The 143,778-nt window shown below is 50.7% G+C and overlaps 6 protein-coding genes across 12 annotated transcripts in view; 3 read left to right on the plus strand and 3 right to left on the minus strand.

The window, feature by feature from the left end:
- PHETA2 (PH domain containing endocytic trafficking adaptor 2) overlaps window positions 1-18,810 on the plus strand; it is a 19,584-nt gene extending 774 nt beyond the window's left edge. For 2 of the 4 annotated variants that reach the window (XM_075573902.1, XM_075573904.1), the window contains exon 2: window positions 15,425-18,810. In XM_075573902.1, coding sequence (XP_075430017.1) covers window positions 15,442-16,197 — 756 coding nt within the window. In that variant the 5' untranslated portion in view covers window positions 15,425-15,441 and the 3' untranslated portion in view covers window positions 16,198-18,810. Of the gene's footprint in view, window positions 1-8,074; window positions 8,205-8,311; window positions 8,429-15,424 lie in introns of those variants that run through there. The other 2 variants (XM_075573901.1, XM_075573905.1) reach the window with 2 other exon arrangements.
- Window positions 18,811-32,608: 13,798 nt separating this feature from the next.
- On the plus strand, window positions 32,609-42,208 carry LOC142467923 (CCAAT/enhancer-binding protein gamma-like). Of its 2 annotated transcripts, none has more exons than XM_075573907.1 (2): window positions 32,609-32,943; window positions 37,486-42,208. In XM_075573907.1, the coding sequence occupies exon 2, from the start codon at window positions 37,566-37,568 to the stop codon at window positions 37,980-37,982; it is 417 nt and encodes a 138-aa protein (XP_075430022.1). In that variant the 5' UTR covers window positions 32,609-32,943; window positions 37,486-37,565; the 3' UTR covers window positions 37,983-42,208. The 2 variants fall into 2 exon arrangements, with proteins under 2 accessions (XP_075430022.1, XP_075430021.1); XM_075573906.1 differs by having other exon boundaries at window positions 32,609-32,840.
- Window positions 42,209-53,101: 10,893 nt separating this feature from the next.
- Window positions 53,102-66,342, plus strand: SMDT1 (single-pass membrane protein with aspartate rich tail 1). The gene is made up of 3 exons (XM_075573908.1): window positions 53,102-53,300; window positions 62,871-63,011; window positions 66,067-66,342. The coding sequence occupies exons 1-2, from the start codon at window positions 53,139-53,141 to the stop codon at window positions 63,006-63,008; spliced, it is 300 nt and encodes a 99-aa protein (XP_075430023.1). The 5' UTR covers window positions 53,102-53,138; the 3' UTR covers window positions 63,009-63,011; window positions 66,067-66,342.
- A 2,035-nt stretch (window positions 66,343-68,377) lies between these two features.
- Window positions 68,378-72,161, minus strand: NDUFA6 (NADH:ubiquinone oxidoreductase subunit A6). 2 transcript variants are annotated; one of them, XM_075573909.1, is made up of 3 exons: window positions 71,867-72,161; window positions 71,025-71,140; window positions 68,378-68,555 (listed from the first exon to the last, which is right to left on the minus strand). In XM_075573909.1, exons 1-3 carry the CDS (start codon window positions 72,144-72,146, stop codon window positions 68,424-68,426), a joined length of 528 nt encoding a protein of 175 aa, XP_075430024.1. In that variant the 5' UTR covers window positions 72,147-72,161; the 3' UTR covers window positions 68,378-68,423. The 2 variants fall into 2 exon arrangements, with proteins under 2 accessions (XP_075430024.1, XP_075430025.1); XM_075573910.1 differs by having other exon boundaries at window positions 71,934-72,124.
- Window positions 72,162-78,766: 6,605 nt separating this feature from the next.
- MCM5 (minichromosome maintenance complex component 5) lies at window positions 78,767-98,253 on the minus strand. The gene is made up of 15 exons (XM_075573911.1): window positions 97,975-98,253; window positions 95,140-95,266; window positions 94,090-94,218; window positions 92,744-92,916; window positions 92,476-92,631; window positions 91,366-91,532; window positions 90,755-90,926; window positions 89,521-89,632; window positions 87,627-87,770; window positions 86,735-86,977; window positions 84,896-85,008; window positions 82,880-83,008; window positions 80,840-80,982; window positions 80,621-80,748; window positions 78,767-80,245 (listed from the first exon to the last, which is right to left on the minus strand). Exons 1-15 carry the CDS (start codon window positions 98,142-98,144, stop codon window positions 80,144-80,146), a joined length of 2,208 nt encoding a protein of 735 aa, XP_075430026.1. The 5' UTR covers window positions 98,145-98,253; the 3' UTR covers window positions 78,767-80,143.
- Window positions 98,254-128,851: 30,598 nt separating this feature from the next.
- On the minus strand, window positions 128,852-138,895 carry HMOX1 (heme oxygenase 1). 2 transcript variants are annotated; one of them, XM_075573913.1, is made up of 7 exons: window positions 138,686-138,801; window positions 138,489-138,601; window positions 138,229-138,370; window positions 136,616-136,736; window positions 135,626-136,117; window positions 135,068-135,170; window positions 128,852-132,000 (listed from the first exon to the last, which is right to left on the minus strand). In XM_075573913.1, the coding sequence occupies exons 3-7, from the start codon at window positions 138,258-138,260 to the stop codon at window positions 131,870-131,872; spliced, it is 879 nt and encodes a 292-aa protein (XP_075430028.1). In that variant the 5' UTR covers window positions 138,261-138,370; window positions 138,489-138,601; window positions 138,686-138,801; the 3' UTR covers window positions 128,852-131,869. The 2 variants fall into 2 exon arrangements, with proteins under 2 accessions (XP_075430028.1, XP_075430027.1); XM_075573912.1 differs by having other exon boundaries at window positions 138,229-138,895.
- Between the last annotated feature and the right edge of the window lie 4,883 nt (window positions 138,896-143,778).

Consider the following 143,778-nt stretch of genomic DNA (forward strand, 5'->3'; position numbering starts at 1 on the left):
CGGGTAATGGCTTCACAGTTACCTCCTGTATGTTTCAAACCTATCAGCTGAAAGGGTTAATGGTGGTTGATAGTGCTGGGTTAGGATGTTGCTCAATGACTGGCAGTGCATACAGTATGTGTTCCGTTAAGTGCATCCATAGCGGTGCGCGTAGCGTGGAATTACTGCAGCAGGAGCTCCGTGGGCTGTGTACCCAATCTAGCGTCAACTCCCACCCACCCGGGCCATGCTGTTGACGTCTATAGGGTAACGTGTGATGCTGGGGCTATTGCAGGGTGCAATGTATCTGAAGTGCGTGATCCTATGGAAGTATGTGGGGTAACTGGTGTGTGCAGGGCAGCGGACAGATTTCTCCGAAGCCCAGGATTGAGGGGGGGGGGGGGGGGTTGCGGACCCTCCGGTTGTTGGGAGGTCAGGGCCCTCAAATTGCTGGGCGGTGGGGGGGGGGGGAAGGGTTAGGGATCCTCAAATTTTTGAGTGGTGGGGAAGGGTTGACCCTCAGGTTGTTGATCATGAGGGGTGGGGGGTTCAAGGCCCCTCAAGTTGTTGAGCAGGGATGGGGGGGGGGGGGATTCAGGGACCGTCAAGTTGTTAGCGGTTTGTTTAAACTCTAGCATCCGAGGTGTCCTGGTAACATTTAGATTGCACTGGGCTCTAGGGAGAGCGCCATTTTAACCTCCCGCACACTTAATACACTTACATCTTCCGGACGGAGTATTAGATTTTTTTTTTTTTTTTAAAGTTAAAACTCGTTGAAAATGGGCAAATCGAGATTAAACAAGAGGCAAAACAATGGCGACAGCAAGCACCCCGGCTTTAAAATCTATGGAGCAACGAATGTATATAATAGGGGGATACTATCAAAGTTTGGGGCAACTGGTATGAGGAAGTGATGCTATTGAAGTTTATAGAGGCAAATAATTTGTATAAGAAGGTAACTAACTTTAAAGCTCAAGCAGTGAAAACGTTTGAATCTCCGTGTTCAGCCTTCTCGTGATGCTTAGAATGTTATTTATATAGGGCGTGGCCTACCACGTTACCATGGCGACACGCCATCGGAGACAAGGTAAGTGTAAGGAATCCACACCTCAGTTTACTGCTTACCTTGCCTCACAGACCTGTGCAGTCCTGGAACACTCCGCTGGTATCTACTGCAGCTGTGCAAGCTATCACTGCAACCTAGCCTTGTACTCACTCATTGGAGCAGTGCCTTCACACCCTCCTCCGGGGATTGGCCCGCTGGCCTTAAAGTACTGCATCCCCACAATCCTCCTCTGCCGAGCATAGTCCTTCCTGGATGTCACCGAGTGTTCTGCCACAAGCCCCTGGCTCGTTACTACTCTGTTTTGTCCTAGTTCCTGTCTCCTGTGCTGAAGCGGAGTACTCTCCTTGTTGACTTCAGCTCCTTGTTTCCTGAGACCGGCTGCTAGTGTCACGCAACGGTCTGTTCCTGTCTCCTGTGCTGAAGCGGAGGTTTCCCCAGTGTTGTCTTCAGCTCCTTGGTTCCTGGGGCCTGCTGCTCATTCTCTATTGCAGAGGCCGTGTCCTGGTTCCTGCGCTGAAGCGGAGGATTCTCCAGCCCGCTCAGGACTCTTGTGCTGAAGCACTGATCTACCACTGCTGCCAGGCGGTGTGCCCACTCCGGTCTACCTATCACTTCCTGAGACCAGTACCATGGGCCATGGTCGCCGCACGCGCGGAGTCCACTTCCACGCTCCTAAGCTGAAGCAGGAACTCCTGACTACCTGTTGCCGAATTCCTGCTTGAACAACGTTTACCCTGATGTCTCCAGTCCTGACCATGGCTTGTCCACTTACGATGCTGCCTTCTCCAGTCCCGACCCTGCTACGTACGACTACGAACTGCGCAATCCGGATCAGCCTGCGCGGTCTAAGGTCGGTGCTTTCACAACCCCACCTCAGCCACGCGGTCCGACCCACGTTTGTGGCGAGCACAACCGTGACAGTAAGAGAATTTGCAGAGGCTTCGCGCGTTCCCTCTGCATTTAATTGAAATGCTTTGGGGAAGAGTGCGGGGCCTCTGTAAGCGCTGTGCCCCCCCCCCCTGAAAATCTTACGCCCCCCCCTGGGGGGCACACACCCCTGTTCTATATAGATATGTGAACTTGGAGAAGTATGTCATATATTCTTATCCCATACAGGCTTTTTCATGTGTGTGGGGGGGGGGTTTCGGTGATTATTTTTTCATAAAATCAGTGTTTTTTTATTTTTTTTGCGTTTTCTACCACTCCTCTTAGAATTCGGAAATTACGAAGAGTCATGTGATTTTGCCTACACCACCAGCGGGTCTAAATGTATTCAGAATTGCACGTTGATATTATAAAGAACATTTACGAGAATGCCACAACAAACATTAGATTACATGAAAATACAACCAAGATAAAGGTCAGCAATAGAGTGCTAGAGGGAGACATCATGTCACCAGGATCAGCAAGGGAGTACGAGAGGGAGACACTGTGTCCCCAGGATCAGCAAAGGAGTACGAGAGGGAGACACTGTGTCCCCAGGATCAGCAAGGGAGTACGACAGGGAGACACTGTGTCCCCAGGATCAGCAAGGGAGTAAGAGAGGGAGACACTGGTGACACAGTATCAGCAAGGGAGTACGAGAGGGAGACACTGGTGACACAGTATCAGCAAGGGAGTACGAGAGGGAGACACTGGTGACACAGGATCAGCAAGGGAGTACGAGAGGGAGACACTGTGTCCCCAAGATCAGCAAGGGAGTACGAGAGGGAGACACTGTGTCCCCAGGATCAGCAAGGGAGTACGAGAGGGAGACACTTTGTCACCAGGATCAGCAAGGGAGTACGAGAGGGAGACATCATGTCACCAGGATCAGCAAGGGAGTACGACAGGGAGACACTGTGTCCCCAGGATCAGCAAGGGAGTACGAGAGGGAGACACTGTGTCAACAGGATCAACAAGGGAGTAAGAGAGGGAGACACTATGTCACCAGGATCAGCAAGGGAGTACGAGAGGGAGACACTGTGTCACCAGGATCAGCAAGGGAGTACGAGAGGGAGACACTGGTGACACAGTATCAGCAAGGGAGTACGAGAGGGAGACACTGTGTCACCAGGATCAGCAAGGGAGTACGAGAGGGAGACACTGGTGACACAGGATCAGCAAGGGAGTACAAGAGGGAGACACTATGTCACCAGGATCAGCAAGGGAGTACGAGAGGGAGACACAGTGTCACCAGGATCAGCAAGGGAGTACGAGAGGGAGACACTATGTCACCAGGATCAGCAAGGGAGTACGAGAGGGAGACACTATGTCACCAGGATCAGCAAGGGAGTACGAGAGGGAGACACTATGTCACCAGGATCAGCAAGGGATTACGAGAGGGAGACACTATGTCACCAGGATCAGCAAGGGAGTACGAGAGGGAGACACCATGTCACCAGGATCAGCAAGGGAGTACGAGAGGGAGACACTATGTCACCAGGATCAGCAAGGGAGTACGAGAGGGAGACACTATGTCACCAGGATCAGCAAGGGAGTACGAGAGGGAGACACTATGTCACCAGGATCAGCAAGGGAGTATGAGAGGGAGACACTATGTCACCAGGATCAGCAAGGGAGTACGAGAGGGAGACACTATGTCACCAGGATCAGCAAGGGAGTACGAGAGGGAGACTCTATGTCACCAGGATCAGCAAGGGAGTGCGACATGGAGACACAGTGTCACCAGGATCAGCAAGGGAGTGCGACATGGAGACACAGTGTCACCAGGATCAGCAAGGGAGTGTGCGACAGGAAGACAGTGTCACCAGGATCAGCAAGGGAGCACGAGAGGGAGACACTGTGTCACCAGGATCAGCAATGGAGTGTGACATGGAGACACAGTGTCACCAGGATCAGCAATGGAGTGCGACAGGGAGACACCGTGTCACCAGGATCAGCGAGGGAGTGTGACAGGGAGGCACCGTGTCACAAGGATCAGCGAGGGAGTGTGACATGGAGACACCGTGTCACCAGGATCAGCAAGGGAGGGCGGCAGGGAGACACCGTGTCACCAGGATCAGCAAGGGAGTGTGACAGGGAGGTACCGTGTCACCAGGATCAGCAAGGGAGTGTGACAGGGAGACACAGTGTCACCAGGATCAGCAAGGGAGTGTGACAGGGAGGCACCGTATCACCAGGATCAGCAAGAGAGTGTGACAGGGAGACACCGTGTCACCAGGATCAGCAAGGGAGTGTGACAGAGAGGCACCGTGTCACCAGGATCAGCAAGAGAGTGTGACAGGGAGGCACCGTGTCACCAGGATCAGCAAGGTAGTGTGACAGGGAGGCACCGTGTCACCAGGATCAGCAAGGTAGTGTGACAGGGAGGCACCGTGTCACCAGGATCAGCAAGTGAGTGTGACAGGGAGGCACCGTGTCACCAGGATCAGCAAGGGAGTGTGACAGGGAGGCACCGTGTCACCAGGATCAGCAAGGGAGTGTGACAGGGAGGCACCGTGTCACCAGGATCAGCAAGGGAGTGTGACAGGGAGGCACCGTGTCACCAGGATCAGCAAGGGAGTGTGACAGGGAGGCACCGTGTCACCAGGATCAGCGAGGGAGTGTGACAGGGAGACACCGTGTCACCAGGATCAGCGAGGGAGTGTGACAGGGAGGCACCGTGTCACCAGGATCAGCGAGGGAGTGCGGCAGGGAGACACCGTGTCACCAGGATCAGTAAGGGAGTGCGGCAGGGAGACACCGTGTCACCAGGATCAGCAAGGGAGTGCGACAGGGAGGCACCGTGTCACCAGGATCAGCAAGGGAGTGTGACAGGGAGGCACCGTGTCACCAGGATCAGCAAGGGAGTGTGACAGGGAGACACCGTGTCACCAGGATCAGCAAGGGAGTGTGACAGAGAGGCACCGTGTCACCAGGATCAGCAAGGGAGTGTGACAGGGAGGCACCGTGTCACCAGGATCAGCAAGGGAGTGTGACAGGGAGGCACCGTGTCACCAGGATCAGCGAGGGAGTGTGACAGGGAGGCACCGTGTCACCAGGATCAGCGAGGGAGTGTGACAGGGAGACACCGTGTCACCAGGATCAGCGAGGGAGTGTGACAGGGAGACACCGTGTCACCAGGATCAGCGAGGGAGTGTGACAGGGAGGCACCGTGTCACCAGGATCAGCGAGGGAGTGCGGCAGGGAGACACCGTGTCACCAGGATCAGTAAGGGAGTGCGACAGGGAGGCACCGTGTCACCAGGATCAGCAAGGGAGTGTGACAGGGAGGCACCGTGTCACCAGGATCAGCAAGGGAGTGTGACAGGGAGACACCGTGTCACCAGGATCAGCAAGGGAGTGTGACAGGGAGGCACCGTGTCACCAGGATCAGCAAGGGAGTGTGACAGGGAGACACCGTGTCACCAGGATCAGTGAGGGAGTGCAACAGGGAGGCATCGTGTCACCAGGATCAGCGAGGGAGTGTGACAGGGAGGCACCGTGTCACAAGGATCAGCAAGGGAGTGTGACAGGGAGGCCAATAAACAGAAAGGCGACCGGACATCGCAAGGCCAGAAAGCTCATTTGACGAGAACAGTTGCCACGCTATGGGCATTTAAATCACAGGCCAGGACATCACTGTTGTCGTTCTTTAATACATTTAGCAAATATTATAGATTGGACATTCAAGCCTCAGCTGAGGCGAGCTTTGGTCGGGCGATTCTTCGATCTGTTCTATATAAATACATTTGTTGAAGCAGATCCGGTGTATGGTCCGTTCCATCCATATGTTAGTGACTGGGTATGTCCCTATGGTGCTCACTGCCATGGGGAACCGGAGAAGAGAACGTGTGTTGTTGGCTTAATTATATTTTCCTGGAACGCATCTGTGGCAGTGGGCACATATTTGCCCTCACTGCAGTATGTTCTAATGATGTCCCCGTTGTGTTTTCCAGCTATGGGAGAGACCCGGGAATTCCCGCAGGTAGTGGGAGGGGTCTTTTATGCCACCACTTGTAGAATAATGGGTTCCCGCTGACCATACATTCCTGCTGGACCTAAAGAGGGGGTTCTCTGCCTGAGGGTTGCAAGGCTGTGGAAAGTGAAACTCTTTGTGGTCTGGAGGCTTTTGGGACAAAGGTTGCTGTGGACGATAAAATTACAGACACAACCACAGCACTCACATTGTACTACAGACAGTAATGAAAGTGGGATAGTACTAATAGGTCTGGAGAACCACTACTTTCTCATTTATAATTCCAGAGTAACGCTACTGGAGGGGTGGTTCTCAGAAGCGGGAGGGGTGGTTCTCAGAAGCGGGAGGGTGGCAACAGCCGGTTTAATGTGCAGGTGGGTGGGGGGAGCGACAGGCCATATTGTTCTGGTGTAGTCTTTCTGTGCAGGGATTGAACTCGGCGGAGGAACGTGCTGGGATGGGACAGCCCCCTGCACCCCCAGGCCCGACACACTGCTCCCCCCCTCCCCAGGTCCGGCACACTGCTCCCCCCCCCCCCCAGGCCCGGCACACTGCTCACCACCCCATGGCCCGGCATGCTGCTCACCCCTAGGCCCGGCACGCTGCTCACCCCCAGGCCTGGCTCACTGCTCCCCCCAGGCCCAGCACACTGCTCCCCCCCCAGGCCCGGCACACTGCTCCCCCCCCAGGCCCGGCACACTGCTTCTTCCTCCCCAGGCCCGGCACACTGCTTCTTCCCCCCCAGGCCCGGCACGCTGCTCACCCCCACCAGGCCCGGCACACTGCTCCCCCCAGCACACTGCTCACCTCTAGGCCCAGCACACTGCTCGACCCCCCCCCCCCCCAAGCACGGCACACTGCTATCCCCCCCCCCCCCCCGCCCCCGCACACTGCTCCCAGCCCTTTCCCCCGTCTGCGGTCCTCACCACTATTTTGGTCACTGACAAACGTATGGTTCCACTTTCTATTTAAAGAAAAATGGGTTTATTTTAGGAAGCCTTTCTCCCGTTCTGCTTTCTAAGAATTGATATTGTATGGTCAGAATAGCTATTTTAATCACTGTAACATGCATTGAAAAAACACCGTGCCACTATTTTTTTTTTCACTTCGACCACTGCACATAGAATAAATAACGTTTAAAACAGTGGTTACTAAAACTTCATGTTGAACATAATTTCCTTGACATTTGGCTGGGGGGTTAATGACACCAATAGGAAGCCACAACCGATGGTCCGCCATTTGGCAGCCATTTTGTTTCCCCTGAGGGAGATTTAAACCCGGTAAGTATCTCGGGAACCAGGGGAATCCCCGGAGCTGAAAATAGTGGTGTTTGTCTCTGAGAAGCCTCCAGTAGGATAAGAGAACGTGCTCCTCTAACAGGACAGTCACACACGTGCTCCTCTAACAGGACAGTCACACGTCTCTGTGTGCCAAGAAAATGAGCAAACAAAGGATCCGATCTAATCTATCAACATTAATTACTGGCAAACAGGCTTCTCACCCTCCAGCATTTACCATGGAAATAATACGTCAGTCCGCCCCACTTAAACACACACCTGTCCTGTTGTACACTTGCGTCCTTGGTATTGAAAATCTGGGCGGGATAGGTGCGCGTTAACCTTTTGAGTAACACCCGATGTACCCTGTACATCCAGGGGACAGCGTGGTCAATATCAGTCCACAAGAACTACCCACAGGTCAGGTTTTCAGGAAATCCCTGCTTCAGCACAGGATGTTTAATTAGTGGCTCAGTCTCTGATTGCACCACCTGTGCTGAAGCAGGTATATCCTGAACACCTGACCGGTTAGTAGCTCTTGAGGAGTGGAGTTGGCCACCCCTGGTCTAGGGGCTTTACGATGTACGAGGACATATTAAAAAAGGCTTGTTTCCTTGGGGGGGGGAGGGGGGGGAGACTGGGGAGGGGGGGAGACTGGGTTGGAGGGGAAGACTGGGGAGGGGGGGAGGGGAAGACTGGGGAGGGGGGGGGGAGACTGGGGTGGAGGGGAGGGGGGGATCCCATTCACCGCTCCAATGGAGCACTCTCCACTCCCGTTCACGTCCCGGGGCGAACCGTCCCCCTCGACCTCACGATCGGCACAACACGTCATCATGAGTGTCGCCAACGGGGCCCTCGAAGGGTTAAAGTATCTGTTGCCTCCCGTTACCATAATATTGCCATGACTGCGCGCGACCTTGATCACGTGCTGGAGGACAGAATTGCTTCCAGCTGTGGCGTCCGTACACATCTGGTGGCAGGAAGTAAGCGCTTTCATCTGTTTCTCCGTATAGAGCCCGGGTTGTACTTTGTGTATTTACATTGATTGTATTTGGGGGGTGGGGGGGGGGGGGTTACACAGCGTGCTGGTGATGAGGGTGCAGAGTGCACTTATTGGAAAGTAAAGCGGACGACCCTTTTTATAACATATCTCCCGTTACGGTCCGTATTGATCTCGTTGGCGGCCTTTCCCACTCCTGCTGATTCGGTGAGTCGCACTCCTTTTCAGAGACTTGGGGGCAATCCGAGCGATTTTCCTTTGGCGACTTGTTTTTAACATAGGTTTGAAGCCGGGTGTCTCCGCAGCTTAACCCCGATTCCTTTCGGCTCCGGGGACCCCCTGATTCCAGAGATACCGGAGTAGGGGGTGCTGGTCTCCGCTCTGCTAGCAGGGTTCGGGTAATGGCGGCGTTTCACAGCTCTGCGACACGATAGGAAGCCGTGATGTCATCCGGTGCAGCTTTCTATTGGCCCGCGTGATGCGGGAGCTTTAAACTTTGCAGAGATACCGGTACCAGCTTAGGAGGTCAGTATCTCGGGAAGCAGGGGGTCCCCCAAGCTGAAATTAATGGGGGGCAGCTCCAGAGACCCCGTACTTCAATAAAAACGGCTTGAACTGCTCCTTTTAACGGAGTCTCGGGGTGAAAAACACTAACTTTTCGCTTCAAAAACATTTTACCTCCCATTTCTTACAGGGTGGGAACGTGAGCCCCCGGAGCTTGAAACATGCTATGTCCAGCTCTGGGAACTCCTTGGTTACAGAGATTACTTACTGGTGAAGGTACTAGCGTCCAATCCCCTCCAGGGGAGACAAAATGGCAGCTTAAATCACTTGTGTCACGTGGGCCAATAGGATGCTGCATTACGCTGGGGATTTCGATACTAGCAAGAAACGCCAGTACCTTTCCCAGTAAGTATGTTGGGGAGGGTAGGGGTTCCCCGGAGCTGAAAATAGCACTGCTCAGCTTTGGGGATCCCCTGCTTCCCAACCTGTAAAAACTAAGTAGGGCTAGGTAAGGGTGTCCCGCTGCAGACCAAGCAATATCCTACATGTGTTTTATTTTTTAAATAAATCAGTTCTGTACTATGAGAAAATACTTGTAGCATTTAAAAAAAAAAAAAAAACTCTGAATTACATTTTTATTGTATTATAATGTAACAAGCCTTTTTTGTTTCTATAGCAACCATTTCCCAAGTCATATCCCCTTCCTCCTCTGAAACAGGCACTGGCACACCCCTTTTCCCTGCCCTCTCTCTAGCAGTGCATCAATTGTATATAGTGACTGCCTGGTCACCTGATCTTCCCCACAGAACCATCTTTGGTCCACTTTTTACTGACAGCCATTTAGTAAACCCCCAAGCTGAATATTCGCCGATCGGTAACTTAGCTAATTACTTATCATCGCGTGGATTGTATTGATGCATATATTAAAGGTGGGGAAATAATTTTAAAAAAAAGTCGTCTTGGGCTGCTGCTTTAAGGCGCCATTTTTTTGGTCCCCCATTGTCACGGTAGACCAGGTCTTTTAACACATTTTATATTTAAGGGATCAGTCAATAGGCAAAACAAGGCAGTGAAATAAAAGGAGGTTTATTTGGATAAGACTTCAGAAACACACAATACAAAGAATATACACACTTCCTGGGGTCTGGGGATTGAGAAAAAGACTTTTCTAGTTGCAGGACGACTGCTTCAGCAAAAGGCATTGACTTGTTCACTCCACATCACTGGAATAAGCCTGGAACAGGTAACCTTGCTCCTCAGAACCAGTCCTCCGCTTTGGCTAGGAGACCCTGGCACCTCAATGCTCCTGGGAAACCCTTCCGGCGCTTCACTGGACAAGTCCCAGGATTACCTACAAGTCTGAAAAGACTGAGAGAGCCTGAGACCCAACGAGCTCTGAGTGCGGTAGCCCCCTTTATAGACTACCGGGTCCTATGTTTTAACATTGAGTGTGAGAACCTCTCCCACCAGCCAATCAGAGCAGGGCTCATCTGGCTGATGACAGGGAAAGGGGTGGGCCAACCCATATCTTACTCATGTCAATCTGCGGGGGAGGCTCCACAGAGTCTGAGAGAATCAAAATTACTTTTGGGCCTGTTCCTCTGCCCCTCCTTGCTACCAAATGGCCCGACACCTCTGACATCCTGGGTCTCCTTTGAGCCCAGATGTCTATGCAGACATCCTGGCTCCTATGCAAATGCTGGCTGCATGGATTTCTATACCTACAGTATAACACCCTATAAACCATACTTTTAATAAATTATAAACCTTGGAGAACCATACCAGGTCCTGGGGTACCCCTAAACCAGGGACCCCTTTTCTAAGGATATTAAACATTTCATTTGGCTGTTTCCTTCCTGGGCTTGGCTGAAGCAGGGCACCTTGCTGGCGAGTTGCGGTTACGTTTTTAAGGGGAGATATTGCCGGGGCAATGTGCCTACATGTATCCTAAAATCATGCCTGATTGTCGGATACATTTATCGGGGGACCAGTAACTCTGTTCCCCGACCTGGGATGCACATTCTGACACCACGTTCTCCGCAAAAAAACCCTTAAAACTCAGGCACCAGAAATCCCTGCTCGATTTTATGCACGGAAAGGGAAAACCACAAAAAAATCACAACCCTACTTGGCATTCTTATCCCACAACCCTGCAGGGGGCCGTACATGGGAACATGGTTACAGAAAATACATGGTTTTATCTTACTGGACACAAGAGCTAACCCTCTTGGCCCATTACCCACAGTCTCTAGAGGCAACCGGCCGGGCTTCACCTTTATTAATGAAGACCCGCTACCTCCGACCGTCACAACCATATCTCACCGATTTGGTGTCCTAGAAAGTTAACCTCTACATTGGCACCAGATGGGTATGGTATATATTGCAGAATAAAGCCTGGTGCGCACTTGGTTTCTGACCAGACTTACACAGTTGCAGGTGTTGAAGAATGAATAATTCCCCCCTCGGCTGGGGGTAAACGGACCATTTCTGGAACCTGGCATTGAAACGCAGTGAGGTTGTCTGGTATTTCGGAGGGAAAGGGGAAGGATGTGGTTTGCGCACGGACCCAGGATATAAAGAAACGTCTTATGTTGATAAGACTCGTTAAGTAATACAGTTGTCATATGTTTATACTCTTTGAAAATTGTCATCTCCCTTTCATTGGCGTAATCCATTGTTGGGCAACAGGGGCCCTTGGGGATTTCACCTTAGAAAACCGCTGTCTCCAGTGCAGAGGGAGCGGAGATGTTGCTGGCGTGGATCGGAGCTTCTCCCTTCTCTCGCAACTGCTTAATGATGCTGCACTGACATACAGTACTGCCCGCTCCTGCGCTGATACATACAGTACTACCCGCTCCTGCGCTGATACATACAGTACTACCCGCTCCTGCGCTGATACATACAGTACTGCCCGCTCCTGCGCTGATACATACAGTACTGCCCGCTCCTGCGCTGATACATACAGTACTACCCGCTCCTGCGCTGATACATACAGTACTACCCGCTCCTGCGCTGATACATACAGTACTGCCCGCTCCTGCGCTGATACATACAGTACTGCCCGCTCCTGCGCTGATACATACAGTACTACCCGCTCCTGCGCTGATACTTACAGTACTGCCCGCTCCTGCGCTGATACATACAGTACTGCCCGCTCCTGCGCTGATACATACAGTACTGCCCGCTCCTGCGCTGATACATACAGTACTGCCCGCTCCTGCGCTGATACTTACAGTACTGCCCGCTCCTGCGCTGATACTTACAGTACTGCCCGCTCCTGCGCTGATACTTACAGTACTGCCCGCTCCTGCGCTGATACATACAGTACTGCCCGCTCCTGCGCTGATACATACAGTACTGCCCGCTCCTGCGCTGATACATACAGTACTGCCCGCTCCTGCGCTGATACATACAGTACTGCCCGCTCCTGCGCTGATACATACAGTACTGCCCGCTCCTGCGCTGATACATACAGTACTGCCCGCTCCTGCGCTGATACATACAGTACTGCCCGCTCCTGTGCTGATACATACAGTACTGCCCGCTCCTGTGCTGATACATACAGTACTGCCCGCTCCTGCGCTGATACATACAGTACTGCCCGCTCCTGCGCTGATACTTACAGTACTGCCCGCTCCTGCGCTGATACATACAGTACTGCCCGCTCCTGCGCTGATACATACAGTACTGCCCGCTCCTGCGCTGATACATACAGTACTGCCCGCTCCTGCGCTGATACATACAGTACTGCCCGCTCCTGCGCTGATACAGTACTGGTCGCTCCTGCGCTGATACATACAGTACTGCTTGCTCCTGCGCTGATACATACAGTACTGCCCGCTCCTGCGCTGATACTTACAGTACTGCCCGCTCCTGCGCTGATACTTACAGTACTGCCCGCTCCTGCGCTGATACATACAGTACTGCCCGCTCCTGCGCTGATACATACAGTACTGCCCGCTCCTGCGCTGATACATACAGTACTGCCCGCTCCTGCGCTGATACTTACAGTACTGCCCGCTCCTGCGCTGATACATACAGTACTGCCCGCTCCTGCGCTGATACATACAGTACTGCCCGCTCCTGCGCTGATACATACAGTACTGCCCGCTCCTGCGCTGATACTTACAGTACTGCCCGCTCCTGCGCTGATACATACAGTACTGCCCGCTCCTGCGCTGATACTTACAGTACTGCCCGCTCCTGCGCTGATACTTACAGTACTGCCCGCTCCTGCACTGATACATACAGTACTGCCCGCTCCTGCACTGATACATACAGTACTGCCCGCTCCTGCGCTGATACAGTACTGCTCGCTCCTGCGCTGATACATACAGTACTGCCCGCTCCTGCACTGATACATACAGTACTGCCCGCTCCTGCGCTGATACAGTACTGCTCGCTCCTGCGCTGATACATACAGTACTGCTCGCTCCTGCGCTGATACATACAGTACTGCCCGCTCCTGCGCTGATACTTACAGTACTGCCCGCTCCTGCGCTGATACATACAGTACTGCCCGCTCCTGCGCTGATACTTACAGTACTGCCCGCTCCTGCGCTGATACATACAGTACTGCCCGCTCCTGCACTGATACATACAGTACTGCCCGCTCCTGCGCTGATACAGTACTGCTCGCTCCTGCGCTGATACATACAGTACTGCTTGCTCCTGCGCTGATACATACAGTACTGCCCGCTCCTGCGCTGATACTTACAGTACTGCCCGCTCCTGCGCTGATACTTACAGTACTGCCCGCTCCTGCGCTGATACATACAGTACTGCCCGCTCCTGCGCTGATACATACAGTACTGCCCGCTCCTGCGCTGATACTTACAGTACTGCCCGCTCCTGCGCTGATACATACAGTACTGCCCGCTCCTGCGCTGATACATACAGTACTGCCCGCTCCTGCGCTGATACATACAGTACTGCCCGCTCCTGCGCTGATACTTACAGTACTGCCCGCTCCTGCGCTGATACATACAGTACTGCCCGCTCCTGCGCTGATACTTACAGTACTGCCCGCTCCTGCGCTGATACATACAGTACTGCCCGCTCCTGCACTGATACATACAGTACTGCCCGCTCCTGCACTGATACATACAGTACTGGCCGCTCCTGCGCTGATACAGTACTGCTCGCTCCTGCGCTGATACATACAGTACTGCTCGCTCCTGCGCTGATACATACAGTACTGCCCGCTCCTGCGCTGATACTTACAGTACTGCCCGCTCCTGCGCTGATACATACAGTACTGCCCGCTCCTGCGCTGATACATACAGTACTGCCCGCTCCTGCGCTGATACATACAGTACTGCCCGCTCCTGCGCTGATACATACAGTACTGCCCGCTCCTGCGCTGATACATACAGTACTGCCCACTCCTGCGCTGATACATACAGTACTGCCCGCTCCTGCGCTGATACATACAGTACTGCCCGCTCCTGCGCTGATACATACAGTACTGCCCGCTCCTGCGCTGATACTTACAGTACTGCCCGCTCCTGCACTGATACATACAGTACTGCCCGCTCCTGCACTGATACATACAGTACTGCCCGCTCCTGCACTGATACATACAGTACTGGCCGCTCCTGCGCTGATACAGTACTGCTCGCTCCTGCGCTGATACATACAGTACTGCTCGCTCCTGCGCTGATACATACAGTACTGCCCGCTCCTGCGCTGATACATACAGTACTGCCCGCTCCTGCGCTGATACATACAGTACTGCCCGCTCCTGCGCTGATACATACAGTACTGCCCGCTCCTGCGCTGATACATACAGTACTGCCCGCTCCTGCGCTGATACATACAGTACTGCCCGCTCCTGCGCTGATACATACAGTACTGCCCGCTCCTGCGCTGATACATACAGTACTGCCCGCTCCTGCGCTGATACATACAGTACTGCCCGCTCCTGCGCTGATACATACAGTACTGCCCGCTCCTGCGCTGATACATACAGTACTGCCCGCTCCTGCGCTGATACATACAGTACTGCCCGCTCCTGCGCTGATACATACAGTACTGCCCGCTCCTGCGCTGATACATACAGTACTGCCCGCTCCTGCGCTGATACATACAGTACTGCCCGCTCCTGCGCTGATACATACAGTACTGCCCGCTCCTGCGCTGATACATACAGTACTGCCCGCTCCTGCGCTGATACATACAGTACTGCCTGCTCCTGTGCTGATACATACAGTACTGCCCGCTCCTGCGCTGATACATACAGTACTGCCCGCTCCTGCGCTGATACTTACAGTACTGCCCGCTCCTGCGCTGATACATACAGTACTGCCCGCTCCTGCGCTGATACTTACAGTACTGCCTGCTCCTGTGCTGATACATACAGTACTGCCCACTCCTGCGCTGATACATACAGTACTGCCCGCTCCTGCGCTGATACATACAGTACTGCCCGCTCCTGCGCTGATACTTACAGTACTGCCCGCTCCTGCGCTGATACTTACAGTACTGCTCGCTCCTCTCCTGCGCTGATAAATACATGATAAATACATGTATGAATAATTAGTTCTAAAATGTGGTAAAAAGACCGTTGCCAACATTTTTAACAGGGTTAGAATTTCTTGGCCAGGTTCAGTGCTACTGCCTTATTTTTGATTAAAGTCACCGCACCCACTGGTAATGCCCATTTCCTCATCAGTCTATTGCTGTTCACTCTGCCTGTAGGTGCCGCCCGCCAAGCCATGAGCATGAAGCTGAACGAGAGGAGCATGGCGCATTATGCTACCTGTGACTCCCCTGCCGACCGTACTGGGTACCTCTACAAGAAGGGAGAGCGGCACACGGCCTATCAGAAGCGATGGTTCATCTTGAAGGGCAACCTCCTCTTTTATTTCGAGGAGCGGGAGAGCAAGGAGCCCATGGGTGTGGTGGTCCTGGAAGGCTGCACCGTTGAGCTGTGCCAGTCCAATGAGGAGTATGCCTTTGCCGTCAGGTTTGATAAGGCAGGCTCCCGGCCTTACATCCTGGCAGCCGAGAGCCAGGAGGAGATGGAGTGCTGGGTGAAGGCCCTGTCCAGGGCTAGTTTTGAGTACATGAGGCTGGTGGTGAGGGAGCTGGAGAGGCAGCTGGAGCTGATGCAGAAGAGCGTCAACCGCAAGCGGAACAGTCGGCACACTGTTAAATCCCACACTGTTGGCCGAGTGAAGTGGGAAGATGCCAGGGCCGCAGACTTCTGCAATGGTTTCCGCCACCCGGAAGACTCAAACATAGAGACGGAGGGCAGGAGAGGTAGCTGTCCCATGCCACCACCTTTGCCCCCGCGCAGACGGGGTGTGCGATGGGATGATGCGGTTCTCCCAGCCCCTTCCGTTACGACTTTAGAAAGCCCGGTGTGCCCGGGCACCGTCTGCTTCTCCAAATTGCACGAGTGGTACGGGAAAGAAATTGAGGATCTTCAGAAAGAGTGGCAGGAAGAACGCAGGCGCCAGAATGACTGAGCCAAATGACAAACAACGGCGCTGTATTGTAACAGGAAGGAGAGCTGCATTCCTGTCACTTCCTGTGGCCTACAAAATGGCTGCCACGGTTAACCAACTACAGGCAGACACACACAGGGTACATCTCCATTGCATTTACAGACTGAAGATACTTGGGGTCATGGTTACTAAGAAGTGCTAAGCCGGAAGGCCCCTTACGTCCCAATGAAATGAACAGAGCCTTACAGCTAAGTAAATGTTGGATATTTACAGCACCCCGCAGGTTATCACACTGCGATCCCGCATTAACTGCCCGTCAAGCTAACGGCGGGATGCAGTGGGATGATCCTCATCGGAGCTTGGTGAAACCCAGCGTTAACGTTATTGACCTATAGCAAATTTCATTATAAAATGAAATTCACATGCTGCAGTCAGAAGCGTTACTGAGTAATGGCCAGCAATGCTACGGGTTTATCTACTCGGAGAGAGATGCTATGATTGTGATCTGCCACCTTAAATGAACAATGTCACCCCCATCCCCCTCCCCCATCTCATTGTTTAATTATTTTTTGCCCCCAAACCTTTTTTTTTTTTTTTACTGCATTGGTAATGGAGGGATCCCCAAGAACTGAAATAATTAGCAGTGAAGTTAGCGGGTTTAAATCTCCCTCCAGGGGAAACAAAATGGCTGTCAAATCTCGAGGTGCTTCCTTTTGGAAGGCCATTTAAAATCACATTTTGCAAACTAGAAAGTGATGACGGTAACTTCACCGGGAAGTATCTCCAGGAACTGGGTGGTCCACGAAGTTGAAAATAATAATCGGTTGACTCCCTGGTTCCCTTAGTCAAAAAGGGGGGGGGGGGGTCAGTGAGGTGGGACTTCTGCTGCAACCCTATTCAAACTCTATAACACAAACCGCTGGTGTAAGGAAGTGACGCAATCATTGGAAATGCTGTTGGCTCTACCCACAAGTGCGATGACGCGATTCGCATCCCCCAACCTTGGACGCAATTCGCGTCATCTCACTGCCCAGTCTGACTTTTCAAAATCCAGGTATACATAAAGGTCAAATCTCCTACCTCCTAAAAAGCAGAAGAACTGTTCTCAATGCCCCTGCTAATGCTGAACACAAGCGCCGGCATATGAAATGAAGTTACAGACACAGATTTGTCCACGTGCTCCATAGAGCATCGAAATGCGACTTATAACCGTGAAGAACAGACACCGCAGAGGACTTCATCAGTTTCACTTTTATTCACGTATGATCAGCGTTTTGGGCCCCGCACAGGCCTTCATCCAGACAAGGGGCGCTCAACTCCAGCCCCCAAAGGCCACGTTTTAAGGATATCTCTGCTTCAGCAATGGTGGCTCAATCAAAAGGACGCCACTGATTGAGCCACCTGTTCAGGGATATCCTGAAAACCTGACATGTTGGTGGCTCTTGAGGATTGAAGTTGAGCCCCCCTGGTCGTGATCAGTGTCCAAATACAGGACAGTCCAGTTCAATACTGGACACCTGGCAACCCTAATCATGGCGGAGGGCGAAACGTGGATATTACATTAGTAAAAAATGTCACTGGGTTCTGTCTTCTGGAGCATCGGGCCTTCCGGGGTATGAAATGAGAGCGTGAGACTTTGGACGGTATGGATCCTTTCTATATTTAAACGTTTTGTGAGCTTTGGGTGGCGGGTTAGAGAGCAGTTTGAGAAGGAATCAAGACAAAATATGATATTTTCTTACCTTGTTGAATGAAATGTGATGTACAAATACAGGTCCCCTCATGTTTGTTGAAAGGGCCGTCCCTCCTAGGACCAAAAGGAACGAATAGCAGCGGCGTGTTTAATAGGGTAAATACAGGTGACCAACACGAAGAATACAAAACAGACCAAGTATTTAAAACAATATTTAAAACTAACTAGTATGGAGAATTTTTACCAACTTTACCTTGTCGGACCCAGCTGGTGGTACTTTGATTAAAATAATTATGCTGCCGTCATCATCCAAAGAGATAAAGGGAGGTAACAACGAACACCAGATTAGAGTTACACAAACCCACAAAAAACACAAACGTCTGCATTTTTCCGTAGGAAGCAGATAAGTTGGGTTTTTTTTTTGTTGATTGCCTCTTGCCAAGGGAGACAATTCAGTTTAAAAAGCCCCTTTTTGGCCTGCTAGATGGAATTGTCCTTTTTACCTGCCCGATGGAATTGTCCTTTTTACCTGCCCAATAAGAATCGGTATTAACCATGTGGCTGACCACAGGCGGGTGGGAAATCCAGTTGAGTTTGCTGGGTTATTGAACACGTGACTAGTTTATGGAGATGTCACAAGTGTTTTAAATAGTGTCATTAAGTATGTTGAATTCCCTACAATGAATTCACCATGAAGGTAACCTGTATATCTCGTGTCATCACTTCAGAATATTTTTATTTTATTCTTTTCAAGGTATGTTTACATGTATAATAGCTGCATGGATACCATATTGGTTGCTTTGAATTCTGGGATAGCCCCACGAGGGCGTTCTACTGCTGCGGGTACGGCAGTCGCATGGCATGCTGGGAAGCGTCTCAGAATAAGAATAGGGAAAATGAGCTGTAATTAATGTAGATGGTAATAATAAATAAAAAAATAATAGTTATAGTAATGCATGTATTATTTTTATTTATACGTAATATGCAGGGCTACACAGAACAGACATTAAAGCAGCAATCCATGCAGTCAGCTTGTGTATAATAATAATAAATATATATATATGCATATACACATATATGCGCATACCGCGGTTTAAGGACACTCACTTTACGAACACTCGCGAGTAAGGACATATTTTCAATAGCCCCGTACCCGTGTCCGTACGCTCGCTTCGCAAGTACGGACAATTCTGCCCTACAGACCGCCGCAGTAGTGACGCGCTGATTCCCCTCGCCCAATAGGCAAACAGCAGCTTGCGCATGCACCTGTCAGCACGTCCTGAACAGCAACACCGGCTCCCTACCGCTACCCAAGTGAAAAAAGGTAGCGCTTCACTTTTGAAGTAAATTTTCGCTTTACATACATGCTCTGGGCCCATTGCTTACGTTTATGCGGGTGTGTGTGTATATATATTATATTATATATACATACGCCAACTTTGTAATCTCCTCCCCCACGGAAGCGCGCCATCATCCCATCACCACAACGATGCAATTCGCATCATCTCACCCCGGGAGCCATTCGCACCATTCCTCGCACCATTTCTTCTGGCTACACAGCACGATGACACGGTTTGGGCAATCGTGCCCCAGGAGGACAGTGATGCGCGTAGGATGCAGGACTGGTTAGAGCAGAGTAGTGACGCGCGTAGGATGCAGGACTGGTTAGAGCGGAGTAGTGACGCGCACGTAGGATGCAGGAACGGTTAGAGCGGAGTAGTGACGCGCGTAGGATGCAGGACCGGTTAGAGCGGAGTAGTGACGCGCACGTAGGATGCAGGACCGGTTAGAGCGGAGTAGTGACGCGCGTAGGATGCAGGACCGGTTAGAGTGGAGTAGTGACGCGCGTAGGATGCAGGACCGGTTAGAGCGGAGTAGTGACGCGCGTAGGATGCAGGACCGGTTAGAGCGGAGTAGTGACGCGTGTAGGATGCAAGACCGGTTAGAGCGGAGTAGTGACGCGTGCGTAGGATGCAGGACCGGTTAGAGCGGAGTAGTGACGCGTGCGTAGGATGCAGGACCGGTTAGAGCGGAGTAGTGACGCGTGCGTAGGATGCAGGACCGGTTAGAGCGGAGTAGTGACGCGTGCGTAGGATGCAGGACCGGTTAGAGCGGAGTAGTGACGCGTGCGTAGGATGCAGGACCGGTTAGAGCGGAGTAGTGACGCGCGTAGGATGCAGGACCGGTTAGGGCGGAGTAGTGACGCGGTTAGAGCGGAGTAGTGACGCGGTTAGAGCGGTGTAGTGACGCGGTTAGAGCGGAGTAGTGACGCGGTTAGAGCGGAGTAGTGACGTGGTTAGAGCGGAGTAGTGACGCGGTTAGAGCGGAGTAGTGACGCGCGTAGGATGCAGGACCGGTTAGAGCGGAGTAGTGACGCGCGTAGGATGCAGGACCGGTTAGAGCGGAGTAGTGACGCGCGTAGGATGCAGGACCGGTTAGAGCGGAGTAGTGACACGTGTAGGATGCAGGACCGGTTAGAGCGGAGTAGTGACACGTGTAGGATGCAGGACCGGTTAGAGCGGAGTAGTGACGCGCGTAGGATGCAGGACCGGTTACAGCGGAGTAGTGACGCGCGTAGGATGCAGGACCGGTTAGAGCGGAGTAGTGACGCGTGTAGGATGCAGGACCGGTTAGAGCGGAGTAGTGACGCGCGTAGGATGCAGGACCGGTTAGAGCGGAGTAGTGACACGTGTAGGATGCAGGACCGGTTAGAGCGGAGTAGTGACACGTGTAGGATGCAGGACCGGTTAGAGCGGAGTAGTGACGCGCGTAGGATGCAGGACCGGTTAGAGCGGAGTAGTGACGCGCGTAGGATGCAGGACCGGTTAGAGCGGAGTAGTGACGCGCGTAGGATGCAGGACCGGTTAGAGCGGAGTAGTGACGCGCGTAGGATGCAGGACCGGTTAGAGCGGAGTAGTGACGCGCGTAGGATGCAGGACCGGTTAGAGCGGAGTAGTGACGCGCGTAGGATGCAGGACCGGTTAGAGCGGAGTAGTGACGCGCGTAGGATGCAGGACCGGTTAGAGCGGAGTAGTGACGCGCGTAGGATGCAGGACGGGTTAGAGCGGAGTAGTGACACGCGTAGGATGCAGGACCGGTTAGAGCGGAGTAGTGACGCGCGTAGGATGCAGGACCGGTTAGAGCGGAGTAGTGACGCGCGTAGGATGCAGGACCGGTTAGAGCGGAGTAGTGACGCGCGTAGGATGCAGGACCGGTTAGAGCGGAGCAGTGACGCGCGTAGGATGTAGGACCGGTTAGAGCGGAGCAGTGACGCGCGTAGGATGCAGGACCGGTTAGAGCGGAGTAGTGACGCGCGTAGGATGTAGGACCGGTTAGAGCGGAGTAGTGACGCGCGTAGGATGCAGGACCGGTTAGAGCGGAGTAGTGACGCGCGTAGGATGCAGGACCGGTTAGAGCGGAGTAGTGACGCGCGTATGATGCAGGACGGGTTAGAGCGGAGTAGTGACGCGCGTAGGATGCAGGACGGGTTAGAGCGGAGTAGTGACGCGCGTAGGATGCAGGACCGGTTAGAGCGGAGTAGTGACGCGCGTAGGATGCAGGACCGGTTAGAGCGGAGTAGTGACGCGCGTAGGATGCAGGACCGGTTAGAGCGGAGTAGTGACGCGCGTAGAATGCAGTACCGGTTAGAGCGGAGTAGTGACGCGCGTAGGATGCAGGACCGGTTAGAGCGGAGTAGTGACGCGCGTAGAATGCAGTACCGGTTAGAGCGGAGTAGTGACGTGGTTAGAGCGGAGTAGTGACGTGCGTAGAATGCAGTACCGGTTAGAGCGGAGTAGTGACGCGCGTAGGATGCAGGACCGGTTAGAGCGGAGTAGTGACGCGCGTAGAATGCAGTACCGGTTAGAGCGGAGTAGTGACGTGGTTAGAGCGGAGTAGTGACGTGCGTAGAATGCAGTACCGGTTAGAGCGGAGTAGTGACGTGGTTAGAGCGGAGTAGTGACGTGCGTAGGATGCAGGACCGGTTAGAGCGGAGTAGTGACGCGTGCGTAGGATGCAGGACCGGTTAGAGCGGAGTAATGACGCGCGTAGGATGCAGGACCGGTTAGAGCGGAGTAGTGACGCGCGTAGGATGCAGGACCGGTTAGAGCGGAGTAGTGACGCGCGTAGGATGCAGGACCGGTTAGAGCGGAGTAGTGACGCGCGTAGGATGCAGGACCGGTTAGAGCGGAGTAGTGACGCGCGTAGGATGCAGGACCAGTTAGAGCGGAGTAGTGACACGTGTAGGATGCAGGACCGGTTAGAGCGGAGTAGTGACGCGTGTAGGATGCAGGACCGGTTAGAGCGGAGTAGTGACGCGCGTAGGATGCAGCACCGGTTACAGCGAAGTAGTGACGCGCGTAGGATGCAGGACCGGTTAGAGCGGAGTAGTGACGCGTGTAGGATGCAGGACCGGTTAGAGCGGAGTAGTGACGCGCGTAGGATGCAGGACCGGTTAGAGCGGAGTAGTGACACGTGTAGGATGCAGGACCGGTTAGAGCGGAGTAGTGACACGTGTAGGATGCAGGACCGGTTAGAGCGGAGTAGTGACGCGCGTAGGATGCAGGACCGGTTAGAGCGGAGTAGTGACGCGCGTAGGATGCAGGACCGGTTAGAGCGGAGTAGTGACGCGCGTAGGATGCAGGACCGGTTAGAGCGGAGTAGTGACGCGCGTAGGATGCAGGACCGGTTAGAGCGGAGTAGTGACGCGCGTAGGATGCAGGACCGGTTAGAGCGGAGTAGTGACGCGCGTAGGATGCAGGACGGGTTAGAGCGGAGTAGTGACGCGCGTAGGATGCAGGACCGGTTAGAGCGGAGTAGTGACGCGCGTAGGATGCAGGACCGGTTAGAGCGGAGTAGTGACGCGCGTAGGATGCAGGACCGGTTAGAGCGGAGTAGTGACGCGCGTAGGATGCAGGACCGGTTAGAGCGGAGTAGTGACGCGCGTAGGATGTAGGACCGGTTAGAGCGGAGCAGTGACGCGCGTAGGATGCAGGACCGGTTAGAGCGGAGTAGTGACGCGCGTAGGATGTAGGACCGGTTAGAGCGGAGTAGTGACGCGCGTAGGATGCAGGACCGGTTAGAGCGGAGTAGTGACACGCGTAGGATGCAGGACCGGTTAGAGCGGAGTAGTGACGCGCGTAGGATGCAGGACGGGTTAGAGCGGAGTAGTGACGCGCGTAGGATGCAGGACGGGTTAGAGCGGAGTAGTGACGCGCGTAGGATGCAGGACCGGTTAGAGCGGAGTAGTGACGCGCGTAGGATGCAGGACCGGTTAGAGCGGAGTAGTGACGCGCGTAGGATGTAGGACCGGTTAGAGCGGAGCAGTGACGCGCGTAGGATGCAGGACCGGTTAGAGCGGAGTAGTGACGCGCGTAGGATGCAGGACCGGTTAGAGCGGAGTAGTGACGCGCGTAGGATGCAGGACCGGTTAGAGCGGAGTAGTGACGCGTGCGTAGGAAGCAGGACCGGTTAGAGCGGAGTAGTGACGCGTGTAGGATGCAGGACCGGTTAGAGCGGAGTAGTGACGCGTGTAGGATGCAGGACCGGTTAGAGCGGAGTAGTGACGCGCGTAGGATGCAGGACCGGTTAGAGCGGAGTAGTGACGCGTGCGTAGGATGCAGGACCGGTTAGAACGAAGTAGTGACGCGCGTAGGATGCAGGACGGGTTAGAGCGGAGTAGTGACGCGCGTAGGATGCAGGACCGGTTAGAGCGGAGTAGTGACGCGCGTAGGATGCAGGACGGGTTAGAGCGGAGTAGTGACGCGCGTAGGATGCAGGACCGGTTAGAGCGGAGTAGTGACGCGCGTAGGATGCAGGACCGGTTAGAGCGGAGTAGTGACGCGTGCGTAGGATGCAGGACCGGTTAGAGCGGAGTAGTGACGCGTGCGTAGGATGCAGGACCGGTTAGAGCGGAGTAGTGACGCGCGTAGGATGCAGGACGGGTTAGAGCGGAGTAGTGACGCGCGTAGGATGCAGGACGGGTTAGAGCGGAGTAGTGACGCGCGTAGGATGCAGGACGGGTTAGAGCGGAGTAGTGACGCGCGTAGGATGCAGGACCGGTTAGAGCGGAGTAGTGACGCGCGTAGGATGCAGGACCGGTTAGAGCGGAGTAGTGACGCGCGTAGGATGCAGGACCGGTTAGAGCGGAGTAGTGACGCGCGTAGGATGTAGGATCGGTTAGAGCGGAGTAGTGACGCGCGTAGGATGCAGGACCGGTTAGAGCGGAGTAGTGACGCGTGCGTAGGATGCAGGACCGGTTAGAGCGGAGTAGTGACGCGCGTAGGATGCAGGACCGGTTAGAGCGGAGTAGTGACGCGCGTAGGATGCAGGACCGGTTAGAGCGGAGTAGTGACGCGCGTAGGATGCAGGACCGGTTAGAGCGGAGTAGTGACGCGTGCGTAGGATGCAGGACCGGTTAGAGCGGAGTAGTGACGCGCGTAGGATGCAGGACCGGTTAGAGCGGAGTAGTGACGCGCGTAGGATGCAGGACGGGTTAGAGCGGAGTAGTGACGCGCGTAGGATGCAGGACGGGTTAGAGCGGAGTAGTGACGCGCGTAGGATGCAGGACCGGTTAGAGCGGAGTAGTGACGCGCGTAGGATGCAGGACCGGTTAGAGCGGAGTAGTGACGCGTGCGTAGGATGCAGGACCGGTTAGAGCGGAGTAGTGACGCGCGTAGGATGCAGGACCGGTTAGAGCGGAGTAGTGACGCGCGTAGCATGCAGGACCGGTTAGAGCGGAGTAGTGACGCGCGTAGGATGCAGGACCGGTTAGAGCGGAGTAGTGACGCGCGTAGGATGCAGGACCGGTTAGAGCGGAGTAGTGACGCGCGTAGGATGCAGGACCGGTTAGAGCGGAGTAGTGACGCGCGTAGGATGCAGGACCGGTTAGAGCGGAGTAGTGACACGTGTAGGATGCAGGACGGGTTAGAGCGGAGTAGTGACGCGCGTAGGATGCAGGACCGGTTAGAGCGGAGTAGTGACGCGCGTAGGATGCAGGACCGGTTAGAGCGGAGTAGTGACGCCCGTAGGATGCAGGACGGGTTAGAGCGGAGTAGTGACGCGCGTAGGATGCAGGACGGGTTAGAGCGGAGTAGTGACGCGTGTAGGATGCAGGACCGGTTAGAGCGGAGTAGTGACGCGCGTAGGATGCAGGACCGGTTAGAGCGGAGTAGTGACGCGCGTAGGATGCAGGACCGGTTAGAGCGGAGTAGTGAAGCGCGTAGGATGCAGGACCGGTTAGAGCGGAGTAGTGAAGCGCGTAGGATGCAGGACCGGTTAGAGCGGAGTAGTGACGCGCGTAGGATGCAGGACCGGTTAGAGCGGAGTAGTGACGCGCGTAGGATGCAGGACCGGTTAGAGCGGAGTAGTGACGCGCGTAGGATGCAGGACCGGTTAGAGCGGAGTAGTGACGCGCGTAGGATGCAGGACCGGTTAGAGCGGAGTAGTGACGCGCGTAGGATGCAGGACCGGTTAGAGCGGAGTAGTGACGCGCGTAGGATGCAGGACCGGTTAGAGCGGAGTAGTGACGCGCGTAGGATGCAGGACCGGTTAGAGCGGAGTAGTGACGCGCGTAGGATGCAGGACCGGTTAGAGCGGAGTAGTGACGCGCGTAGGATGCAGGACCGGTTAGAGCGGAGTAGTGACACGTGTAGGATGCAGGACGGGTTAGAGCGGAGTAGTGACGCGCGTAGGATGCAGGACCGGTTAGAGCGGAGTAGTGACGCGCGTAGGATGCAGGACCGGTTAGAGCGGAGTAGTGACGCGCGTAGGATGCAGGACCGGTTAGAGCGGAGTAGTGACACGTGTAGGATGCAGGACGGGTTAGAGCGGAGTAGTGACGCGCGTAGGATGCAGGACCGGTTAGAGCGGAGTAGTGACGCGCGTAGGATGCAGGACCGGTTAGAGCGGAGTAGTGACGCGCGTAGGATGCAGGACCGGTTAGAGCGGAGTAGTGACGCGCGTAGGATGCAGGACCGGTTAGAGCGGAGTAGTGACGCGCGTAGGATGCAGGACCGGTTAGAGCGGAGCAGTGACGCGCGTAGGATGCAGGACCGGTTAGAGCGGAGTAGTGACGCGCGTAGGATGCAGGACCGGTTAGAGCGGAGTAGTGACGCGCGTAGGATGCAGGACCGGTTAGAGCGGAGTAGTGACGCGCGTAGGATGCAGGACCGGTTAGAGCGGAGTAGTGACGCGCGTAGGATGCAGGACCGGTTAGAGCGGAGTAGTGACACGTGTAGGATGCAGGACGGGTTAGAGCGGAGTAGTGACGCGCGTAGGATGCAGGACCGGTTAGAGCGGAGTAGTGACGCGCGTAGGATGCAGGACCGGTTAGAGCGGAGTAGTGACGCGCGTAGGATGCAGGACCGGTTAGAGCGGAGTAGTGACGCGCGTAGGATGCAGGACCGGTTAGAGCGGAGTAGTGACGCGCGTAGGATGCAGGACCGGTTAGAGCGGAGTAGTGACGCGCGTAGGATGCAGGACCGGTTAGAGCGGAGTAGTGACGCGCGTAGGATGCAGGACCGGTTAGAGCGGAGTAGTGACGCGCGTAGGATGCAGGACCGGTTAGAGCGGAGTAGTGACGCGCGTAGGATGCAGGACCGGTTAGAGCGGAGTAGTGACGCGCGTAGGATGCAGGACCGGTTAGAGCGGAGTAGTGACGCGCGTAGGATGCAGGACCGGTTAGAGCGGAGTAGTGACACGTGTAGGATGCAGGACGGGTTAGAGCGGAGTAGTGACGCGCGTAGGATGCAGGACCGGTTAGAGCGGAGTAGTGACGCGCGTAGGATGCAGGACCGGTTAGAGCGGAGTAGTGACGCGCGTAGGATGCAGGACCGGTTAGAGCGGAGTAGTGACACGTGTAGGATGCAGGACGGGTTAGAGCGGAGTAGTGACGCGCGTAGGATGCAGGACCGGTTAGAGCGGAGTAGTGACGCGCGTAGGATGCAGGACCGGTTAGAGCGGAGTAGTGACGCGCGTAGGATGCAGGACCGGTTAGAGCGGAGTAGTGACGCGCGTAGGATGCAGGACCGGTTAGAGCGGAGTAGTGACGCGCGTAGGATGCAGGACCGGTTAGAGCGGAGCAGTGACGCGCGTAGGATGCAGGACCGGTTAGAGCGGAGTAGTGACGCGCGTAGGATGCAGGACCGGTTAGAGCGGAGTAGTGACGCGCGTAGGATGCAGGACCGGTTAGAGCGGAGTAGTGACGCGCGTAGGATGCAGGAATGCTTCTGCTGTTGTACAGATGGAGCTGATAAACTTAAAGCCTTTGCCCCGAGCATGTCCTGCTCTTTAAATGTTTTTTTTTAGTGGTAAAAGCCACGACTTTCCCCACCTCTGGCTTCTGAGGTCAGCATGGGAACCTTTAGCCGGCTCTGGGGGACAGCTGCAATTTAACAACCGTTTCTTGTTTGTATGTAGGTTTTATGCAGGGGATCTCCGGTGCAGAACCACGTTGATTTCAGGTGTGGGGTCCCCCGGCATCCCGAGATCCCCCCGTACAGGGGTGCCGGCAGGAGCCCCCCGGCATCCCGAGATCCCCCCGTACAGGGGTGTCGGCAGGAGCCCCCCGGCATCCCGAGATCCCCCCGTACAGGGGTGCCGGCAGGAGCCCCCCGGCATCCCGAGATCCCCCCGTACAGGGGTGCCGGCAGGAGCCCCCCGGCATCCCGAGATCCCCCCGTACAGGGGTGCCGGCAGGAGCCCCCCGGCATCCCGAGATCCCCCCGTACAGGGGTGCCGGCAGGAGCCCCCCGGCTGGGCGATGTCCGATTTTAAAAGTCCCGCGGACCAAAAGGTAGCCGGGACCACATCGTCCCTTTGCGGCTTCCTACTGGCCCACATGACACGGGAGCTTTAAACTGCGCAGAGATACCGGCACCCACTTCAGAGGTCAGTATCTCAGGAAGCAGGGCGTCCTCGGAGCGGAAATCAACAAGTGTTCAGCTCCAGAGACACCCTGCTTCAAACCGATTTATTTATTTTTAAACATAAGGGGTCACTAGGAGTGAACCTGCTTCAGCACAGGTGGCTCAGTCATTTTGATTGAGCCACCCGTGCTGAAGCAGGGATATCCTTAAAACCCGGTTGAGACTGTGAGTCATCCATCCATCTCCTCCAATTAACACCTCTTCCCCCCCCCCCCGCCCTCCTCCCCCCCCCATGTACACAGGTGAAAAATCTGGAGCAAAAATCTTGATACATTACCGCCAAGAGACACAAGGAAAATGCCAACGTTTACAGCTATTTTGCTCCCAAATTGGCTTAGTACATAGAGCAGACCCTTTAATTTAATTGACATGGGGTGTAGCTTACTTTCTGTGGGTAGACTGGTGTTGCACACCCCTTTGGCAGAAACAGGGTTAAATAAATGTAAAAAAAGCTCGCGGCAGCGCCGCTCTGAAATAAATGTTTTTTTAAACTTTGTATCGTGTTTGTATATATTTATACCGCGCGGCGCCGTTTGTACACACGATTATATTTACGTTTATTTTGATGCATTATTTTTTTTTCGCCCAGGTGGGAATATAAATAAATTGCTTCTGTAAGAAATGTTTGGGATTTCAAATGTGTTATTTGTTTCCGGGCTAAAGTGCTACGGAGCAATGAATAGACAAGAAATAGGGGAGTGAACCCCTCGGGATACCGTGGCTACCAAAACCGTGGTGGTTCTATTTATGCAAGTCCCTGGTAGCAAGAGGTGGACATCCTTTAAATAATAAAGACAATAGGCAACCCAGATATAGCCGTACAGACTAAAGCAGGGCGGGGGGCTTTGGACCGGGGGAAATACACGCGAGCACGTCCAGGGAGATGCTCGAGAATAAGTCCCAACCGGTAACAGAAAGCCTCACCCACGCCCTGTGTCCCGGACTAAACCCAGCGGTCAGTACTCACGACTCCTTGTGTGAACTGCCAAAGTGCTGGTTGAGGGGTTTCCCAGCGGTCTGCTGTATGGTGGTGTCCTCGTGTGCTCCAGCAGGAAGTAGAAGAGATAGGTGAAAAAGCGAGTGACGCCGCGGTCACGACTCCTCTGAACAGCCAAACGCATGTAGAAAAATAAAAAACTTTATTGAACAAACAAGTGAACAACAGCCATAGTCAACCTCTGACGCGTTTCGTCCGGGTCACGGACTTTTTCAAAAAGTCCGTGACCCGGACGAAACGCGTCAGAGGTTGACTATGGCTGTTGTTCACTTGTTTGTTCAATAAAGTTTTTTATTTTTCTACATGCGTTTGGCTGTTCAGAGAAGTCGTGACCGCGGCGTCACTCGCTTTTTCACCTACGGAGCAATGAAGGCCGCCGGGCACGCTCGTTCTCATAGGAATGCAGACGTGAGTGCAGAGCCGTGGCTTGGAGTGGCATCGAACATTTGGCCATGGGCGTTTGGCCAATGAGGGACCTTCACCGCCGGCCGCTCCGCCAGTAAGGCAAGTTCATTTAAGGGGTTTTAGCGGTTAGGGTCGGGGGTTAAGGATAGGGGTTTTTAGGGTAAGGTGGTTAGTTTAAGGGATTAAGGTTTTTAGGCTAAGTGTTTAGGGTTGGGAATTAAGGGTTAGGGGTTAACGTTTTTAGGGTAGGGATTTAGGGTAATGGGTTTTACGGTAATGGTTTATTGTAAGAGGTTAAGGTTTTTAGGGTAGGGGGTAGCGTTCGTATTAGGGGATAAGATTATGGGGCTTTTTTTAGGGTAAGATTAGGTTCTTACCGTAGCGGTGAACCGGCTGGCAGCGAGATGTCCCGGCGGCGAGGTGAATGGCGGCGACTTGGTCACGGCAAAACGGCTGCAATCAAATGTCCTTCACCGGCCTTCAAAGATAGCAGTGGCACCGCGCCAGGAGTTGAGAGGTCCTGCATATAACTTATTAGTGGAAGACAAGACGAGAGAACCCAAATGTGCTCGATTGGTGCTTTACATGTTGGCCGGGAGTGTCGCACACACAATACTCCGTGTTATTTTCACTTGGGTATCAATTGGCCACTAAATCGGTGGTTGGCACTTTTGCCGATTTGGATCCATCGTAACAGACTTGGTCTTCAACATCTTCTCTTTTCTTGTATTGATTTCTACATAATGTGCTCAAAGTCCAACAGGGAAGAGAGGAACGGACGGATGTTTAAAGCCGCAGAACAGGTAGCACTGCCGGACTTTGTGTACATTTATTTTTTATTACAGGATGGAAGCAGGGGGTCTCCGGAGCTAAACTGCTTTCATTTCAGCTCCGAGGACCCCGTTTCCTGAGATACAGACCTCCCCAGGGGGCGCCGGTATCTCCTTCAATGTCCAAGACACGCGGGCCAATAGGATGCTGCAAGGGATGACGTCACGGTTTCCTACTGGCTCGCGGGACATTAAAGGCTCAATTTTGTTAGACACACAAGTTCCCTGGCTGCAGATACCGGCACCCCCTATGGAGGCAAGCATCTCTAGAAGTAAGGCATTAACATAATGCCACGTATTCTCCTGTAAAGAGCGTAGCGTTACCTAGAACGGAAGAGAGTAGCGTTACCTAGAACGGAAGAGCGCGGGGTTACCTAGAACGGAAGAGCGTTGCGTTACCTAGAACGGAATAGCGTAGCGTTACCTAGAACGGAAGAGCGTAGCGTTACCTAGAAAGGCCATTAGAGTTAATTACATGCGTTACACTAATAGCTCATATCCACAAAGGTTGCATTAAGGAGAACGCGGGGACGTAACGCTACGTTAGTTAGGTCGGACCTAAACATTACGTTCCTTTCAGACACGGAAATAGGGCTTTTGCAGGGTGAAGGTGCGAGTGACCCCGCAGTTGGGTTACTGGGTAAGATTTAGCTAGCAGCGTTATCTCCCTCTCCTTGAGTTACACACCTCTCTCGGGGTCTGGATCAGAGTAACGCGCAGGTGTACGGAAAGCAGGATTCCCGGTTGCATTTCTTGCTGTCTTTTTATTGGAGCAGGGGGTCTATGGATTTTTGGATTGAAGCAGGGGGTCTCCGGGGCTAAACCGCGTTAATTTCAACTCCAGAGAACCCCTGCTCCCCGAATTACTGACCTCCGTAGTGGGTGCGGGTATGTCAATGTTTAAACGTCACGCGGGCCAGTAGGAGGCCACAAGGGATGACACCATGGCTTCCTTTTGGACCGCAAGATGCTGGATATTTCAAGTCGTCATTATGTTAGCCACTCAGCCCCGGGGATGATACATGAAGGAGATATGGGCCCCTCCTATGCAACCGGCAATGCGGCTTTAACATCACGGTCACGGGAGACCAGAACTTATCACCGGGTTCAAGGCAGACAGGACAACGAGTCAAATACAATACACACAAAGAGCTATAGCTCACCAAAACGGGATTATGGGGGGAGCCTAGCTAGCTAGGTGCTGGGCGCCACAGGAGTAGGCTTACTCGGGGGTCCTACTACTTCCGTAGGGGTCTCAGGTCTCCCAGCCCTCGGGGATGCAACTCGCCACAGAGCACTTTCAAATCTCCGTACGCCAGCTTCAGTCTCAGTATCTCCAACAAAGCTCCACGGAGATACCAGCAATCGCAAGAGTCCCGGTGAACAAAGCAAGTCTGAATTTCCCCGCTCGGATCGGCACCGAGCCTTATTCTAGGGTTTCTCCGGCACAGCCCTAAAAGCACACCGCTTACACGCTGACACTGGGGCTCAGATCAGCGCCCCTTTACATAGTTTCCCCGTCTCCATAGGAAAGCATGGATGACGGGGTCGCGACCAATCACAGCGCGGATGCTGCGAGTTGATCAATTGCAGCGTGAGGGCTTGTCTGTGGTGGCCAATCCGGGCTGGGGGTGCGACTGTGTAGCCAGGAGGGCCCCCAGGGGCCGGCTTACAGGAGAGTGGGAATTTCAAACCAGCCAATCGGAACAGCACCTACAGGGCTCATACCCAGCAACGGTTCCCCTGGCCGGCCAGATATCTCCTGCAGAGATAGGCTCCTCAGGGTCTGGGGCAGACAAAGGCCTGAAGGCCACCCTCCCTTTGTCTCCCGCGCTGCACCTCCCCTTCTCTACTTGCGAGACTCCGGATCTCTCGGTGTGCAGGCTGGGGTAAGTGTATCACTAACCTAGCACACCAAGGGAACGTCCAATTACATTCTCACAGTTACAGCACACAGGAATACGTTGAATAAAGGTTTTCATATGTAGTGATACATGGTAACACACCGGGTTTGGGGCCAGATGAGCCACATAAGATGGATCTGCACAGGAAATCCTATAGATCCATGCAGACGGATAGGGGCAACGGCAGGGCTTAACCTTTAATATGCTAGCCCTTTTGCCCATACCGTCACTAGGGTTGCCAGGTGGCTTCTCCAAAAATACTAGACACAATGATGAAAGGTGCAATGCGCTCAAGACACACACCCCTCTCACCGCTCCATGCTGTTTCCTCCTTGCCTTGGCTCCACTTCAAGTCTCCTGACATCTCCTGATTGGCTGCATTACGCAGCAGTAGTAGTAGTACCACTAGAGGGATCCTATATATCACTGGCTGTGCCCATCAGGCAGAAGCCAATGACCTCACCCCATGACGTCGTGGCAAAACATTGCTCGGCCTCTATCTGAAAATGCAGCCAATAAAGTTGTGTGAAGGAAAAAAAAAAACTTCCGATCCCTGCTATTTATATCAGCCCGGCCGTTGATTGGCTGAGCAAGCTGTCAAATGAGGCGCTAGTTATACCACCCCCTGCGGCACGCTCATTGGCTGAGCCCGCTGTCACTCACAGGATTGCATCATGCAGCTTTTAAAGGGGCAGAGCCGAGCGATTGCGCAACCATCTTTTGTGCGGCCCCACTGATTCGCGATCACCGAGCTCCCCCTAACCCCCCCCCCAACCTGTGAGGAGGAGGGGAGAAGTCTGCCCCCCTGTGCTGGGGCAGGAGCCCCCCCAAGGGGGTAAGAAGAGGAGCAGGAGGGGAGGGAGAGTGGGATCCCTCCCCCGGGCAGCAGACCCCCCTCCCAACACACAGGTAACAAGTCCCCAGGATTAAAGCAGCTGGGCACCGGGGCAGGGATCAACTGGATCCTAAATCCGCGAGGAGATCCCATGCAGGGGTCTGGCAGATTAACTTTGTGAGTTATACCGTATCTCTGAACTCTGGGGGCCTATATAATAACCAGGTGCTGTCAGGTGACCCTACTGATGTATGTATATGGGGCAGGTGATGGGTAGTATGGACCCTATTGAAGTATATGGGGACAGGTTCTGTCAGGTGAACCTATTGAAGTATATGGGGTCAGGTGCTTGGTAAGAGTGACCCAACTGATGTATATGGGGCAGGTGATGGGTAGTATGGACCCTATTGAAGTATATGGGGACAGGTTCTGTCAGGTGAACCTATTGAAGTATATGGGGTCAGGTGCTTGGTAAGAGTGACCCAACTGATGTATATGGGGCAGGTGATGGGTAGTATGGACCCTATTGAAGTATATGGGGACAGGTGCTTGGTAAGAGTGCCCTATTGGTGTATATGGGGCAGGTGATGGGTACTATGGACTATTGGAATATATGGGGGCAGGTGCTTGGTAAGAATCCATACTGCCTCCATATCAGTTTTGTGTAATGTGTGTATTTTGATAACTTATTTTGTGTGCGTTTGTGTACTGTTTTGGGGGTTTGAATATCTCTCGTGCCCTATATATACCTATACTGTGTTTGAAGGTGTGTGCATCACCCTCTTCTGGTGTGGGCGCTTTTGATTTTACCATGATCACACTTTGTCAGTTTCCTTCTTTTCCTTGTATAGGGTTTAAAACATCGTTTCCCAAACTTCTATATGCATTGCAGGCCCCTCTGGCAGAGAAGGGGTTAACCTTATATTGCCCCCCCCCCCGATTCTGTATTTGCAAATATCTCATTTCTCCCCCCTCAATCCCCCTATTTAAAATCAGGATGCCTTTTCTGTCACTCTTGTCCCTCCTTCATATGACACATCAAACGCTCCTTCTCCTGGCTGGGGAAGATCTAAGCTTCATTCACAGGGATGGGGTGGAAATGTCCCCCGACAAGGAGACGGCTGCAAATAATATTGCTTAGCGGCCAGTGTCCATATTGAATTTTTGGTACCCTCTGCGTGTCCCCCCTCCATCCCTCCCCTGGTGTGTATCTGTCCCGGACGTGTTCTGCAGCCTTCCACGTTCGGGAAGCTTGCAGGGCCCAGCCAGGCATTGCAAATCCATTCTGGCATTGTAGGGGTGTAGGTGTCTGCATGGGGGATGATGCAATCGTTCTGCAATGTTATGATGAGGTCCTGCCTGAACAGGGAGGCCAAAGGAGGGGGTGTATTCTTATTCTCAGCATGGTGTAACACTTCCTTATCCTGCAAAGCCATCTTCCCCTGGCTAGGGAAGATTTCAGCCCTATTTGCATTGTGTAAAGACTAGTGGTTGCTAGGTGGCTTTGTCACTAGGATGGGAGCTTGTGTATATCCCCATGACAATGACACAGGACTCAAAGGAGTGTATGCCTGTTAATTCATAACCAGCGAACCAGCGAAGCAGGTGCCAAAGCCATGCTTTGTCCTGTCACCTCCCCCACCCCCTCCCCCTGTAAACTTCCCCCCACATCAAGACTCTGGGGACCTTATTCCTGTGTCTCCTATTATGTGGAAGATTTAGTGTGTGTGTGTGTGTGTGTGTGTGTGTGTGTGTGTGTGTATGTGTGTGTATATATATATATATATATATATATATATATATATATATATATATATATATATATATATATATATATATATATATATATATATATGTATATGTATATGTGTATATATATGTATATGTAGAGAGAGAGAGACCGACCGAGAGACCAAAAATTATAGCACTCTGGTTTACCATATGAGATATCAAAATACACAATTTATTAATTTAGTGTCACAGAACAAAATATAAAAGAAAGCATAGAATTTTAAAATAAGGCAGGATCCCCTGTTCGTAAACCAAAACAATTGCTCACTAGCATAGGAGTCAAGTAAGACACAATGTCTCAAAAAGAGAAATAGCAGCCCTATAGCATCTCAAGCAGAAGGGGAGATTATACTGCAGATAACTCACAGCTGCAATGTGTACATAATCACAGTAACCAGAAAACCAAGGCACCCACTACACTGTTCACGGGATACACATGATGTATAGAATAATCCCTAAAATGCTCACCACAGCTATACATCGATCTAAGCTGTGAGTGAACAGAGTGGAAGACTAGGCTCAAGCACAATCCAGAGGCTGTAAAGTATAAAGCACTCTCCTCCTGACCATGAAAAACAGTGTCAATGAATTAGCATAGAACAACAGTACAAGGTATAATTACGTGTCCCAGAGAGGGGGACAAACCAGGGGATCCTGCCTACAGCACCCACTCCTACGCGTTTCGGCCAAATGCCTTCAACTCCCAACTGGAAGGCATTTGGCCGAAACGCGTAGGAGTGGGTGCTGTAGGCAGGATCCCCTGGTTTGTCCCCCTCTCTGGGACACGTAATTATACCTTGTACTGTTGTGTGTGTGTGTGTGTGTGTGTGTGTGTGTGTGTGTATATACAGGCATACCCCGCATTAACGTACGCAATGGGACCGGAGCATGTATGTAAAGCGAAAATGTACTTAAAGTGAAGCACTACCTTTTCCCACTTAACGATGCATGTACTGTACTGCAATCGTTATATACGTGCATAACTGATGTAAATAACGCATTTGTAACAGGCTCTATAGTCTCCCTGCTTGCACACAGCTTTGGTACAGGTAGGGAGCCGGTATTGCTGTTCAGGACGTGATGACAGGTGCATGCGTGAGCTGCCGTTTGCCTATTGGGCGATATGTACTTACTCGCGAGTGTACTTAAAGTGAGTGTACTTAAAGCGGGGTATGCCTGTATATATAATTTGGTACTAGGTGGCGAGTAGATTTTTTTGTGTGGCGAGTAGATTTTTTGGTGATTTGTCGACCACTGTATATATATATATAAAGCAACTGTAAATATTCCTGTATATTCATTTGCATGTCTTAGACAGGTCTGCAACCCTGTCTTTCACCATTATCACCCAGCAAACAGCACTTCCACTGCAGCAAGGGATTCTGGGAAATGACATGCAAATGAGCACACAGTGCCACTTTTTATCTCATGCTCACATTACATGAGCAACCCTTAGTCAATGCATGCTGCTTTAAACACAGCTTTTAAACAAGGACTTGGGAGATGCAAAGTCAGTTAACCCACTCACAGACATGTTTCAACCTTGATGGGTATCATCAGTGTGAGGTTGGCTTGCTGACAATTGCTGTGTTTAAAGCAGCATGCATTGACTAAGGGTTGCTCATGTAATGTGAGCATGAGATAAAAAGTGGCACTGTGTGCTCATTTGCATGTCATTTCCCAGAATCCCTTGCTACAGTGGAAGTGCTGTTTGCTGGGTGATAATGGTGAAAGACAGGGTTGCAGACCTGTCTAAGACATGCAAATGAATATACAGGAATATTTACAGTTGCTTTATGCTTTACTGTGGAGGGTTTTAGTCACTTTTTTTACCCACCATAACCTTAATAGTCGTGTGTATATATATATATATATATATATATATCTCACGGGGTCCTTCATCGTGTATGACAGAGATGGATATATATACATACATACATACCCTGGTTTAAGGGCTCTTCACTTTAAGTACACTCGCGAGTAATGACATATTTTCAATAGCCCCATACCCCTGTGTCCGTGCACTCGCCTTGTGAGTACGGACACTTATTCTGCCCTACAGACCGCCGTACTAGTTTCGCGCTGATTCCCCTCGCCCAATAGGCAAACGGCAACTCGCGCATGCGCCTGTCAGCATGTCCTGGGCAGCAATACCGGCTCCCTACCTGCACCGAAGCATCGATACGTGGGAAAAAGGTAGTGCTTCACTTTAAGTACATTTTCGCTTTACGTACATGCTCCGGTCCCATTGCGTACGTTAATGCGGGATATGCCTGTATATATTGGTGTTTGTAAGAGGGATATCTGGTGCATATGTATAAATATCAAAGAAGGAATCTATATTATCCAAAATACAGAAACCTTCCTCGGGCCACGTTGGTTTCTGTATTTTGGATGATAGAGATTCCTTTCTTGATATTTATACTGGCAGTGCTGTGTCTGTTTCATCGGATGCTGGAGTACTAAATATATATGTATATCCAGTGGCCGACAAATCACCAAAAAATCTACTCGCCGAACAAAAAAATCTACTCGCCACCTAGTAACACACGCGTGCTGCTTGGGCCAATAGGAGCTCGCCACGATGTTAAATCCACTCGCCCGGGGCGTGCAAATGTATAGGTTTGTCGAACACTGTGTGTGTGTGTGTGTGTGTGTGTGTGTGTGTATATATATATAATTCCTGCTCATCTCCAAAGTACTAAATATAGCTATTATTAATAATGGTGATGGAGGGTGCAATAAGGGATCCACATAACTTCCTGGCTGGGGTGCAGAGCGTGATGATTTTGGGTGGGATTAGATTTTTAACCCTGTCTGCCAGAAGGGTCGGCAAAGCAGCAAAAAGCTCTGAACTGCAGATGCTCTGATTTAAGATGCTCTTCCTCCACATTGTAACATCTTCTGATGTTTGCTTTTCTCCTACAGAAGGTCTCTTGCACTTTGTCTTTAGACTATCGGCCACATCTCCATTCCGTCAACCTCGCAGTCGGAACAAGAGTGCCCAAATGAACCAATCCTCGTCCACCGGGTCAGAGGGCCTCAGCGATGCCCAGGGAAGCAGCCCGACCTCACCCCAGCTCGTACCGCTGAACCCCGGAGGAGGGGGCAAAGCCCCCCCACCCAGCAAGCACAGCAAGAAGGGGCAGCGCATGGACCGTGGCAGCGACGAGTACCGCCAACGCCGGGAGCGCAACAACATGGCAGTGAAGAAGAGCCGCTTAAAGAGCAAGCAGAAGGCGCAAGACACGCAGCAGAGGGTCAACCAGCTGAAGGAGGAGAACGAGAGACTGGAGGCCAAGATCAAGCTCCTCACCAAGGAGCTGAGCGTGTTGAAGGACCTGTTCCTAGAGCACGCACACAACCTGGCAGACAATGTGCAGCCAGAGGGCCCCCCTCCCGGGCAGGAGAGCGCGGGCCACTAACCATCAAGTGGATCTTCTATGAGGAGGAGAACTCTGACTGCTTTTTGGTGGGTGGGTGGGAGGAACGTTGGAAGGTGATACCCAGATCTTTTGCCCCTTTAATCATGATCACGGAGGATGTTAAGCAGAGTTGGCAGCAAAAGCTGAGTGCGCTTACTTTTTGGGACCCGATTAATTTGTGCAGGAAGGTTTTGGTTCTTGGAGGGGTGGGGGGGGGGAGTTTATCGCATTGTTTTCTGTATGTCAGTGGTAATTCGATCACAAGCCAAAATGCACGCTCTTCATTTGACCCCCCTCCCCTTCTTAAATGCCCTAAAGATATATGTTGATAACCGGGATTGACACTGTAGTGATCCTTGCGCTACACCGGGCTCATTCACCCACGCTGCCGTCCAATCTCTGCCGCATCTGAACGTCTCAAAATAATGGAGCAGTCCCGCTATAATGCCACTATTAAAATCAGGCTACACCCCTATTAAGAAACTTAAATCCAAATGTTTTCACGTAAAGGTAATATAACCTATCAAGAGAGGTTCAATCAATGAAATGGGACTAAATATCCATTAAAATAATTAAATCCCACTAAGTGATGGGTGCCCGGGTTTCTCTCTGTGTGCCGCCATGTTCCGTGCCCTGCGTCTCTCTGCCGTCCGACGGTCACCTCCTGTAATGTCACTTATGGTTCTCGGGGACCGTTTGGTGACAGCAGGAGCTGTTTGAAAAGGTGATTTTTTTTTTTAATGTTTCTATAGCAGCGATGTGTTGGACGTATCCTCTGCTGCTAGGTCACTTGGTACCTTTGCCCTAGATGTACTAAAGGTCGGAAAAACTCAAAAACAAAAAAAATGGGATTATGAAAAAATGTATTTGAATTACTGCCATATTATCTAAGAATTATGTATTCATGTATGGGTGAAAATATTCATCATATTTGCACACGTGAAAAATGTGTTAATAACGCTACTGATGCAATTGTAGTGGCAGGGAAAGATAACCCACTTTTCTACCATACAGTTATAGGATTTCTCACAAAACCCTATGGGGGGGGTTATTATAAATACCCCTTTTGATGCCTCAGGCTACCAATGCATTGCCCAAGTGGTTAACTAGTAATGGGTTGGCCACTTTGGGTTTCTAAGGAGTTAATAGATGAATACGTTCAACGTTGGTAATCTGTATTTGGATCATGCATTCTTGGTTGACTAGTGTTATCTTGCCTATATCTGTAGTGGCCAATGTATACGGGGACCGGATCAGCCGAGCACCCGCCTGAGAAAGCCGACACCGGGGCTAGTGTCTGCCGGCAGCCTGATTACTGTCGGGCATTAGAGTTTAGTGAATAAGTAACTGGGCGGTAACTGCTCATTTGCACACAATGCGTTTAAAATACGTGGACTGCTGACGTATCGCCGCGGTAAAAAGCCCCTTATTTCTGCTTGAACGCTGGTGCACAGGTTGGTTTAAATACAATTTCCATTGAACACCGATAACACCAATTTTGTTTTCCCTCGTTTATCGACCATTAGTGAATCTAGGCCACAGCGCCTCCCCGTCCCACGGAGAGTAGAACGTTCTGTGAAAGGACATTGACATCTGACCCCCTGGAGCTTCCTGTCCCAGAAATGCCATCACCAAAGATGGCGGCCACGGGAGCGCCTGTTCTTCTTATAAATGTTCATAACTTCAATATGTTAAAAATAATAACGATAAACAATATTTTTTATATATATTATTTTTTTCAAACGAACACGACGACTTCACTTTTGGGGTGCCGCCTGATTTTAACTTTAAGTGCTCTTATGATGGCAGGAGCCATTAAGACGGGAGTGGCTAACACCAGTCCTCAAGGGCCACCAACAGGTCAGGTTTTAAGGATATCCCTGCTATCGACTGAGCCACTGATTCAGCCACCTGTGCTGAAGCAGGGATATCCTGCTCTGCCGGTTGCCATTGAGGACTGGAGTTGGCCACCTCAGCCCTAAGACACTGTGACCGGGTTTTGATGTGCTTGCCCATGACCGGAAGGGGGGCATTCTTGGCCCTTCAGGAGACGTTGACAAAAGGCGGTGCGGTGGTTGCAATCGTTAAAGTTAGCCGTGACTCCTCGCAACATGGCACCTACAATTCACGCTACAGGAAAGCAGGCTTCCGTTTGCCCGTATGAGACGACAGTCACTTTCCGTTTGCACCGTTAATTTCACCGGAGGAAAGATGCGTAAAAGTAAATAGATTTGAGAAGTTCCCGCCACTTCCTTTTTTTATTTATTTTTTCTGATCTTCGTGCTTTTGTATTTAAAGTGGGGTTTTGTTTTTTGTTTTGTTTTTTTGTGTGAAATGATTTTGTTTTTTAACCCTCCGTGCTAGACACACCGGCCGCACACTGCCCTGAATAGGGTGTCATTTGTGAAATGATCCCAGGGACGAATAAGACTTTGACGCTGTCTAATCAAAGGGAAAAGACCTTCTGTGCCTTAAATGTAATTTGCAGCGTGAAGCGGCCGCTGGGAAACCTTATGAAACAAATATTCCAAATGGTTCAGCTCAAATTGGGGTGGAATTTCCTTTTTGATAAGTTTTGTGTTCACTAAATGCTTGGAATCATTTTGAAGTACACAAATGTGTTCTCCTGGAGATCTATATATCACTGTAGAGGAGCGTGTGTGTAGACGCACTGCTCTGGTGTTTTGGCGCAGAGCTGCAGCGTATATAAAAAAGTTTCTTACATTCTGATGCAGCATTTTAGACTTGCGCCACTTCAGATATGGAGTATTTGGGGGGGAGGGGGGGGTAAATAAAAACCAAGAAGAATGGCGCAGAATGTGGTACATCTGTGAGAGACAATTGGCCGGTTGATGAGCCAGGTTCTTGCGTATGTTGCAGGGGAAAAGCCCAGCTAGGTTTCTTTCCCATACATGGGACTTTAAAGCTGCAGTTCAGTCTTTTTTTTTTATTTTTATTTTTTACATTTATTTTTTTACTTCAATAGTTTCATGTGTGCAATCTCTAATTACCTAAAGAACTGTATAGCTGCAGCTCAATTCGTTTTCCATGTATTGATAGGTCGAAATTTGGTGACATATTAAAAGCTGGCATTTGTTTATAATCTGCTTGACTGGCAGTGGAAGCTCATGAATATTCATGAGCACTCTTGCACTGACATGTGCTAGAGGGAGGGCAGGGCTGACAAAGGGGTGTGCCAGGGCTTGTGACAGGACATGAAGGGGCGGTGCCTTAGCAAATGGCTGTTAAAATAGAATACAAGAAAATTGGTCTTTCAAAGTTGTTTTTTTAAAAACAGAAAATGCTAAAAGTATTTTTTCTTACTACAGAACTGATTTATTAAAAAAAAACACACATGCAGGATATTGACTGAACTGCAGCTTTAAATGGCAACCAAATATCTGCATTTAAACTCCATGTGTGAGGCTGCAGTGCTGAACACGTGTGCGGTTAGTGAACGGATATGATCAAAGAATGAGTCACCGTAGGACGACTAGAAACTCCAAGAGGTTGAATCTCCGAAACAACGTTGTTTTTGAGTCATGTGGGGCTAATTCTGATAGGGTCTCCAAGCACCAACCCCTCCCCCGCCCAGAACCTATGAGTTTAACTCCTATAAAGTTAATATCTTGCCTCCTAAGCATGTTTTGCTCTTAAAAAAAAAAAATAATAATGTTTTTATTGTTACAAATCATGATTTTTCTCAATTTTTGTAGGGTCGGAGGGTTCCTTTTTAGACTGTTCTGGGGGATGCAACATGTTAACCTCCCGGACACTTAATAGTTAAAACATTTTATATCCTGAACAGAGCGTTGGAGTGTAACTAAAGACCACCGCTACACGCCAGCGAGGGCGCTGGCTAAATAGTTGGGCGACCATGGAATTGGTTTTGGAAGTGAATATCGTGATGTTATAGCTTGGGGGGTGGGCAATGCCAATCTTCAGGAGCCACCAACTGGTCAAGCTTTAAGGATATCCCTGCTTCAGCACAGGTGGCTCACTGTGCTGAAGCAGGGATATCCTTAAAGCCTGACGTGGTGGTGGCCCCTGAAGACCGGCGTTGGTGTCCCCGGTTGTAGCCGCGTTGATGATTATAATTGGCGTCGCTTCCGAAACAAGACTTTCTTTTTTTTAGCTTTTCTATTGGAAATGTAAAGGAACGAGAATGTTCCGCTGTTCTGAGGTGTGTGTGTGACTGCTGGCAAATAAACATGTCATGGGTTCAACCGGCTTTCCGCGTGCGTTTATTTTAACGTGTGGCTTGGCGTGAGGGCGGCTACTGCACTTCCTCGGAAATGAACGCGTTGCGCTGTATGATGGGGCCGAGCATCTCGCTACACTCCCAGAGACGTCATGCAACCTCCAAGAAATGGAAAACCCTGTGAGATTTGTGGGTTTTGGACGCACAAAAAAAACTGGCAATGAGATTAGGAAAGTACTGATTCTTACCCATGTGAATCCTGATTTAAAACCAATTCAAAGTGAGCAAATCGGCGAGACTTTAATCCACAGCAAAGCAGTGCCATTTTATTTCACTACTTGTACCAAAACGTACATTTTTACGTTTTATTCACTTTATTTTTTATTAAATATGTACCATTTCTGTTTGTGTGATAATAATATTAAAGCAGCAGTTCCCTTCTGGACTGCCCCCTTTGGTTCTGTGGGTGAGAAAGCAGGGGGTCCGCAGCATTCATTTCCGTTCCGGGTATCCCCCCCGGCTGCTGCGATCCACACCGAGAAAAGTAGAGCAGGTAATTCCTAGTTTATTTAAACGGCCATTTTGTTCCCCCGGGTGGACGGTACAGGCGCTACCTTCATCTGTAAGTATCTCGCAAACTGGGGGACTTCATGGGCTGAAGATAGCGGAGACCCTGTGGGGGGGAGGAACTACTGCTTTAACCATTTTTGATTGCCCTGAGGCCCACAATAGGAGTCATGTGGCCATTTGAGGACGTGGAACAGTGATCCCCCATGGGACCGCAGGATGTGATCAAACCAGGAACACACACACACACACACACACTATAGGCATGACATAGTGACTAAGACACTGAACTCCCAGAGTGTGAAGGCACCTAAGGGGTTAGTCTACTTTTGTGATGTAGGGAATAAAACCATATCCTTGCATCTGCTTCTCTATGATAACATGGATCGCTGACCGTTGGATATGGGCTGATAATGAGATCACGGATCTAGTGGTGACGGTGCTGGGGGGTAAAAAGTACCACTACTCTTTGTTGCCACACCCAGAGTGCCCCTGCCACCAGCTCCTGCCCACAGGTAGACGCTGACTTCACCAATTGCTGTGGGGAACTGTTTAAGAAATTCCTGCAAATTCAATTCTTCTAAATCCGGCCTTTAATATTTTTCCACCAGACATAGCGAAACCTTCAAATGTTTGCAGCTGAAAATCGCCAGATTTGGCAAAGGTAAGAGGCGATTTCCCTGGTGAGCCAGGTAATAAAGACCCTTCTTCAGCCCTGGGTAACAGGCAGCAGGTTACATACGACTTGTTCAGCCTGACTAACGTGCCAGCCTAACCCTTACCTTAACCCCAGTATGCCAGCTTAACCCTTACCTTAACCCCAGTATGCCAGCCTAACCCTTACCTTAACCCCAGTATGCCAGCCTAACCCTTACCTTAACCCCAGTATGCCAGCCTAACCCTTACCTTAACCCCAGTACGCCAGCCTAACCCTTACCTTAACCCCAGTACGCCAGCCTAACCCTTACCTTAACCCCAGTACGTCAGCCTAACCCTTACCTTAACCCCAGTATGCCAGCCTAACCCTTACCTTAACCCCAGCCTAACCCTTACCTTAACCCCAGTACGCCAGCCTAACCCTTACCTTAACCCCAGTACGTCAGCCTAACCCTTACCTTAACCCCAGTATGCCAGCCTAACCCTTACCTTAACCCCAGTATGTCAGCCTAACCCTTACCCAATATGCCAGTCTAACCCTTACCTTAACCCCAATATGCCAGCCTAACCTTTTAACCCTATACCACACTAACCCCAAATATACAAAAAATAACCTTTACCCCAATATGCCACAGTAACCCTGACGTTAAAACCTTAACCCCAACTTGCCAGCACTAATAATTCCTAACAATCATGGAGAAAACCATTGCCGGGGAAATAAGGCACAGGGAGGGGGTTATAGAGTTCGCTGCTGTGGCAATGGACATTTCCTTTGGCTAATCTTGTGGGGTTTTCATTTTTGTTGATCAAGTCAAAATAGCCAAAATCTGGCTAATTGACCCAATCCCACTCATTGCTTGATCTTAGATCTCGTAGACTTCAAATGTGTATAATTCATACATTTATTTTCAATAAAATATTTTATTTGGTCTTAAAGCAGCCATCCAAACTGCCGTTTTTTTTATTTACATTTTATTTATTTTTTCCCCCTTTAATTTGTGCTTCAATACAATCCACACACTGATAAGAAATTAGCCAAGCTGCTAATCGCTCGGGCAACAGGCGCCATGCGCACGCCTACTATAATCTCCGCTTAAGCAGTCATATCAAGGGATCAATCCGATCTAGGATATGCGTGGTACTGTTCCTGCAACAAGACAGAAATATTGGCGGTCTCAATGATAACCTGTGTGAGTCTACGTAGGACTAGCATGGCAATTGTGCCCATAGGAAAGATTCAAGTGTAACGGTATTTCTCTCCCCTCCCCCCTCCCCCCCCAATCGCAGATCGGGGCCATTACTGGGTGTTTGTGGTGCATACCTGCTGGTAACAGGAGGGCCGAGTCGTCCGCGGTAACTTTGGGACTTCAGGAACAGGCTTCTGGGGTTCGTACCCCATGATACACTTAGCAGTGCAGCGCCTCCATCTGCGGTAGGCTCCAGTGATATGGAGGCGATCTCCCACGGTAGAACTGTAACTCCCCCCCCCCCCAATTAGATCACACACCAGGCAGGAGGTATATTGCAAACAGGAACAGGTTTATTACTACTCAGTGCAGTAAGGTACAGGTACTCAGCAGTCAGCTGCCGGATCACAGTCTTGTATATCAGCTCTCAGGTATCACCGGAGATAGTCCCTGGACCGTCACTACGGACCTAGGGTACCCGCAGCCGTCCTAGCTCTTCCCCACCTCCATGGCGGAGGCAGAGGTATAGTCACTCTACTCCTCCCCGGATGGAAGAGCGCATGGGAAGGCCCCAATCTCAGGCTCCCAGTCGTGACCTGCCTTCCTCATGGGGAAGGAACAACAACTAACTTAAGGGCGGTCCTGCCCTTAAGTACAGCCAGGGGGCGGGCATTCCATTGGCCCAGCCACAACAGGATATGCCATCCCCTGCCGTCACTCAAGTGCAGTACCAAAGGATGAAGGTGGAAAACCCATAATAACTACTGGCAGACCTGTGAATACCATGGTTTACTGCCAGCCCATAGGGTAGATTTAGTAACCAGGGGGTACACCGTTACACTCTCCCTCTGGTGGAAATACCAACGTCCCCGCTTGGGGTTCTAAATTTTCGGGTACCATCTTTGATGTAACCTGAACAACAAAATAACATTTCACATGATATATCACATTAATATGCATGATATACATTTTTATTGTGAAAACAGCACAGGTCATATATTCACCATACACTTATATTATGACGGTAATATACACATAGGTTACTCCAACGGGGAGAACCTTATTTTCAATAATAATCTTCAGGATCAGGCTTCCGCACTAATGCTCCTGATGCATCCGTAACTGTGACAGCGAATACCCTCTTTGGATTTCTATCGGAGATATACTCTACTCTGTCCAGGTAGGTTGACCTACCAACTTTCCAAACTTGGACAAGATAGGCTACTCTCTCATGTACATTATGGAATGTGCCGCGGTTGTGCTCTAGCACATAAGCTTTCACTGCTTCAATCAGCCATTGTTCCCGTTTAGCATCAATTTCTCGCATAATTGGCTCCGGAACATCTGGATACTCAAACCCATGCGAGCTTCTGTATTTCTGTATGACAAGTCGCTCAGCGAGGCTAGTTTTAGTAAGCCGGCGGTCTTCAGCTCTACCTGGTAGAAGCCAGTATAAAGTTTCCTGAATAGGAGACACATAATTTGCTGACATATTACCCGACGGCTGTACATGTCCCGCTATTATATCCGCTTCCATTGTCCTCATTTCCTGAGCAGCCTTGTAAGGACTATACACCCCTTTTGCCCACCAATCATGAACTATATTGTCGGTTTCTAATAAGAACCTCGTGTGGTCCATAAAGGGCATACATATCCCTGAAACCGGGAGTACCACCATGGGTGTGAACTAGCAGGCCCTGCTACAGAAACCCCTGGGTGAGAAATATCGGTGGAAGTGGTAGCAGAGTTAACAGACATTGCATACAGACTAAATCCACTATTTACACTGTAATGGTCTACAGCTTCATAAATAACATTTCATCTGGAATAACATTATCATTTGTAACAACTTTACTATCGGTCAGCATAGTATTCCCATAAGACCAGTCCTTCCAGTCCGAAGAGGGGATATGATTCCTAGAGGTCCGCAAGCTCCTCTTTCTGGAGTAATGTTCTCTTGCGGCCCGATCAGCTTCCCCAGACGGCAACCCACCCTCAGACTCCCGGACTCAAGGGGTTCCCTGAGCAGAAGATGGGCAAATGTCCCGAAGACAAGCGGTACTGGCCGAGGTCAAAAGGGCCCTTGCAAGTGTCCAAGTCCCAAACAAGTACGTCCCTGGGGCCCGACACTAACGTAATACTCAGTATTGACTGAGCAGCAATGGGCTTTGGCCTTGATAGGGAATCCGACTCATAGTCTTTGTGCGATGCCCAACCCGGGAGGAGTAGATACATCCCTGCGTCTCAGAGATGAGTTATCTTTGCAGGTCAATTTCAGGCTAGCCCTTCGTTCACTCAGAGCGAATGAACAATAAGGGAGTAACAGAAGGAACAGTAGCAGTACTCACCAGAGCGGGGATTAACGGCTTCTAATCCGCCCCAGCGGTTGCTATCTGCATGATGTCCTCTCTAGAAATTGGTACAGGATCCTGGGGTTTATCCAGATCCTTCCCTGGAAGAGCGCTGTCATCAGGTTTCTGCGTAGAGATGAGGTCTTTGTCGACATCCGCCACGTGGACATCGCCCCCGGAAGACACCTCCATCAGCACCGGAGAATCCCTGGATAGGTCTTGAGACACCTCTACGAGGGGTAGGCTAATCTGCCTCTCGGGTCACACGATTGCAGTCATCGGTACGGAACTCCGCTGCTGTGCAAAGTCTCTGGCACCACTCGCCTCATCTCCAGTCTCGGCTGGCTGAATCATCAGTGGCCGAAACACCACGAAGAGTGGTGGCTGCTGGTGCAAGAAGAAGGTAGGGACACATCCGCAGGGGAAAGGCACCGGATCATTTCTGAGTTATGAGTGGCAATCTGCAAGGCCGGTCACGGCTCCTGCGCCTCTGAGAACAATGGTGCCTCCTCACCCAGGGCAGTCCCCTTACCCAACATCTCTTGGGCTGGCACCGATTCATCGACCGTTTCAGGTTCCTCTACAGGGACCGGGTCTGGAACCGTCTCAGTGTTCTCTGTGGTCCTCTGGATACTTGAATCTCCTTGGGCCTCAGCTAGGGCGCACAGGCCACAAGCCTCCATTGTAGAGGTAGATGGTTGCTTGGTAGCAGCAGGGTCGACCACCCAAGTATTGGGGTCGGTCGCATCCTTCTCCGTGAATTCCGTAGGCCGCGGCAGTGTAGGCCTCAGGAACAGTGTTCCGCATAGGACACACTGAACTCCCCAGGCGAGTTCGCCACCTGGAAAGTCACACTTCGGACAGAGGCATCGCAGGTACCTCTTCCCTTCCACAGTTACCGACAAAACAAAGTAGGGGGAGCGAGGGATAAGTAGATGCACAGATATGACAAATACAGACAATTTTTAACAGAGTAATCCAGTAAAGGAGGTAGGTGGGACGGTGGAAAATTAAAATAGATATACTAAATGATATATGCTTACACGGCCCTGTGTAAACCTTGTCCCAAGATGGTATCTTTGTGGTGGATGATGACCCTTCCGCAGTTGGGTGCAGGAGGGGTCGTGGTGATTTACAATATAAATATGTAAATATATAAATAATCACACGGCCCAGTGTGAGTAAAGTCGCAGGGCAGTTGTCTTTATGGCATACACCTAGGTTCCCCGTCAGAGATATTCCCAGCGGTGTTGTGTGCGTTACTGCTGGCGGGCAGGGGGTTCAATGCAGGTCTCAATTACAGTTCCCCCGTTCTGGGCTTCTTCCCCTCCCCGTTACAGAGAGGGGAAGAAGCCCAGAACGGGGGAACTGTAATTGAGACCTGCATTGAACCCCCTGCCCGCCAGCAGTAACGCACACAACACCCCTGGGAATATCTCTGACGGGGAACCTAGGTGTATGCCATAAAGACAACTGCCCTGCGACTTTACTCACACTGGGCCGTGTGAGTATTTATATTTTTACATATTTATATTGTAAATCACCACGACCCCTCCTGCACCCAACTGCGGAAGGGTCACCATCCACCACAAAGATACCATCTTGGGACAAGGTTTACACAGGGCCGTGTAAGCATATATCATTTAGTATATCTATTTTAATTTTCCACCGTCCCACCTACCTCCTTTACTGGATTACTCTGTTAAAAATTGTCTGTATTTGTCATATCTGTGCATCTACTTATCCCTCGCTCCCCCTACTTTGTTTTGTCTATACGTTTCCATAAGGGCTTTGGATCATCCCTTTATTAGGGGTAGAAGCAGAAGGGATCGCAAGAACGACTCCGCATCATTAGCAAATAACCACAATAATTGGTTTCAACGCTCTTCTGAAATTCTGTCACTTAAGGTAAGCGCCTGGTTCTTCCATAATATCTTCCACAGTTACCACCAGGAGTCCTCCCGGCAGACGATAGTGGAAGAATTCCATATTGCTGGACATATTCAGTGCTCGCTGAATACAAGGGCACAGGAGTAAAGGGTAGCTCGATCCTTTCACTCGCCAGGCTCCGAAGAACTGAGGGTGCGGTCCGCTGCATCCGGTACCTCCCTTATTCTCCAAAGTCTTTAGGCATTGGCTGTCGGACTGTCCCCTCCCTCTGGTGGAGATTAGAAGAGGGACATTCAGCAGCATTGACTGGGCGTGACTCTGGCTATAGGCTGAGCCAGTCACATCGCTTGGGTGGGGTTCTTGCTTTCGCGCCAAACCCTTGCAGAACTTTGCAGCAATGTGTACGGTCCTTTTGCAAACAGCACGTGCGCTCTCCCGCTTTAGCGGGGACGCCATTTTGGATTAGGTGACTCACGTGGCGGATTCCCGGGCACGGGAACCTCCATTTTGTGCACCATTTCTTCACAGATCATGCAGTGACTGCGATTTCGACAGGAATCCGTTCTTCGTGGATCCTCAGAGCACATAGATTAGCAGTCTACTGATAGTAGGTTGTACCCCAGGCTAGCAAAGCTCCATCTCAATATGCTGTACACGATATTAGTCCATTACAAGCACTCTGTGGTTCTTTAGTCTGGCTACTAGCTAGTAGTACTCTGGGTCCTTCCCTGTTAGTACTCTTACGCCGCCCTGATGGCTGCCGACTTCACGGACCCTCTTCAGGGTGACTTAGAACAGCAATAGCCATTGTCTCCAGATCTATTCACCCGTTAGGGCCGTCTAGGTCGTGCTTTGCGAGGTTTCTGTTCCTCCTGACTGCACCTTGCTCCCTCTTTCAATTAGTACTTGCTCTGGAAGCGTATCTCATCACTTCCAGCTTTGTTTCGCTGTAAGCCTGTTCCGTTATGGTTCTCGATTTCAGCAGCGCCTCCAAATGTAACGGTGTTCCCCCCTCCCCCAATCGCAGATCGGGGCCATTACTGGGTGTTTGTGGTGCTGGTAACAGGAGGGCCGAGTCGTCCGCAGTAACTTTGGGACTTCAGGAACAGGCTTCTGGGGTCCATACCCCATGATATACTTAGCAGTGCATTGCCTCCATCTGCCGTAGGCTCCAGGGATATGGAGGCAATATCCCACAGTAGAATCGTAACTCTTCCCCCAGTTAGATCACACACCAGGCAGGAGGTATATTGCAAACAGGAACGGGTTTATTATTACTCTTAGTGCAGTAAGGGTACAGGTACTCAGCAGTCACCTGCCGGATCACAGTCTCGTTTATCAGCTCTCAGGTATGACCGGAGATTGTCCCTGGACTGTCACTACGAGCCTAGGGCAACCGCAGCCGTCCTAGCTCTTCCCCACCTCCCTAGCGATGGCAGAGGTATAGTCACTCTACTCCTCCCTGGAGGGAAGAGCGCATGGGAAGGCCCCCAATCGTGACCTGCCTTCCTCATGGGAAAGGAACAACAACTAACTTTAGGGCGGTCCTGCCCTTAAGTTCAGCCAGGGGGCGGGCATTCCATTGGCCCAGCCACAACAGGATATGCCATCCCCTGCCGTCACTCAAGTGCAGTACCAAAGGATGAAGGGGGAAAATCCATAATAATTACTGGCAGACCTGTGAATACCAGGGTTTACTGCCAGCCCATAGGGTACATTTAGTAACCAGGGGGTACCCCGTTACACCAGTATAGATAGCTGCTCACAAATACCAGTCAGTTCATATGCCTCTGCATAATATAACACAGCCACAGAAAATCCAAAGAGTAACAAGAGACCTGAACTGTAGTAGCAATGTACACATACTACATATGTAAAGACGTCTGGAGGTATATCCAGAGAAAAGTCTAGTCACCTGGTATATATTGTGTGTATGTGAATTACAACTGGAGGACGGCAAGTCATATCTTATGGGGATGAAAAGCATGTTTTATTAGATAGTTTGTACAATAAAACACTACAACATTCCCAGCTTCAGCACAGGTGGCTCAATCAGTCCCTGCTTCAGCACAGGTGGCTCAATATGATTGATCTAATTGAGCCATCTTTGCTGACGCTGGGTTATCCTGAAAACCTGACCTGTTGGTTGAGGACTGGAGTTGAACCCGTTACAAAATGACACGCATAATGACCACTGACAGACTGAGGGACGTGGTGACGGTAAGGAGGCGATAGGTTTGCCCCTCCCTTCTCTAAAGCAGGAGCCAGCCTACCTGTGTAGGTATTGTGTGTTGTCTTAATGAAACAGGTTTGTCCAGCCCCACTTAACGTCACCCTACATGGGATATATAACCCCAGGACTGCCTGAACCTGTCCCTGATAATATGGGGCCAGGTCACCCTACATGGGATATATAACCCCAGGACTGCCTGCGCCTGTCCCTCATAATATGGGGTCAGGTCACACCCTACATGGGATATATAACCCCAGGACTGCCTGCGCCTGTCCCTGATAATATGGGGTCAGGTCACACCCTACATGGGATATATAACCCCAGGACTGCCTGAACCTGTCCCTGATAATATGGGGCCAGGTCACCCTACATGGGATATATAACCCCAGCACTGCCTGCGCCTGTCCCTGATAATATGGGGTCAGGTCACCCTACATGGGATATATAACCCCAGGACTGCCTGCGCCTGTCCCTGATCATATGGGGCCAGGTCACCCTACATGGGATATATAACCCCAGCACTGCCTGCGCCTGTCCCTGATAATATGGGGTCAGGTCACCCTACATGGGATATATAACCCCAGGACTGCCTGCGCCTGTCCCTGATCATATGGGGCCAGGTCACCCTACATGGGATATATAACCCCAGCACTGCCTGCGCCTGTCCCTGATAATATGGGGCCAGGTCATTATGGGATATATAACCCCAGGACTGCCTGAGCCTGTCCCTGATAATATGGGGCCAGGTCACCCTATATGGGATATATAACCCCAGCACTGCCTGCGCCTGTCCCTGATCATATGGGGCCAGGTCACCCTACATGGGATATATAACCCCAGGACTGCCTGCGCCTGTCCCTGATAATATGGGGCCAGGTCACCCTATATGGGATATATAACCCCAGGACTGCCTGCACCTGTCCCTGATAATATGGGGTCAGGTCACCCTACATGGGATATATAACCCCAGGACTGCCTGCGCCTGTCCCTGATCATATGGGGCCAGGTCACCCTACATGGGATATATAACCCCAGGACTGCCTGCGCCTGTCCCTGATAATATGGGGCCAGGTCACCCTATATGGGATATATAACCCCAGCACTGCCTGCGCCTGTCCCTGATAATATGGGGTCAGGTCACCCTACATGGGATATATAACCCCAGGACTGCCTGAGCCTGTCCCTGATCATATGGGGCCAGGTCACCCTACATGGGATATATAACCCCAGGACTGCCTGAGCCTGTCCCTGATAATATGGGGCCAGGTCATTATGGGATATATAACCCCAGGACTGCCTGCGCCTGTCCCTGATAATATGGGGTCAGGTCACCCTACATGGGATATATAACCCCAGGGCTGCCTGAGCCTGTCCCTGATCATATGGGGCTAGGTCACCCTACATGGGATATATAACCCCAGGACTGCCTGAGCCTGTCCCTGATAATATGGGGCCAGGTCATTATGGGATATATAACCCCAGGACTGCCTGCGCCTGTCCCTGATAATATGGGGCCAGGTCATTATGGGATATATAACCCCAGGACTGCCTGAGCCTGTCCCTGATAATATGGGGCCAGGTCATTATGGGATATATAACCCCAGGACTGCCTGAGCCTGTCCCTGACCCTGATAATATGGGGCCAGGTCACCCTACATGGGATATATAACCCCAGGACTGCCTGCGCCTGTCCCTGATAATATGGGGTCAGGTCACCCTACATGGGATATATAACCCCAGGACTGCCTGAGCCCTGTCCCTGATAATATGGGGCCAGGTCATCCTATATGGGATATAACCCCAGGACTGCCTGAGCCTGTCCCTGATAATATGGGGCCAGGTCACCCTACATGGGATATACCCCAGTACGGTCTGAGCCTATCATTGTGAGAGGCGGAGCCTGCCTAAGACGGACACATCCCCAGCCCTATCACAGGAGTGCCGTTGAATTAATCATTGCCATGGAAACGCCTCGACCAATCCCCGTGCTCTCTGCTCCCCGCAGACACACACTGCCTTGTAAGGACTGACGCGTGACGTCACATCAGCCGGACTTCTTCCTCCTCCAAGATGGCGTTGAGGGCCGGTGTCTTGTCGCTTGTCGGGCTCAGAGCAGCGGCCAGGGCAAGCGGATTCCTGAGGGCATCGGGGCAACCCACGGCAGCCACCACCGTGCCCTGCAGGACACATACCGTCAGCAGCACCGGCACCATTCTCCCCAAACCGGAGAAAGTAAGTTCCGGGGTGAGGGCGGGGCTATGTCCTTCCTAACCAATCACATTCCAGAGCCCGCCCCTCTCTTTTGCCATCTGTCGATATACGTAACATCCCGCCTCCTTGGCCTCTTCGGCGACGTTGATTGGCCAGCCAGGGAGCACCTTTTTGACAGCTGACAAGCATTTGCGCCAATCGTCTTTTTGTTCACCTTGCCTAGTAAACTATAGGTGGGGACACCCTCCTGACTATCATTTACCAGAAAGGGGCGGGACTAGCTGTCCCATTTTAGGGCCAATCAGCATTAGGTACTTTGCAGGTGATGAGTATACAGTTTTTAGTGCAAATATTCCTATACTGTGATCTTTTCTATTAGATCTACTGCATTTGTAAATATCCATCCCTTTTCCACATTGCCTGGAGATGTCTGTGCGGTGCTAAATAATGCAGCCAGTGTGTGTTTGTGTGTCTGTGTCAGTGGGGATTTGCGTAATTGTTGTTCCTGAGCATTAGAGTGTAAGCTCAAGGGCAGGGCCTCCCTGTCCTGTTGCACGTATTCCCAGTGTTTGTAGTGTATTTACCTAGTAATATAATGGTATAAAGCGCCGCGTACATTGTCGGAGCTACATAAATAAAATATACATACCAGCAGTTATGTAGATTCTATAATCTCCCATATATGGAAGGCATTGTCATGCTATGCGTCACACAATCTGCCTTCCTTGTGCTACTGCTTTCATTAAGCTGAGGGAGAGCTGAGCCTGGGTGTGTCTGTATTAGGGTCAGTCCCTCCTGCCACCAAAGTGACAATGTGATCGCAACATGATCAGTGGGTGATTAACACCATTTATAAACAACTATATGCTATATACACACCTCCCTACCCGGCTTCCTAGGGAGGTTATATCGGTGTAGTGTGTATGTGTGTGTGTATATGTGTGTGTGTGTGTGTGTATATATATATATATATATATATATATATATATATATATATATATATATATATATACCCCTCCCTGCCCGGCTTCCTAGGGAGGTTACATTGGTGTATGTGTGTATGTGTGTGTGTATATATATATATATATATATATATCCATATATATCCATATATATCCATATATATATATATATCCAGTGTTCGACAAACCTATACATTTGCTCGCCCCGGGCGAGTGGATTTAACCCCCGGGCGAGTAAATATTGGCCCAAGCAGCACACATTTGGTACTAGGTGGCGAGTAGATTTTTTTGTGTGGCGAGTAGATTGTGTGTGTGTATACATGTGTGTGTGTGTGTATGTGTACGTGTGTGTATACACGTATGTGTGTGTATACACGTGTGTGTGTATACACGTGTGTGTGTGTGTATACACGTGTGTGTGTGTATACACGTGTGTGTATACACGTGTGTGTGTATACACGTGTGTGTATACACATGTGTGTGTATACATTGTGTGTATGTATATATTGTGTGTGTGTATACACATGTGTGTGTATACACGTGTATACATGTTTGTGTGTGTGTGTATACATGTTTGTGTGTATACATTGTATGTGTGTGTGTGTATAAGTGTGTGTGTGTGTGTGTGTGTGTATACATGTGTGTGTGTGTATACATGTGTATGTGTGTATACATGTGTGTGTGTGTATACATGTGTGTGTATACACATGTGTGTGTATACACATGTGTGTGTGTACACATGTGTGTGTGTGTGTACACATGTGTGTGTGTACACATGTGTGTGTGTGTACACATGTGTGTGTGTATACACGTGTGTGTGTGTGTATACATGTGTGTGTGTGTGTATACATGTGTGTGTGTGTGTATACATGTGTGTGTGTGTATACATGTGTGTGTATACATGTGTGTGTGTATACATTATGTGTATGTATACCTGTGTGTATACGTGTGTGAGTGTATACGTGTGTGTGTATGTGTACATGTGTGTGTGTGTATGTCTCCATGTGTGTGTGTGTATGTCTCCATGTGTGTGTGTGTATGTCTCCATGTGTGTGTGTACGTGTACATGTGTGTGAGTATACGTGTACATGTGTGTGTGTGTACGTGTCTACGTGTACATGTGTGTGTACGTGTACATGTGTGTGTGTGTGTGTGTGTACGTGTACATGTGTGTGTGTACGTGTGTACGTGTCTACGTGTACATGTGTGTGTGTGTCTACGTGTACATGTGTGTGTGTCTACGTGTACGTGTGTGTGTGTCTACGTGCGTACGTGTGTGTGTGTGTGTGTGTACGTGTGTGTCTATGTGTGTGTGTGTCTACGTGTGTGTGTGTCTACGTGTGTGTGTTTGTGTCTACGTGTGTGTGTGTGTATACGTGTGTGTGTGTGTATACGTGTGTGTGTGTCTACGTCTGTGTGTGTGTGTGTGTGTGTGTGTGTCTACGTGTGTGTGTGTGTGTGTCTACGTGTGTGTGTGTGTGTGTGTGTGTGTGTCTGTGTCCCTGTGTGTCCTTTGGCCCGTGACTCCGCCTCAGGGAAGGGGGGGGGGGGGTGGGGGGGAGGTGGTGGGAAGGAGGGGGGTGGGGGGGGAGGGGGGTGGGGGGGAAGGGGTGGTGGGAAGGGGAGGGGGTGGGGGGGGGTGGTGGGAAGGGGGGGGAGGTGGTGGGGAGTTGGGAAGGGGGGTGGGGGAGGTGGGAAGGGGGGTGGAGGTGGTGAGGTGGTGGGAGGTTGTAAGGGGGGAGTGAAGGGAAGGTGAAGGGGGGGTGAAGGTGGGGGTGGAGGGGAGGTGAAGGGTGGGGGTGGAGGGGAGGTGAAGGGGGGGTGGAGGGGAGGTGAAGGGGGGGGTGGAGGGGGGTGGAGGGGAGGTGAAGGGGAGGTGAGGGGGGGGAGTGGAGGGGAGGTGAAGGGGGGGGTGGAGGGGAGGTGAAGGGGGGGTGGAGGGGAGGTGAAGGGGAGGTGAAGGGGGGTGGGGGGGTGAAGGGGAGGTGGGGGGTGAAGGGGAGGTGGGGGGTGAAGGGGAGGTGGGGGGGGTGAAGGGGAGGTGAAGGGGGGGTGGAGGTGAAGGGGGGGTGGAGGGGAGGTGAAGGGGGGGTGGAGGGAGGTGGAAGGGAAGGGAAGTGGAGTGAGGGGTGGGTGAGGGGAGGTGAGGTGAAGGGGGGTGAGGAGAGGTGAAGGGGGGTGAGGGGAGGTGAAGGCCGCTCCCTCACCCGTCCGGCCGCTCACTCACCCGTCCGGCAGCTCCCTCACCCGTCCGGCCGCTCCCACGTGGATCTGAGGCGGGAGGCAGCTTGTTGTGGCCGCTCTCCCGCTGTGTCCCGGGCGCTCGCTCGCTCCGCTGACTGTAGCGGCGCCGGGGGGGGGGGGGGTGGAGGGGAGGTGATTTGAAGCGGGGTGAGGGGTGGGTGAAGGCCGATCACTCACCCGTCCGGCCGCTCCCACGTGGAACTGAGGCGGGAGGCAGCTTGTTGTGGCCGCTCCCCCGCTGTGTCCCGGGCACTCGCTCCTCCGCTCACTGTAGCGGCGCCGGGGGGGGGGGGGGGGGGTTTGAAAGCGCGGGAGACACGGGGAGAGGAGGACGTGCGCGCGGGTGTGAAGGCTGATTTCGGGGAGGAAGAGGCGGAGGCGGGTATGTGAGCCCCCCCCCCCCCCCCCGGGTTATACAATGCTGCTAATGTACACCCCCCCCCCCCTACTGTGTGTGTGTGTGTGTGTGTGAGTGAGTGTGTGTGTGTGTGTGTGTGTCTGTGTGTGTGTGTGTGTGTGTGTGTGTCCCTGTGTGTGTGTTTGTGTCCCTGTGTGTGTGTTTGTGTCCCTGTGTGTGTGTTTGTGTCCCTGTGTGTCCTTTGGGCCGTCACTCCGCCTCAGGCCAATGAGAGGTGTGCGGGGGCGGGCCAAGGGACCAATGAGATTTCCCCTAGGGACACCGGACATCCAGCAGGCAGGCAGGCTGGCATGCATGCATGCAGGCAGGCATACAGTGCTTTCACTAATCTTATACTATACTAGCTGAGAGACCCGGCGTTGCCCGGGATGTAATGTTCCCGTTCCTCTCTCTCCTCCCTGCCTGCCTGCATGCCTGCCTGCCTGCCTGGATGTCCGGTGTCCCTAGGGGAAATCTCATTGGTCCCTTGGGCCGCCCCCGCACACCTCTCATTGGCCTGAGGCGGAGTGACGGCCAAAGGACACACACACAGGGACACACACACACACACACACACACACAGGGACACACACACAGGGACACACACACACAGGGACACACACTCTCCCCCGTCAGTTGGACCGCAGCTCACCTTCCACACACCCCCCCCCCCTCCTCTCCCGGTGCCCCTCCTCTCCCGGTGCCCCTCCTCTCCCGGTGCCCCTCACTCTCTCCCCCTCCCCACCTCACCCAAATCCCCACGCTCCGCAACATCCCCAGCCGCACCATCACCCTCACCGTGCGCCGCGGAGGAAGCGCGGCCCTGCTGCTCAGCAGCAAACTCCAGGCTCCTTCCCCCTCGCGGCGCGGGCCGGGCCTCCTGCTCTCCCCATCACGTGTGACGCTACCGGAGAGGGGAAGCGCGGCGCGGGACTCCCCATCACGTGCGCCGCTACCGGAGAGGGGAAGCGCGGGCCGGGCCTCCTGCTCTCCCCATCACGTGCGCCGCTACCAGAGAGGGGAAGCGCGGTGCGGGACTCCCCATCACGTGTGACGCTACCGGAGAGGGGAAGCGCGGCGCGGGACTCCCCATCACGTGCGCCGCTACCGGAGAGGGGAAGCGCGGGCCGGGCCTCCTGCTCTCCCCATCACGTGCGCCGCTACCGGAGAGGGGAAGCGCGGGCCGGGCCTCCTGCTCTCCCCATCACGTGCGCCGCTACCGGAGAGGGGAAGCGCGGGCCGGGCCTCCTGCTCTCCCCATCACGTGCGCCGCTACCGGAGAGGGGAAGCGCGGCGCGGGACTCCTGCCACTCTTGCCCCCACCCCGCCCAGCTTCCCGAACTCACCTCCTGCCCCAGCCAGATGCCACGGGGTCAAGGTAAGTCACACACCGTCTCCCACCCACGCACTGTCACCCAGTCACCCACACACCCACCCAGTCACTTTCACCCACCCAGTCACCCACCCACCCACTCAGTCACTCACTCAGTCACCCACCCACTCAGTCACCCACCCACTCAGTTACCCACCCACTCAGTCACCCACCCACTCAGTCACCCACCCACTCAGTCACCCACCCACTCAGTCACCCACCCACTCAGTCACCCACCCACTCAGTCACCCACCCACTCAGTCACCCACCCACTCAGTCACCCACCCACTCAGTCACCCACTCACTTAGTCACCCACCCACTCACTTAGTCACCCACCCACTCACTCAGTCACCCACCCACTCAGTCACCCACCCACTCACTCAGTCACCCACTCACTCACTCAGTCACCCACACACCCACCCAGTCACCCACTCAGTCACCCACCCAGTCACCCACCCACACACCCACCCAGTCACCCACCCACACACCCACCCAGTCACCCACCCAGTCACTTTCACCCAGTCACCCACTTTCACCCAGTCACCCACCCACCCACTCAGTCACCCACCCACTCAGTCACCCACCCACTCAGTCACCCACCCACTCAGTCACCCAGTCACCCATTCAGTCAGTCACCCAGTCACCCACCCATTCAGTAAGTCACCCACCCACTCAGTCACCCACCCACTCAGTCACCCAGTCACCCACCCATTCAGTCAGTCACCCAGTCACCCACCCACTCACCCACCCAGTCAGTCACCCACTCACCCACCCAGTCAGTCACCCACTCACCCACCCAGTCAGTCACCCACTCACCCACCCAGTCAGTCACCCACTCACCCACCCAGTCAGTCACTCACCCACCCAGTCAGTCACCCACTCACCCACCCAGTCAGTCACCCACTCACCCACCCAGTCAGTCACCCACTCACCCACCCAGTCACTCACCCACTCACCCACCCAGTCAGTCACCCACTCACCCACCCAGTCAGTCACTCACCCACCCAGTCAGTCAAGTGTCAGTCACCCACCCACCCAGTCACCCATTCACCCACCCAGTCAGTCTCCCACTCACCCACCCAGTCAGTCTCCCACTCACCCACCCAGTCAGTCTCCCACTCACCCACCCACCGACCCAACTCACCCACCCAACCACCGACCCAAAGTCACCCACCGACCCAAAGTCACCCACCCACCGACCCAAAGTCAAACCGACCCAAAGTCACCCACCCACCGACCCAAAGTCACATACCCACCGACCCAAAGTCACACACCCACCGACCCAAAGTCAAACCGACCCAAAGTCACCCACCCACCGACCCAAAGTCACCCACCCACCGACCCAAAGTCAAACCCACCCACCCACTCAGTCAAGTGTCACACACCCACCCAGTCACCCACACACTCAGTCAACTCAGTCACCCACCTAGCTGTCAAGGGGGGGGGGGAAGCCTAACCCTGTCGTACGCCCCCCCAAAATTACATCCCGGGCAACGCCGGGTCTCTCAGCTAGTATAGTATAAGATATATATATATATATATATATATATATATATATATATATATATATATATATATATATATATATAAAGGAAAGAAGAGGAGAGAGCGCACGCCCATAGCGTATAAAGGTATATTTAATGAAGGGGAGGGGGGAGGGAGGGGTAAAAAACGCACTTACAAGAAGTACAATAAAATCAAGCATATGTGATAATAATCACCACCATCCGGTCTAGCTGCAAGCTCTTGGGGCAGTCCCAGGCTCCGTTGGTGAAGGAGCAGCGTCTCAGCAAGTTCCAGGACTGATGTAGGTCATCCGGTCAAATTGCAGACTTTGGGGGCATTCCCAGGCTCCGTTGGCAAACGAGCAGCGTTCCAGCAGTTTCCCAGGGCTGGTGTGCTGTAAATAGTCCCAGACAAAAGTTCCGTATGGGTAGTGCCTGCAGCACTAGCGCTAGGATCAATCCGCTCCTGCGCTGAATGTAGACTTGAATGTCAGTGCGTCTGACGTCACGACGCTCCCTGACGCGTTTCGTCAGTCTCGGCTAACTTTTTCAAAGGGATCTTTGAAAAAGTTAGCCGAGACTGACGAAACGCGTCAGGGAGCGTCGTGACGTCAGACGCACTGACATTCAAGTCTACATTCAGCGCAGGAGCGGATTGATCCTAGCGCTAGTGCTGCAGGCACTACCCATACGGAACTTTTGTCTGGGACTATTTACAGCACACCAGCCCTGGGAAACTGCTGGAACGCTGCTCGTTTGCCAACGGAGCCTGGGAATGCCCCCAAAGTCTGCAATTTGACCGGATGACCTACATCAGTCCTGGAACTTGCTGAGACGCTGCTCCTTCACCAACGGAGCCTGGGACTGCCCCAAGAGCTTGCAGCTAGACCGGATGGTGGTGATTATTATCACATATGCTTGATTTTATTGTACTTCTTGTAAGTGCGTTTTTTACCCCTCCCTCCCCCCTCCCCTTCATTAAATATACCTTTATACGCTATGGGCGTGCGCTCTCTCCTCTTCTTTCCTTTTTAGATATCCTGTGGACGTGGTAGGTCCACATTGAGAGCTGCCGGAGACCCTACATACCAGTACCCACATTCACCATCGGAATTATTTGAGGACTGGTTACCCTTTCAATTGCTTTTTTCCATGTGTACATGTTGTATGTTTGCAATAGGCCTATCTTATGTTTATAGGTCTATATACCTTTATAATATTGCTTAGACTATTTAGGTAGTACATCAGGTATTTCTACATAGACATACACAGTTTAAATGTTCCTTTAAGGCGCAGCTTTCTTTTTCCTTATATATATATATATATATCCCTCCCTGCCCGGCTTCCTAGAGAGGTTACATCGGTGTGGTGTGTATATGGCGGCTCCGCATGGGTTACCCCGACTCAGTGGCAGGACTCAGGCGGCTGGGCGATGGGGTGGCACGGTTGTATAATAATGGGCACCAGGAACTTTTATAGCACAGCTGTCATTTACTCGTGTCCCCAAACACAGTGGTTCTGTCATTAGTGTCCCCTCTTAACACTCGAATGGAGGTACGTATACGTAGTTGCTGTATGTAGATGTGGGATCCGGCCCCCTTTTCACTTCGGGCGTTCATCATTAATTTGATTTCACTAGGCCCCTATGGGTATCCTGGTGGATCTTTAGTCTAGCCCTAACCTTTGGCCTGTTTGAGACTTGCCACTTCCATGCAGACTGATGAGGGATATTAGTGCTGATCTGCTGGCACCCGGGAGCCCTCTTTTCTGAGGCTCTCTGTGACACGCCGTATTCCCTTTCCTATAATATTCAGGTCTCCATGCTTCCTTTTTGTTGATCCTTACTTATAGGGTACTCTCCCTATCTTCAACATAATAAACAGGGGGGCCTAGTATGTGCTATTACTTGATAAACATTACTTATGTACTCTCCCCTAGGCTCCTCTCCTCTTGTCCTCCTGGAATCTAACCTTCTCGAACTTTCCCCTCCCCCTTTATACTCTCAGTGACATCATCATCATCCCATGATAACACAGGGTGTGGCCTGGTACACACTAACAATATTAGTAACACTTTAGAAGGGGGAGGTGATATATATCACCATTTATATGTTATTTAATATAACACCACTTATAAAAAAGCATTTATAATATACTAGCTTATATACCCGGCGTTACCCGGGATGTAAATCACTAATTGGTAGTATTACTTATAAATAGGTTAACAGTAGGTTGAGTATTTGGTGTAAAGGTTCTATAAGATTGTGAAAAATAAATATGATATAAAATGCCTGAGAGCTGGGGGTGATGGGGGTGGGGGGGGAGTCGGCGGTTGACTGTGAGGGGGGTGATGGGGGGGGAGTCGGCGGTTGACTGTGAGGGGGGTGATGGGGGGGAGCCGGCGGTTGCCTGTGAGGTGATGGGGGGGAGCCGGCGGTTGACTGTGAGCTGCGGGTGATGGGGGGGGGGGGAGCCGGCGGTTGCCTGTCAGCTGAGGGTGAATGGGGGTGGGGGAGCCGGCGGGGAGGTGAGCTGCGGGTGAGGGGGGGGGGGGGGGAGCCGGCGGGGAGGTGAGCTGCGGGTGAGGGGGGGGTGATGGGGGGGGGAGCCGACGGGGAGGTGAGCTTGCCCGTAGAAAATAGAAAGTTGTTCATTTTTACACTGGAAGCAAATGAGCAAAAATGCCACTAGTTGGGGATGGATGTGCAGAAGGCTGTTTGTGTTTATATTGATATAGTTCTTTTTTTTTTTTTTTGCTCACTACGTGGGATTGTCACTATAGTTTTCATGTCATGGACGGAAAGTGAGGGTGTTACATAGATGAGACTACGACTGTGAATATACGCCGTAAACCTGCTTCCCCGCGCTGGAGAAGGTTTTGGTCCCATTCATGTGACTGGAGCTGATCGCTTCTCCAGTACCGGGAAGCGCCTTCACAGCATATTAATTGGGGAAACCTACGTAACTGATGTGTGTCCCCCAACAAGGAACCATGTCAATCTAAATAAGAAAGCAAAGGAGGGGAGAGTTGGTACCTGCCCTGTGTGTGTTGGTTGTTGCATCCACACAATGTCCATCTTGTTTCCATTCCTGGACCTCTCCCCCCTCCAGGTGAGCTTTGGTCTGCTCCGAGTCTTCATTGTGGTCATCCCATTCCTGTACGTGGGGACGCTCATCAGCAAGAACTTCGCCACCGTGCTGGAGGAGCACGACATCTTTGTGCCCGAGGATGATGACGACGATGATTAAAAGGTAAGGCGGGGGAGACGCTGGGGGTTACCCTCTCCTGACTTCTTTCTCTTACTTTCATCCTACAACCGATTTACTCCGAGTCCTGATGTTGGCTAAGAATCTCGCTCGTACTACTCCTTGGGTCTCCGCTCCCCTTCTCCTAGATTGTCAGCTCCTCTGACCAGGGAGATCCTATTGTCTCACTTTGTCTTAACATAGAGGTACTGTTGTCATACAATGTTATTGTCCCTGACTCCTACTTTGTACTGCGCTGCGGAATAGGTTGGCGTCATCCAAATAAAAGATCATATTTTATTTATAACATGTGTTACCAGGAAGTAATACATTGAGAGTTACCTCTCGTTTTCACGCCTGTCCTGGGCACAGAGTTATGGGAATAAATAATCCAGTTATGGGAATGGATACTATCCTGTCAGAACTCCGAGATAGCATGGTTATACCCGGCTTCCCCGGGAAATACAGTAATACAGAGTTTGGATATGACATTCTATATACCTCGAGTCTGTCATTCTTGGGATTTCTACAACAGACGACAGAGGAGCCCAATGCTACATCCAACATGACAGAAATACACAGTAAAATACTTATATATTCTCTTGAAAAAGGGTAATTTAGTTTAACCCTTTGGCCAAAGCGTTGTAAGCTTGCGAGCCACGACAAGGCAGACCCTGTTCGCAAGTCCTAACACTACCAGATAAAATACTAATATACCTCTATTAGGATTAAAATTCTCATTTACCTCTATTAGGAGGGAGAAAGACCACAGTGGGTCTATATCCAGCAGAATGAAAGGACCTACTCATTTGGGAAGTGGGGAGGGGCGGGCTTAACCTGGGAAGGAGGAGCCACTAACCTCAAACAGCTGAAAATATATTAACAAAACCCCAGCAAGCTCTTTTTGGGAACCCCTGAGTCCCCACAAAATATATATGTATATAAGTGTCAAAAAGGAGGTAAATTGCGCACTCACAAACGTATCAGGAACATGAGCAGTTATGAGTAGTACTCAATTGCCAACATTAGTAGGATATCAGCAGGGTATCCGTCTTAGGGCTCCACCATGTGCTGCAGGTATCACCGATCGCGTCGCCTCTGTTTGCCGAGTACTTCCTCAGTCCAGCCGGAGCCTCGCGAGAGTTGTGACGTCAGCGGGAACTCTTAGATAGTCTCTGACTCCTCTCCGCTGGAAAGCTCTGCATCCGTTGGACCCAGTACACAATAGTGCTCAAGATGTACTCCAAGTGCCAGTACGCTTGTGTATGCGCGCATAGGAACATATAAAAAACAATTTGTGATCCGAAACACACCCTACGCGTTTCGTCCTTAAGACTTCATCAGGGCGTGTATAAAAACATGATATATACATGTGATAACCAATCACAGCTAGACATAGCTAATTGCGTGATTGACAACATAAGAGTAGTTTCAGGTATTAACTCCTTTCACTGCTGGTATTAAATAGCTAAATCAGATTGAAATAGGTAATGATACAGATATAAACAAAGTTTCGACTAAAGAGAAATAACCAATCTATACATGCACATAATGGAGTATATGTGCATATATAGTGTGTAAGATGAAATTTTGCGTATTGCAGTTCCATGTTTTTATATGTCCCCCGATGAAGTCTTAAGGACGAAACGCGTAGGGTGTGTTTCGGATCACAAATTGTTTTTTATATGTTCCTATGCGCGCATACACAAGCGTACTGGCACTTGGAGTACACCTTGAGCACTATTGTGTACTGGGTCCAACGGATGCAGAGCTTTCCAGCGGAGAGGAGTCAGAGACTATCTAAGAGCTCCCGCTGACGTCACAACTCTCGCGAGGCTCCGGCTGGACTGAGGAAGTACTCGGCACACAGAGGCGACGCGATCGGTGATACCTGCAGCACATGGTGGAGCCCTAAGACAGATACCCTGCTGATATCCTACTACTGTTGGCAATTGAGTACTACGCATAACTGCTCATGTTCCTGATACGTTTGTGAGTGCGCAATTTACCTTTACCAGTCCCATATACATTTTTCATCATATAACACTGAGTGCGCATGTTGTTATTTTTGTGTATATATGTGTATGTGTATATATATGTATGTGTATATATATATGTATGTGTATATATATATGTGTGTGTATATATATATATGTATGTGTATATATATATATGTATGTGTATATATATATATGTATGTGTATATATATATGTGTGTGTATATATATATATGTATGTGTATATATATATATGTATGTGTATAGACCGTTGACGCGGCTCCACCATAGTGCTGTTTTGTTCACAAAACTGAAAGGCGTTCCACGCACTCGCAACACATTTGTAAAAGGTTTAGCAATTCCTAAACTGCATTATAACAATAATCTCCTGTGATTAGGCGTAATGGTGCACAGTGTCACCTTTTTCTTTCTTTCGGGTGTACACTATGCTTCAAGTAAAGTGTTAAGGAAAAGTGGTTTGTTGAAAAGACTTTTCCTAGTGTAGCCTAGATCAGTTCTCAACCTTTTTTTGAGCACGGGCGCCCCTGAAGGATTTTTAAAATCTGTGGGGGGCAACTCTGCTCATCAGACTCACAATTGTTCTCGCTCACACGCACATCCCCACCACACTCATCCCCTTCTTACACACACACCACATAACACACACATTCCATATTCACTCTCATTTTGTCACAGAGCATCCTCACCATTTTACTAAATCCCTCCCTCTCACCTCACAGCGCACACATCCTTTCTCTATCACACACCCCACATGCATGGCCGGGAGGCTGCGATCTGCTTTTCCCCTCTCTCCTCTGCACCGGGCGGAGAGCAAGTACAGGCGGATAACAGCCTATCAGTCTCCAGACATTGCCGTATGCGCCAACTGGGCAGCTGGCAGTGTTCCCTCCGGGGGCCGTGGCACCTTTGGCAGAGGGTCATGGCATCCTGTTTGAGAAACACTGGCATAGATGGCTCTATCTTTGCTGCAGTACATTGAGAATGTGTATGATTGTATTCAATTAGACAGTGGCACTCAAACACCCATTTGTCTTTCTCTGCAGAGACGATTATCCGAGGCGTGAAGAGGAAGCCATATCAGATGGACGCATTTCACACAACACTCGTCCCTGTATCATAGGAAAGGAGGCTGGAGGAGAGAAACCTCTGGCCCCTCTCTCTTTTGAAGCTGTACCAATGATTTGCTGCATGTATAATTGGAAAGGACCGTGTGTTTCTTCTTCTCCCTCCCTGTGTCGGAGAGACTTATGTGGGTTCTGCTGGTGTATGAAACGTGGGATATTAGAAGATTAATGCAATTAATAAAGACATAAAATAAATTTGTAGTCTGATGTGCTCATTCTTTGTGGTAAGGACGCGCTGTGTTGTAGAGGAACAAGGCATTTCCCAACCAGACTGTGTTTTGAGGGGGTTACCAGCCAAATTGCACAGTACATTCATGTGTTTGCTGATAAACTGGTTATTGTTGACTTGTTGAGAATAACTGGGGATAATGGGTTACTGTGAAGATGCAAGCATTTGAAATCACAGACTTCCCCAAACCTCTGGAATGCCCTTCCCCTCAATATCTGACTGGCACCCTCTCTCTCCGCATTTTAAGACCCATCTTAAAACAAATCTCTAACGCAGCATATAGGTAGCTCCGCTGGCTGATACTATATCATCTCAGATGCACTTACCATAGCATTCTCGTATTGTCTGTATAAGTTCTCCCTACTTACCACTTAGATTGTAAGCTCTTACGGTTCAGGGGCTCCTTTTCCTAATGTTTTGTCTGAAGCGCTTATTCCCATTGTGTTATACTATTATGTCGCGTGTATTGTAAAGCGCAATGTACCTGGATGGTGATATATAAAGATATACATAGCAAAAATGGGAGTTTGCCAAAATTAAAGATGCAACAGCCCCGTATTTACTAAATGGTGCTATTCCATAAGGCCCATTCCAGTGAATGAGCAGGAAGTGGTCCTCTGGCGCCAGAGTAAACCAGTGACAGGTGGTGTAGCGCTTCTCAGTGCTAGTAATTGGGTTTTACTGCCTCCCTTTTGTGATGTCACTGAACAGGTCACAGCGCCTGCGACAGAACTTGCATAAATAGGGTCATCTGGGAACCCGCTATTTCAAGTCCCCGAGGAAAGAAAACCGTAACTATCAACTATACATGGGGCGCGCACTTTTTTTGCTGCGCCCCCAAGTTCATTTGACGCATGTGACGTCACATTACATGCATGACCCCCACGTTGCCATGGACGCGAGTGACGCCGGCAGAGTCGAGGTAAGTTTTTTTTTAATTTAAATGCCTCGGGGTAAGAGCCTCTGCAACCGCCCGTGCCCCCCCCCCCCCCAGAGAAATCCAGCGCCCCACACTTTGCGAACCGCTGAACTCTACAAGTAACACTTTCACGGATCAGTGTATTTAAGGGAACAAATTATATTGGAAAACACGTTTCCCGCGAGAGAGCACAACCCCTCCCCTAACCCCAACAAGAATTAGTTGGAATGGAAAACTGTTTCCGCTGTGAACAAGGACAGCGTCAGATTTAAGAGCGTTCCTCCATGTCTGAAACCCAGTTTGAAAAAGAGCAAAAACAAAATAGAAGAGTTGCAATAATTTGTGTATAGGTTGATCGCCTAGTTTTAACTTATCACAAATACCACGACCATCAGTTATAATATATCATGTGGTCCGAGGTAGAATCCCCCTAGTAAACTGAGATATACTTTTATGGGGTGGCTGTAGTGGCCAGACCCTATACATTTCACACAGAAAAAGGACCCCATAAAATGAATGCGGTTTGATCATCCTTCAGTATACTATATTTCCCTTCAATAATATTAATCCTACAGAGCCCTAGTGACATTCACTGGAATGTTAACCTGTTTGCTACCACAGGTCTGCAACACATTGCTCCACGAAGCCTTGCAGATTCTCTAGAACAAAACAGGTTCTGTTCCCGATTGTTAGGCCGACACTTTCAATTACCATGCATCTAGTTGAATTAAACTCCCCCTTTTTAATTTGCTGCAAAGCTGCCTTATTTCACCCCTGTTCAAATGAATGGGGCTGAAGCCTTCTCGGGCAAGAGGGCTTCGCGCCATATTGTATTGGTGTTACAGAATGTAGCAATTTGTCCTGTCAACGTGGTGAAAACTTAGACCAGGAGTGGCCAACTCCAGTCCTCAAGGGACACCCAACAGGTCAGGTTTTCAGGATATCCCTGCTTCAGCACAGGTGGCTCAATCAACACCGGAGCCACCTGTGCTGAAGCAGGGATATCCTGAAAACCTGGCCGTGGCCCGTGAGGACCGAGTTGGCCACCCGTGGCTCAGACACAGTAAAGAAACAGACAACCCTTGAGAAGTACAGTTTATTAGCAGCAGATAGAATGTGTTCGCACGGTTAGGGATCTTGTCCGACGTAAAACCTGGAGAGGAAATCTTTGGGACGTGGCGTCTCCGTTTCATGGAAATAGCGCATTATGTGCGTCCGCTGCTTCCACACTTTAATGGTCTCCTCCAGATCCATCTTCCCCTAGAGAAACAGGAGAGATTGTTAACTTAATCACTGGCACCGTGTCCGCCAGCCCCAGGGTGCCCCCCAGACCTCTGACACATCCCCGTGATGTGACCTCTCAAGAAGGATCACATGATGTGTGCCGGGAAGCAGAGGGGGCTCCAGTTATGTTTGAATCGGTCAGGCTGCTCCACCGTAGCAATCCGCCCCTAAAGAGCTATCCATGTGGCCATGACGTGCCTGGTACCCATAAGTCCTGGCATGCCAGAGGCCCTGATAACGTATTAGGTACATCATTAGGACACTGTAAAGGTTACGTCAACTGCTGTGCAGTAATGTGTCCGATTTCACCAGCAAGTAACAATAAGCAGCAGAGGTTGCCATTTGGACACATGACTGCAGGCTTGGGGCCTTTTAAAAGAAGTCAATAAAAACCGCTAGGAAAAACATGAAATAAGGTTGGTAACCTGCTTTAGGGCATCACATGGAACGCACTGTGAAGACCGGTCATTTTTAGGGTTCGGTGCCAGGGGAGAGCGCGGGGCATCTTTACCTGATGCAGCATCTCCATCTCAGCAATGTCACGCTGTCATGAGATGCGGATATTAGAGGCACTTACAGAGGCCCCGCGCTCTCCCCTGGCAATCAGTTTAATGGCTGTGCGGAAGGGCGTGGGACCTTGTGCGATTGCACCGGCGGCACCACCATCAAGCAAGCCCTGATTAAAGCCACCTGGATGCTAAACAGGACCCGGTTTTGATTGTTAAGATGGTAACAGAACCCATGTACATTTGCATGGATCCCTCTCCATGTTCTAAATCAGGGGTGGTCAACTCCAGTCCTCAAGGGCCACCAACAGGCCAGGTATTAGGGATATCCCTGCTTCAGCACAGGTGGCTCAGTCAGAAGACAATGGTGTCACCGATGCGAAAAAATAGCTCATGCTGAACCTTTTGTGGATAGATGCAGCTTTTCGAGATAATCAAAAAAGGGTTTGGAAAGCATTACAACCAATACTACTATAGTCTCTTGAAACACCTAATCTAAATTATATAGGCAGTGCTCTTCAGAAGATATAAATTAAACATGAGAACCAAACACCTCAGAGAAAGAGGCAAAGGAAAACTTCCAATAAGGACACTAAGGTGTATTCAAAAATATCAAACGGGCTTTAGAAAGCGAACTATGTGCTCCGTTAAAGCTTCGCAGCCTAATCTGGTACCCTAAATCCAGGCTAAAAGCATTAAACAAACCACTGTCAATGCTCAACGACACTGGCCCAAATTTCCAAAAGGTCTGGCTGCCGTGGCTGGCCCAGACAGATATCCAGGGGGTGAGCAATGCCACCGTTTGGCACTGATAGGAATACGTGAGTTCTCCTTTGATGAGATGCAATAGGTAGGGGACTGGAAAGGCAGGCCCGGTCTAGGCCTTACAAGGAAGCTGTGTGGGACCCATCAGGTTGGCAAAGGTCAAATCACAGGGGACTGCCAGGAACCAAGTTCAAAAAGAGCAGACAAGACTTAGACTCCTCTACCCCCCCCCTCCCCCATGGTGAGTTTTATGTTGTATGTCTGTAGGTCTATGTGACAGGGCATGAGCACGACAATTCATGTGATAACATGTACATATGTATGTTATGCCTTGTGGACAAAAATCAATAAATTTGAAGTTGAAAAAAAAAATATCAAACAATCCGCCTACCAGATTATACCGGTTATTTACTTACTTTTCTGGTTTTAGTAACTTCCCCCAGTGTCTCTAAAGTTGGTTAAGCCGTGTCCCAGTTAGCAACAAAAAGTGTCTCCGATAATATGCAATACTCTGTGATTTCCGAGTCTGGGTAAGAATGGTGCCACAGGGTGGCATGGACGCCAGGTCTCCATGATGTATGGGGATGTCAGTACAGAAAGCCGCAGGCCCAACGCACATTTTGCAAACTGCTTTGTCCGCTGGGGATCACAAAGTATCGTATATTATCTAAGACACTTTGTTGACAACTGGGACACGGCTTAACCAACTTTTGACTACTTGGCCATTACTATGTTTATGTAATGAGTGATACAGTAGGGTCCTGCTTCTCGGCGATCCACCAATACGGCAGTACCGAGAAGGGGGCTGCCATGTCTGCGCATGCTCAGAACGGGGGCGGCCGCGCATGCGCAGAACTGGGGACTGCAAGTCTGCCCGTGTGCAGAACGGTAGGAGACGGCAAAAATCACCGGTTCCGCTTTTTGCTTTGCGGCAGGGCCATGGAATGGAACCCGTCATATTATTGGGGCCCTACTGTATCATGTTTATATTATAGATTGTACATCAGACTGGTATTTCTACATTACTCTCACGGTTTCCTACCCGAGTACTTTATAGAACGCAATTGTGGATCCAATTTGGTTTCCTATTCGGAGTATACACTCCTAGCAAACTTACTCTCTATGCTGCATGAAGTTATGAAATTTGCTTTAAGCTAAATCATAGGATTATTACCTTGATAACAAGCATATCAATCACCCTTGGGTCGGTGATGTGAGCATTTCTCTGGAAGAGGTCCCGCACTTTGTCCCTGCCCTGCTTCACTGTGATATCCAGCTGGAACACGTGTACTAAGAAGGGACACAGGGTGAGGGCACTGGAATTAAGTAGTGTAAGGGTTTATATACAAGTGTGTGTGTATGTATGTATGTATGTATGTATGTATGTATATATATATATATATATATACACACATATAGGTAACAGAGCACTCCCTTGATAAAGGTCCTGTTTTTAGGACCGAAACGTTGGTGTTTTGTGCCTGCTTCACTAATACATTTCTTCTTGCTAACAAGTGTGCTGTCTCTTCCTTGCTGTGCCTGCTTTGGATTCCCTGGATTCTCTGGTCTGCCTGGTAAGGAGCCTTTGATTATATACACACATACATACATACATATATATATATATATATATATACATACATACATATATATATATATATATATATATATATACATACATACGTGAGGGTTTATATATAGGGGTCATTTTTTATATACAATAGTAAGGCTCTCAACACAGGCGAGTGTGTGAAATTATTATTGATCACACACACACCCGTGTATATATACACACAGAGGGGTGTGTGTGTGTGTGTGTTTGTATATATATATACATACACACAAACACACACACACCCCTCTGTGTATATATATACGGGTGTGTGATCAATAATAATTTCACACACTCACCTGTGTTGTGTGTGCGCGCGCACACACACACACACACACACACACACACACACACACACACACACACACACACACACACACACACACACACACACACACACACACACGTCACTGGGCTGGAGGTCAGGAGAAGGAGACCGCTCGCTACATGTGTGACTCCTGACTCCTTTACCAGTATTAGGCACCTCCCGGTACCAGGCCCGGTAGAGCTCCCGGGACCGTCGCTTCGCCTCCCCCAAGTCTCGGCTGAACAGAGGTCTGACTGCCCCGGCGGTGCGGGCGGCAGCTGAGGTAGCGGAGGACGCCGCCATATTGTTCCAATGACTTCCAGCGCCCCGGCACCGATGGCCAACCAGAAGCAAGCGGAGGGGCTTCCTTTACACATGACTGGCTAAGGGAAACGCCAGTCTCTCTTAGCGCCCGCCCCTTTCCGATAGGTTGTGCGAACTGATTGGAGTTTGCCGAAAGAATCTGATTGGTTAGATTTTGACAAGTGTGTTGTTATTGGTTGAAGAGTTGTGTGCGTTCCAAGCTCTGCAGGGCGCAGCACAATGATGTCATATGCTGACTGAATTTTACACGTGACCAAACTCTGCAACCATCATAATATCTGATTGCAATGTAATACATAATGTTATATTAATATTATTATTATTATTATTATTAATAATCCAATCTGCCCTCTCTGTTTTACAGCTGACTTATTGTAGTGCTAATACAAAAGACCAATATAAACTATTTTCAGGTTTTTCTTACTCTAGTTTGCAGGTCACCATGGTAACCTTTAGATCGCTGTGGGCAAAGCTCCATTTTAACCTCCCAGACACTTCTATTTCCTGAGCGGAGCGTCAGATTTCTTTTTAATAAAAACAGCTTTGGAAAAGGCACAGGATCTCTCCGAAAGTAAAACATAAATAAAAATACAATGCACAGATTGCTGCCTTGATAAATGAATGATCTTTATTAGTTTTTTTATTTTATAAGCAGCAATCTGTGTTGTACTTTCTATACCTGGTGTTATTAAAATGATATGTTGGCCCATACTCTAAAATATAATTTTATTGTCTGTTCAATTGTTATGCAATAATGTTCCAATGGAAATTTAAAAAAATCAATTAAGGACAAGCGTATAACAAACAACTCTTTAATGAAGCATTGGGTAGACATAACCAAGTCATTCCATCCATTCAGTCAAATGATAACCTATTTCAAATATAATCCACAGGTGCTAAGAAAGAAAGATAGCACTGTACTGGGGACTCTAACCCCCGGAAACTACTCCTCTCCTTGCGGCTGGGCTTCTGAAAACCATTTGGTATGTCCAAAAAGGCTGAAAACTCTCTTTAATTCCATTGTGAGAGTGTGTATATAAATCCCATTTAACAAAGATCTTTCTGCCCCTTGTTGGCTGACCAGTCAAATTTCTCTTGTGAATAGGACAAAACAGGATTGATTCAATTTGGGAAACAGAAGAGGCGCTGGATTTAATGCAATGAAGGAGTTGGGTCAAAGGCCAAGGAGGTGGCACAACGCTCCGACACTAAAGGGGTTACAAATTTGGCAAAATAGTTGTGGCCCAAATTTTGACACATTCGCCCAGCTCTAGTGTACAGAAAAGCTAGACCATTGTTGATCTCCAAACATCATTGGTGCAGCACTTTTCTCGCTCAAGTACAAAGCACTAACTGAACAAAACCGCCATTAACGGACAAGGGTCAAAATGTTTGTTAACTTGTGTACGTAACTAATTAAAGGGCCCCTCCTGGGATGAGTGATTTCAGGACAGCGACATGTGAAACAAGTTAAAGCAGGTATCTTCCCAGTCCAATTTTATATTTTACCAGGATGAGGCAGGGGATTCCCGGAGCTGACACGCATTAATTTCAGTTCCCGGTTCTAGGACACACTTAACTGTAAAAGTAGCATGTTCCAGTCCCTCCGAGAGACATAAAGGTTGTTTAAAACCTCCCCCGGTGTGCGTATAGGAAGCTGCAAGTCATCCTTTGCGTCACGGGCCATTAGCAAGCCATAGAGGATTTAAATATGCAAAAGTAGCAGCATGTCTACCGGTATCGCAGGAACAAGGGGGTCCTCAAAACTGAAATGAAGCGCTTTCGCTCTGGGAACCACCTACTCTCCAGCCTGGTATTAAAGACGAGCGGTACAGCTGCTTGAATTTAAGCTGCTTTTTAACAAAAGCTTTGTTTATAATCCTGATCTAACGTCTGCTGGCGAGTACTCAGTATTCAACTAAACAGATAAAGTGTTCTGTGTTTGCAAAGTTATTATGGGGCCATCATTAGTATCGAGCCCCTTTTGTATCTGAAGCCTTCTCTCACTCACTGCCCCACACCTCTAATGTTCTTCCTGTCAATATCCGACCAGCACCACCTGTCTCCACCTTTAGGACCTTTCAGAAAATACAGCTCTTTAATGAAGCATATAGGTAGCTCCGCTGGCTGAGTTACCTAGAACCATAGGGAGGGGGAAAGAGAGGGAAGCTCCCGCATCAACATAATGTTAAAACAGTCATCAAAATGTAAGTGATGTGAATTGTAAAATAATGATAAGGTGCAAATAGGGATAAGGATAGCAATCCTGAAACAGACAGATTCCCCAATGAATGCGCCCGTGTCACTTAGCTGTACTGTCCCTGCGGGAAAGCAATGCGATGGAGCTGTGTGGCTGCTGCTCGCAAAGCACTGTCAGAGTTGCATTCAGTCTGACTCAGCAGGCTGTCGCATAATGCGTGACGCCATGGCGCTTCCCTCTGATGCACGTTTCGCTTCGGCTTCTTCCAGAGGGGGAAGTGACACGGGTCTTCTCTCCATCTTTCTGTCCTCTTCCCATCCCTCCCCCCCCCGTGACATAGGGGTATGTTATTGAGGGATAGGGCAGGCGGGTCTATGCGAATCCTATATTGGGCAGCTACAAACCTATGGCATATCCCCGCAGGGTCAGTACAGATTGGTGTATATGGAGGGACTTGTATATTTCTCTCCCTTCCCTGTGTGTAGCTGTATATTGCTTTGAGGACCAGCTTATGCGGGGTCTCTACACAGACACCCACCTGCCACACTATGTGTTAATATCATACATCTAGCGCTGACGTGATCCACCAATCACAGCGCTTTAATCATTTGTGTTCTCAGGTGGCACCATATCTCTGACTGTCCGCCTGCGTATGTGCCCTCGTGGCCATTTACGGGGGCTGATAATTAAGCTTCCATGACTCTAACGTTGCCTTACCGATAAGGCTGTGGACAGTATTTACTACCTAACGGTTGTTGCTTGGTATTTTGGGTCACTTTACCCCTAGCCATTTTTGGCTTGCTGGATCACTGTACCCTTAGCCACTATTGGCTTGTGTGTCCTCGTTTTAGAGGCATTCATTGGCATTTACCAGTTGCACTGCACTGGTTATTCATTGCCTCTATTGGACATAAGCACATAGTGCTACTATTTAATAATACGTCTTTATTGTACTCCCCACACTCAGTCTGGTCGGAATATTTTAATGTACATCAATGAAAGTTATTTGAACCCACTAATTACGCAATACATATAGGACCCTCTTTAATAGTTCAAGATCCCTATCTCCCCCCCCCCCCTCCAAACTTGAACTATTAAAGAGGGAGACATCTGGATCCATCGTTTGAGAAGCCTGACACCTGGGTGCCATGGAAATAGATATAGTCCCCTTCCTAAAGTAATTTAATCTGATATTGCAATATGGTCCCTAACAGCTCTATCTCTCTTATCCCTCTCCTAGGAGTATTTAGAATGTTTTATCCATCATACCTGTTACTAGGTTGTATTATGTACTTGTATGTTTATATATAAGAAGTATTTCTTGATGCTTCTCACTATTTTAGAGAAATGTATACTGTATTCTATTGATTGTACCCGCTCTTGTACTATTCTCCCCCGAAGCATGTATTTTGAATGCATCTTCAGTTTTTAGAATGGATTAGTATAATGGAATTTTTTGATACCCTTTGAATAGACATCCTTTCCCATGTGGGGAGTTCCCTCTCCCTCCATTTTATTAGAATATCCTCCAATTCCATTGTGTAAAAATTGAGAGAACATTAAATGAAGTATATGTTGATTCCTCTTCTTCAGTTCCTGTATATAGCGATGTGTTCCTTTATTCATTAGTGCACAGACGCTGATAGCAGATGAGAATGTGTATACACCTTTAAATAAATCACAGATCATTAGGCAGCATGTGTTAGTATTTTATTTTTGGCTATATATACACCATGAATTAAGGCGGGCACTCCTCACTACTGACGGAGCCGATTCCTTTGGCGAAACGTGTAAAGATTGGGAGTTCGAGTACCTTGGAGCTGAGAGAAGCTGACAAAGTGCTTTGCACGAAACGCGTTGAAGGGCTGCGTCCCCCAATTTTATGCCTTGCTAAATAAAGAAAGTTTTTGCCAGACCTGCTCTCGTTTGGATGCTGTGCGCTGCACACCTACATTTCTGGACCTTACTCTATACAGCAGCACGCATTGGAAGGGAGACTCTGGAGGTGATTGAGACAGTGAGTACTCACAAGGGGCTATCCCAATGAGGTGGAGGAGGGTGTCCCAGTACAATCTACCCCAACCTTCAGGGTTTCTTTGGTGCCCCCCCATTACTATGGACTGAGTATACATATAATTAATTGATACCTTAATACCCAGTGCTCTCCCTCCCTTCAGAAACACACGCACAGCACTTTGAGCACCATTTTTCTATCCTTAGCTGAGAGAAGCCGCCTGCTGCCCAGATACTGCCAGACCTGATCCGGAGGTGCCGGTCAGACGCTACATTCACTGGGACGTGCCAGAGCTGGGGCATCTGATCGCCACACACTGAGCTGCGGTTAGACCCAGGACTAACACACGTCGGCGGGGGCAGGATGGTGAGCCAGTGCGGCAGACGATTTCTCCCATACACTATATAAGTGTGAACAGCCCATTTTAATTGTATTATTATAAGTGCACACTTTATATTTTAAGCATGAAGCATTTTTATACCAAGCTGATCTGTGCTATGGAGTTTCTCTCTCTTTATCCTGTTGAACACTGTGAACCCTGCTGAGTTCTACCACACCTGTCTTTGGAGTGATAGCCACTGACTACCTGCTACCTCATACCACACCTGTCGGGGAGAGGTGTTAATCCCCCTACACACCGCTTGATTATATCTTACGTTTTGTAAGTAGGCCTTCTAAAAGAGCCAAGACTGCGTCATCACATTTACTGAATATAAGAACCGCTACACTTAGAGTATCTCTGTGTTTTTGTTTCCCCTTTATGCGACTCCTGAATCTGAGAACCAATTTCTACATCTTGGGGACAAGTGAAGACGAATCCCACCAGAGTGTTTTGAGCAGGGGGTTCAAATTTATTACCTTCTTGTATTGCACATTTTACTTTTTTGCACTGCACTAGTTTATTTATATTCACTTATATGTATGCATAATTTTGACATACACTGATTATTAACATATAAATTGTTTACTGTTAAGTAAGAATCACTACGTTTTTTGCGCCTATTTTTTACTTTGTTACAATATCTGCCATCACAGTCTCCATGGGTAATGAACCCCACATTGTAACTGCCCTTACTGTAAAGACCCCTTTCCTTTGTTGCTGGTGACATCTCCTTTCCTCCAACCTAAAAAGGGACACCCCCAAGTCCTTTGTACTGCCCGTGGGATGTATAGTTCATTTGAAAGCTCCTTGTCCTGTCCCCGAATATATTTCCATATTGTTATCATATCCCCTTAGTCGCCTCTTTTGTAATGTAAATAAATATAATTTAGCTAGCCTCTCATAAGTTAAGATTGTCCATCCCCTTTATTAATTTGGTGGCTCTTCTCTGCACTCTCTCTAGTTCCATAATGTCTTTTCTAAGGAGTGGTGCCCAAAATTGTACTCGATATTCAAGGAGTGGTCTTACTAATGCTTAATAGGGCATAATTATGTTTATTTCCCTTCCATCCATTGCACGTTTAATGCAAGATAAGATCTTGTTTGCCTTTCCAGCTACTGCATGACTTTGGGCACTATTGCTAAGCCTGCTGTCTACAAGCACTCCTAAATCCTTCTCCAGCAAGGATTCCCCCAGTATATTTCCATTTAATTTGTAAGTCGCCTTTTTATTCTTGCATCCCAAATGCATAACCTTACATTTATCTGTATTAAACCTCATTTGCCATTTACCTGCCCACGTTTCCAGTCTCTCAAAGTCCTTCTGAAGAGAAGTTACATCCTGCTCTGATTCTATTACCTTACACAATTTAGTATCATCAGCAAAGATGGAGACTTTGCTCTTGATCCCAACCTCAAGGTCATTAATAAACAAGTTAAAAAGCAGGGGTCCCAGTACCGATCCCTGAGGTACTCCACTCACGACTTTAGCCCAACCTGAAAAAGTTCCATTTATGACAACCCTCTGTTGTCTGTCCTTTAACCAGTTTTCAATCCAGGTGCAAATGTAAATACTATACATCTCATACCGACCATGACCCCTTACAGACGCACTTACCAACAACTTCCTACTGTCTCTGTATGTTCTCGCCACGAAGACTGTAAGCTCTGCGGGGCAGGAACTCTTTCCTAATGTTACATTTTTGTCTGAAGCGCTTATTCCCATCATGTGTTATATTATAGCACGTCACGTGTATCACTGCTGTGACACGCTACGTACATGGATGGCGCTACATAAAAGATATACATACATTAGTCAAACAGATGGCGTAGCCGACATGTTTGAATTAAGTGTTCCCAGAGGAGAGAAACATTTCCCACAAGAATAAAGTAACACAAGTAATAAATCTTTCCAAGTAAGCCTCTAAACTGTTTGCTAAAAATAATTGGCCTGCCCATTGAAGACAATAATCCAAACTTAAATGTAATTAATGTTGCTTGGCAAAGCAAAAAAAAAACAATACAGCAACTATGCGTAGGCGACATTACCTTTTTACAATTAAACAGAGGGAATCCAGGAAAACATGTGAAATGTGTATTTATTTCATTGCTTTTACATATAGTACAAAAACACATATTGCACCCATGAAGAGGCGAAAAGTAATTGACAAACAGACCTATATTTGATCCCTTCGGGAAAGACGGCTGAATGGAAGGATTCTCTAAGCCAGGGGTGCGGGCGCGAACTTTTCCACCGAGCGTGCCCCCAACCCCCCGGAAAATCACTCGCCTCACGGTTTGAGCACCCCTGCTCTTAGCCAAGGACAGCCAACTCCAGTCCTCAAGGGTCACCAACACGTCCGGGTTCAGGGATATCGCTGCTTCAGTACAGGCGGCTCAGTTGTTAACTAAACCACTGGCTGCCACCAGTGCCGACGCAGGGATATCCTTAAACCCTGACCTGTTGGTGACCCTTGAGAACTGGCATTGGCCGCCCCTGCTCTAGTGAATTTGGGATCTGTAGCCATTTCTAATTGCAACACTTACATTTTCCAGAGCACTGTGGCACCCACAACACATCCTCACACCGACTAACCTTCCAAGTTCCCTTCAGAGACCCAATTAACCTTCAGAGAACCTTTATGACGCACCTAGAACATCACGGCAGAAATGATTGATTATCAGGCTAACACGCTTCAACAGATCAGTCGACCCATAGAAATGGGTGGGGCGCTTCACTTCCATTGGTGTCAGGGGGCAGTCTTGTGACCGCTGCCAAATATCGCAAATGCAGAAAGTACGGTGGCTGAAAAAGGTCATTCTTCCGTCAGTCCAAAAGAAATGGTTGTATAGTTCTCAGCGTGCATAAAAACCAAAAGCAGAAAGTTATACAGCAGGAGGCGGACAATATGTGGAGGGTCTGTGGCAGGCGTTACTTTGGGAGTTTACTCTAACTTTGTGCAATGTTCACTAATTTGATAGACCATGGGGCATCTCTTATCAGCCTCGGAGTCGTACTGATAAGTCGTTAAAATCGGATATTACAGAATTTGACCCACAACGACCCTCATTTCATGAATTCCTCAATGTAGACGCGAGTGCAGAAGCTTCATTTGCCCTATGTACTAGCAAATCATTTCCTACCAGCCGGAATCGTGCCACTACTGCACGTGCTAGTACCGCAATCTATTAATACTGCTAGTATTACCCCAGCAGCCAAGCACACAGAATCCAAACACGTTTTTCTTGAGGGTTAAAGATCCCCAAAATATACATGGACGTTGAGTATTCTTTATCTGGAAGAGTCACGAGCCATTGATTTCACCGATGCTATCCAGACTCCTTGCTAATGAGTGAGGCCTGAATTACAGTCCAGTGTTCACAGACGGAAACACTGTTACTGCTGATCTGGGAAACGGGTCACTTGGAGGAGATCAGCGCAGTAAGCCCGGCTCAGTTATTTGATGCGGTAAAGAACTTTGCGTTGCAGACGGTGCTGGACCTCGCCGCGTCTCATCATGAGGTGCAGCACTTTGTGGATCGCGTGCTCGGGGTATTTCTGCCGGGGCGGAAAACCAAAGATCAACGAGAACCAAAAACATTGCAATCCCCTTATGATCATGCTTTGGTTATTGGGACTTCACAAGCTGCGTAACCTCAATAGCCAACATCGGCAGCAGATAACGGGGTCTGCACACAAGTTCAACCTCCCCACCATCGTACAGCCGTCTTTGGTGACAACCACATGGCTGCCCTATGCCCTGGTTTCCCAGAATCCTCCAGTGCTGGAGATACTAGGTTAAGCTGACATTTGTTGCTCTTTGGTTAAAGAACCAAGCTGGAAAACGTATAGGAAGGCGACCATTGACCCACCCTGTTGGGGCCCCCCCCCCCCTCCATATGGTGCAAGATCCAGCTCTACCGTTGTCCTCACCTGTTTGAGGAAGTCCTGGATGATGCTATGCTCGGATACTTGGGAACCAATGGCGAACCTTCTCTTCATCTGCTTCTCAATGCGGGAGAGCATCTCCTGGTCCTCCTGAGTGGTGAAGCCTTCCACGCCTACGTGAAGCAGAGATAACGGAGGTGAGTATTCCTACACTCGGGTGTAGTAACGTTGCACCCAATGTCCTCCTCCCCGGTGCCTCCTTACCAGAGAGACTCCCAGACATGGCGGCGTCCAACGTGGACACCTGGAACAGTCGCAGGGCCTCCTCTACATCCGCCTCCATAGCAAAAGGCTGCAGCTTCATCTTGCTGATGGACTCGGAGATTCGGACTATGGCTTCTAACTGCCTGTGAACATCAGAACAGGCAAAGGTTACAGAGAGAAGATCTCACGGGCGAGCGCAGTTACCCAAATTCAGGGCGCGTCACCGGGACAGGCGCCCACAAACAGCAATATATAAAAGGGAATAACGCACGGCTGCTCTAAAACTTACTACTGCCTATTACTATTCAACTGCTCCTCTACAATCCAGGAGTGTCCCCCGCAAACCAGGCGACTGTTTAAGCTCGAGGTTTTAACAAAAAGGTGGTTCAGGAAATGTGGTTAAAAAGCAACAATACAGGTTGTTTTTGTTTTTAATTACAGGATTGAAGCAGGGGGTCTCCGGAGCTGGACGTGTTAATTTCAGCTCGGGGGACCCCCTGCTTCCCGAGATACTGACCTCCGTTGCGGTGCCGGTATGTATGCAGCCAGGGAACGGCGTGTCTCTAACCAAATGGCAGTTTTATGTCCCGCCGGCCCATAAGAAGTTGTGATGTCACCCGGCGCAGTTTCCTATTGGCCGGCGTGATCAGGACCATTAAATCTCCAGAGATACGGGCACCCCCTAGAGAGGTAAGCATCTCTGTAAGCAGGGGGTCCTTGGAGCTGAAATCAAGGGGGTCCAGCTCCAGAGACCCCCTGCTTCAAACTGGTGTCAAACCAACGTATAATTATGTCCTTAGTCCTAAAATCCAGTGCGCCTCTGGTTTCCACATTGGACAGTACTATAAGATGCCCTCAGATTCTCCCACAGCCACAACAAGCCAATGGCTGTGGCACGCTTAAGGGGTTATACCTGGGTGTCTGTGGCACGCTTAAGGGTGGCTGACACACACAGGCCACATACAGTATACCTGGGTGTCTGACACACACAAAAAAAAATATGAAATCTGACAACTATGTATTTGTCAACAATTTTATTGCACTTAGTATGAGACCCGGGGAAGGGGTTTGATCTCTCCCAGCTGCTTCCCCCTTATGTGATATCACTGTGTGCTGAACAGGGGTTAGCGCAGGCAGAGCCCGTCTCCTAGGGCTCGGACAGGGCAGGATATGTATATCTTTATGAAAGCCGAGTAAACACTTAATTGCCAAGCGCCTCCCCATTTAGAGGCTCAGACATGACCCCTTAAACAGGTCACTTTCACTAGTATACTGGTCTTACAAGGAATTGTTCATGTAAGGAAGGCAATTCCATTATAAAGCAGTTTTCAAAGTGTTTTCTGCAAAATAGCAGGGATTGCCTTATCCCTCCCATACACCCACCCGACCGTCATCCACCCCACTGCCTCCCCTACACCCACCCGACCGTCATCCACCCCACTGGCTCCCCTACACCCACCCAACCGTCATCCACCCCACTGGCTCCCCCTACACCCACCCGACCGTCATCCACCCCACTGCCTCCCCTACACCCACCCGGCCGTCATCCACCCCACTGCCCCTCCCCTACACCCACCCGACCGTCATCCACCCCACTGCCTCCCATACACCCACCCGACCGTCATCCACCCCACTGCCTCCCATACACCCACCCGACCGTCATCCACCCCACTGCCTCCCATACACCCACCCGACCGTCATCCACCCCACTGCCTCCCCTACACCCACCCGACCGTCATCCACCCCACTGCCTCCCCTACACCCACCTTACAGTCATCCACCCCACTGCCTCCCCTACACCCACCCCACTGCCTCCCCTACACCCACAGGACAGTCATCCACCCCACTGCCTCCCCTACACCCACCCGGCCGTCATCCACCCCACTGCCTCCCATACACCCACCCGACTGCCTCCCCTACACCCACAGGACAGTCATCCACCCCACTGCCTCCCATACACCCACCTTACAGCCATCCACCCCACTGCCTCCCCTACACCCACCTTACAGCCATCCACCCCACTGCCTCCCCTACACCCACCTGACAGTAATGGGGATGCTGGATCTCTTCTCACTGTCCCGCTCGTGCTCCCGGGCGCCGCTACGCATCAGGATGTAGCGGTTTTTCAGCTTCTCTGCTGCCTCTGCGGAGAGCCGGGGGCCGCACTTCCTGCACAGAGAGAGAGAAGCGGTGTTAAGAGCGCTCAACCCAGGAGTGGGTAGGGGTGAGGAAGTTGTATGTATTACTTCCTGTAAATAAGTGACCATGAAATTAGCATAAGCAGAAAGACCACAGGACACTTCCTGACCCTTCGTGTGCTGGCTTTGGCCCTCGGGCCGTCAGTTGTAGGGCCCTGGACTAGCTGCACAAGCTGTGTAATGCAGCAGGTAAACACTACAGCAAATCCACGGTGCCCTTCTTTGCATCTCACTACCCAGAATCCTTCACTGCCGCGTAAAAGCAGCACTTTGGTTTGGAGTAAAATATTGGTATGAGGCAGGGGGTCTCCGGAGTGGTACCGCATTCATTTCAACTCCGGGAACCCTTGCTTCCCGAGATACTTATCTCCATAGAGGGTGCCGGTAGCCACACCAGCCGAGCTGTGTGGGGCTATGATAATGGCGGTTTAAATGTCCAGCATCACGCGGGCCAATAGGAAGCCGTGACGTCATCCCTTGTAGCTTCCTATTGGCCCGCGTGACTGGGACACTTAAGCCTGCAGAGCCGCCACCGGCGCCCCCTACAGGAGGTCAGTATCTCGGGGAGCAGCGGGGTTCTTCAGCCACTGCGACATGATAAAAAGGGCGCATTAGCTAGGTTGGGCAGCATGTGAAAGACACGCAGACACTTGTGGGTGTGTTCATTCGATGCTTAGCCCAACCCGTGATAAGAGCTTTCAACATGGGCTCCGACGCACAACTCCACCAATAACTTATCGGGCACATAGATCACTTGCAGCCGAATCAATACGTTTCTACCCTATTCTTTTAAATCCCATCACAAACCACTTTCACACGACTCCGCAGGTTTCAATCGCTAGGTAGGAAGAAAATAACACATAATTGCATCTTCGATGCAAAAAGATCGCAGGAAATAGCGATTCTGTCGTCATTAAAGGAGCAAACCACCGTAGCCTTGTTCTGGATTGGAACCGGAGTGGGGGGGGGGGGAGCTGATCCCCACTATTTGCAGTTCTGGGGGGGCCAACAGTTCCCAAGATACTTACTGGTGAAGTTACTGGTTTTACTTCCTGGTTTTTTAAAGGGGATTTAAATTGCCGCCCAATAGGAAGTCACAACTTCCTATTAGTCTTGTGATTTAGAGGCCATTTTGTTTCCCCCCCCCCGAGGGAGATTTAAACCCGGTAACATCACTGGTTAAGCATCAGCTGAAAGTTGTGGCGTTTGGCTCACGGGGAACCAGGGACAGCAGTAACCGCTCCCGCCACGAGCTCGCTTACTTACGTTCGGCAGCGCTCCCGCCACGAGCTCGCTTACTTACGTTCGGCAGCGCTCCCGCCACGAGCTCGCTTACTTACGTTCGGCAGCGCTCCCGCCACGAGCTCGCTTACTTACGTTCGGCAGCGCTCCCGCCACGAGCTCGCTTACTTACGTTCGGCAGCGCTCCCGCCACGAGCTCGCTTACTTACGTTCGGCAGCGCTCCCGCCACGAGCTCGCTTACTTACGTTCGGCAGCGCTCCCGCCACGAGCTCGCTTACGTACGTTCGGCAGCGCTCCCGCCACGAGCTCGCTTACGTACGTTCGGCAGCGCTCCCGCCACGAGCTCGCTTACGTACGTTCGGCAGCGCTCCCGCCACGAGCTCGCTTACGTACGTTCGGCAGCGCTCCCGCCACGAGCTCGCTTACTTACGTTCGGCAGCGCTCCCGCCACGAGCTCGCTTACTTACGTTCGGCAGCGCTCCCGCCACAAGCTCGCTTACTTACGTTCGGCAGCGCTCCCGCCACGAGCTCGCTTACGTACGTTCGGCAGCGCTCCCGCCACGAGCTCGCTTACTTACGTTCGGCAGCGCTCCCGCCACGAGCTCGCTTACTTACGTTCGGCAGTAGGCAATGAACTTCTTCAGCGTGTTGAGCTCCACCTCTCCCTCCACGGCGTGAGTCTGCGTCCGCGCGCTCAGGTGCACGTTCATCACGTGCTTGGCCAGAATCTGCAGAGGGGAAACAGAGAGCGTTAACCCTTTCACTTCAGATCCACCAAACCCTCCGCCCACCAGGAGAATCGCATGTTGCAGCCGTATCAAGTAAAGCAGCGATAGCCGCCGTCTAAAATTACGCCCGGCAGCAAAACCAGCGCACGTTTGACGATTTAGATATGTATCTATGCATCTTTGTATCTATTTATCTATCATAACATTTGGGATGGTTTTTGCTTCTTTAAACAGAAGTAATTTTATATAGAAATATAAATTAGTTCTGCAGTATTAAATACGTTCTTTTTTTTTCTTCTTTAAAACTGCCCTTTGGTAATAAAGTATCACAAACAGATCTGTTGCAGTGTTCCAAGCAGGCAGTCTGCCTATTGCGGAGTTGAAAGCTGCAACAATGTATAACACTTCGTAAAATGTTACATTGCAGCAGCATTTCACAAACTCCTAGTCAGAAGTCGGCCATTTCGATAGCCCCACGAGCAGCATATTGGCTGATCACAGGAGATCATTTCCCCCCGTGAAAGCTACCCCACATGCTGCATATAGTAACACAAAAAACAACGGGACACAGCCGCTGGGCTGCAGATCTAAAGGCGATTGGCAAAGTAATCAGATATCAAATAAACCACAACAGAGGTTCTCTCCTCCCCATTCCCAGCAGAACACGGCGACCCGTTGGACTTGCATCGCAGTGCCCTGCTCCTCTCTGGCACAGGAAGAGTTAAGCACCCGGCAGCCAACAGGATAAACCCAAATATTTGCAGACAAGAACTTGATCGCGTGTGTATGATCGTACTCCAATAACTGCGCCTGTGACCTGCCCTCACTTGCATTGTATGCCCCGTGGGGCAGGGACTCCATTTCCTAGTGCCAACTTATGTCTGAAGCGATTATTCCCATCAGGTCACGTATAACAATTCTGTAAAGCGCCATGTACATTGACGGCGCTATACAGATAAAGATATACATACGTGAAAAGCTTAAGGCTGCGGTCCCAGTCACCGCCACAGCGCACGGCTCGGCGTGCGCTGTGCTATCAAGCCCCGCCCCCCCAGTCCGGCCGGTCCCAGTCCCTACCTTGTCGCGCACCTTTCCCCAGCGACAGGTTTTCAGGCAGGCAGGAGAATTTGACCTCGACATCTGCGACGCCCCCGCCGACGGTTCAGCCAATAAGGGCGAACCAGCCGCAGGACGTCATGGCCACGCCCCCGCCCCTCCCGTCGCAAACCTTCCCTCTCCCCCCAGACCGCAGATCGCGGTGTAGCGCTGTGCACGCACCGCCCCCCCCGCCGGGCGCGTGTGCCACAGTGAAGACTGAGGACTCAGCCCAACAGTGACCGCAGGGTCTGGAGCTGTGACATCCAGTTCCCCCAGAATTCCTTGCACTAAAACGACATCATGCTGAGCGCTTCAATACAGGTAGTTTGACGAGACGGGGGGGAGGGGTGGGGGGGGGTCTAATACCCTGGGTGCCCGCTGGGCTATTCCAGGTACAGCCCCGCAGGTGGGATATTGGGCACCTTGGTGCAGGTTTGCACGTGGTATGGCGAGCTGATGGCGCATCAGCAGTGACGATCGGAAAACAGTGGCCGCCGTGGATCAGAGGCCTGGCGGCCAACATCTTTTTGCTCTCCGATAATCAGACACTGGTGGTGTTCACGCCGGCCCCCCCCCATGTTGATCTGCGGGGGCCCGACATCGCTGGCTTGGTCTCCAGCACCCTTACCATGTCCCTCTGCTCGTTGTGCTCGTCTTTGATGATGAAGATCATGTCGAACCTAGAGAGGATGGTTGGCATGAAGTCGATGTTGTCCTCGCCCTTCGTGTCGTCCCAGCGGCCGAACACCGAGTTGGCGGCCGCCAGCACGGAGCAGCGGGAGTTCAGGGTGGTGGTGATGCCGGCTTTGGCGATGGAGATGGTCTGCTGTTCCATGGCCTCATGGATAGCAACTCGATCATCCTCACGCATCTGAGAGGAAGGAGGAGGGAGAGGTTATAGAGCACATACTACCTGAAGCAGGGGGCCCCTGAAGCAGATCCAGTTCCAGCGGCCAGGAACGCCCAACTGGCCAATAGATTTTACGGTTAAACCACCGAATAATAAATAAAATAAAAAAAGCTGCCAGGGTCAGCCTCCCTCCGGCAGCCGTGTCACCAGACGATTCTGTGGCCATTTAGTGGGACCCTGCAGTTATATTACTGTTTTTTGGGGGGTCTTTAAATGGCACCGAAAAATACAAGCAGGGGAAGAGCCGGGGTGGAGAGGGCGGTCATGTAAGGTCGGGAAGCGGTGCGTCAGCTCAGGGAACACGGCCTTTTTAGGATGAGAAATTCCCAACCGGAGGGATCTTAGGAGACTTGGAAGAGGACGCAACTAGAGAAAATGTCAGAGGAGGAATGAAAGGGCCAAAACGCCTCCATGCACAAAATACAGAACAGCGCCCCAAGAATCTGGGCCGGGAGGGTGCAGGTTAAGATGGACAGAGATCGCTGAAGGGGACATGAGCAGACAATGCACTGCTTTGGGGGACCCCCACACCAGTAAAATTTAAGCACAGTCACTGGCGGTGTCCCCAGGGAGAACGCGATGCAGTCTGTGGGTTACAACCCCCCCTCACCTTGTCAAACTCATCGATGCAGACCACCCCTCCGTCTGCCAGCACCATGGCGCCTCCCTCCATGATGAAGTTCCGGGTCACGGGGTCACGCATGACTGAGGCGGTCAGACCAGCCGCGCTGCTGCCTTTCCCTGAGGTATAAACCTGCGGGACACGCGCAGAGCGATCAGGACGGACACGGCCAACCACCGACATGACGGCAACAGAGCAAAGTACGGTGCGGAAAATTAAAGGAACCCCCCAGTATATATTTACCCTGCCTTTTCCATGTCACCCATTTAATTAAAGTGGTTTTTAAATCGAGCTTTTGTATTATAGCCCTTATTTTTGCCTGCTGTGCTCTGCTTTTTTTCACCGGTTTGGATCCTCTGTATCTCACTGAGCATGAGGCACGCACTGGAACCGGACTACAGACCGAGTACTACTCTATTATCCCACATTATAGCCAGACTTTGGGAAGAAGACTGTGCACCATGTATGCTCAAGGGCTGGTTTGTCCGCATAGGAAGAGAACAAGTCACTACTGTTCACTAACAGAAAGTGGCTTCATTATCCTCCGCAGGACATCACATATATATACCCCCTTACTCGGAGCTCACATTCCCTTATGGGTCATAAAGATACTCACTGATGCATTTATTGTCCATCTTCAAGCAAGTAAATAGACTTGAAGCAGTTCTATATATCGCTATTTTTCCATTCATGGCTCAGGAGCACTGATAGCAAGAACTGTGTTTCTTCGTTCTGCTATATTTACCCTGCTCCCCCTCTTTTTAGATGTGAAGCAGGGGGTCTCCGGAGCTGAACAGCGTTCCTTTCGGATCTGGGGACCCCCATGCTTCCCGAGATAAATTACATGGGGAAGATGCCGCCCGTACAATCCCACATCGGGGGGGAAACAAAATGGAAGTCTAAATCTCCAGCGTCACGTCCAGGAAGTACAGGCAGCATCTACCCTGGCAAGTATCTCGGTGAAACAGGGGGTCCCCGGAGTTGAAATTAGCGTGTATATGTTTTTTAAAAAAAAAAAGGTTTATTCATATTCTCTGCGATTTACACCTCTTGGCTAACCCCGAATTGTATTTTACGAGGGGTTAATCCCTCTTCTCGTAGCGGTCTCGGTTATTTGACGTGTGACAAACACGATATATTGCACCTGGTGGGGAACACTGCAAAGAGAGCAAAAATCCCGGAAAATAACACTCTCACAATCTCCCAGTCACACCCACCTGTCTGGAAAAGATTCCGATAAATACAGACACCCGCTTTATAACTCCGTTATTTCCTCACCCTACACTAGCGCATTAAACTCTGCAAGGGAACTTTACGTTCCACATAGAATACAAAAGACACGGGCGTCAGCTGTTGAGATCAGAGGATAGGAGATTTCACCAGCAGTGAAGGGGTCAGCACAGTAAGGGCCGGGACACTGGGATTTACTCCCCATGGAGACTGGGATGGCAGATACAGTAGATCTGTTTAAGAGAAGGAGCGGCTCAGTTAGTAAAGAGACGGACTAAACTATGACACGGAGTGTGAAGCAGGGGAACCTGGTACAATCGCCGGTGCCGGCTCCTTGTGGGCAAGTCACTTTATCTCCCTGTGCCCGAGACGCCAAAGTCATAGAGAGTAAGCTCTGCGGGGCAGGGACTGTGCCTGTAACATTCCTATGTGCTGCGTACCGCGCGCTATACCGTCATTGTGACGCGCTGTGTGTTTCATTGGGAGAAAATTATTGCATATAGAGCCTACTAAGAAACATTAGCAGCTCTGCTCCTACCGATGTTTCTTCTCCGCGATGTCATCAGATCCTTTGGGGAAACAGGTGAAGATGCCAGGCTAGCACTTGCTATTGTAAGTGGGGCATCTTGATTGGGATTGTGGGGGTACTTACCCCGATAGGAGAGCACCTCTCCACGAACTTCAGCAGCTGTGACTTGGCGGTTCCAGGGTCTCCCAACATAAGCAGGTTGATATCCCCCCGCCGGGTAAGTCCATCCGGGAGCCTGAAGGCAAAAGAACCGCAGTGTGACCACGTTGTGCCGCAGCAGCATGGGAGGGAACGGGGGAGGCGTTAACATTTAACTGCTAGGCAGTTAGCGTCGTGGCTTTGACAAAACGGTTAGACCGGCTGCAGCAGCGCTGGGGCTACAGGCCCTCATCTACTAAAGACAGACTGATTGAACCACCTGTGCTGAAGCAGGGATTTCCTGAAAACCAGGCCTGTTGGGGGGGGGGGGGGGGGAGGGGGAACTTTAGCACCTCTGTACTCAGCCACACGTGTTTACAGTATATCCTCTCTGCTGTAAAAGCTGTGTAGTACGGCAGATATAAAAGCTTATAGGGATCCATGTTTAAATCGCTCCGAAGCTAAAAGAAGCACTGTGCACATTCCCCCCTTTTCTCTGCAGCAAAGGATTCTGGGTTAAGGCAGGATTGTGGACCTGTCTGAGACATGTGAATGCGCTCACAAGCGGTATTATCCTTCGCGGTCAAAGCACGCTGGGGAGACCAGAAGACTAAAATAAATATAAAGTACAATGCCAGGGGTGCCACTATTTTAACAAAACTAGTGTCCCCTTTCCATGTAAAAATAGAACTGATTTCAGGAACGCCGCTCACACTCGCTTTCTAAGCATAAATATTGTAGAAATGAATCGAAAATATGTAGCTTTTCCGTCAAGTAGAATACTCAGTACAACTACTTTATCTTCCAACCGCCAACCGCCGGTTATACCGGTCGCTAGCTGGGCCCCTCCAGACAAAGACGCAGCCATCTGTTAACATGAATACCGAGATGATCCAGGCGCCATAAACACAGCTGCAAACACTTGCGGCGTATTCAGTAACATCCGTGCGTACGCCCAGCCAGCGTTTTGGCCCGTATGACCGATGAAGGCCAACATGGGCCCAAACGCTGGCCGGACGTATGCACCAATGTACCCGAATACACCGCAAGTATTTGTAACGCTGCGGTTTTTGGGGTGGATATTTGTTGGTAATTGGGAGTTCAGCCACCGGACAAATTTTCCGGACAGCAATAGTGAAGACCGCTCCGCAAACAGGACGACGCCCCACTCCATGTTGAAGGATGGGGTCCACGTAGGAAGCGGGAAAGCCCCCCTCACCTCTTGCGGGACCCCCCTATGAGCAGGCAGGCGATGGCTTTCTTGATGTCGGTGCTGCCGTAGATGGAGGGGGCGATGCTTTTCGCGATGGTCTCGTAGATGTCCGTTTTGGACGCCAGGCGCCTGAACTCCTCCTCTTCCTGCGGGGTGATGGTGCCCACCGCACTTCTCCCTGCAGAGGGGGTACAAACGGAAATGAGGGTTGAGGTCCGCGTATGAGCTACGGGTGCACCTGGATGAATGCATACATTACGTTAACCCTTTGCGTGCCGGCGGGGTTATGGCATAGTGGGGTGTGACTTTGGAAGCTCCCGCAGTGAGTGACAGCTCTGCCCCCCACCATGCTGCCTGCCCAGACCGAGCAGCAGTTTGGGGCTTTAGTAAGCGTGTGTTCCCCGCACAGGCTCAGGACACTACACTGCCTGGGATCCGTCACACAGTTGTGTTAGCGACAGTCTGATGAGGCAATAAGATTAATTTGGGGTTCGATGGACACATTTTCTATCAGGGGGAGAAGTGTAATAAAAGGTTGGGCCCCGCCGTGTTAGGGTCTCACGGGGGCCCCGCTGTTGGAGAATGCGGCCCCTGCTAGCACCCACATGGCTCCTCACCTGCGCCTTCTGTGTCCACCTGGATCCCCACCACGCGGACGTAGGAGCTGCGGATCCCGACGCCCACTCTGTCGCGGCCTTTGGCGGAGGTCTTGCCGGCCTTCCGGATGGAGTAAATGCCCATCATCGTGACCCTGTTCCCGGGAACCACCTTGTCACAAAGGTACCTGTACGGGAGGAGAATTCAGAAAGGATGGGAACGTCTTCCTGTGCTCGGCGTCACCCCCACACAGCCAACCGCAACACACAGGCCCTTCAGTGCCACACACGCGTGTACCATACCGAGAGCACGCAAGTGGCAACACTTTCAAGACCTCATTTGAGCGCCTCCTTGTCCAGAGATTTGCACAGTATCAAAGTTGCCCCTGGATCCCAGCCTAAGGACGCGCTTGTAGTTCGCGTGACGGTGACGTCACCAGCGAAAGTTGCAATTCGCTTTCCGGCGACAAGGATCAGAGGTTGTCACATGTGGCGACAGCCTCTGAAAAATCAAATGGCCGGCTTACTACAAGCGCAAGCGACGGCGGAAACATAATTTTGCCGCGACATCGATTCGCCGGCACTATAAGCGCAGCCAAAGGGCGTTCAAGCCTCTGCAGTGCGTTACAATACCCTGATAGACAAGGGGTAAACTAGACTGGCCCGGGTAACATTTATGGTGGCATTCAAGACGTATAGGTGCTGACGAGGGTCACGCCAGCCCGTGCCACTCATTGCACAACCGTCCATATGAACCACTCATAGGTACACTGCAGTATACTCCGTGCTATACAGAGGAGTCTGCGGGCACAAGAAGTCCGTGCACCGTACAGCTTACAATCTAATGGTCTAACGTGACTCTCCAAAGTTAGAAAACACCAGGATTTGAAGTGCGTGCACCCACTTCAAAGACAGGTACTGCTGCACTAAATCTCCAATATACACGACACCCTTACCCGCCGCGTGGGGAAGGGGTCAGCGACACAGGACACTACGAATGGACCACGTCCCGGGGTGGTGCTGGAAGGGACAGGACACATTCTTCTGTCCGGCCTCATTCTTCTCAGCGGTTGGCGTGTGCGGGGTTAGGAGCACCGGGCAGAGACCCGCACGGAGCGTTTGATGGGTTACCTGTCGCAGTACAGCTGCATGTGACGCGGCATCTCTCCGTGGGGCACCGCGTCCGGAGACTCCTGCAGCTTCAGCGTCTGGAAGTCCACGCACTTGCACTTGTCGGGGACGATGTAATAAGGATCCAGCGGGCACTTCGGACGCCCGGCCTGCTCCCTGCGAGGGGGCGTGAAAGCAGAGTTAGGAAACGCGCGGGGGGATGCAGCAGCAGGAGGGGGGGACGCAGGGGCGGGGCGAGGGGCAGCGACAGGCAGACGTGGAAGCGTACGTGTTGCACTTGCGTGGCATGGCGTAACCCTCCAGGCCAGGTCGCACCGAGATGTTCCCGATGGTGTTCCGGCAGCTGCGGCACTGGATGGAGATCTTGGTGGCTTTGGCTCTCACGGCGGTTGCAGCGATGATGATGCCGGGGATCTTGACCAGGTGAGACATCTGCTCCGACTGGAAGACACAAGGGGGGGAAGAATAATGCGACCTGGGCAGGACAGGCGGGTGCAGGAGGAACGGGCCGGAGTAACACACTAAAGTAGCAGGCTGAGTACACAGTAATACAACTATGTTGCAAATAGTACCAAGGGATCACAGAAAGTGAGCACCAGAGACAGGCTATGAGTAGCCGTGAATAATACAAACTTATCTGCTGTGAGGATGTGGACACAACCGCTGACTAGCACCAGACCTCATGCGGACGCCACCGACGTGACGTCACAACACCCGACGATCGTTTTGTGACACTTCTTCAGGGGGGAGGGGCTACACACTCAAGTGTCCATGCGCCTAATATACCCTCTAGTGAGAGGGAGGAGCACACAGTAAGGACTGATCTCTGCTGTTGCCTGTCTAATTTTTTTTACCAATTTATTGGGATGCGACTGTACACATCTGGCTTCCATATAGGACATAACTATGATAGCCACAAACCGGTCCTGTTACCAACTTGTCGGTAAACTCAACCTCTAAATATACATCTTGCAATGAGCAACTAATATCTAACAGGGTGGACTCTCGACAAAGTGATAACCAGTCCTGATTTATTTAAACTGAAAACAATTAAAAACAGACATCTCTATTTTTCTGATGTGGCATGTATTCGAATATATATCTATAACCCCAAACAGATATATAGATAGATAGATATATATATATATATATAAACCGGTCCCGATACCAACTATCAAGACTCAACCTCATTATACTGGGGGGTGGGGGGGGGATCTCGACCATAGAACTATGAGGGTCTCAGGTGATTGTAACGTCTGGCAACTTTTACTTACGTGTTGCGTTTGTGCCTTTGCCATTTTGGAATATAATATAAGTTAAATCTAAAAAATACAATCATATCAAACAGATTTGAATGCTCTAAACAGGAGCCCTTCTCTTGCAGGTCCTTTCTCCTTATGTGGTTTAATAACAGCAGCATGGAGAGATGAAGCATCCATCGGCACAACACTGGCAATGGGGCTCAGACCTACATCTCACAACCGAAGAGTAATGCATTGCGTCGTCAGCCTTTGCTAATTTACACTGCAACTCATTAAGAGATTTGTCCAACTGTGCCAAGCGGTTAAACCATTCCGCCCCCACCCCGGCTGCATCGGGAAAGTGCCCCGTTACCTTCAAACTGCGGATGTTGGCTGGGTTGGCGTCAGACTTCAGCATGACCTGGATCTCCTGGATGGTCTCTTCGCCCACTGGACGAGGACGGGTCACCTCGTCTGCCACTTCCTGGGCCGCCTCCTCCAGCTGCAGAAAGGGGAGAGATGAGCAGTTTAGAGCTGCCATGATCGACCAGCAGCAAGATACACGTCAACGCCAGGACCATGTCTAAGAACGTCCGCAAAAATACATTAGGATACCATATATAATTAAAGGGAAAGGGGGGTTTCACCAGCAACAAAAGAAAAGGGGTTTTACAGTAAGGGCAGCGACAATGTGGAGTTTACAATCAAGGAGACAGGGATGGCAGACACATTGTTAAGAAAACATTAGACATCTTTTTGGAGAGGAACGGTATACAGGGATGAACCAGGTTTAACAAAGGAAGGGCGTTGAACCAGGGAGAGAGATCTTGGATGGACATTACTGGAGTGCGGAAATCATTTCCGTTCCCCTGACGTGCATGTGTGTCACTGGGATTTTGTTTGCTTCTTCTTGATCAACAGAACTATAAATACAGAACGAGTACTCTGCCAACTTCAACCTAATCTATGTTACTACAAGATGATCTGACAATGAAGTGCACACTAAAAGTAATATCACAAGGCCACGGTGATACTTCCCTAATATCCCCCTCTTACTGCAGCCGTCACGTAAAACATGAGGGATTAGCCAGGAGTCTAAGTGCTCTTCAGTCTTGTGATGTTGTTCAGGACACCGGAACACAAATGCGGTCACCACCTGCCTCCAAAGAAGGATCTTCGTTGATTTTTGATCTTGTTCTGTGTAGCTTCACGGCGGCTTTCAACCAGTGAAAGCATTAACCCTTTCACCGAGAGGTGCCTACAACTCAATGCGTGGTGGGAAGTTCTAGCAGTGACCGTACTGAGTGACCAGTGCCCGTGGTCATTATGCTCGGCACATCTTCCAAGTGAGGACTGGAGTCCTTACTGGGACTTCTCTCACAAGTGTTGATGGACCAACCATTAGTGGGAGAACCTCACTCACCAGCTGCAGATGCTCGGAGGGCTGCTTGTACAGATAATCTGCTAGGTCTTCATCAAAGCTGGCCAGGTCCTCCATCTCCACCTCAATCCAGTACTCTCCCAGGTTGTAATGGCGCTTGAGCTCATCTCTGAAAGATCAAAAGCCCCAAGAGAATGTTCGTTTGTTGTCGAAAACAGACATAAGATCTATGAGCACTTAAGAAACTAACATATTGGTCTTCAATTATACACTAGGCATTACAACATAAACTACAGAATATAGGTCAATGGAGATTCCCACGACCCAACAAATCGGGTTACCCACTAAGCCAGGGATGCGCAAGATTTTTTTTTTGAGGGGGGCCACTGCACTTTGAGGCCCTGCGCTCTTCCCCAAAGCATTTAAATTAAATGCCGGGGTACCGCACGAGGCCTCTAGCTCACTTCCCTTGACTCGGATGGCTTTGGGCGACACATCGCCATGGCAACGGAGCGTCGGTCACGTGCCACGACCCCGCGGCGTCATTTGATGCTTGAGTAAAGGTAAGGGGGGTGCGAGCAGGCCGGGGGGGGGGCGCAAGGCAAAACGTTTGCGCACCCCTTCCCTAACCTAAAAAGAGTTTCGCTTTCTCAGCCGCTAACTAAGCAAAGTGATCCATGAATCTCATTAAATCAGTTTATTTGAATGTTTATTGTTAACTCCCAAACCCTGCAGGCTGAGAGCTAACCCAAAGTAACAGGTTGCCCAAGCACAGCTTAGGTGACATCCATGGTGTGGGAGACTGCGCAGAGGCATCCGCGCGAGAGGGGGGGCAGATTGCCTTAAGGCAGCGTTTCCCAAACTTTTTTTCCGTGACCCGGTTATTTTTGAACTTTTCCTTCGTGACCCACTAAAAATTTTATCGCCTATAGGTAAAATAAAACCGCTATGAATGTCCATACAGATTTCATATATTCTCCCAATCCCCTCTATTCTCTCTCCCCCCCCCCACCCTCTCTCTGACCTGCACAGACGCACACAGTCACTGACCTACAGACACTCACACAGACAAACCAAACACAGCCACTGCTGGCCTGCACAGACACACACAGCCACTGATACACACAGTGGCTGTGGCTGATACACACACAGATCCATATACATACAGGCATACCCCGCATTAACGTACGCAATGGGACTGGAGCATGTATGTAAAGCGAAAATGTACTTAAAGTGAAGCACTACCTTTTCCCCACTTATCGATGCATGTACTGTACTGCAATCCTCATATACGTGCATAACTGATGTAAATAACGCATGTGTAACAGGCTCTATAGTCTCCCCGCTTGCGCACAGCTTCAGTACAGGTAGGGAGCCGGTGTTGCTGTTCAGGACGTGATGACAGGCGCATGCGCGAGCTGCCGTTTGCCTATTGGGCGATATGTCCTTACTCGCGAGTGTACTTAAAGTGAGTGTCCTTAAAGCGGGGTATGCCTGTACACACACACACAAAGATACATACACACACACTCTCCCCCATACACATACACACTCTCTCCCCCATACACACACACACGCAGCCACTGATACACTCACCTATTCTCTGTGTCTGTCTCTCTCTCTCTGTGTCTCTCTGTGTCTCTCTGTCTCTCTCTGTGTCTCTCTGTGTCTCTCTGTGTCTCTCTGTGTCTCTCTGTGTCTCTCTGTGTCTCTCTGTGTCTCTCTGTGTCTCTCTGTGTCTCTCCTACACACACACCCTCTCTCTCTCCCCTATATAAACACACGCACGCACCCACTGATGCACGCACCCTCTCTCCCCCTATACACACACACAGCCACTGATACACACACACTTTATATATATATATATATATATATATATATATATATATATATATATATACACACACACACTTTATTACAGAGGCAGCGACGGATGTGAGTGACTGGAGAGGGGGGGGGGGCGGGGAGAGAGGAAAGGCCAAGCGATCCGAGCAGGCGGCTCCACGCCTCCCTCTGCCCGCCAGCGACAGGAGGGAGGGGTGGACGCCGCAAGGAGGGAGGGGGGGACGCCATGCGGCCAGCCTCGCTGCGACCCGGCAATTTTGCTTCCGTGACCCGGTGCCGGGTCGCGACCCACCATTTGGGAAACGCTGCCTTAAAGCATTGATCGCTCCAATAGACCGCGGAGGCGGAGGCAGAAGGGGGCCACGCCTTGCGCAAGAAATCAGTTGAAATTGATTTCTTGGCGCGACACACAGGTCACGTGGGTGGTTCGCCCAATGAGGGCGAACCAGCTCCGTAAGATCCCCCACGGCCTGTCCACCATGGACAGTGAAAGCACCCGCTTCCCACGGGTGACTTCACAGCCTCTGCACGTGCGAAGGCACCATGGCCCAGGCCTTAAATTTATGTAATGTACCCATGTCATACGCCCTGAACCTATTAAAACCAGCCGTAGCCATCTCTGCCTGTGTGCGAGATCTCAGCATCGCGCCGCTGCCGGTCTCCCATTGGGTGACACTCGGAACCTTCAGCTAACTACAGCAAGTTGGGGATCCCTGGCTGATTGGATCATTAACCTGCGCGTCAGGGGGAAGTTATCTATATATGTATTATATACAGACATACCAGGGCAACCTGATCTCTGCGTATAACACACTGCATGTGGGAACTTCATAGGAGTTCCATGCTTGTAAGCTCCTGTACCCCACAATGACAGGGGGAACTAAGGGGCATCTATGTTTATGTGCCCAATGTTATAACACTAAATAAGTGAACTTCTTACTTCCTGAACCCCTCTACCTTCCCGAAATAGGTGTAATAGTTTATTAATAATAATAGCCATGACGCTGAGGCCTGCTCCTCCCCCCTCACCTGTATTTGAAGGTGAAGCCGGTTCGGTCGGTGCCCACTCGGTACTGCCTCAGAAATTCCCGGAACCGCTTCTGCAGCTGGGACCTCTTGGCCTGGCCGTCGTCCCCCACGGGCTGCTCCCCACCGAAGCTATCGCTGTAGTAGACACCGGGGTCATCAAAGCCGGACATGCTGAGAAGAGGAGATGGCGGGCTAGGAGAATGGCGGCCACCGAGCAGAGAGCGCGCGAAACTACTAGTTTGGCGCCAAAACCCCAACAAGCGGTGCGAGACGCCCCGCCCCCTGGCTTCTCTCCTATTGGCCGAAGCCAAGGCTCCTCGGGTGCTAATTGGACGCCACTCTTGCTGGTAGGCGGGACTGCAAAGCCCGCGCCCCATCCCATGCTTGGTTGCTGGCAAGTCCCGCCGATCTCTGGTTTGCTGCAGGCGGTATGACGCGCTTAGAGATGATTGGCTGCTGCTTTCCCGCGCTCGCTGAAGGAGAAGAAGAGGTTTCCTTTGGGCGGTTTAGTGCGAGACAAAATGGCGGGAGACTGGACTCTCGTTGCCTGACAAGAGAAACAGCAGTGTAGGGTTTAAACCAGGGGTCTCAACCCCAGTGTTCAAGGGACACCAACAGGCCAGGTTTTATGGATATCCCTGCTTCAGCACAGGTGGCTTAGGCCTCGGGCATGGTGCCTCGGGCCGCGCTGATCAGCGCTCGTGCTCTGCCTCGCCTGCTCAAAATGGAGCTTTTTTCTGTCCTGGCAGGCGAGGCAGTGAGCGCGCTTTGGGGGCGGAGGCAGGCCGGGGTGGGAGGCGGGGCTAGTCCCTCGCTCCCATTGGATGTGAGCGGTCACGTGACCGCTTCCCCGAGCGGCAAATTTTAAACTTGGCTGTGTCGGCAAATTTTCTCAGCATCCGCACGCATGCCGAAGCGGCTGCTAACAGATGCAGGGGGTAAGTGCATCTGCTCAGCGCGGCTCAGCAAGGCTCATCCTACTATGTCCCAGGCCTTAGGCTACGGTCCCAGTCATGACTGTGACACGCGCGCCCGGCGGGGGGGGGGGGCGGCGCGTGCACAGCGCTAACCGCGATCTGCGGTCGGAGGCGAGATGGAGCTTGCGACTGGAGGGGGCGTGGTCGGTGATTTGCGGGGGCGTGGCCATCACGTCACACTGCTGGTTCGCCCTCATTGGGTGAACCGCCGGTGGGGGCGTGGCCACGCCTCCGTCGCTAGGAGTAAACTCAATTTCCCCTGCCTCCCTGAAAAGCTGTCGTGCAGAGCAGGAGGAAATTGCGTGTCAGGGTAGCAACTGGGACCGGAGATACTGGGGGGCGGAGTTTAATCGCACAGCGTACGCCGAGACGTGCGCTGTAGTAATGACTGAGACCGCAGCCTTAGGCTGAGTCGCCGCTGAGCTCGCTCATGCAGGGAGAGAGCGGTGATGTCACCAGCTCTCCAAGCATGAGCGATCGATCGCTGTCCTGCAACATTTTTAGAGCAGGAGTGGGGGGCGTGGCTATTAGGGGAGGGGCGTGTCATTGGCTGGTGTGTGTGTATGTGAGTGTATTTTCTCTCCCCCATTGCTCTCTCTCCCCCCATTTCTCTCTCCCTCTCTCCCCCCCTTTGCTCTCTCTCCCCTCTCTCCCCCTTCTCTCCTTTCTCCCCCCCTTCTCCCCACTTCTCTCCTTTCTCCCCCCCTTCTCCCCATCTCTCCTTTCTCCCCCTTCTCTCCTTTCTCCCCCCCTTCTCTCCTTTCTCCCCCCCTTCTCTCCTTTCTCCCCCTTCTCTCCTTTCCCCCCCCCCCTTCTTTCCTTTCTCTCCCCCCTTCTTTCCTTTCTCTCCCCCCTTCTTTCCTTTCTCTCCCCCTTCTTTCCTTTCTCTCCCCCCTTCTTTCCTTTCTCCCCCTTCTCTCCTTTCTCCCCCCTTCTCTCCTTCCCCCCTCACTTCGTTTGCCCCCCCACACCACTTTGTTTGCCCCCCACATGTCTGTGTTTGCAGTAGTGAGAGCGCATTAGAACACGCCCTCTCTCTTCCCATTGGTCAGAGCAGGGTCATGTGAGCCTGAAAGTATCTCTCCAGTGTCTCCTCAAGCACAAAGCTTGGTAGAGCGTGCGGGCACGAGCATGAGCGCCCACGCACAGCGCAAGCGTGAACAGGAGGATTCCCATTCACAGAGGTAAGCGCACCAAGCGCACAGTGAGCTCAGCGCCAGCAGGGACTCAGGCTTAGGCCTGGACATAGTAGATAGGGCTGTGCTGAGCCGCGCTGAGCAGATGCACTTACGCCCTGCATCTGTCAGCGCGGCTATAGCAGCCGCTTCCGCATGCGTGCTGATGTGTGCGGAGGCTCAGAAATTCTGAGCAGACAGGCAAATTTAAAATTTGCCGCTCAGGAAAGCGGAGGAGCGGTCACGTGACCGCTCACATCCAATGGGAGCGAAGGACTAGCCCCGCCTCCCGACACACCTCCGCTCCGCCCCCAAAGCGCGCTCACTGCCTCGCCTGCCAGGACACAAAAAAGCTCCAGTTTGAGCAGGCGAGGCAGCGCAGGAGCGCGGATCAGCGCGGCCCGAGGCACCATGCCTGAGGCACCATGCCCGAGGCACCATGCCTGAGGCACCATGCCCGAGGCCCTAGTCGAAGACTGAGCCACCTGTGCTGAAGCAGGAATATCCTGAACACCTGACCTGTTGGTGTCCCTTGAGAACTGAGTTTGAGACCCCTGGTTGAAACATATTAAAGACAATGGAGAAGCCGCCTGGCGACCCCACCAATGACCATCTGTCTAAAATGAAGTTGGGTTCGGGCTGCAGTATATGTACAATTTGGGGGGGAGGGGACCTATGATTGCAACTTCCAAGTATATCAAAGGTGTCATCAAAGTACAGGAGCGTTTATACGCCGGAGAAAAGAAGGGCTGGAACAAGAGGTCATTCTCCGAAGGTGGGAATACCAGGAAGTTCTTCTTCACGCTAAGCTTGGTGGATGCATGGAATAGCTTCCCAGCAGAGGAGGTAGGGGCTAGCACAGTAAGGGATTTCAAACCCGCTAAGCCGACGATCAAAGAAGTGGTTCTTATATCCTGCCAAATTCTTTGTTCATGTTTTTGTGCTATATACAGCAAATACAAATATGATATTAGTGTAATAAGGGTTAGTATAATTGTGCCCCTAACTGTATGGCTACAAATGCCCAGTAGGGTGCGCTATAACAGAACTCATCATGTTATACATTGAATCAAAATCACTATAAAGTGAATCCTCGCTTACCTGACGCCGGACCCGATTTTCCGACGGTCACCGCCGCCGATTAACATGAGATCCACAACCTGAAGGTCCGTTAACCAGCAGCGGTTAGCGGGACGCATTCCGTCAGAAAAGCGAGGCCCGCCTGTATATAATCTCCTATGGTGGTTGATTAATTGCAAGCTTCTTGACATCGGATAAATAGAAATACTTCCCATCCCTGTAATAGAACGCCGCTCTCAAGATTCAGAATCGGCAGAAGAACATCCAAAGCAGGTTGTAGGTACGAAAAAAATCCCCGGGTCGTGATAAAGGTCGATATTAAAGCCTATTTTTCAGGTCCTCTAATAGAGCTGGAAAATCAAAGCCAAAGAGAATGCAGAGTGTCAAACCTGTCACGAGATTCAGACTCGCACATTGCACTCACAAACGTAAGGCAATAAATCGCATGGGGCGCAGAAAGGGTGCCCCAAGCCTCCGTCAGGTAGAGCTGCGGTGTCGGCGTACCTTCGGCGCTCCGTTCGGCAATTCCACAGCGAACTACCACAGCTCCTCGATCCTGGGCCTCTGCCAGGGTGGCGCTGCCGCAGGCCGCTCTGAAACACACTGAGGCAATGTGTGTGGCCAGCGTGAGCGGTTCGCCCAATGAGGGCGAACCAGCTCCGTGACGTCGTGGCCGCGCCCCCATAGGTGCGCGCACAAAGCGGGCCACGAATCGCCCGGCCGAGCAGGGCGCAGTGCACGAGCGCCAGCTCCCTGCCTGGCCGCAGACCTACTCAGAAGGTGTTTTTATGCTATTAGCAGGGAGTTTAGGGTTGCCAGATGTCCAGTATTGAACCGGATTGTCCTGTATTTGGACGCTCTGTCCAGTAAAAAATTAGTGGTAATACCGGACATGTATGTGTATACCGGTATTACCTCTCTGGGCGTGTATGTGTATACCGGTATTACTTCTCTGGGCGTGTATGTGTATACCGGTATTACCTCTCTGGGCGTGTATGTGTATACCGGTATTACCTCTCTGGGTGTGTATGTGTATACCGGTATTACCTCTCTGGGCGTGTATGTGTATACCGGTATTACCTCTCTGGGTGTGTATGTGTATACCGGTATTACTTCTCTGGGCGTGTATGTGTATACCGGTATTACCTCTCTGGGCGTGTATGTGTATACCGGTATTACCTCTCTGGGCGTGTATGTGTATACCGGTATTACCTCTCTGGGTGTGTATGTGTATACCGGTATTACCTCTCTGGGCGTGTATGTGTATACCGGTATTACCTCTCTGGGTGTGTGTGTGTATACCGGTATTACCTCTCTGGGTGTGTATGTGTATACCGGTATTACCTCTCTGGGCGTGTATGTGTATACCGGTATTACCTCTCTGGGCGTGTATGTGTATACCGGTATTACCTCTCTGGGCGTGTATGTGTATACCGGTATTACCTCTCTGGGCGTGTATGTGTATACCGGTATTACTTCTCTGGACGTGTATGTTTATACCGGTACTACCTCTCTGGGCGTGTATGTGTATACCGGTATTACCTCTCTGGGCGTGTATGTGTATACCGGTATTACCTCTCTGGGCGTGCATGTGTATACCGGTATTACCTCTCTGGGCGTGTATGTGTATACCGGTATTACCTCTCTGGGCGTGTATGTGCATACCGGTATTACCTCTCTGGGCGTGTATCTGTATATCGGTATTACCTCTCTGGGCGTGTATGTGTATACCGGTATTACCTCTCTGGGCGTGTATGTGTATACCGGTATTACCTCTCTGGGCGTGTATGTGTATACCGGTATTACCTCTCTGGGCGTGTCTGTGTATACCGGTATTACCTCTCTGGACGTATATATGTGTATACCGGTATTACCTCTCTGGGCGTGTATGTGTATACCGGTATTACCTCTCTGGGCGTGTATGTGTATACCGGTATTACCACTCTGGACGTGTATGTGTATACCGGTATTACCACTCTGGGCGTGTATGTTTATACCGGTATTACCACTCTGGGCGTGTATGTGTATACCGGTATTACCTCTCTGGGCGTGTATGTGTATACCGGTATTACCTCTCTGGGCGTGTATGTGTATACCGGTATTACCTCTCTGGGCGTGTATGTGTATACCGGTATTACCTCTCTGGACGTGTATGTGTATACCGGTATTACCACTCTGGGCGTGTATGTTTATACCGGTATTACCACTCTGGGCGTGTATGTTTATACCGGTATTACCACTCTGGGCGTGTATGTGTATACCGGTATTACCTCTCTGGGCGTGTATGTGTATACCGGTATTACCTCTCTGGGCGTGTATGTGTATACCGGTATTACCTCTCTGGGCGTGTATGTGTATACCGGTATTACCTCTCTGCGCGTGTATGTGTATACCGGTATTACCTCTCTGGGCGTGTATGTGTATACCGGTATTACCTCTCTGGACGTGTATGTGTATACCGGTATTACCTCTCTGCACGTGTATGTGTATACCTGTATTACCTCTCTGGACGTGTATGTGTATATACCGGTATTACCTCTCTGAGCGTGTATGTGTATGAGGTATTACCTCTCTGGATGTGTATGTGTATACCGGTATTACCTCTCTGGGCGTGTATGTGTATACCAGTATTACCTCTCTGGGCGTGTATGAGGTATTACCTCTCTGTGCGTGTATGTGTATACTGGTATTACCTCTCTGGGCGTGTATGTGTATACCGGTATTACCTCTCTGGGCGTGTATGTGTATACCGGTATTACCTCTCTGGGCGTGTATGTGTATACCGGTATTACCTCTCTGGACGTGTATGTGTATACCGGTATTACCTCTCTGGGCATGTATGTGTATACCGGTATTACCTCTCTGGGCGTGTATGTGTATACCGGTATTACCTCTCTGGGTGTGTATGTGTATACCGGTATTACCTCTCTGGGCGTGTATGTGTATACCGGTATTACCTCTCTGGGCGTGTATGTGTATACCAGTATTACCTCTCTGGGTGTGTATGTGTATACCGGTATTACCTCTCTGGGTGTGTATGTGTATACCGGTATTACCTCTCTGCACGTGTATGTGTATACCGGTATTACCTCTCTGCACGTGTATGTGTATACCGGTATTACCTCTCTGGGCGTGTGTGTGTACCGGTATTACTTCTCTGGGCGTGTATATGTATACCGGTATTACCTCTCTGGGTGTGAATGTGTATACCGGTATTACCTCTCTGGGCGTGTGTGTGTACCGGTATTACCTCTCTGGGCGTGTATGTGTATACCGGTATTACCTCTCTGGGCGTGTATGTGTATACCAGTATTACCTCTCTGGGCGTGTACGTGTATACCGGTATTACCTCTCTGGGCGTGTATGTGTATACCGGTATTACCTCTCTGGGCGTGTATGTGTATACCGGTATTACCTCTCTGGGCGTGTATGTGTATACCGGTATTACCTCTCTGGGCGTGTATGTGTATACCGGTATTACCTCTCTGGACGTGTATGTTTATACCGGTATTACCTCTCTGCACGTGTATGTGTATATACCGGTATTACCTCTCTGGGCGTGTATGTGTATACCGGTATTACCTCTCTGGGCGTGTATGTGTATACCGGTATTACCTCTCTGGACGTGTATGTGTATACCGGTATTACCTCTCTGGGCGTGTATGTGTATACCGGTATTACCTCTCTGGGCGTGTATGTGTATACCGGTATTACCTCTCTGGGCGTGTATGTGTATACCGGTATTACCTCTCTGGGCGTGTATGTGTATACCGGTATTACCTCTCTGGGCGTGTATGTGTATACCGGTATTACCTCTCTGGGAGTGTATGTGTATACCGGTATTACCTCTCTAGGCGTGTGTGTGTGTATACCGGTATTACCTCTCTGGGCATGTATGTGTATACCGGTATTACCTCTCTGGACGTGTATGTGTATACCGGTATTACCTCTCTGGGCGTGTATGTGTATACCGGTATTACCTCTCTGGGCGTGTATGTGTATACCGGTATTACCTCTCTGGGTGTGTATGTGTATACCGGTATTACCTCTCTGCACGTGTATGTGTATACCGGTATTACCTCTCTGCACGTGTATGTGTATACCGGTATTACCTCTCTGGGCGTGTGTGTGTACCGGTATTACTTCTCTGGGCGTGTATATGTATACCGGTATTACCTCTCTGGGTGTGAATGTGTATACCGGTATTACCTCTCTGGGTGTGTGTATACCGGTATTACCTCTCTGGGTGTGTATGTGTATACCAGTATTACCTCTCTGGGCGTGTACGTGTATACCGGTATTACCTCTCTGGGCGTGTACGTGTATACCGGTATTACCTCTCTGGGCGTGTATGTGTATACCGGTATTACCTCTCTGGGCGTGTATGTGTATACCGGTATTACTTCTCTGTGCGTGTATGTGTATACCGGTATTACCTCTCTGGGTGTGTATGTGTATACCGGTATTACCTCTCTGGGCGTGTATGTATATACCGGTATTACCTCTCTGGGCGTGTATGTGTATACCGGTATTACCTCTCTGGGCGTGTATGTGTATACCGGTATTACCTCTCTGGGGGTGTATGTGTATACCGGTATTACCTCTCTGGGCGTGTATGTGTATACCGGTATTACCTCTCTGGACGTGTATGTGTATACCGGTATTACCTCTCTGGGCGTGTATGTGTATACCGGTATTACCTCTCTGCACGTGTATGTGTATACCGGTATTACCTCTCTGGGCGTGTGTGTGTATACCGGTATTACCTCTCTGGGCGTGTGTGTGTGTACCGGTATTACTTCTCTGGGCGTGTATATGTATACCGGTATTACCTCTCTGGGTGTGAATGTGTATACCTGTATTACCTCTCTGGGTGTGTGTATACCGGTATTACCTCTCTGGGTGTGTATGTGTATACCAGTATTACCTCTCTGGGCGTGTACGTGTATACCGGTATTACCTCTCTGGGCGTGTACGTGTATACCGGTATTACCTCTCTGGGCGTGTATGTGTATACCGGTATTACCTCTCTGGGCGTGTATGTGTATACCGGTATTACTTCTCTGTGCGTGTATGTGTATACCGGTATTACCTCTCTGGGCGTGTATGTGTATACCGGTATTACCTCTCTGGGCGTGTATGTGTATACCGGTATTACCTCTCTGGGGTTGTATGTGTATACCGGTATTACCTCTCTGGGCGTGTATGTGTATACCGGTATTACCTCTCTGGGCGTGTATGTGTATACCGGTATTACCTCTCTGGGCGTGTATGTGTATACCGGTATTACCTCTCTGGGGGTGTATGTGTATACCGGTATTACCTCTCTGGGCGTGTATGTGTACACCGGTATTACCTCTCTGGGCGTGTATGTGTATACCGGTATTACCTCTCTGGGCGTGTATGTGTATACCGGTATTACCTCTCTGGGCATGTATGTGTACACCGGTATTACCTCTCTGGGCGTGTATGTGTACACCGGTATTACCTCTCTGGGCGTGTATGTGTATACCGGTATTACCTCTCTGGACGTGTATGTGTATACCGGTATTACCTCTCTGCACGTGTATGTGTATACCTGTATTACCTCTCTGGGCGTGTATGTTTATACCGGTATTACCTCTCTGCACGTGTATGTGTATATACCGGTATTACCTCTCTGAGCGTGTATGTGTATGAGGTATTACCTCTCTGGATGTGTATGTGTATACCGGTATTACCTCTCTGGGCGTGTATGTGTATACCAGTATTACCTCTCTGGGCGTGTATGAGGTATTACCTCTCTGTGCGTGTATGTGTATACTGGTATTACCTCTCTGGGCGTGTATGTGTATACCGGTATTACCTCTCTGGGCGTGTATGTGTATACCGGTATTACCTCTCTGGGCGTGTATGTGTATACCGGTATTACCTCTCTGGACGTGTATGTGTATACCGGTATTACCTCTCTGGGCATGTATGTGTATACCGGTATTACCTCTCTGGGCGTGTATGTGTATACCGGTATTACCTCTCTGGGTGTGTATGTGTATACCGGTATTACCTCTCTGGGCGTGTATGTGTATACCGGTATTACCTCTCTGGGCGTGTATGTGTATACCAGTATTACCTCTCTGGGTGTGTATGTGTATACCGGTATTACCTCTCTGGGTGTGTATGTGTATACCGGTATTACCTCTCTGCACGTGTATGTGTATACCGGTATTACCTCTCTGCACGTGTATGTGTATACCGGTATTACCTCTCTGGGCGTGTGTGTGTACCGGTATTACTTCTCTGGGCGTGTATATGTATACCGGTATTACCTCTCTGGGTGTGAATGTGTATACCGGTATTACCTCTCTGGGCGTGTGTGTGTACCGGTATTACCTCTCTGGGCGTGTATGTGTATACCGGTATTACCTCTCTGGGCGTGTATGTGTATACCAGTATTACCTCTCTGGGCGTGTACGTGTATACCGGTATTACCTCTCTGGGCGTGTATGTGTATACCGGTATTACCTCTCTGGGCGTGTATGTGTATACCGGTATTACCTCTCTGGGCGTGTATGTGTATACCGGTATTACCTCTCTGGGCGTGTATGTGTATACCGGTATTACCTCTCTGGACGTGTATGTTTATACCGGTATTACCTCTCTGCACGTGTATGTGTATATACCGGTATTACCTCTCTGGGCGTGTATGTGTATACCGGTATTACCTCTCTGGGCGTGTATGTGTATACCGGTATTACCTCTCTGGACGTGTATGTGTATACCGGTATTACCTCTCTGGGCGTGTATGTGTATACCGGTATTACCTCTCTGGGCGTGTATGTGTATACCGGTATTACCTCTCTGGGCGTGTATGTGTATACCGGTATTACCTCTCTGGGCGTGTATGTGTATACCGGTATTACCTCTCTGGGCGTGTATGTGTATACCGGTATTACCTCTCTGGGAGTGTATGTGTATACCGGTATTACCTCTCTAGGCGTGTGTGTGTGTATACCGGTATTACCTCTCTGGGCATGTATGTGTATACCGGTATTACCTCTCTGGACGTGTATGTGTATACCGGTATTACCTCTCTGGGCGTGTATGTGTATACCGGTATTACCTCTCTGGGCGTGTATGTGTATACCGGTATTACCTCTCTGGGTGTGTATGTGTATACCGGTATTACCTCTCTGCACGTGTATGTGTATACCGGTATTACCTCTCTGCACGTGTATGTGTATACCGGTATTACCTCTCTGGGCGTGTGTGTGTACCGGTATTACTTCTCTGGGCGTGTATATGTATACCGGTATTACCTCTCTGGGTGTGAATGTGTATACCGGTATTACCTCTCTGGGTGTGTGTATACCGGTATTACCTCTCTGGGTGTGTATGTGTATACCAGTATTACCTCTCTGGGCGTGTACGTGTATACCGGTATTACCTCTCTGGGCGTGTACGTGTATACCGGTATTACCTCTCTGGGCGTGTATGTGTATACCGGTATTACCTCTCTGGGCGTGTATGTGTATACCGGTATTACTTCTCTGTGCGTGTATGTGTATACCGGTATTACCTCTCTGGGTGTGTATGTGTATACCGGTATTACCTCTCTGGGCGTGTATGTATATACCGGTATTACCTCTCTGGGCGTGTATGTGTATACCGGTATTACCTCTCTGGGCGTGTATGTGTATACCGGTATTACCTCTCTGGGGGTGTATGTGTATACCGGTATTACCTCTCTGGGCGTGTATGTGTATACCGGTATTACCTCTCTGGACGTGTATGTGTATACCGGTATTACCTCTCTGGGCGTGTATGTGTATACCGGTATTACCTCTCTGCACGTGTATGTGTATACCGGTATTACCTCTCTGGGCGTGTGTGTGTATACCGGTATTACCTCTCTGGGCGTGTGTGTGTGTACCGGTATTACTTCTCTGGGCGTGTATATGTATACCGGTATTACCTCTCTGGGTGTGAATGTGTATACCTGTATTACCTCTCTGGGTGTGTGTATACCGGTATTACCTCTCTGGGTGTGTATGTGTATACCAGTATTACCTCTCTGGGCGTGTACGTGTATACCGGTATTACCTCTCTGGGCGTGTACGTGTATACCGGTATTACCTCTCTGGGCGTGTATGTGTATACCGGTATTACCTCTCTGGGCGTGTATGTGTATACCGGTATTACTTCTCTGTGCGTGTATGTGTATACCGGTATTACCTCTCTGGGCGTGTATGTGTATACCGGTATTACCTCTCTGGGCGTGTATGTGTATACCGGTATTACCTCTCTGGGGTTGTATGTGTATACCGGTATTACCTCTCTGGGCGTGTATGTGTATACCGGTATTACCTCTCTGGGCGTGTATGTGTATACCGGTATTACCTCTCTGGGCGTGTATGTGTATACCGGTATTACCTCTCTGGGGGTGTATGTGTATACCGGTATTACCTCTCTGGGCGTGTATGTGTATACCGGTATTACCTCTCTGGACGTGTATGTGTATACCGGTATTACCTCTCTGGGCGTGTATGTGTATACCGGTATTACCTCTCTGCACGTGTATGTGTATACCGGTATTACCTCTCTGGGCGTGTGTGTGTATACCGGTATTACCTCTCTGGGCGTGTGTGTGTGTACCGGTATTACTTCTCTGGGCGTGTATATGTATACCGGTATTACCTCTCTGGGTGTGAATGTGTATACCTGTATTACCTCTCTGGGTGTGTGTATACCGGTATTACCTCTCTGGGTGTGTATGTGTATACCAGTATTACCTCTCTGGGCGTGTACGTGTATACCGGTATTACCTCTCTGGGCGTGTACGTGTATACCGGTATTACCTCTCTGGGCGTGTATGTGTATACCGGTATTACCTCTCTGGGCGTGTATGTGTATACCGGTATTACTTCTCTGTGCGTGTATGTGTATACCGGTATTACCTCTCTGGGCGTGTATGTGTATACCGGTATTACCTCTCTGGGCGTGTATGTGTATACCGGTATTACCTCTCTGGGGGTGTATGTGTATACCGGTATTACCTCTCTGGGCGTGTATGTGTATACCGGTATTACCTCTCTGGGCGTGTATGTGTATACCGGTATTACCTCTCTGGGCGTGTATGTGTATACCGGTATTACCTCTCTGGGGGTGTATGTGTATACCGGTATTACCTCTCTGGGCGTGTATGTGTACACCGGTATTACCTCTCTGGGCGTGTATGTGTATACCGGTATTACCTCTCTGGACGTGTATGTGTATACCGGTATTACCTCTCTGGGCGTGTACGTGTATACCGGTATTACCTCTCTGGGCGTGTATGTGTATACCGGTATTACTTCTCTGTGCGTGTATGTGTATACCGGTATTACCTCTCTGGGTGTGTATGTGTATACCGGTATTACCTCTCTGGGCGTGTATGTATATACCGGTATTACCTCTCTGGGCGTGTATGTGTATACCGGTATTACCTCTCTGGGCGTGTATGTGTATACCGTTATTACCTCTCTGGGGGTGTATGTGTATACCGGTATTACCTCTCTGGGCGTGTATGTGTATACCGGTATTACCTCTCTGGACGTGTATGTGTATACCGGTATTACCTCTCTGGGCGTGTATGTGTATACCGGTATTACCTCTCTGGGCGTGTATGTGTATACCGGTATTACCTCTCTGGGCGTGTATGTGTATACCGGTATTACCTCTCTGGGCGTGTATGTGTATACCGGTATTACCTCTCTGGGCGTGTATGTGTATACCGGTATTACCTCTCTGGACGTGTATGTGTACACCGGTATTACCTCTCTGGGCGTGTATGTGTATACCGGTATTACCTCTCTGGGCGTGTATGTGTACACCGGTATTACCTCTTTGGGCGTGTATGTGTATACCGGTATTACCTCTCTGGACGTGTATGTGTATACCGGTATTACCTCTCTGGGCGTGTATGTGTATACCGGTATTACCTCTCTGGGCGTGTATGTGTATACCGGTATTACCTCTCTGGGCGTGTATGTGTATACCGGTATTACCTCTCTGGGCGTGTATGTGTATACCGGTATTACCTCTCTGGGCGTGTATGTGTATACCGGTATTACCTCTCTGGGCGTGTATGTGTATACAGGTATTACCTCTCTGGGCGTGTATGTGTATACCGGTATTACCTCTCTGGGCGTGTCTGTGTATACGGTATTACCTCTCTGGGCGTGTATGTGTATACTGGTTTTACCTCTCTGGGCGTGTATGTGTATACCGGTATTACCTCTCTAGGCGTGTGTGTGTGTATACCGGTATTACTTCTCTGGGCGTGTATGTGTATACTGGTATTACCTCTCTGGGCGTGTATGTGTATACCGGTATTACCTCTCTGGGCGTGTATGTGTATACCGGTATTACCTTTCTGGGCGTGTATGTGTATACCTCTATTACCTCTCTGGGCGTGTATGTGTATACCGGTATTACCTCTCTGGGCGTGTATGTGTATGAGGTATTACCTCTCTGGATGTGTATGTGTATACCGGTATTACCTCTCTGGGCGTGTATGTGTATACCAGTATTACCTCTCTGGGCGTGTATGAGGTATTACCTCTCTGTGCGTGTATGTGTATACTGGTATTACCTCTCTGGGCGTGTATGTGTATACCGGTATTACCTCTCTGTGCGTGTATGTGTATACCGGTATTACCTCTCTGGGCGTGTATGTGTATACCGGTATTACCTCTCTGGGCGTGTATGTGTATACCGGTATTACCTCTCTGGGGGTGTATGTGTATACCGGTATTACCTCTCTGGGCGTGTATGTGTATACCGGTATTACCTCTCTGGGCGTGTATGTGTATACCGGTATTACCTCTCTGGGCGTGTATGTGTATACCGGTATTACCTCTCTGGGGGTGTATGTGTATACCGGTATTACCTCTCTGGGCGTGTATGTGTACACCGGTATTACCTCTCTGGGCGTGTATGTGTATACCGGTATTACCTCTCTGGACGTGTATGTGTATACCGGTATTACCTCTCTGGGCGTGTACGTGTATACCGGTATTACCTCTCTGGGCGTGTATGTGTATACCGGTATTACTTCTCTGTGCGTGTATGTGTATACCGGTATTACCTCTCTGGGTGTGTATGTGTATACCGGTATTACCTCTCTGGGCGTGTATGTATATACCGGTATTACCTCTCTGGGCGTGTATGTGTATACCGGTATTACCTCTCTGGGCGTGTATGTGTATACCGGTATTACCTCTCTGGGGGTGTATGTGTATACCGGTATTACCTCTCTGGGCGTGTATGTGTATACCGGTATTACCTCTCTGGACGTGTATGTGTATACCGGTATTACCTCTCTGGGCGTGTATGTGTATACCGGTATTACCTCTCTGGGCGTGTATGTGTATACCGGTATTACCTCTCTGGGCGTGTATGTGTATACCGGTATTACCTCTCTGGGCGTGTATGTGTATACCGGTATTACCTCTCTGGGCGTGTATGTGTATACCGGTATTACCTCTCTGGACGTGTATGTGTACACCGGTATTACCTCTCTGGGCGTGTATGTGTATACCGGTATTACCTCTCTGGGCGTGTATGTGTACACCGGTATTACCTCTCTGGGCGTGTATGTGTATACCGGTATTACCTCTCTGGACGTGTATGTGTATACCGGTATTACCTCTCTGGGCATGTATGTGTATACCGGTATTACCTCTCTGGGCGTGTATGTGTATACCGGTATTACCTCTCTGGGCGTGTATGTGTATACCGGTATTACCTCTCTGGGCGTGTATGTGTATACCGGTATTACCTCTCTGGGCGTGTATGTGTATACCGGTATTACCTCTCTGGGCGTGTATGTGTATACAGGTATTACCTCTCTGGGCGTGTATGTGTATACCGGTATTACCTCTCTGGGCGTGTCTGTGTATACGGTATTACCTCTCTGGGCGTGTATGTGTATACTGGTATTACCTCTCTGGGCGTGTATGTGTATACCGGTATTACCTCTCTAGGCGTGTGTGTGTGTATACCGGTATTACTTCTCTGGGCGTGTATGTGTATACTGGTATTACCTCTCTGGGCGTGTGTGTGTATACCGGTATTACCTCTCTGGGCGTGTATGTGTATACCGGTATTACCTTTCTGGGCGTGTATGTGTATACCTGTATTACCTCTCTGGGCGTGTATGTGTATACCGGTATTACCTCTCTGGGCGTGTATGTGTATGAGGTATTACCTCTCTGGATGTGTATGTGTATACCGGTATTACCTCTCTGGGCGTGTATGTGTATACCAGTATTACCTCTCTGGGCGTGTATGAGGTATTACCTCTCTGTGCGTGTATGTGTATTCTGGTATTACCTCTCTGGGCGTGTATGTGTATACCGGTATTACCTCTCTGGGCGTGTATGTGTATACCGGTATTACCTCTCTGGGCGTGTATGTGTATACCGGTATTACCTCTCTGGGCGTGTATGTGTATACCGGTATTACCTCTCTGGGCGTGTATGTGTATATCGGTATTACCGCTCTGGTCGTGTATGTGTATTGTATTACCTCTCTGGGTGTGTATGTGTAATACCGGTATTACCTCTCTGGGCGTGTATGTGTATACCGGTATTACCTCTCTGGGCGTGTATGTGTATACAGGTATTACCTCTCTGGGCGTGTATGTGTATACCGGTATTACCTCTCTGGGCGTGTCTGTGTATACGGTATTACCTCTCTGGGCGTGTATGTGTATACTGGTATTACCTCTCTGGGCGTGTATGTGTATACCGGTATTACCTCTCTAGGCGTGTGTGTGTGTATACCGGTATTACCTCTCTGGGCGTGTATGTGTATACCTGTATTACCTCTCTGGGCGTGTATGTGTATACCGGTATTACCTCTCTGGGCGTGTATGTGTATGAGGTATTACCTCTCTGGATGTGTATGTGTATACTGGTATTACCTCTCTGGGCGTGTCTGTGTATACTGGTATTACCTCTCTGGGCGTGTATGTATATACCGGTATTACCTCTCTGGGCGTGTATGTGTATACCGGTATTACCTCTCTGGGCGTGTATGTGTATACCAGTATTACCTCTCTGGGCGTGTATGTGTATACCGGTATTACCTCTCTGGGCGTGTATGTGTATACCGGTATTACCTCTCTGGGCGTGTATGTGTATACCGGTATTACCTCTCTGGGTGTGTATGTGTATACCGGTATTACCTCTCTGGGCGTGTATGTGTATACCTTTTATTACCTCTCTGGGCGTGTATGTGTATACCGGTATTACCTCTCTGGGCGTGTATGTGTATACCGGTATTACCTCTCTGGGCGTGTATGTGTATACCGGTATTACCTCTCTGGACGTGTATGTGTATACCGGTATTACCTCTCTGGGCGTGTATGTGTATACCGGTATTACCTCTCTGGGCGTGTATGTGTATACCGGTATTACCTCTCTGGGCGTGTATGTGTATACCGGTATTACCTCTCTGGGCGTGTATGTGTATACCAGTATTACCTCTCTGGGCATGTATGAGGTATTACCTCTCTGTGCGTGTATGTGTATACTGGTATTACCTCTCTGGGCGTGTATGTGTATACCGGTATTACCTCTCTGGGCGTGTATGTGTATACCGGTATTACCTCTCTGGGCGTGTATGTGTATACCGGTATTACCTCTCTGGGCGTGTATGTGTATACCGGTATTACCTCTCTGGGCGTGTATGTGTATATCGGTATTACCGCTCTGGTCGTGTATGTGTATTGTATTACCTCTCTGGGTGTGTATGTGTAATACCGGTATTACCTCTCTGGGCGTGTATGTGTATACCGGTATTACCTCTCTGGGCGTGTATGTGTATACAGGTATTACCTCTCTGGGCGTGTATGTGTATACCGGTATTACCTCTCTGGGCGTGTCTGTGTATACGGTATTACCTCTCTGGGCGTGTATGTGTATACTGGTATTACCTCTCTGGGCGTGTATGTGTATACCGGTATTACCTCTCTAGGCGTGTGTGTGTGTATACCGGTATTACCTCTCTGGGCGTGTATGTGTATACCTGTATTACCTCTCTGGGCGTGTATGTGTATACCGGTATTACCTCTCTGGGCGTGTATGTGTATGAGGTATTACCTCTCTGGATGTGTATGTGTATACTGGTATTACCTCTCTGGGCGTGTCTGTGTATACTGGTATTACCTCTCTGGGCGTGTATGTATATACCGGTATTACCTCTCTGGGCGTGTATGTGTATACCGTTATTACCTCTCTGGGCGTGTATGTGTATACCAGTATTACCTCTCTGGGCGTGTATGTGTATACCGGTATTACCTCTCTGGGCGTGTATGTGTATACCGGTATTACCTCTCTGGGCGTGTATGTGTATACCGGTATTACCTCTCTGGGTGTGTATGTGTATACCGGTATTACCTCTCTGGGCGTGTATGTGTATACCTTTTATTACCTCTCTGGGCGTGTATGTGTATACCGGTATTACCTCTCTGGGCGTGTATGTGTATACCGGTATTACCTCTCTGGGCGTGTATGTGTATACCGGTATTACCTCTCTGGGCGTGTATGTGTATACCGGTATTACCTCTCTGGGTGTGTATGTGTATACCGGTATTACCTCTCTGGGCGTGTATGTGTATACCGGTATTACCTCTCTGGGCGTGTATGTGTATACCGGTATTACCTCTCTGGGCGTGTATGTGTATACCAGTATTACCTCTCTGGGCGTGTATGAGGTATTACCTCTCTGTGCGTGTATGTGTATACCAGTATTACCTCTCTGGGCGTGTATGAGGTATTACCTCTCTCTCTGTGCGTGTTTGTGTATACAATAGGAGAGATTCTTTGTGTAAACCAGTAAGCTTGCTCTCCTCACACTGAGGTGACACCAGGGCCGCAGTTAGATTTCCCGGGGCCCAGGACTAGAAATAGGACCGCCCCCACCCCGTGTCGATGATCTTGCGAGCCCCCCTTTTTCACACCTCGCGAGCCCCCTCTATTTCCCTCCCTCTTCCCATGTTTTTTTCTCCCCTCCATCTCACCTCTCCCTTGCCCCCCCTCCATCCATTACCCCACTCACTCAATCCCTGCCCCGTCAATTACCCCACTCTCTCAATCCCTGCTCTTCACACTCATTCCCTCCCCTTCACACAATTCCCCCCCCACAAAATTTATACCAAAATATCTCACCCCTCTAAATACATACAAAAAATCCTCACCCCCGCAAATGTATAAAAAAAAACACCTCCCGAATATATATATTTATAAAAACAATCCATATAAACCCCCCAAAAAATCCATATAAAACCCCAAAAATCCATATAAAAAAACAATACATATAAAACACCCCCCCCCCCCAATACATATTTTAGAAAAAAAACAATACATAGAAAATCCCCCAATACATATAAGGAAAACCCAATACATAGAGGGAAAAAAACATACTTAGAAAAAAAACCCAATACATATAAACCCCCCAAATACATATTAAAAAAAAACAATACATAGAAAATAAAAATATTACATAGAAAAAACCCCACTACATATAAACCCCCACTACATATAAACCCCCACTACATATAAACCCCACTACATATAAACCCCACTACATATAAACCCCACTACATATAAACCCCACTACATATAAACCCCACTACATATAAACCCCACTACATATAAACCCCACTACATATAAACCCCACTACATATAAACCCCCACTACATATATACCCCCACTACATATAAACCCTTACCTTGCTGCTGCTCAAGTGTCAGCACGCTGGTTGCAGGGGGCCGGCGGCTGGACAAAGCAGTTGGGCCCGACCTCTCGTGGCCGCCGGGCCCCGGCTCTCCCCAAGCTGCAGGCCTTTCCCTCAGCCTGTCCCACGCCGAGCGTTTGACGTCAGCGCGCCGGGCCTCCCTTAAGCCGGCGCGCCGCAAGTGTAGCCCAGCTTATTTCTGCTGCGCGCAGACGTCAGATGTCCCAGCGTGGGATAGTTAGTGAGTAGGGAGGCCGCAGCCTGGGGGCGGCCACGAGAGGTCGGGCCCAGCTGCTTTGTCCGGCCAGCGGGCCCCCCGCAGCCAGCGGGCCCGGGACACTTGTCCCGGCTGTCCCCCCCTGTCGGTGGCCCTGGGTGACACTGTACTATTTATCCTAATCATATGCTATTAAGCAAAATCTTGTGTGAGAAACGTCTTCTTGTCGGACTCTACTTCCTTGAGGAGTAAGGTGTCTTCATGGACCAGGAGCCTTATGGCAGAAGACCGCTTGGTGCATATGACCCTATATCTTCTGAGTCTCTAAGCCAGTGTTTCCCATCCGCGGTTCCGAGGCCCTGCCCTAGGGTTCCGAGGCCCTGCCCTGGGGTTCCGTGGCCCTGCCCTGGGGTTCCGTGGCCCTGCCCTGGGGTTCTGTGAGACGATCAAAATCGACCATGGGATTTTAGCGTTCCTCCATCCTGATTAGCTGCTGCTAGGGAATGCAGCCAATCAAGGAGGTGATGTCAGGAGCCTGGAGGTGGGGCCAAGTAGTGGAGGAAACAGCATGGAGCGGAGGTGGGAGACTGTGTGTCTGTCCTGTGTGTATTTGTTGTGTGTGTGTATTTGTTGTGTGCAGGGCCACCAACAGATCTCCCGGGGCCCAGGACTAGGGTTCCGACAGGAGTAGGACCCCCCCCATGTTGGCAGTCTTGCGAGCCCCCCTCATTTCACACCTATTTCCCCCTCTTCCCATGTATTTCTCTACCCCCCCATCTCACTCTTACCTCCTCCCTCCTCATCCCTCTCTCTTCCTCATTCCTTCTCTGACACCCCCTCTCACTCCCCCCTCCATCAATTAACCCCCTCACTCAATCCCGCTCCTTTAATCCCCCTTCAAACTCATTCGTTCCTCCCCCTGTCATACACACACACAACACCCCCCACAATAATTCCCCCCACACACACAGAAAATAAAATATAAAATACTCCACCCTCCCAAATACATAACCCCCCCCCAAATAAATACAAAAATAAATCCCCACCCTCGAAATACATACAAAGTCCCCCACCCCCAAATACATAAAACACCCCCTTGGGGATGGTCTCAGGCTCCGGCACTCCCACACTGTGCGGGTCTTCCTTACTGTCCCGCGCCGGGGCACACGCCGTAAGAGAGAGGCCCTGCGCGGAACAGTGAGGAAGGCCCGCAGTTGGGGAGAGCCGGGACCCAGAGGCCGGACAAAGCAGATCTGTGGCCGGGCGCAACTTCTTCATCCGGCTGCCAGTTCTCTCATTGCCGCCGGGCCCTGGCTCTCCCCAGCTGGGGACCTCCCTCACTGTCCCGCCCCAAGGCTCTTTCTGGGCCCAGCTTCTGGCGCACGCCGACATCAGAGAGAGGCAGAGAGAGTGAGGCAGGCCTGCAGCTGGGGAGAGACGGTGCCCAGTGGCAACGAAAGGCCCGGCAGCCGGGCATAGAAGTTGGGCACGACCTCTGGCCAGGACCAACTTTGAGCGCCGGCCGGGTCCCCCGCACCCACCGAGCCAGGGACGCTTGTCCCGGCTCTCCCTCATTATGCGGCCCTGCTTGTGACTGTCTCTGTCCTGTTGCGGGGGTGCCTCAGCAGCTAAGCACTGTGATTAGGGGTGCCCCAAGAGAAATAAAGGTTGAAAACCCCTGCCCTAAGCTATGTCACGACGCCCCAAAACTTAGAATTAGGTTTATTATTCTGATGAAGGGGCCATTTAAGATATAAACATGAAACTGAAATGAGCGAGAGCATTATAGCAGCGTTGTTATACACAGAGGCGACGGTGTGAAGCTAAAATGAGCAGTGTTTGTGCATCACATTCATTTTAATACTGAAACATTTTCTTTCGGGATTTTCGGGGAGCAAAGTCACTGATGTCTTGAAATGATAAGCTACGAAGTTTGGCACTTTCCATGCACACGATGCTTAGCAGTTTAGGGTCATACGGTATGTGAACGAAAATGTCCATATTTATAGCAAATCTTCTTTTTCCCATCTCTTCTTTATCATCCCATTTTAAAACTTAATATGCATAGATTCTTTTATATTTTTGAGGCCCGAAGCTGTAGCTTAGTTAGCTTATGCGTACGTCCGGCACTGGCTTTATTTTTGTACATGGGTACACTTTGTGCAGAGGCTGATAGCAGGAGGTCATTACTGTCAGGGTGCAGGAAGTCTGATCTCTCTTATATCTGCATCATGTGCTACTTAGGATAATATCGGCCTTATGCTGCATTCCTAGTCTTGTGACAGTGTCCTGTTGGAAGCGTTCTACATCCTCTTTACAAATAGCTCACTTCCCATTTACGGAGCCACAAAACTGGTCACCCGACTCTCTGTCGTCCCCTCAGATAGATGATCTGCTGTCCTAATTCAGATCCTGATTCTTGTACACATGTCCAGATAACCCCTCTTTTTCTGACACCCCTGAAATCCCTCTCCTAGCTACCTATTAAATCCTGTATCACACACAAAATTCTCCTCCTAACCTTTAAGACTTTACACTCTTCTGCCCCTCCTTACATTTCAACCTAATATCTCACTATACACTCTTCTGCCCCTCCTTACATTTCAACCTAATATCTCACTATACACTCTTCTGCCCCTCCTTACATTTCAACCTAATATCTCACTATATACCCCTCTGCCCCTCCTTACATCTCAGCCTAATATCTCACTATATCCTCCTCTGCCCCTCCTAACATCTCACCCTAATATCTCACTATACACGCCTCTGCCCTCCTTACATCTCACCCTAATCTCGCACTATACCCTCCTCTGTCCCTCCTTACATCTCACCTTAATATCTCACTATACACTCCTCTGCCTCTCCTTACATTGCACCCTAATTTCTCGCTATACTCCTGCCCCACTCTTGCCTTCTGCTCAAGGATGTCTTCTCTCTACCCGTTTGGTATCTAAAGCCCTCTTCTGCCTAAAACCTTTCTCACTGCCCCACACCTCTGGAATGCCCTTCCCTTCAATATCCGACTAGCACCCTCTCTCTCCACCTTTAGGACCTATCCTGGGTAGCTCAGTTGGCTGATACTATACATCTCATACGCATTTACCATGACCCCTTGTAGACGCATCTGATGAACACTCAAATCGATGGTCGGAGGCACTTTGGGGCTTCAAACTTAAACTCCACCTATCCTGTAATCAGTTTGGTGGTGTACACCAAAGGTATATTCTTGTTATGTCAGGAACCCTAAAAGTCCTTATTTTACTATTAGCTTGTTGATAGGACACCATCCCAAATATAAGACGTAGAGACTCATGACGTCCCGGATATTACTGGTCAATGAATGCCAATGGAATTATATAGGTTAGTTCCTTTAGTAATTTGTGACTTTTCATATCGCACAATCATTGGCAGTGCATTAATAAAGATGATGTTCACTGCATAGTGTATAGGGCATATTAAAAAGTACAATTGTAAATAATTTAACAATCTAGTTGCGTTCCTTACACTCGCTCTCCTCCCTCCTCTCCAGCAAAACTCATTTTGAAGTCACTTCATTCTCGATCGGAAATGTCTCAGATTAGTACAGCTTTATCAATTTCCACCAAACTTTTAAAGGTAAAAGTTTTGATTGAAGTTTTGCAAAAAAAATGTGATCGAACTGCAGGCGACAGGAACTTTAACACATTCGCACAATTGGCATGAGAAGCATAACATAGGGCAACTGTATATGGCTTAGGCTTTGGTCCCGCTGCGTCCGACGGCGCGCGTGTGAGCGGGGCCACCAGCCCCTTTCCTCCAGTCTGGAGGTCCCCGCTGGCTCCTTCCGGCGTGGCTGACTGCGTGTTGTGACGCATCAGCCAGCCGGAGCTACAAGGAGCTTGTGGTTTCGGCGAGTGTCGCGTCACGTGACACGCAAGGGAACCAATCACGGATTGGATCCCAGCAGCCAATCCGATTCCCCCCTTTGCTCCGATCCCCCCCCATTCCGATTCACCCCCGTGTGTATTTGACTGTGTGTGTATGAGTGCCTGTGTGAGTGCCTGTGTGTGTCCTTCCCTCTGTGCTGTTCGCCCCTGGGACTCCTGGCTTCAGAGTGCGAGGGGCTCCGGGAGTGAGAGAGGGACCGACGTGGGGCGGGGGGGGGTACGACAGCACGAGAGCCCTCCGTTCAAACCACGCCCCCCGCTCCGGCTCCCGCTCCCTACAGACCGCAGGTAGCGGGTCAATTGCCTCTCAGCGTGCTGCCTGCATGCAGTGCGGCCGCGCTGACTGAGGGAGCGGGGCCTTAGCCTTACAGTGTCATCATCTCTCTAGGCACGGGGTACAATGTACGTCCGGCATCCCTTACATTGTTAATAATGGTATCCCTAATAGGATTTCTAATAATCAGACAGCTATAGGTTTCCTGCAGGGAGTGATAATTTTACTAAACCATCTAGAGTTGCCAGGTGTCCAGTATTGGACCGGACTGTCCTGTATTTGGACACTCTGTCAAGTAACAAATGAGAGGTAATACTGGACATGTATGTGTCTGGTGTTACCTCTCTGGAAATCATCTGACCGACTGGTAGGGGGCTGGGCAGCATCCTCTATCCTGATTGGCTGCTGCTGGGTAATGCAGCCAAGCAGGAGGATGCGTCAGGAGCCTGGGGGTTGGGCCAAGGAGAGGAGGAAACAGTATGGAGCAGAGAGAGGTGAAAGGGGTGTGTGTGTGTGTATCTTGACTGCGTCGCAACTTTCACTATTGTGTCCAGTATTTTTGGAGACGCCACCTGGCAACCCTAGAACCATCATTACATTTCTTTATAGCGGTTTGTGAAAGAAAGGGTAGGTGCACTCACTGGATCATAGAGACAGCTGCCTCGGGTGCACGGAAATCAACCCACAACAGGAAGATCTATACTGCAAAACCAAACCCTCCAAAGCAAAGAAGGAACCAGCACTCCAGGGGTCTCAATACAAAATCTATACAAAGTGTCCTATAAGGGAGCGTACGAGAGGCAGCAGTGCAAATCACACCGCCACTGACGTGTACTGTGTAACGGATGCTCGCCACAAACCGGACAGGACCGCAAGGCCGAGGTGGGGATTAGAAAACACTGACCTAGAGACGTGAGGTCCCGTCCAGTGTGCAGGTTTGTAGTCATGGATAGCCGGGTCAGGGTAGGAGAATGTAGGATAGTTGAAGGCAAGCCGAGGTCGAGGATTGGAGAGAGCATGGTGGTCGTAGGGAAGCCGAGGTCGAGGATTGGAGAGAGCATGGTGGTCGCAAGGAAGCCGAGGTTGAGGATTGGAGAGAGCAGGATTGCAGACGGGAACCAGGCAATGCAGGACAAGGTGAGGCAGCAGTGAATGTGACTAGCACACGTCACAAGGTTTATGCTCAGCTAACTTCCTGGTGGAAGAGGCTGAGCCTAAATAGCAGGGTCATCCAATCAGGCGTAGGGCTACACAGCAGGCAGGGATCAGGCAGGAGCCAATCCGGCAACCGGAGCTTGACGTGGGCAGAGCCTGCATCTGATCCTCAAAGTACCCAACCCCTCCCCCCCCCCCCCCCCCCCGTGGAGCAACCTCAACTTGATGTTCCTTATTGGGAGCCACACCATGTCTCCAAGTTGATATTCTGGAGAAGAACGCCTATGCCAATCGGCATGGTTTTTCTGGAAGGTGACGGCTTTCACCAGACTCAACCGGATCTTGGCCCACAGCTCCTGCAACTGTACAATCCGGTCAGCTAAGGCTGGGAATCTTGACGGGACGATGGAAGCGCCGATAGATGAAAAACAAAATGGCGATTCCTGGGACAACTCATTCTGTAAATTATTGTGGGCGAATTCTGACCATGGTAGTAGATCGGCCCAGTCATCCCGGGTGTCGGAGATGAAACAGCGGATTAACTGCTCCAAGGACTGGTTAGTCTGCTCCGTCTGTCCATTGGACTGTGGATGGCATGCAGAGGAGTAGTACAGAACTGTCCCGAGTCGTAAACAGAAGGCCCGCCAAAACTTTGAGACGAATTGGGAGCCCCAATCTGATACAATGATCTGCGGTGCCCCGTGGAGGCAGATTATATCCCGGATAAAGATCTCAGACAAGGGGCTGGCATTGGGCAGGGATTTTAGTGAGACAAAATGGGCCTGCTTCGTGAAGCCATCCACCACAACCAGAATTGTGGTCATGCCCCGGATTGGGGTAGCTCCACGATGAAGTCCATGGAAATGTGGATCCATGGACGCTCCGGAACTGGAAACGGTCGGAGGGGACCCACCAGACAGCTCCTAGGAGTCTTGGTCCAAGCACACGAGGCATGCTGTCACAAAGTTCCCCATGGATCTCAGGCCACCCAAATGTCCGCTGCAGGAGTTCCATAGTCCTCCTCACCCCCGGGTGCCCGTGGTCTTGGAGCTGTGACCTTATTAGAGAACCCCACGTTGAAAGTGCGGCGGCACCTAGAGCCGACCAACCAGGACGATGACGCCCCCCGGGATCCGAGACTTCCTCGCAAACTATGTCTTCCAAGGAGTCGAAGGTGGCAGCCGCGATAATCCAGGAAGCCGGCAGTATAGCCTCCATGTGATCCTCAGCAATGTCATCCATCAAGAATTGGCGGGAGAGAGTGTCAGCTTTTACGTTCTTGGATTGGAGCCAGAAATGTAAGAGATGATGAAATTGAAGCGTGAGAAGAAATGAGACCACCTTGCTTGCTGAGATCCTAGGCGATGAGCGCCCTCAATGTATATAATTCTTGTGGTTGGTAAGGATCGTGATGGGATTCTCAGACCCTTACAACAGATGCCTCCATTCCTGTAGCGAAATTTTAATAGCCAAAAGCTCTCAATTGCCCACATTATAATTATGCTCAGCTGGTGAAAATCTCTTTGACAAAATGTAACCTCGCCTTTGTGTCAGTACCGCCCCTGTCCAGACTTTGGATGCATCAGTTTCAGTGCCTTTTTAAGTCTCTCGAAGGCCTCTATGGTCTCAGACGGACACTGTAAAGGATCCACCCCCACGCTGGTCAGAGCAGTGATGGATGCTAGAACCGAGGAATTTTTTTGGATGAAGCGCCGATAGTATTTGCGAATCCCAAGAAGCACTGGATAGCCTTTAAGCTGATGGGACGTGGCCATTCCAGATCGGCTTTGACCTTTACCGTATGCATTGCCAATCCTGTAGCTGAGATTATGTACCTCAGGGAGGAGGTACTCATCTGGTGAAATTGACATTTCTCTAACTTGACGTTCCAGCAATTCTCTCTCAGGCGTTCTAGGACCTGTTTGACGTGATCGGTGTGTTCGTGTGCCGCCTTCAAGAAGATGAGAATGTCGACCAGATAGACTATGACAAATTTGTACAACAGTACAACAGGTCCCGAAAGATTTAGTTGACAAAGCTCTGGAAGACGGCCGGAGCATTACACAGCCCGAATGGCATGACCAAATACTCGTAATGTCCATCTCGAGTGTTAAATGCCGCCTTCCACTCGTCGCCCTGATGAATCCGGTCCAGGTTATACGCTCCTGGTAAGTTGAGTTTCGTGAATATGCAGGCTCCCTGCAACTGGTCGAATAGCTCAGAGATGAGAGGTAGCGGATAACAATTCTTGACCGTAATTTTGTTCAGTCCATAATAGTCGACGCACGAGCAGAGCGACCCGTCCTTTTTTTTTGACGAAGAAGCCGGTCTTGGCAGGGGAGGACGACTTCCTGATGAATCCTCTCTGCAGATTCTCCTGGATATATGCCTTCATGGCATGAGTCTCTGGGAGAGACAGTGGGTAGGAGCAACCTCTAGGGGGCACTGACACGGGCACCAGCTCGATGGGACAATCGAAGGGACGATGTGGCAGCAGCTCCTTAGACTGGGACTTGTCGAAGACATCCCCATAATTGAAGTAGGTGTTCGTTAGGACGAACGGGGTATCCTCAGGTGGTAGGACGATACTGGACAGTGTCTGGAACACCTCTGAGCAGGACGACTTACATTGAGTGCTCCAGGGTGCAAGTCGAGACGCCGTCCAATCCACCAGGGGATTATGCTGTTGAAGTCAGGGTAAGCCGAGAATGAGTCGACGGATGGCGAGTGGATGACATCCAAGCGTATCTCCTCCATATGATCTTTGCCCTTCCTCAAACGTAAGTGGGCCATCTCTAGGGAGATGAACATCAGCTGTAACGGCCTACCGTCGATCGCTTCTAATCCAACCGGGACCCGTTTCTTAGTAATAGGGATTCGGTGCCTTTCAGCAAAAGCCTGATCGATTAAATTGCCGCCCGATCCGGAATCCAGGAAGGCCTACGTTTTGACAGCGAAGGATCTTCCGAGCAACTCCACTGAAAGAAGAAGCCTAGTAGGTAAGCCCAAAAGAGAAGGGTAAATAGTTCCCAGTGTGACTCTCCCGGATCTCACTGGGAAATGGCGTTTCACAATTTGTTGGGGCATTGGAGGGCCTGATGCCTGGCAAGGCCGCAGTACATGCAATGTCCTGTAGTTTTTCTGCAGAGTTTTTCGCTGGATGAGAGCCTACTACCTCCCAGTTGCAGAAGTTCCTCTGGTTCCGGGAAATCGGCAAGAATGGAAGCTACCGAGAAGGGTGGAAAGGAGCGGATACATCCTCGGCGCTTAGCTCTCTCGACTCTCCATTCCTGCAGACGCTGATCCATGTGGATGGAGGAGATTCTCCAGCTCCCCTGGCCATCCAAGCACGGAAAGTTCGTCCTTAAGGCTTTCGGAGAGGCCCCGCCAGAATGCCGCAGTGAGTGTCTCATTATTCCGCGGCAAGAGTCCCGAACTCGATCGCGTAGCGAGCCACCGAACGAGAGCCCTATGAGACGTGCAGAATAGAAGAGGAGGCGGTCACTTTCTGTCCTGGTGTGTCAAATACCCGCCAGAGTTCATGCGTGAATAAAGCCAGATCATTAGTAAGGTCCGGTCTGTTCTTCCAGATAGGTGAGGCCCAGGCCAATGCCTCGTCCGAAGTGACCTAATGCATGCCACACAGGAGTGCTGAGATAGGGTGATAACTCGAACTGAATCGAGCACTGGTTGAGAAAACCAAAGCCAAGAAAGCCATGTGGATTCTCGCCATAGCGGTTGGGAGTAGGAAGCCGTGGTTCTGATGAGGCGTACGAGGTGACTGGTCCCGGTGCTACTGCAGTGGTGGGGGGGGGGGAAGGGTGTGCCGATGTGTGTGATACCCAAGTCAGTGCGGCGTGTACAAGGGCTCGGAGTTGGTCCATGCATCTCTCATTTTGTTCCCTGTATAGTTCTAACTTATGAAATAAGCTGGCGTGCACGGCCAAAACCCGACCCACCACAGCGGGGTCCATGTTTGCTGGGCTGAGCATACTGTAATGGATGCTCACCACAAACCGGACAGGACCGAGAGGCCGAAGTGGGGATTACAAAAATTACCAACCTAGAGACGGGGATCGCGTCCGGTGTGCAGGTTCGTCATCACCCCCTCATGAAGCGTCATATGACGCGAAGCGCGTAGAGGCATCGAGTCAGCACGTTCTGTGAAGTGTGAAGCTGGACGCCGTGATGACGGACATCTGACGTCAGCCCTCTCCCACGAGGATGCTGCGACCGGCTCTACAGCTGCTTGTGGTTCCTCCCAACGCTAGAGCAGGACAATTTCCTACCTAGGATTTCCCTTCCCCCCACCCTTGTGTGCGGGAACGGTTCTTACCATCGATTGGGACTAGGTCCAGGCTAACATCTTAAACCTTGATGTGGGGGAGACCAGAACGGATTATTAATATGTAAATTGTCAGTTTATGTAAAAAAATAAAGTATCGTATATTTGTACTAATAGCGCTTTCTTTTTATGTTTTAGTGTGTAATATTGGCCCCGTTGATCACGGGAGAATTGTGGATTTGCAGGACGGACACTGATAAGGGTTATTAGGAGACTATAGGGTCAGCGCGTGCTGACTATCATCAGGACTTATGGAGAGTGTACACGACTAGATTTTCCATGGGTGTCATCATCACGATTAACAAAAACGTGACATCTACACTGTAAATGAAAATCATACCCAGTCTTATCAAGCTCCCAACCCACGGCATTATATATGGATGGATGTTTGTGTCAACTGGAGCGTCACTCGGAGTGTGGTCAAGTATACAGTACTACGATAGACAAAGGAGCCACAATACACGTCCAATAGGAGAAATTATTTAGTACAGGGCTTCTAAACTCCAGTCTTCAAGCCCTTCCCGAACAGGTCAGGTTTTAAGGCTATCCCTGTGTCAGCACAGATGGCTCAATCAATCCCTGCTTCAGCACAAGTGGCTCAATCAGTCGCTGCTTCAGCACAGGTGGCTCAATCTTCGACCTGTTTGGGGGGCCTGAGGACTGGAGTTGAGATTTAGTACATTACGGTCTGTGCTTTCTCTGTTTGTTCTTCTCCCGAGTACGGGTCATTTAGTTCAATCCTTTGGCCAAAACATTTCAAGCCTGGGAACTCGTCACAGCGCCGCCCTCTCAGCAGGTCCAACACTACCCATTATAGTGCTGTGAACTTTTAACCCCATAGACACTGCATACGTCACACACCCCATGCTATTGGCTTTATTATGGTTTTGTTTTCTCTTTCCAGTGGAAGAAATACGAAAGACACAGTATATAATTGGCAGTGTAGGTAGCGTGCGCGATGGGCACTTTCCAGGCGCACCGGCGCTTGCGCCAACATCCCCAAAACCGGGACAAAGTTCAAAGAACCCCTACTGTCTCCGCTAAACCGGGACATCTGATCACCCCAAGTGTAGGACCCGCTAAGAGGGCGGCGCTGTGACGTGGGCGCAGGCTTATAATGTTTTGGCCAAAGGATTGAACTACAGTAAGTGACCTGAACAGACAGAGGCAGAACAGAGCGTAATGTGCGATATTGGACATTGGATATATTGGTGGTGTCACTGGGGGTCTCGTCATTTGTTGTGTGTGAAATAACCAGTAACACACTAAACCTCCCTGATATAAACTTGATTGGGTATAGACCTTTCCAAATGGAATCATACAGGTCATTTAGCAGTCGTATTCAATGCTAGATTGTCAGCTCTTTGGGGCAGGGACCTGCTTCCTATTGCCAGAATTTGTCTTTAGGCTGCAGACCAAGCAATATCCTACGGGTTTTTTTTATAAATCAGTTCTGTACTATGAGAAAATACTGATCGCATATAAAAAAAAAAAAAAACTCTGAATGACATTTTTAATATATTATGTAACAAGCGTTTTTGTTTCTATAGCAACCATTTACAGAGTCACATCCCCTTCCTCTTCTGAAACAGGCATTGACACACCCCTTTTTGAGTCCTGCTCTCTCTTACAGTGTATCAATTGTATCTAGTGACTGCCTGGTCACATGATCTTCCCCACAGAACTGTGCATGTTTGATCATCTTCTGCTGCACTGACAGCCATTTAGTGAACCCTGAGCCGAATCTTCGCCGATCGATCACAGGAGAACGGATTGATCGGCAACATAGCCAATTACTTTTCATTGTGTGGATTGTATTGATGCACATATTAAAGTGAAAATTAAATAAAAATGTATACATTTTTTTTAAATGCAGTTTGGACGGCTGCTTTAATTAACATAGATGATCTCTTTACCTACAATGTTATTGGCCAATCTCCCAAAATGAAAACTCACCCAACTAGTATCTTAATCATTTGTTTCAGCTTTATTATACAAAATCAGTGAAAAGAAAAATATAAAACACGTTTAAATGACACATCTCATCCAAGACCATTCTGATTCCTGGCTCTGTACAGTTTCTGGGTTATACAAACACACACAATAAACAAGAAAAGAACATTTTGTAAAGTATACACGCAATAGAAATACAACGTTTTGAAAAAAAAAAAGACATTAACGGTAATGTATTAAAATAAACAAAAAACAAATGGACGGAAGAATTTGACAACATACTTGCAAACAAAATGACAAGGAAATATTATATACAGCGAGTCCTCGCTTACCGGCGGATGCCTTACCCGACAGTCACCGCCGCCGATTAACATGGGACCCCCAGTCCGACGGCGGTTTGCAGGACGCATTCCGTTGGATAAGCGAGAACCGTCTGTATATTAGCTTCAACATATTCCACAACGCAGTACAATGGGTTTACAGACAAATAAAAGGACAAAAAAAAGAGATACACACACACACGATTTTTGTGGGGGCTGAGTGTAGGTGATATAAAAGTGCATTTGTATGTTATGATATTTATTATATTCCTGCATCTAAGCGTCCTTGTGTCATCCCCATTTCTCGTTCTGCTTCATCTTCGAATAAGCGCGTTATAAGAGGAGTTGGGGGGATTTGCCAGCAATTATGGTTTAATATACCTAGGAATTCCGGTTTTACCCGAAATACACGGGAAAAAAAACACCACTGACTGAACATCTCGCGCTTCCGGTTAAAACCGTTAAAAAACAGAAATGAAACATTGAATTTCACCTGTTGTCGCGGACAAAAGCAACACGAGAGAGTATGGTGTTTAGCTTAGCACTGCTCATCCGTTTCCAAATGCAAATTGTGCGCCAATGATATAGATATATATATATATATATTGGTCGACAAATCACCAAAAAATCTACTCGCCACCTAGTACCACACGTGTGCTGTTTGGGCCAATAGGAGCTCGCCACGATGTTAAATCCACTCGCCCAGGGCGAGCAAATGTATAGGTTTGTCGAACACTGTATATATATATATATATATATATATATATATAAAAACATCGGTAACACTGATAGAAACGGATATTTGTAATAAAAGGGAAAAACAGCAGAAAAACTAAAAGTAATAAACACTGATTTTACAAAACAATAAACACTCCGAAAACTGTTATGTCCCTAAATATACCCGGTTATAACGGCAGTAACATGTAATAAACCCGGTGCCTGGGCCCAGCAATCTGTGGCCACTTTTCTGAGGTTCAACATTTCAAGTCTCATGGACGTTTGTGGTGTTTGGACACACGCACACACACACCTTTTGCTGTGCGTCAAGAAACTTTTTGGGAATTTGATACATAGCCCCTCAAAATGGCTAATTTAGGGGTTTCTCAACTCCAGTGCTCAAGACCCACCCCCCACTCCCAACAGGTCAGGTTAAGGATATCCCTGCTTCAGCACAGGTGGCTCAATCAGTCCCTGCTTCAGCACAGGTGGCTCAAAGACTGAGCCACTTGTGCTGAAGCAGGGATATCCTGAACACCTGCCCTGTTGCGGGGGCTTGGGGACTGGAGATGAGAACCCCTGTGATAATTTATCAGTAAATTATTAAGGACACAAGTCTTGGTAACCCTTTCGCTGCCGGAGTAGAGACACCCGCTATACTCGGCATCTCAATGCGTTGCAGAGAAACGTCTGCTAGGGAAAGGGGATGTGTCATTCCCAGCTTTAGTGCTTAACACAAGAGAAACACGGTGCACATTTTCATGCATCTAAAGCACTTTAGAATAATATTTCAAAGCCAAGCCCAACACACGGATCTTGGTCATTCGGACAGGCACATCCACTTAATTTTTTAATAGAACAATCATTGCTCCAAATCCTATAGGGCAAATGAATTGCTGATCCATCTGGCAGCACAGTGGGGTAAGTGCATAAACAAACACTTGGATTGTAAGCTCCTGGGGACAGGAATTCCCTTAGGTTTGTTTTAATGTCTGGTAACCTCATTTCCCATGGATTTCCCTTTTGTCAGTATTATACATTGATCCAGGGAGCAATCTTAGGCCCATATGTACTAAATGGGGGTACACTTGGCACGCCCTACCTCCCATTCCAATGTTAAGGTGTGCTAAAGCTTTAGTTTTTTTCCCCCCTAGAAACATAGGGGGACACTCGCTAACCGGATGCGTTATCAAATAAGTGGCAGTTACCACGGGATCGTGGATTGATAAAACATATCGTAGGCGAGTGAAAACCAGCGCCAATTGGCAAGTGTCGCCATGAAGGTCTCTGCCTTCTTCTGGGTCCCATAAATCTACAGTTACAGTATGAGTGAGTATCAACAAGTGAGACTTTAGGAAAGGTTGGCCGGGATAGGCCGATCTCTTTTCAACAGTAACTATTACTGTATCTCAGGCGTGCTCAACGCCAGTCCTCAAGACCCCCCACAACATTCAGATTTAAGGATATCCCTTGCTTCAGCACAGGTGGCTCAATCAGTGGCTCTTTGACCTGAGCTGAAGCTGGGATATCCTTAAAAGCCGATCTCTTGAGGGGGAAGGGGTCTTGAGGACTGGCGTTTGTGTTATTTGTGTTACTCAATACTTAGGGGGTCATTTTATATTGTCCGCAGACTCCGGGATTCAATGGGTATTTACGGCCGAAAGCAGCCCAATCTGGCCATGTCGGACAATACAGAATGACCCCCTTATAGTGCTAAATACAAAAATAGCAATGACCGATTAGCAAGATTAATGGAAGGATATAATTACCCCTGAGTTAGTCGTATTGTTTTGCGTTTAGTGGTTAGTGATTGAGATATTATAATGTAACAGGCATCATGGAAGGTTCTGAGATAGTGATGTCTGGGTCCCACACAGCCTCCAGACTCGGTCTGTCCCACCCATTCCCATGCGTGATGCAGAGATGCCTTCACGTTGAAAGCTCAGCAGAAGTCTTTAGCGTGTGGTGGGAATAGCCGACTTGTGTCCGTCTTCCTTTATAAGATGTACAGCCCCACGAGGGCCACCACAGCACACCCAGCGAGAAGAGCCCAGCGGAAGAACGACACAGACTGGTCCAGGGATGGGACGCTCTTCTCATGGTTTTGGCTCGTGGATTGGAGACCTCCTGTTACAGGGAACACACACAGATTGTTATGGTGACTTCACTAGATACCGTAAATAGGGTTGCCAGGTGGCTTCTCCAAAAATACTGGACAGAAAGGTGAAAGGTGCGGCACGCCCAAGAGACACACACACACACCTCACCATGCTGTTTCCTCCTCTCCTTGGCCCCACCTCCAGGCTCCTGACACCACCTCCTGATTGGCTGCTGCTGGGTAATGCAGCCAATCAGGATGGAGGAAGCCGCCCAGCCCCCTAGCAACAGCCCTGCTCTCTCTCTGCTCGGGGCAATTCCGCGGTCCCCCAAGCCGGTCAGGTCACTGTCCAGAGAGGTAATACCGGAAAACACATACACGCCCAGAGAGGCAATACCGCTATACACATACATGTCCAGTATTACCTCTCATTTTTTACTTGACAGTGTCCCAATACAGGACAGTCCGGTGCAATACTGGACACCTGGCAACCCTAGATACCTACAGGGACACAGAGCCCTATTTATTTGCTGGTGCCAGGGGTGCCACCTTCTACTGAAGGGTAACCCGGAGATAACATTTTTACATTTAGCGCTTACCTTCAGCGGTGTCTACCCAGCATCCTCCCAGCATCTCCCCCTGCAACTCCTGTCAATATGGCGCCGCACACCCATGTTGACAGGGATTGCAGGGGGAGATGCCGGGACGATGAGAGGCACGCCGCCCGGAGGTTTTCAAGGTAGACCCGTAGCCTGGAGATACATGGCCAAAACCTGTAGTCTCCAGGTCAAACCCGGAGTGGTGGCCACCCTGGCTGGTAGTGACCTATTAGAGACACCTTATGACCCATTCACACCCAGAGTGCCAGTCTCCATGATGGCGTAACTACATCCTGGAGCATCCAAAGGGTTAAAGCAGATCACCAAAATTAGTTTTATTGTTTTCCTAGCTGTGTTTTTGTTTCATTTTAAAAAGGCCCACAGCCTGCAGTAGAGTGTCCACATGGCTACTCCTGCTGTGTACTCCCCTTTCCCCACATGGCTACTCCTGCTGTGTACTCCCTTTTCCCCACATGGCAACTCCTGCTGTGTACTCCCCTTTCCCCACATGGCAACTCCTGCTGTGTACTCCCCTTTCCCCACATGGCAACTCCTGCTGTGTACTCCCCTTTCTGCACATGGCAACTCCTGCTGTGTACTCCCCTTTCCCCACATGGCAACTCCTGCTGTGTACTCCCCTTTCCCCACATGGCAGCTCCTGCTGTGTTCTCCCCTTTCTGCACATGGCAACTCCTGCTGTGTACTCCCCTTTCCGCACATGGCAACTCCTGCTGTGTACTCCCCTTTCCCCACATGGCAACTCCTGCTGTGTACTCCCCTTTCTGCACATGGCAACTCCTGCTGTGTACTCCCCTTTCTGCACATGGCAACTCCTGCTGTGTACTCCCCTTTCCACACATGGCAACTCCTGCTGTGTACTCCCCTTTCCACACATGGCAACTCCTGCTGTGTACTCCCCTTTCTGCACATGGCAACTCCTGCTGTGTACTCCCCTTTCCGCACATGGCAACTCCTGCTGTGTACTCCCCTTTCCACACATGGCTACTCCTGCTGTGTACTCCCCTTTCTGCACTAGGCTGCACAGAGGTTCTCTCAGATAAGGTTGTTTGTGGTGTACTAATGTTATTAGGCGACAGGGGTTTAGCGGCTACATTAGAGGTTGGGGCTCATTTTTTAAGGAATAATATACACATGTTAAAAGAAAATTCAGAGGGCAGGAAAAAAAACTAGAAGTGAAAAATGAGGTCTTGCTGTACAGTATTGGGATGAAATGTTTAAAAAGCAAAGGATATAAACGTGCAGGAGAAACGGCCTTTTAAACAGTGAGGAAAAAAACTCATTTTAGAAATGTTCATAGAATAATTATGCTTATGGGAAGTCTCCTATTTGAATGTCCGAATAATTGTATAATGCAAACAAAACCGCAGAGATCGCACAAAGGGCAGGAAGCAGTGTCCGATTTCCCATTAGGCCCGGGCCTAAGGCGGCAAAATTTGGGGGGCGGTAAAAATGTCCACCTCCATTTGCTGCACTCTCGGCCTATCTGACTTAATGGGAAGGGACTTACTCGCCTGTGCCTGCCGCCCTGCTTCTCCTTCAAAAATCGACTGTCAAATGACACCGTGGACATCACAACCGGCGTCTTGTTGCCATGGCAACCGTGACGTCAAATGACGTTTTGGTAACGCGATGCTGTGCAGCGTCACGTTGGTGACGTCCGCGGCGTCATTCGACGCTGGATTCTGAAGGAGAGGCAGGACGGCAGGCACAGGCGAGTGTCTAAGGGCACCAGGACGGAAGCATATTCCAGGGAGAAGAGCTCGGACAAGAGGTCATTCTCTGACGCTGGAACTTCACCAAAAGGGTGGTGGATTCGGGAACTCGCCTCACAGCAGAGGTGGTTAGGGGCTAACGCAGTAAGGCAGGGCCTCTCAACTCCAGTCCTCAACCCCCCCTCCCCCCAACAGGTCAGGTTTTTAGGATATCCCTGCTTCAGCACAGGTGGCTCAATCAGTCCCTGCTTCAGCACAGGTGGCGACCGTTTGACTACACTGGACTCTGGCGAGTGCTCCATTTTAACCTCTTAAAATTTCAAGCGCTCATATCTGCGAAACGGAGCATCAGATTTAAAAAATAAACACAACATAAGGCTGCGCTTTTAGTGCTCGCGACGGCGACGTCGCTCGAAAACAAATACATTGACTCCGTCGCCAGCGCTTATAGCAAGCACGACGGTGCGGCAAAAAATTTGGTAGCCGGGTCTATTTGAATTTTTAGAGACAGTCGCCACATGTGCCTGTCTCTAAACCAATCAGAGACCGCGGCCCGCCCCCTTTGGTGACATCATTGGCGACGTCGCTAAAAACCAAATTACAACTATTGCGGGTGGCGACGGCTGACGTCAATCGGTCGCGTCGCCAGCACTGTAAGTGCGGACTTAGATAGGGCGAGGAGAGACGTATGCTGGAATCCAAGAAGTAAAATATACGGTGTCCCGGCGAGTGACGTTTTACACCGTGTTACTATATTGTCTTACCGTTTGACGTGTTCGTGATTCTGCTTCTTACTGTTGGTTTCTCGGCACTTGGGGGAACTTTCGGAGACTGTTCTGATGACAGCGTCTGCAGTTCTTCAAAAACCTGGGGGTCACGATAATGTGTAAATAATGTTAAAACGAGCAGACTTTCCCTGTTGTATCAGCCTGTACGGGTGAAGTTTGTAACGCAGGCGCCCAGATCCACAAAGCCCTGGGAAGTCACCAACATGACGTAGCCTTCCAGCGTATGTTTAAAGGAAGTAACGGTAACCCGTGCAATCCTCCGTAAACATTAAAGCGTTAACTACAACGGTCGTTAGTGATAATGATATGCACAATATACGCCGATGAGGAGTAACCCTAACATCACGTATCCACTAAAGACCGGAAAGGTTAACGCGGGGACTTGACGCTACGTTCGTTGAGTCAGACCTAAACTTCTAACTAATCTAGATTTTGGCACACTTGCATCGAATGCAGCATTCTTACCCCTACGCTACGCTTTCAGCGGATAATTGAACATTCCACCCCTCCCCCAGCATATTTGCCACCTCTCACCTTGACATTGAGCAGGAACGCATTCTTGGCCTCTTCTAAGATCCTTTCCTTGGTCACTTTGTCCACTTCTATGGAGTTCATCCGGGATCGGTAGAGCTGTTTGAACTTTGTCGCGTTGGTGACGTTGTCAAAGGAGAAGAAAGCCAGACCCTCACCAGTGGCTGGAAGGTGCAAAGCCTTCTGAGCGATCTTCTTGAGGACCTGCCCACCTGAGAGGTCCCCTAAGTATCGTGTGTAAGCATGGGCCACCAGCAGCTCGGGCTCCTCCTGGCCAACGTGGTGAAGTCTGTCCACATAGTCTTTGGTGGACTGGGGACACGGGATCTCCTTCCTCCACTGCGGCCCATAGAAATACTCAAGGTCTTGCTCCAGGGTCTCCTTACGGTGGAGCTCCAGGGGGAAATGAACCGGGGAGTAGACAGCATTCTCCTTATTGCGATCAATCTCTTCCTCCAGCGCTTCATAAACAAAGTATAAGGAGGACATGACAAGCTGAAAAACAAAGTGTGTAGGTCAATGATCAACCTGATATCCATCTGTCTACCTTACTAATGCCCACTAGTGCACCTTTATCATCATTCACTAATGGTTGAGATAATGCCAATTGTTACTTCTATAACATTATCCTTACCTTTCATTCACTATGGATGTACTGTGGCATTCACAAAATACATTTAGCACTATAGCAATGTACCCTTATTCCCAAACTCTACACACCAGAAACAGGGAACGCCATCTGCAGTGGTTGAAGTGTTGTTGGTTCTTGGGGGTACAGAGTATTAATACTTTTTGATTGACATATCAGGAGTACGGTTTATGGCTGTCTACATGGGATTGCACCTTCTAAACCCTGTAATCACGAGGCTTCCCAACTATCCCGGATGGTGGATCCATCTTTGAAGCTTCTCAACTATCACAGATGGTGGATCCATGTCTAATCAACATCTGGTCATAATGGGCTGAAGTAGCACTCAGAATGCAGGTTCCTACCTTGAACTCGTTGAGTGAGACCTGCCCCTTCTGGAAGGTCCTCATGAACTCTGTGTTTTCAGCTTGCACATGGACCTCCTTGGTCGCCTCTTTCAAGGCTTCAGACAAATCTTCAAAGGCGCTGAAGGAGGAAGAAAATACAACGGTTACCCAGTGTTCCCCATACCCAACGAGTAACCACACATCAGTACTCCCGAGTATCCATGCATCGGTACGGAGACAGGACGTTGTGGCTGTGTGGGGCACAGACGAGATGAGGTGTTTTGATGTTTTTCCTGTTCAGTAAGGGCATGTGCCTACATGACTCCACTGGATGTAACTGAGATTAAGACCCATAATTTGGACTACAAACACACAGGAGTAATGACGGTGAGATCTTAAATGTTTGATGATCCATTGATCTACTGTATTTAAACGTTTACACCAGACAGCCATTTTAAAGGGCCGTCGTAATTAGCGGGCAAGAAAAGTGTTTTTCTTTTTTTGTTAAACAATTTATCAATTTAATCATCTCAGCGTCATGTTTACTAAGCAATGCTACTCTGTTAAAGCTGCGGCGAAAGACACCTTCATATAAACGAGCTGTAAGGCGTCTTATGGCGCACGAAATAAATATGGCCGAACATTTTTTTTACTAATTTGCTTACTGTGCAAAATAAAAAACATCTATTTTGGCGACGCGGCCAACAGGAAGGCACAACGCCATGCGTGACGCAGGGGATTTAAATACCAGGAAGTAACAGGGACCCCATGCTCCCCGAGATACTGTAGGGAGCGCCGCCGGTAGCAGCTCTGCAGGTTTAAAGGTCCTGGTCACACAGGACAATAACAAGCCGCAAGGGATGATGTCACGGCTTTCTATTGGTCCGCGTGACGCGGGCGCTTTAAATCTGCCATTTCGATTGCCCTACACAGCCCAGTCAGAGCTGCTGCCGGCACCCACTTCGGAGGTCTGTTTCTCAGGAAGCAGGGGGTCCCCGGAGCTGAAATTAACACGCTTCTGCCATACAGCCCCCCCCCCCCCCCCCCCGCTTCAACCCTATAACTATTAAAACACTAACAGGAATGTAGGATTGCAGCTTTAGAAATGTGTTTACCATCTGCTATTGATTTCTTACATCCTGATCACATACCTACTGCACACAGAATTTCTAGGGCTCGGATCCCTGCCCCTGGGAGCTAACAATCTAACCTGGTGGGGGGGTCAGAGATACCCGGGGAGGTCAGGGGACCTGACCCCGGCATTCACAAGAAGAGCTGGCCCCCCCACGGGGTTCGCCCACTTCAAAGGCCCCTTGTGGGAGAGTAACGGGCGCTATGCTTGAAGGATAAGCAGCGAAGTTACCGCCGCCCGAATCCGGGCGCTAAAAGAGCGAGACATAAAGGGGTTTCCCCCCCCTCCCGCTCGTCTCCCCCTTTAACCCCTAGAGCGCCGAACGGACTGGGATCTGCAGGCAAACAGACAGTTAACCCCTTCGCTGCCAGGGGTTCGCGCCCTCCCCGGTAGCAAAGGGGTTAAAAAGAAAGACAACCCGTCCCAGGTTTGTGCCAGCAGTTGCTGCCCCCCTCTGGCAGAGAAAGGGTTAAAAGAAGACAAGACAAACACACTGTACCTCTCCGATCTGGGGCTGCCGGGCGTCTCCATCCTCTCTTCTCTCTCTTGTCCCCTCTCCTTCACTCTCCGCTCTGGGTATAACGCCTCTCTTCTCTCTCTCTCACTCTCTGGGTATAACTTCTCTCTCCTCTCCGGGTATAACTTCTCTCTCCTCTCTCACTCTCTGGGTATAACTTCTCTCTCCTCTCTCACTCTCTGGGTATAACTTCTCTCTCCTCTCTCACTCTCTGGGTATAACTTCTCTCTCACTCTCTGGGTATAACTTCTCTCTCACACTCCGGGTATAATAACTTCTCTCTCTCTCTCTCACACTCCGGGTATAATAACTTCTCTCTCTCTCACACTCCGGGTATAATAACTTCTCTCTCTCTCACACTCCGGGTATAACTTATCTCTCCTCTCCGGGTATAACTTCTCTCTCACTCTCCGGGTATAATAACTCCTGTCTCTCCCTCCCTCTCCGGGTATAATAACTCCTGTCTCTCCCTCCCTCTCCGGGTATAACTTCTCTCTCACGCTCCGGGTATAACTTCTCTCCCTCTCCTCTCCGGGTATAACTTCTCTCTCTCTCTCACACTCCGGGTATAATAACTTCTCTCTCCCGGGGCCGCCGCTCGCTTTATATTCTGTGTGCGTCCGGAAACGTCACGTGGTTCTTGCAGCTGACGGCAGCTTTTCCCGGGATCCTCCTCTTCCTCAGTCACCGCTCTGGGCTGGGGCACGAGGGGGAGCCATAGGGGAAACACAACAGGACGTGCGCATCACACTGCTGCTGTGTGACCCCCAGGGGGGGGGGGGGGATTGTGTGACCCCCAGGGGGGGGGGGGGGGATTGTGTGACCCCCAGGGGGGGGGGGGGGATTGTGTGACCCCCAGGGGGGGGGGGGGATTGTGTGACCCCCAGGGGGGGGGGGGATTGTGTGACCCCCAGGGGGGGGGGGGGGGATTGTGTGACCCCCAGGGGGGGGGGGGATTGTGTGACCCCCAGGGGGGGGGGGGGATTGTGTGACCCCCAGGGGGGGGGGGGATTGTGTGACCCCCCAGGGGGGGGGGGGATTGTGTGACCCCCCCAGGGGGGGGGGGGATTGTGTGACCCCCCAGGGGGGGGGGGATTGTGTGACCCCCCAGGGGGGGGGGGGATTGTGTGACCCCCAGGGGGGGGGGGGATTGTGTGACCCCCCCAGGGGGGGGGGGATTGTGTGACCCCCCAGGGGGGGGGGGATTGTGTGACCCCCAGGGGGGGGGGATTGTGTGACCCCCAGGGGGGGGGGGATTGTGTGACCCCCAGGGGGGGGGGGAGATTGTGTGACCCCCAGGGGGGGGGGGAGATTGTGTGACCCCCAGAGAAAGAGGGGGGGAGAGATTGTGTGACCCCCAGAGAAAGAGGTGGGGAGAGATTGTGTGACCCCCCCCAGAGAAAGAGGGGGGGGGAGAGATTGTGTGACCCCCCCCCCCAGAGAAAGAGGGGGGGGAGAGAGATTGTGTGACCCCCCCCAGAGAAAGAGGGGGGGGAGAGATTGTGTGACCCCCAGAGAGAGAGAGGGGGGGGGGAGAGATTGTGTGACCCCCAGAGAGAGAGAGGGGGGGGGAGAGATTGTGTGACCCCCAGAGAGAGAGGGGGGGGAGAGATTGTGTGACCCCCCCCCCAGAGAAAGAGGGGGGAAGAGATTGTGTGACCCCCCCAGAGAAGGGGGGAAGAGATTGTGTGACCTCCCCAGAGAAAGAGGGGGGAAGAGATTGTGTGACCCCCAGAGAAAGAGGGGGGGAAGAGATTGTGTGACCCCCAGAGAAAGAGGGGGGAGAGAGATTGTGTGACCCCCAGAGAAAGAGGGGGGGGAGAGATTGTGTGACCCCCAGAGAAAGAGGGGGGAGAGAGATTGTGTGACCCCCAGAGAAAGAGGGGGGGAGAGATTGTGTGACCCCCAGAGAAAGAGGGGGGGAGAGATTGTGTGACCCCCAGAGAAAGAGGTGGAGAGATTTTGTGACCCCCAGAGAAAGAGGGGGAGAGATTTTGTGACCCCCAGAGAGAAGGGGGGGAAATTGTGTCCCCCCCAGAGAGATATGGGGGGGAGAGAGATTGTGTCCCCCCAGAGAGATATGGGGGGGGGAGAGAGATTGTGTCCCCCCAGAGAGAGATATGGGGGGGGAGGGAGATTGTGACCCCCCAGAGAGAGGGGGGATTGTGACCCCCCCAGAGAGAGGGGGGATTGTGACCCCCCAGAGAGAGGGGGGATTGTGACCCCCCAGAGAGAGGGGGGATTGTGACCCCCCAGAGAGAGGGGGGATTGTGACCCCCCAGAGAGAGGGGGGGGATTGTGACCCCCCAGAGAGGGGGGGATTGTGACCCCCCCAGAGAGGGGGGGATGTGATCCCCAGAGAGGGGGGGGGATGTGACCCCCAGAGAGGGGGGTGTGACCCCCCAGAGAGGGGGGGGTGACCCCCAGAGAGGGGTGTGTGTGACCCCCAGAGAGGGGGGTGTGTGACCGTGACCCCCAGAGAGGGGGGGTGACTCCTAGAGGGGGGGGGGTTGTGACCCCCAGAGAAGCAGGAATTGGACCTCTCGCTGCAGAGCAATACGTTGCTGTCATTCAACGGGTTAACGGTGCTCCTTAATCACTGCACAATCTTACTAACACACTGATTCACATTCACACACACTGACACAAACACACTTATACACAGACACAAAACAAACACACTGATGACAGACTAATACACACTGATTATAAACACACAGACACACTGATGTACACACACTGATATAAACAAACACTAGTACACTGATAGATACACTGATACAAACAAACACACTGATACACAGGCACTAATACTAACATACACACTGATATAAACACACAGATAAACTGATACAAACAAACACACATACATACATACACAGAGATACACAAATAAATAACTTTTGCACAACCGACACACTGATAGAGGGGTGGGGGGGAAGAGAGGTGGGGGGGTGGGGGGGAAGAGAGGTGGGGGGGTGGGGGGGAAGAGAGGTGGGGGGGTGGGGGGAAGAGAGGTGGGGGGGGGGGGGGAAGAGAGGTGGGGGGGTGGGGGGGAAGAGGGGTGGGGGGGAAGAGGGGTGGGGGGGAAGAGAGGTGGGGGGGTGGGGGGGAAGAGAGGTGGGGGGGTGGGGGGGAAGAGAGGTGGGGGGGTGGGGGGGAAGAGAGGTGGGGGGGTGGGGAGAAGAGAGGTGGGGAGGTGGGGGGGTGGGGGGGGAAGAGAGGTGGGGGAGGTGGGGGGGGAAGAGAGGTGGGGGGGTGGGGGGGGAAGAGAGGTGGGGGGAAGAGAGGTGGGGGGGTGGGGGGGAAGAGAGGTGGGGGGGAAGAGAGGTGGGGGGTGGGGGGAAGAGAGGTGGGGGGGTGGGGGGAAGAGAGGTGGGGGGGTGGGGGGGGGAAGAGAGGTGGGGGGGTGGGGGGGAAGAGAGGTGGGGGGGGGGGGAAGAGAGGTGGGGGGGGGGGAAGAGGGGTGGGGGGAAGAGAGGTGGGGGGGTGGGGGGGAAGAGGGGTGGGGGGGGAAGAGGGGTGGGGGGGAAGGGGGTGGGGGGGGGGAAGAGAGGTGGGGGGGTGGGGGGGGAAGAGAGGTGGGGGGGTGGGGGGGGAAGAGAGGTGGGGGGGTGGGGGGGTGGGGGGGGGGAAGAGAGGTGGGGGGGTGGGGGGGAAGAGAGGTGGGGGGGTGGGGGGGGAAGAGGGGTGGGGGGGGGAAGAGAGGTGGGGGGGTGGGGGGGGGGAAGAGAGGTGGGGGGGTGGGGGGGAAGAGAGGTGGGGGGGGAAGAGAGGTGGGGGGGAAGAGAGGTGGGGGGGGTGGGGGGGGGGAAGGAAGAGAGGTGGGGGGGGAAGGAAGAGAGGTGGAGGGGGAAGGAAGAGAGGTGGGGGGGAAGGAAGAGAGGTGGGGGGGGAAGGAAGAGAGGTGGGGGGGTGGGGGGGAAGGAAGAGAGGTGGGGGGGTGGGGGGGAAGGGAGTGGGGGGGAAGAGAGGTGGGGGGGTGGGGGGGAAGAGAGGTGGGGGGGTGGGGGGGAAGAGAGGTGGGGGGGTGGGGGGGAGAAGAGAGGTGGGGGGTGGAAGAGAGGTGGGGGGGTGGAAGAGAGGTGGGGGGGAAAGAGGTGGGGGGGGGGAAGAGAGGTGGGGGGGGGGGAAGAGAGGTGGGGGGGGGGAAGAGAGGTGGGGGGGGGGGGAAGAGAGGTGGGGGGGGGGAAGAGAGGTGGGGGGGGGGAAGAGAGTGGGGGGGGGGAAGAGAGGTGGGGGGGGGGGAAGAGAGGTGGGGGGAGAGAGGTGGGGGGGGAAGTGAGGTGGGGGGGGAAAGAGAGGTGGGGGGGGGAAAGAGAGGTGGGGGGGGAAAGAGGTGGGGGGGGGAAAGAGAGGTGGGGGGAAGAGAGGTGGGGGGGGGAAGAGAGGTGGGGGGGGGGGGAAGAGAGGTGGGGAGGGGGGGAAGAGAGGTGGGGGGGAGAGAGGTGGGGGGGGGAGAGAGGGGGGGGGGAGAGGGGGGAGGTGGTGTGGGGGAAGAGAGGTGTGGGGGGGAGTGAGGTGTGGGGGGAGAGGTGTGGGGGGGGGGAGGTGTGGGGGGGGGGGAGGTGTGGGGGGAAGAGGTGGGGGGGGGAAGAGGGGGGAAGAGAGGTGTGGGGGGGGGGGGGTGTGTGGGGGGGAGAGGGGGGGGAGAGAGGTGGGGGGGGGGAAGAGAGGTGGGGGGGGGAGAGAGGTGGGGGGGAAAGAGGTGAGGGGGGGAAGAGAGGTAGGGGGAAAGGGGGGGTGGGGGGGGAAGAGAGGTGGGGGGAGGAGAGAGGTGGGGGGGGAGAGAGGTGGGGGGGAGGAAGAGAGGTGGGGGGGGAGAGAGGTGGGGGGGAGAGAGGTGGGGGGGGAAGAGAGGTGGGGGGGGGGGGAGAGAGGTGGGAGGGGGAGAGGTGGGGGGGAGAGGAGAGGTGGGAGGGGGACAGAGGTGATGGGGGAGAGGTGGTGGGGGGGGGAGGGTGGTGGGGGGGGGGGGGGGGGTGAGGTGGGGGGAGGGGGGAGAGGTGGGTGAGGGTGGGGAGAGGTGGGTGAGGGTGGGGAGAGGTGGGTGAGGGTGGGGAGAGGTGGGGGGGTGCAGAGGGAGCGGGGAGAGAAGAGAGGGGGGAGGAGGTAACATGACACAGCACAATCTCACACAGGCACACCAGGCGGTCACACTGACTCAGCAGCAAAATCACAGCTGTCAGGAAAGAGAGAATTTGGGTCATCAATGTTCCTCTGCTTCAGCATATTCTGTGCTACGGTGAAGTCCACTAACTTCAGTGGCACGTTTAATAGGACTACATTTAAACAAAATGTACAAATAATCAAAGGTACACATAAGCATCTTTGTCATTCACTTTTAAAGTCTTCGTAGCAACCACATGTATTGAAGGGGGGGGGGGAGAGGAAGGGGGGGGCGACAGAGGAAGGGGGGGCGACAGGAAGGGGGGGGCGACAGAGAGGAAGGGGAGGGGGGGGATAGGGCGAGGGGTGGATAGGAAGGGAGGGGAAGGGGGGATAGGGGGAGGGGTGGATAGAGGAGGGGGA

This window comes from Ascaphus truei, chromosome 17, assembly GCF_040206685.1.
Source record: "Ascaphus truei isolate aAscTru1 chromosome 17, aAscTru1.hap1, whole genome shotgun sequence".
NCBI lineage: Eukaryota > Metazoa > Chordata > Amphibia > Anura > Ascaphidae > Ascaphus > Ascaphus truei.

What these genes read in the sequence shown, in the direction of transcription:
- LOC142467923 (XM_075573907.1), top strand. Translation starts at nt 37,566, where the DNA reads ATGAACCAATCCTCGTCCACCGGGTCAGAGGGCCTCAGCGATGCCCAG.
- SMDT1 (XM_075573908.1), top strand. Translation starts at nt 53,139, where the DNA reads ATGGCGTTGAGGGCCGGTGTCTTGTCGCTTGTCGGGCTCAGAGCAGCG. An exon ending in TTCTCCCCAAACCGGAGAAA is followed by an intron (nt 53,301 to 62,870) that starts GTAAGTTCCGGG and finishes TCCCCCCTCCAG; the next exon opens with GTGAGCTTTGGTCTGCTCCG.
- NDUFA6 (XM_075573909.1), bottom strand. Translation starts at nt 72,146, where the DNA reads ATGTGTAAAGGAAGCCCCTCCGCTTGCTTCTGGTTGGCCATCGGTGCC. An exon ending in GACCTCCAGCCCAGTGACGT is followed by an intron (nt 71,141 to 71,866) that starts GTGTGTGTGTGT and finishes GTCCCTTCTTAG; the next exon opens with TACACGTGTTCCAGCTGGAT. An exon ending in TTGATATGCTTGTTATCAAG is followed by an intron (nt 68,556 to 71,024) that starts GTAATAATCCTA and finishes CTGTTTCTCTAG; the next exon opens with GGGAAGATGGATCTGGAGGA.
- MCM5 (XM_075573911.1), bottom strand. Translation starts at nt 98,144, where the DNA reads ATGTCCGGCTTTGATGACCCCGGTGTCTACTACAGCGATAGCTTCGGT. An exon ending in CCAACATCCGCAGTTTGAAG is followed by an intron (nt 92,917 to 94,089) that starts GTAACGGGGCAC and finishes TGTGTCTTCCAG; the next exon opens with TCGGAGCAGATGTCTCACCT. An exon ending in ATGCCACGCAAGTGCAACAC is followed by an intron (nt 92,632 to 92,743) that starts GTACGCTTCCAC and finishes GCCCCCTCGCAG; the next exon opens with GGAGCAGGCCGGGCGTCCGA.
- HMOX1 (XM_075573912.1), bottom strand. Translation starts at nt 138,260, where the DNA reads ATGGAGACGCCCGGCAGCCCCAGATCGGAGAG. An exon ending in TCTCACTCAACGAGTTCAAG is followed by an intron (nt 136,118 to 136,615) that starts GTAGGAACCTGC and finishes TTTGTTTTTCAG; the next exon opens with CTTGTCATGTCCTCCTTATA. An exon ending in CGTTCCTGCTCAATGTCAAG is followed by an intron (nt 135,171 to 135,625) that starts GTGAGAGGTGGC and finishes CGTGACCCCCAG; the next exon opens with GTTTTTGAAGAACTGCAGAC.